Source organism: Photinus pyralis, unplaced genomic scaffold (assembly GCF_008802855.1).
Source record: "Photinus pyralis isolate 1611_PpyrPB1 unplaced genomic scaffold, Ppyr1.3 Ppyr1.4_LG1, whole genome shotgun sequence".
Taxonomy (NCBI): Eukaryota; Metazoa; Arthropoda; class Insecta; order Coleoptera; family Lampyridae; genus Photinus; species Photinus pyralis.
In genome coordinates, this window is record NW_022170249.1 from 5,764,411 (window position 1) to 5,905,810 (window position 141,400).

At 35.4% G+C, this 141,400-nt stretch overlaps 11 protein-coding genes across 16 annotated transcripts; 5 read left to right on the plus strand and 6 right to left on the minus strand.

Moving 5' to 3' along the window:
* Positions 1-2,188: 2,188 nt before the first annotated feature.
* On the minus strand, positions 2,189-9,874 carry LOC116159225 (peroxisomal multifunctional enzyme type 2-like). Its single transcript, XM_031472172.1, has 10 exons — positions 9,509-9,874; positions 9,310-9,462; positions 8,940-9,256; positions 3,904-4,234; positions 3,572-3,856; positions 3,327-3,521; positions 3,130-3,284; positions 2,964-3,081; positions 2,611-2,802; positions 2,189-2,557 (listed from the first exon to the last, which is right to left on the minus strand). Exons 1-10 carry the CDS (start codon positions 9,699-9,701, stop codon positions 2,343-2,345), a joined length of 2,154 nt encoding a protein of 717 aa, XP_031328032.1. The 5' UTR covers positions 9,702-9,874; the 3' UTR covers positions 2,189-2,342.
* Positions 9,875-10,604: 730 nt separating this feature from the next.
* On the plus strand, positions 10,605-12,056 carry LOC116159228 (DNA repair protein RAD51 homolog 1). The gene is made up of 4 exons (XM_031472176.1): positions 10,605-10,815; positions 10,861-11,208; positions 11,272-11,610; positions 11,659-12,056. The coding sequence occupies exons 1-4, from the start codon at positions 10,726-10,728 to the stop codon at positions 11,902-11,904; spliced, it is 1,023 nt and encodes a 340-aa protein (XP_031328036.1). The 5' UTR covers positions 10,605-10,725; the 3' UTR covers positions 11,905-12,056.
* Positions 12,057-12,972: 916 nt separating this feature from the next.
* LOC116159226 (disks large-associated protein 4) lies at positions 12,973-27,701 on the minus strand. 2 transcript variants are annotated; one of them, XM_031472174.1, is made up of 8 exons: positions 27,534-27,701; positions 26,726-26,782; positions 23,571-24,034; positions 18,406-18,874; positions 16,454-16,983; positions 13,956-14,167; positions 13,774-13,905; positions 12,973-13,728 (listed from the first exon to the last, which is right to left on the minus strand). In XM_031472174.1, the coding sequence occupies exons 2-8, from the start codon at positions 26,773-26,775 to the stop codon at positions 13,513-13,515; spliced, it is 2,073 nt and encodes a 690-aa protein (XP_031328034.1). In that variant the 5' UTR covers positions 26,776-26,782; positions 27,534-27,701; the 3' UTR covers positions 12,973-13,512. The 2 variants fall into 2 exon arrangements, with proteins under 2 accessions (XP_031328034.1, XP_031328033.1); XM_031472173.1 differs by lacking the exon at positions 27,534-27,701 and adding an exon at positions 27,224-27,303.
* Positions 27,702-28,032: 331 nt separating this feature from the next.
* LOC116159227 (suppressor protein of bem1/bed5 double mutants-like) lies at positions 28,033-30,024 on the plus strand. The gene is made up of 4 exons (XM_031472175.1): positions 28,033-28,146; positions 28,203-28,766; positions 28,812-28,931; positions 29,437-30,024. Exons 1-4 carry the CDS (start codon positions 28,082-28,084, stop codon positions 29,963-29,965), a joined length of 1,278 nt encoding a protein of 425 aa, XP_031328035.1. The 5' UTR covers positions 28,033-28,081; the 3' UTR covers positions 29,966-30,024.
* Positions 30,025-41,298: 11,274 nt separating this feature from the next.
* Positions 41,299-55,254, minus strand: LOC116173980 (activin receptor type-2A). 2 transcript variants are annotated; one of them, XM_031491746.1, is made up of 7 exons: positions 55,038-55,254; positions 49,867-50,169; positions 49,246-49,635; positions 48,739-49,200; positions 44,028-44,347; positions 42,610-43,693; positions 41,299-42,527 (listed from the first exon to the last, which is right to left on the minus strand). In XM_031491746.1, the coding sequence occupies exons 2-6, from the start codon at positions 50,126-50,128 to the stop codon at positions 42,647-42,649; spliced, it is 2,481 nt and encodes an 826-aa protein (XP_031347606.1). In that variant the 5' UTR covers positions 50,129-50,169; positions 55,038-55,254; the 3' UTR covers positions 41,299-42,527; positions 42,610-42,646. The 2 variants fall into 2 exon arrangements, with proteins under 2 accessions (XP_031347606.1, XP_031347597.1); XM_031491737.1 differs by having other exon boundaries at positions 42,404-43,693.
* Positions 55,255-55,272: 18 nt separating this feature from the next.
* Positions 55,273-57,870, plus strand: LOC116174017 (methionine aminopeptidase 1D, mitochondrial). The gene is made up of 5 exons (XM_031491796.1): positions 55,273-55,518; positions 55,563-55,779; positions 55,832-56,023; positions 57,299-57,560; positions 57,613-57,870. Exons 1-5 carry the CDS (start codon positions 55,478-55,480, stop codon positions 57,807-57,809), a joined length of 909 nt encoding a protein of 302 aa, XP_031347656.1. The 5' UTR covers positions 55,273-55,477; the 3' UTR covers positions 57,810-57,870.
* Positions 57,871-58,818: 948 nt separating this feature from the next.
* On the minus strand, positions 58,819-80,959 carry LOC116173968 (paired amphipathic helix protein Sin3b). 2 transcript variants are annotated; one of them, XM_031491725.1, is made up of 8 exons: positions 80,785-80,959; positions 74,381-75,396; positions 68,396-69,169; positions 65,519-66,100; positions 65,231-65,471; positions 64,978-65,180; positions 60,944-61,978; positions 58,819-60,414 (listed from the first exon to the last, which is right to left on the minus strand). In XM_031491725.1, the coding sequence occupies exons 2-8, from the start codon at positions 75,374-75,376 to the stop codon at positions 60,178-60,180; spliced, it is 4,068 nt and encodes a 1,355-aa protein (XP_031347585.1). In that variant the 5' UTR covers positions 75,377-75,396; positions 80,785-80,959; the 3' UTR covers positions 58,819-60,177. The 2 variants fall into 2 exon arrangements, with proteins under 2 accessions (XP_031347585.1, XP_031347576.1); XM_031491716.1 differs by having other exon boundaries at positions 68,396-69,181.
* Positions 80,960-81,213: 254 nt separating this feature from the next.
* LOC116174027 (protein seele) lies at positions 81,214-83,737 on the plus strand. Its single transcript, XM_031491806.1, has 3 exons — positions 81,214-83,042; positions 83,091-83,413; positions 83,462-83,737. The coding sequence occupies exons 1-3, from the start codon at positions 82,949-82,951 to the stop codon at positions 83,609-83,611; spliced, it is 567 nt and encodes a 188-aa protein (XP_031347666.1). The 5' UTR covers positions 81,214-82,948; the 3' UTR covers positions 83,612-83,737.
* A 150-nt stretch (positions 83,738-83,887) lies between these two features.
* LOC116174006 (STE20-related kinase adapter protein alpha) lies at positions 83,888-89,182 on the plus strand. Its single transcript, XM_031491786.1, has 7 exons — positions 83,888-84,576; positions 84,629-84,922; positions 84,974-85,124; positions 85,172-85,256; positions 85,308-85,669; positions 85,716-85,922; positions 89,007-89,182. Exons 2-7 carry the CDS (start codon positions 84,665-84,667, stop codon positions 89,078-89,080), a joined length of 1,137 nt encoding a protein of 378 aa, XP_031347646.1. The 5' UTR covers positions 83,888-84,576; positions 84,629-84,664; the 3' UTR covers positions 89,081-89,182.
* Positions 89,183-89,214: 32 nt separating this feature from the next.
* On the minus strand, positions 89,215-98,939 carry LOC116173990 (zinc transporter 2-like). Of its 3 annotated transcripts, none has more exons than XM_031491758.1 (7): positions 98,749-98,939; positions 91,548-91,773; positions 91,385-91,498; positions 91,153-91,337; positions 90,968-91,099; positions 89,528-89,928; positions 89,215-89,478 (listed from the first exon to the last, which is right to left on the minus strand). In XM_031491758.1, the coding sequence occupies exons 2-7, from the start codon at positions 91,752-91,754 to the stop codon at positions 89,336-89,338; spliced, it is 1,182 nt and encodes a 393-aa protein (XP_031347618.1). In that variant the 5' UTR covers positions 91,755-91,773; positions 98,749-98,939; the 3' UTR covers positions 89,215-89,335. The 3 variants fall into 3 exon arrangements, with proteins under 3 accessions (XP_031347618.1, XP_031347626.1, XP_031347634.1); XM_031491766.1 differs by lacking the exon at positions 98,749-98,939 and adding an exon at positions 96,370-96,387; XM_031491774.1 differs by lacking the exon at positions 98,749-98,939 and having other exon boundaries at positions 91,153-91,255; positions 91,307-91,337; positions 91,548-92,095.
* Positions 98,940-130,622: 31,683 nt separating this feature from the next.
* LOC116159105 (homeobox protein GBX-2-like) lies at positions 130,623-138,628 on the minus strand. The gene is made up of 2 exons (XM_031472011.1): positions 138,278-138,628; positions 130,623-131,376 (listed from the first exon to the last, which is right to left on the minus strand). The coding sequence occupies exons 1-2, from the start codon at positions 138,513-138,515 to the stop codon at positions 130,898-130,900; spliced, it is 717 nt and encodes a 238-aa protein (XP_031327871.1). The 5' UTR covers positions 138,516-138,628; the 3' UTR covers positions 130,623-130,897.
* Positions 138,629-141,400: the final 2,772 nt, after the last annotated feature.

Consider the following 141,400-nt stretch of genomic DNA (forward strand, 5'->3'; position numbering starts at 1 on the left):
GAAAAGCACGTTTACTCAGTTTTTCATTATGAGCAACTTTTCTTAAAAACCTATGTGCGTATCTCGCCCGCAAAGAGCACTTTACTGATGGTATGCAAAAAACGTTTTTTGAAAATTACAAAAGCACCCTTGATTTTTCGAAACTAAAATTATCACACAAATTAGTTGCCAACCAAGCAGGGTTGATCCGCAGAAGCTTAAAATTCAATTCGAGAAAATTCGGATTTGTCTTTTAAGGCCACCTGATATATACGGTGTCCATTTTTCGAGTGCCACTATGGGGATATCGCTTATCTTAAGAGATAGAAACTTGGTTAAATTAGGGCAAAGTTGCGAATTTTCGTGCTGAATAATAATCTAAAAAGAAATTTATAATATCTTCAATAGTTTGGAAAATATGGCAAAAAATCGAAAATTTCTGATTTTCATTTTTAAGTTTTTCATGGTAAACTAATTGTACTAGACATTTCTAATTAACACATAATTCAGACACTTTTTAATGGAGATTTCGAATATGGCATCCCGTTTTTAATAACTTTCAAGATAACGGAGAAACACGTGAAAACTTTAGTTTTTTTATGGGCGCCGTTTTGGATTTTGACATTTTGAGATTAGGTCTTTTTTTTCTCTTTACAACGATATATCACACATGGTTCAGTATCACATTTTTTCTAAAAATAAAATTTTCATTTTATGCGAAGAGTACTATGCAAAAACAAAACGTTCTTTTGTTGTGAACAAAACATTGACTTATTTCAAGCAACGTGTCATTTACGTCTGTGCTAGTTTTATTGCTAAAATATTATTTATTTTTCATTTGCCTATTATATGTGAATTATATCTGTCATATGTGATATATAAAAGCAGTCTATTATGCTTTACTTTAATGTTGGGCGACTTACAATCCCTCGGGCTCTGTCGCACTCGGCATAAATATCGTCTTAATGCCCTTGATGCATAAATAACTATTATTCTTATGTATTTTGTTCTAATTTGAATTATAATTTTCAGAATTTTCTGCAAAACGAAGGTTCAATTCTGTTCATATGAAAATCGAATTTTCTCAACACATCTAGTTCCCTGATGCCAACGCTGCAACCGGACATATGCATCAAACTGTCAAACTTTTGTTCACAATAAAAGAACGTTTTGTTTTTCCAAAGCACTCTTCCAAAAAAATTAAATATTGTATTTTAGGAAAAATGTGATACTGAACCACCATGTGTGATATATCGTCGTAAAGAGAAAAAAAGACGTAATCTTAAAATCTCAAAATTAAAAATGACGCTCATAAGAAAAATTAAAGTTGCCACGTGTTTCTCTGTCATCTTAAAAGTTATTTAAAACGAGATGTCACATTCGAAATCTCCATTGAAAAGTGTTCGAATAATGTGTTAATTAGAAATGTCTAATACGACTAGTTTATCATGAAAAAATTAAAAACGAAAATCAAAAAGTTTCGTTTTTTTGCGATATTTTCAGAACTATTGATGATATTTTAAATTTCTTTTCAGATGGTTATTCAGCAGGGAAATTCGCAACTTTGCCCCCATTTAACCAACTTTCTCTCTCTTAAGGTAAGTGAGATCCCCATCGTGGCACTTGAAAAATGGACACCGTGTATAATACAACGTGCAAGGTTGGGGACACAAAATCCCTAGAATTGCCGGGTTCATACAGGAAAAATATCCCGGTTCTATAAAAATTGCATGCAATTGATCAGTTGGCTTTGAAGTGCAACTTTGCAATTTTCATTGCTCCATGTTAAGTGGCCTTTACAAGTGTTGACCAAACAACCGGGGGGGGGGGGCACTGTATATACAATAACATTCAGTCTGACAGGTCAAACGGTTATTGAATTAATCTATTTATAACTAGCCCAAAGAAGAAGGTATAGAAACAAAATGAAATCAAAACTTAATTCCCGGAATAGTCAATCCAATACTAGTTAGAGACATACCACAGATATATTCTTTACGTATATCTGTGGACATACTAATGATCGCACATGATCATTCTTTGCTTTGGGATTATTATCACAAACTTTTTGTGTTGCTTGTTACTCCTTTACAGCAGCTACTTCCATCACTTTGCTTCCCCAATATAGTAGGTACATTAATTTGTATTGCCCATGTTTCCGCACCCAGCGTACACTTTCTATTTGCCTCTATTAAGTATGCATACAAACGAATAGTTATAAGTTGTATTTATGTTCCTTACAAAATGATAACAAATATATTTGAAAACTACACAACCCCACGTGAACGGAATGTAAAACACATTTACATTTAATTCTACTACACTATGATACAACAAAAATTCAAAGAATAAGTGGAATACATTTAAAGTTTAGGTGCAGCTTTAAGGAGAGGTCCCAATTTTTGAGCAAGCATAATATTTCCGGTCACTTTCAATTTGCCCTTCATAAATGCTTGTTGCGGGTTCAATTTACCAACGGCTAATTCCACGAAATCGTCATCCGATACGACCAGTGTTGTATTCGGTTTCACATCTTTTCCCGCTCCTTCGTATATCGATGCCGATTTTAGATCCATGGCTAAAACGTAATCATTTGTAACGGTGTAGTATTGCAAACAAACTTAAACTTACTCCATTCTTTAACAATTTCTCCATCCTTTGTGATTTTCACTAAGAAAATTCCATTTACGCTCTTTGCTTTATCGGGTTGCACTTTCACTTGGTCATTAATATATTCAAAGACTGCATCGCTCTTCAAAGTACTTGCTGCCAATTTATTTTGCATTATTCCTGTCTTGATAGCCTTTAGGTCAACGTAAGCACCTGGAAATTATGATTACCTTATCAATAAATTTATGGATGACAATAGAGAATTAAAGGGAAAAGTGAGGTTATAAATAACCGGAGTAAAGTTCACAATTAATGAAACGTGAGAGGTAAATTAAACCCACTTGAATTTGTTGATAGGAAATAAAGTATCTTACCTGTAATAGCAGCGGTGCCATTCTCAACAACGATCGTTTCAAAATGAATTCGATTTCCATTTCTCCACATGTCCACGCGCAATGTTTGGCCTGGGATCACCACTTTCGTGAACCGTGCCTAAAAGTGTGACAATAAGGACGTGGAAAAACTAATTTCCCTTCTTACTTTAACCGCCCTAAAGAGCTTCCGGTCGTAAGACGCGAATGCACCCATTACTAACCGAACCGAAATACCCAACGTACACAAACCGTGCAAAATTGGTTTCTCATACCCGGCGATTGCAGAAAAGTTAGGATCGATATGCATTGGATTAATATCGCCTACACATGAGTCAGATTAAAAGTTAACGTCTAGTGCCTTACCGGATAATCTGTAAAGTGCCGCTTGGTCGATTGTTGTCTTGTAGGATAGGGATAGGTCGGGTTTACGGTCTGGTTTCGGTACACAAGGTACGATTTTGTTTCCAGTTCTGGGCCCTCCGAAGTTACCAGCGCCAACAGCAAACGTAACACACTGATTTCGCATAATCAACGCCCCTTGCTCATTGTAACTGTTAACTAAACGTTAAGTTTTAAAACTCAGATTTCAATTGCTGCACTAATCTTACTTTCCGTAACAATTGCGGCACCAGACCCCTTATCCAATGTCTCTACGATTTTGGGATTGCTTAGTAATGTACCGGCCTCGGGAGTGCTATTGTAGATCTCTAGGTATTGTTCACCATGAAGCATATTTTCAAGAGAAATTGATTTTCCGGGTATTGTATTAAGTTGTGACGAAGACATCACCGCTTGCAAACTAGGTAAAATGTAAAAAGACGGAATTGAACCAAAGTTCTCGTGATTTTCGTACAACAACTTTAACTCCTCTGGATTCTGAACGGATGCCCCCACTAATTAACAAAACACATTATCTTTGTCAAGCAATTGAAAGAAGTACCTCCGAGCGCGTACAAAATTAGATCTTTAGAAGAAAACGTAAATATATCGCCTTCTCTGGATGAGGTGGGTGGTTCTTCCCCTTGCCTTAAATGCTCCAGTTTTTCCGCCAAATCTGCAAGAGATGCCGATAGTGAAACTCGGGGAACCGCATTTTTCATGTCTGTAATCTCTGGCCATTTCGCTTCCACATTTTCAATTGTGGCAGGATCGGTGATACGTTGTCGAATAAGGCCACCTTTAGAACGGCATATTTGTGACTTCCCGGCCCATCCGGCGGCCGATTCTATTATTGTACCATTCTCTTGACAACTATCGTGGCACAAATAAGCCTGCAAACATATTACCATAAATAACTATGATATACAAAACCAGTGTGTCAGTCCTTAAAATGTGTACAGCCTTTTTTTTAAATTATTTTAATACTTAATAATAATAATAATATTTTTATTCCATGGACCGTGGTATAGGTATAGGACATGTCAAATACACATAATTACTAACAGACAAATAATATCACAGTTAAGCATGTTCAAGGAACTCTTTGATATTGTAAAAACAGTGATTATTTAAGTATAGAAGTAATCTCTTATTAAAGTTATTTAGTGTATTGCAGCATTTAATTTGTTCGGGTAATTTGTTAAACATTTTTACTCCCAGTACTCCGAAGCTCTGGATAGGACACATAGGAAATTGTAACTGGGAATTAGTTTATAATTTACAGTTGTAACTGGGAATTATGCTAATTTACAGTTGTAACTGGGAATTATGCTAATTTACAGTTGTAACTAGGAATTAGTTTATAATTTACAGTTGTAACTAGGAATTAGTTTATAATTTACAGTTGTAATTGGGAATTACACTAATTTACAGTTGTAACTGGGAATTATGCTAATTTACAGTTGTAACTAGGAATTAGTTTATAATTTACAGTTGTAATTGGGAATTACACTAATTTACAGTTGTAACTGGGAATTAAACTAATTTACCGTTGTAACTGTCAAGGATAATTCCCAGTTACAACTGTAAATTAGTGTAATTCCCAATTACAACTGTAACTTACAAAATAATTTCCTATGTGTCCTATCCAGAGCTTCGTACAGTACAAAGGGTGAGCTTAAGCCAATGTTATATTTGGTGTGCGGAATTCTGTAAAAGTCGTTGTTGCGCAGATTATGATTATGAATGTCTTTGTTTTTATTTAATGTATGTGAGTATCTGAAAATTAGTTTGCATGTTTCTAAAATGTATAAGTTGGTTAAAGATAAAATGTTGAATTGTTTGAATGAATTTTTGGAACATTCGCAATCGTCCTAATAATACGTTTTTGTGCAACAAGAACTTCGTGAGAGTAAGTAGATGTGCCCCACAAACATATCCCGCATCGAAGGATAGTGCTCACCAGAGCACGGTAAATGTTTATTAATTGCGCAAGCCTTATAACATTTTTTAGATTTCTAAACAGATAATTTAAGGAGCTCAGCCTAGCAGCCAGCTTCTCACAGTGCTTTTTCCAATTTATATTGTGGTCAATATGTAGTCCCAAAAATTTGGTTTCGTCTACATGCTGCACCTCTCCACCCTGTATTTTTAAAGTCAATATATTTGTTGGTTTTTGGAAGTTATGAAATCTAACAAAATTAGTCTTCCTTCCATTCAATACCAGAGAATTGTTGCTGAACCAGTTGTGTAGTTTGTCAAGGTTCTCGTTGCATAATTTTTCGAGTTGCGTCTGATTCTTATCTGAAAGCAATAGGGAGGTATCGTCCGCGTATAGGAAGTGGGCTATACCGACACCAAGATGAGGAGAAATGTCGTTGATGTAGAAGAGAAATAATGTGGGACCCGGCACCGAACCCTGGGGAACACCAATGTCTGTTGATTTTTTCTCAGATTGAAATGTTTGTTTATATCCATTTGTGGTATTAGATATCGAGACTATTTCATAGGATTTGGTAATTACTTCTTTGTTTCAAGAGTTCTGAGGGTTCCCAAAATTTTTAATCGTTTCACCTGAACGTTTTACCTAAATCACTTTTTTTCATTTCAAAAACTCAAAATATAACTATCAATAATTTAAAATACAGAATATAATCCTCATTTTAAAATTACAAAATTTAAAAAAAAATTTTTCCATGAGAGGCAATCATTTATTACCCGAATGCCGGATGAGGTTCATTTTTTATATCCAGTTGTTATAGAATGGAATGGGACCTTGTAAATGAAATCAAACCATGAAACAAAAGTATTTGATACATCACAACAATTACAATCAGTGCCACAGCGAGTTCTTTTTGAACCACCTTGCACTCCAAAACATATTCATACCAGAAGTAAAAATAGGTATGTATTTACCAGTTTTTATAAATAAGGTTACATTTTTGATTTTATTTTAGTTACCATAGTCATCGGGTACCCCCAAAAAAACATACACATTAAAAATAATTTAAATTGTTAATTCACTTATACACTGGGTCCAAGATAAGGATGTGTATCATGGAGATCTCAGACACCGTAGAAGATATGACAGTGGTCAAATTAGGGCAAAGGTTTGCAATAAAAGGGTTAGTCACATGCAGTAAGGAAAACCTGAAAATTCCGACTACTTCCCAACATATGCCAGAAAAAACTAAATTTGCCCTGATGTTATTTGAACAGATACAAGACAGCACTGAGAGAGTTTCAATACAAGGTTTCATTTCGGAGAAATCATCAGCTTTATTTTTTGATATGGCTCGCAAAAAAGTACCTACTGTATTGAATAGCATTTTTTATTAAAATACAACGATGTACGGTACAAAAAACAAAAATTGAACACTTTGTTGGTTTCAACAGCATGGTGCGCCAGCGCACAACGCCATAATCGTGAGAATACATATCACACATGTTAAAGTGCCCAAATAATGCTCAAGCCATTTTGTTCTAGCTTCAAAGGAGTTACAGCAAATGGAAAGAACCGGCCATTTATCAGTTTTTCTCTCTAGTTAAAAAAACAAAAGACGGCAGCGTATTTCTGGCATCGGTAATAGAATAAGCATGAAAAAAGAGGTCACTTCGTTTATCTGCGCTAATATAATAAGAAAGTTAACCATTTAATCCCATCGAAATTGGACCACACTGTACATGCCTTGTTATGGCACTGGCTACAACCTAATTTTAACAAGTTAAAAAGTAATCGTAAACGATTTACATAAAGCGCATTTCCACTTGCATTCATTTCCCATTTGTAAGATGCAACTTCTGTTAAAATCGTAAAAATCCGACCACAAATATGAAAGATAGCGTTGCATATGGGCAATCCATTTTTGACGTGCTACTTCAATTTCAGTTTATGAGAAGAATTTCATTTAAATGCTTTTCTAAATAAGAAAATTGCATGCGCAAACCTAAATTTTGAAACTAATGTTAAATTTTCCTTTGTTCCAAGCGCCTAAGTATCAAATTTCACTTAAATGCTTCCATAGATAAAAAAGTTGGCACTGCGCATGCGCAAAATAAAATCTTGAAACTGGCGCTAGATTTTCCTTTATTCCATGTGCCTATGTATCAAATTTCATTTAAATTTTTCCATAAATAAAAAAGTTGGCACTGCGCGTGCGCAAAACCAAATTTTGACATTGGCGTCTGATTTTCCTTTATCCCAAGTGCCTATGTATCAAATTTCGTTTAAATTCTTCCATAAATAAAAAAAGTTGGCACTGCACATGCGCAAAACCAAATTTTGAAATTCGCGTTTGATTTTCTTTCATTCCAAATGCCTATGTATCAAATTTCATTCAAATACCTTTATAAGAAAAAAAGTTTGCAATTCGGTTTATAAATGGTCGAGATGCGAAAAGGGCACTGTGCATTTTGAATCTATTCTAATCAACTTTTGGCATTGCGTATTATATGACTAAAGCTATGCCCATATTGAATTTCATGCAATTCAGTTCATAACTAACGGAGATCTAAAAGCGATCGGACATTTCTAAACAAAATTATCGTTCACATGGACAGATAGATGGACAGACAGACAAAGGAACAGACGGACAGACCAACAGGCGGAGGACAGACAGCAATACAAAATTATAAACGATCTCTAGGATCGTTAATAAACGGCAAAAGTGTAAAATTATGGAACACGTAAAAAACGGTTTTTTGTTTTTTTTACAATAACTTTTTTTGTAAGCGGTACAGAAAAAATTCCTTCCTTGGTACAAGACTCGACACCATAACGAACCAAATAGCGAAAAAAGTAAAACAATCGCTCTTAAGATAAAGAACTAGTAGCGTCGCAAAACGAGCGGACGGACGGACGGACAAAGTGGCCACAATAGCGCATTTTTTGTGGAAATGCGCTAAAAAGGGAAGGGGTTAATACAAGGTGGCTTGGAGACCCCGTAAAACAAAAATTATAAAACAAAAATATTAGATGCGCCACAGAAGTTACAACTCTAGCAATAGATCATGGCCGCTTGAGGTTTTTATTAAAAAATTGTTATTTTAAAACACAGGAGGGGTTCACTGTTATACTACTAAAGGTACCCTCCAGGTAAAGTGCTAAAAACCTGCTGAAACTCAGTTGGGATACTTACTGAATGTCAACTGCACAAAAAGGAATTTAGTTGTTTTTGATATTAAGAAAAAAAACGTGTTCCTAAAATCACTCTTTTGATGTGTTTTTTTGGAAATTTAACAAAAAAGCATCTGGTTCAACATTGGTAACTTCAAAAGGTTAAGCCTGATTCATATCACGGTAAGATCACCGTCCGATGAATTATTTTAGCGGGTATTTCTTATGAACATGTTCTGACCGATAATGTCAATTGGCCTTATAGGAATACAGGCTATAATAATTGACCATACCGTGACGTGACCGATAATGTGAATCAGCCTTTAACAAGGCCTTTAGTCATCAATCATTACCTTGCCCAAAGCACTTTCTGAAAAGATCCTAATAATTTCCCAAAATTTCCAAGGATAATAATAATACTTTTAATTAGTGTAAGACAATTGCACAATAAACCATACTCCCTTGAAGAGACAAATACTTACAACAACAGGTGCAATCAATTCCGGTTTCAATTCCTGGTACAAGTCTTCAGGAAGAAGACCTTGTGTAAGTCTGCTACCGGCAGTGGGAACAATTACATTGCAGTACACATTCTTTGCTGCACCCTCAATTGCGAGTGTATTAGCTAAACCTACTACGCCCATTTTTGCAGCCGAATAATTGGCTTGACCAAAATTGCCATAAAGACCCGAACCCGAAGATGTCATAATAATTCTACCATACCCTTGCTTTTTCATAACCGGAAATGCGGCCTGTGTTGTCTTGAAACTTCCCTTCAAGTGCACACTTTGAATTATATCTAAAAATGTTATAAAACTACATCAGACGATTGTAATAATGAATTGTACTTACCCCAATCATCTTCAGTAAGGTTTGCAAAACTTTTATCTCGTAGAATACCAGCATTATTTACAAGGATATCCACCCGTCCGTAGTTATCAAGGGCAGTTTTAATAATTTTCGACCCCTCGGTTACAGAATCATAGTTGGCAACTGCGGTACCACCTGTAATACCTACGTAATTACTGCAAAAATGACCAACCTTACTAACCTGCTTGTTTAATTTCATTAACAACGACATCCGCCGCTTTCTGTCCACTTCCTCGTCCATGAGGATCGCCACCTAAGTCGTTTACAACAACCTTAGCACCTCTGGATGCGAACAACAAAGCATACGCTCGTCCTAAACCCGCACCAGCACCAGTAATAACCGCAACTTTACCATCGAATCTCAAATTGGACATTTTGTGTTCAAGCGAAACGTAGGTCAGAATTCAACTGTGGATATCAGTTCCGGAATAAAGTTGCCAGTCATACACACATAAAATTTAAAAGTGACCAAAGTTCAGATGTGGCAAGTCACTTATTTATCAAGAGAAAGTTATCAAAAAGTTATGACCTCTATTTGCTTTATTTATCAGTTAAAAAAATGTTATAACCTCACTTTTATATACTGAGTATTTCCAAAACGGATTTAAACTAGTATATTGTCACACCCTGTATAATTAGGTAATCTAAATAGGTATTTGCCCAAAGATTTTGGAACAAATCCTCCTGTACTTATCAAATCAGTATGGTAGAGTACGTAGATTACCCATTATATTATAATGAAAGACATGATCATACCGATTAGTTTTACTATGGGCCTTTACGATCATTCAACTAGGTTTGTAGATTTTCCTATGATTACTTTTGCAAGTTTCTGTAAACCCCCCGTAGACTGTAAACCACCTATAAGCTGATCCTGACCACTATAAATTGGTACAATGTTTTACAGTCTCGGTCCAGTAGTAGTACTTTGAATCATTTGAAGGAATAGGAACTGGGTGAACTAGGTCATACTGAATGGAATGGACCTATAGTTAGAATAGGCCCCTAATGGCTTGGTCAGCAGTAAACCGGTTTAGAATAAAATTTATTCGCAAATACCCATTTTTAGATTTTTAGAAATTCAAATATCTTGGCTAGGTACTCATAATGCAAATGTTAAATACACAATATATTTGTCATAATTATATTATATGCATTATAAATATTTAATATTCAAAATATTAAAGGCCCATAAGTTCAAATTGTATACCAACTTAAAATTCACCAACAAGAAATCCCCAACGTTCGTTTATTTTCGTACGTAACGGTCCTTTAATTGAAAAACAAAACAAATTCATTTCCTAACCTATAAGAACTAAAGCATTCTGTGTCAAAGTCAAAAAGAAATTATTGTGTGATTGCTTATCAGTCGCGTATGTTTAAAGGATATTTACGAAAATGAGCGTCTCTGTAGGCTCCACTGCAACAATCGAAAATGTCGCCGCAGACAGTGAAGAAGTCGGACCTCAACCACTTTCCAAATTAGAAGTAGGTAGTGATGTTTATTCGAAGTGACTCACCCCCATTTTATAGGGAAACGGCATTACCGCCGCCGATATAAAGAAGTTGAAGGAGTCCGGTTATTGCACCGTTGAGTCTGTGGCATACGCACCGAAGAAGTTTTTGTTAACGATTAAAGGTATTTCGGAGGCGAAAGCCGATAAAATACTCGACGAAGCGACGAAACTCGTACCCATGGGATTTTCGACCGCCTCCGATTTTCATGTCAAGCGATCCGAGGTGATATTCGTGACGACCGGTTCTAAGGAGCTCGACCGTCTGCTCGGGGGCGGCATTGAAACGGGGTCGATTACTGAAATTTTTGGGGAGTTTAGAACGGGAAAAACGCAATTATGTCACACTTTGGCTGTAACATGTCAAGTAAGTATTGTGTTGCTGTCGATTGGAAAATAATGTAATTATTGAGTTCGTGTTATATTACAGTTAGGGCTGGATAGCAATGGAGGAGAAGGGAAGTGCTTATACATAGATACTGAAGGCACCTTTAGACCTGAACGAATCCTCTCCATAGCAGACAGATACAAGTTGTCCGGTCAACGCGTTTTAGATAACATCGCCTATGCCCGTGCTTACAACACAGACCATCAAATGAAATTACTAGTGCAAGCATCGGCAATTATGGTCGACTCTAGATACTCATTACTCATAGTAGACAGTGCAACTTCATTATATCGTACAGATTATTCCGGAAGAGGGGAATTATCAGCTCGCCAGATCCATCTTGCCCGTTTTTTGAGGATGTTACTAAGGCTCGCTGATGAGGTGAAGTACAACCGCTAATCTGCTCTCTTACAGTACATTTTGTTTTAGTTTGGAGTTGCAGTGTTGATTACTAATCAAGTTGTCGCGCAAGTAGATGGGGCAGCTATGTTTAATGCGGATCCTAAAAAACCCATTGGCGGAAATATTATTGCTCACGCTTCTACCACTCGGCTATACTTACGTAAAGGGAGAGGGGAAACACGAGTTTGCAAAATTTATGATTCACCTTGTCTTCCTGAGTCTGAAGCTATGTTTGCTATAAATGCCGATGGTATTGGAGATGCCAAGGAATAATTATGTTTTTTCTTATTCATTTCAATTATTTGTGAATTTTAGGTTTTAAGTTGACAGAGATTAAGTATAATTATTCATTATAGATTTTGACTACAATGTTGTAATAATAATTTAGTGTTTGAATTTTGTTAAATAAATGATTAATTTTTCCATTTTTGGAATTAAATGTGACGCCTACCTACAAAACAAGTTACTGATTCAATAATAATATAATAGCTACTGGGCAAGTCTGGGTAAAAATTAATTCACAAGAATCTAATTGTAATTTATATGATCAGTATATCAATTCATGATCATGAAATCTTTATTCTAAAGTTTTTTTTTGGGAAATTGCCCATACAAACAAATTTGTTGATCTTGCCTACTGCAACTTCTATCGCAAATGAGAATTCACCAGAATAAAAAAACAGGGTGCTTCAGACAGAGATTGGGAATCTCCAAGTAGACATCTGGATTTACGTGTATTGTTTTTCCCCTTTCCCACTTCAAAGTAAACTCTGTTCAATGAATGCAGAATAATTTATTTTAATTTATTGTCATTAATAATATTTTGTCTGCGTTTAAATGACAAAATCTTCTGAAGGGCGCCTAACTTTATGCAACCAAAATAATTCTTAAAATACAAAGATCTTGATTTGGCTTCACACTTCTTAAACTGTTACTGGCACTATACCAATTGATAATATCAACTTTTTCTTCAGTTGAATCCATCGAACATAAACGAAAATAAAAATATGGAAGCCACAGCAATAATCAGCCAGATCTTTGTTTCAAGAAGTTATCTTGGTTGCATAAAATAAGGCGCCCGGAAAGAAAAACACAACACTAAATCTCCGTCTACCCATGTTAATGAATTTATAATCCACTTTAATGATGTCGTAAACGAGTGCATTTGTTGTGACAACACACTACCAGTTTTGTATTACTCAAAAATATGCGACAAACATTATTTACAGTGAGCAAAGCTGACAATCACTTGCACGTCACCAAAGACCATTCTAAATTAAAAGAAGTTTAAACGATTAATTTCACAATTTAATAAATAGAAGGTGTAGGTTAAAAATTCAATAAAATAGCCACTATATATTAAATATTATAAATGGTTACAAACAAATCAATCTCACCAATAATTTATAGCAGTCAACCTAAAAAAGTATGCTATTTAAATGAAGCATTGTGGTGGTTTAAAACTATTAAAACACTACAATTCCCCCATTTAAATTTAAAATTTAACAAAACTATAACATTATATATACAATAAATAGTAATTTTAGTGCAACAATTTTAAAATAGCATATTAGGTAAATAGAATTTACATTGTAGATAGAAATAAAAAACCAACATCGACAATTTGAACAATCACAGGGAATGTGAAAACATTAATGCATAAACACAAGGAATTATTGTTGGTCGTTACCTCAGAATTTTCGATTCAGTCTTTTTAGTTTTTTTTAAAAAAATGGAGGACCGCTCGAGAGTAAGTAAATAGTGCATAAAACATCGATACAAAAGTATCCAACACCGAAGTCTGTCATTTTTTTTGCCGAATATGAGTTTAGTAAATAAATAACGGGCTCTATAATCGCATATCTAAAATAATTATTTTTCTCAACTTGACTCAGGCACAAAAATTTCAATGTTTTCTTTCATATTTTGCTTTTGTTGGCGCATGGCTTTTCGCCGTTCTTCTAGTAATTGTTTTCGCTTAGCTTCCCTTTCTTTATTTGCTTCGATATTTGTTTTACTTGTAATACGAACAGCCTTACGCGTTTTATTAGTATTAGTTCCATTAGAGAGACTTTTTGTAGGTGTGGGCTTATCCAACTAAAAAACGGTCTATAACGGAGAGAATTTGGTGAATGTACTTACCTCTTTCCAATTATTTAATCGTATAACATCAATTTCACTAAACAGCTGATCTATTTGTTCGACCTGAAGTAAAACCATATCCCAAAAACCTTGCAGGTCTTCGTTTGTCGTTGGAAACGCCTCACCCGATTTCTAAAATAATGTTATAGATATCGGCCATGTATGATTCGGTGGTAACATACCTGTGTGAGATTATTCGTGCACAACCCCTTGAATTGCTGCATTTTTTGTGATGTTAAAAGACGAGCTTTCCCCGAAGCTGACCGCAACTTTCCCTTAATTTCCTCAGATAAATCTTCCGTTTCTTCCAGCTCCTTTTCGACTTTATCCGCCATTCGAAGAAGGCGAACGGTTTCCGCTTCCAGTATGCGCAAGAAGTAGTGGCCATCTTTGACTGATTTGAAAGAATTAATAAATGCCACAATTAAATGAGGAACGAAAAGGATACATTTTAGAATGAACGATAACAAATTTTGCAATAGCATTGTACACTTATCAATTTGAATGTCACATTTTTAAATCTGTCAAATTTGAAGTTACTCTAATTAAAAAAATTTGCTTATTACCTTACAAGGCTATCATATCATATCATGAAGTTTACTGTTTACTGAGATTTACTTAGGCAAATAATTTACAATGGTAAGATAATTATGAAAGCACGTACTATCTCGGTTCAGAGCAGTCCATGCCAACAGTGACTTCTATTTTACAAATTTCTAAATCGAGAAAACCTCAAAAAGTCCTAAAAAACAAGACACGCGTCAGCAATGTGGATGGTTTCACACAAGCAGCGATTTGGAACTCCATCTATGACATGATCCAACACAGTAAGTTAAAACATACATTGAATGTAGATAGCGTTTATGTCAACTGTGCAAAGACTATTATATATTGTTGCAAGGCTTGTTTCCTTTTGCAACTAAAAATTTGTTATTTCAGAAACAAACCTTCAAAATAGTATGCTGCTGGTGAGATGGCATTAGAAAATGGACATGTGGGACTATGGTTACCTCCCTACTATTGCAGTTTCAATCCCATTGAAGATATATGTGCGCTCGCTAGGCCGTTTTCAGGTAAAATGCCGATTGTAAAAATTCCTAGCTCTATTTATAGAGCAATTTTAACGAATTTTGTATGGTAGGTCCCTCTAATACAAGCGAACAAAATGCATACGCAGAAAATCGGACTGCGCATGCGCAAAACGCAACTTTTTTATTTAGGTACTGAGCAATTTGCCCCAGATTTGATTTATAGGTCCCTCTTATAAAACCAAAGTGCATGCGCAAAAATCAACATTTGAATCCAAATTAACGGTTTTGGCCGTAGGGGCCAAATCTCATTTTTCGAATTTTGTATACCTTTACAAAAAATTAATAATTTCACTAATATTCAAGGTATTGGAACGGTTGGCACAGCGATCGAAAGGGAAAGATGATCGTATGACACTTTCATTGCCTGAAAAAATTCAAAAGAGTGAAAGGGGACGCCAAAGTGAAAATTAAAAAACAAATAAAAATGAGCGCAAAATGGGCACTTGTCGCATATGAAAAATATGAAAAAGGCAAATTTCTTTTTAAAGCAAAATTTATTATTTCTTTTTTTTTGCTAAAATCGACGTTAAACTACAAAAAGTTTGGCGGAGATTTGAGGTCCCTAAGGGATTTTTTTGGGGACTCAAACATCGATATTTGTAAAAAATCGCATACATGAAATGCATGGAACAAAAACGACATTGCACACAGTATCCAAAACCGATTAAGTATGTCTTACACCGAAAAAATGAAACACAAACATAAAAAATACCCAATTTTCGTCGGAATTTGTGTGAAATCAACATACGCTAACGAAGTCTTAAAATGCGAAGCATTTTTACCAACCCCATATGCTGAGTTTTACTAAAAAAAGAGACTATCGATATATTGGTGCTTTTTTGAGCCGAATCAAAATTCTTTTCCTTTGTTTTTCGCATTTTATAAAATTCCAACGTTACTTAAAAACAACCCCAACTACATTCTCACAAAAATTATGAAAAAAACAAGAAATTCTATACGGTAAAACAATATATAACAGCGATTACTAACAAAACAGCGGTAGTTTGTCCCTAAGGGACTTTTTTGGGGACTCAAACATCGATATTTGTAAAAAATCGCATGTATGAAATGCATGGAACAAAAACGAAATTGGACACAGTATCCAAAACCGATTAAGTATGTATTACACCAAAAAAATGAAGCACAAAGACAAAAAATACCCAATTTTCGTCGGAATTTGTGTGAAATCAACATACACTAACGAACTCTTAAAATGCGAGGCATTTTTACCAACCCGTACGCTGAGTTTTACTAAAAAAAGAGACTATCGATACATTGGTGCTTTTTTGAGCCGAATCAAAATTCTTTTCCTTTGTTTTTCGCATTTTATAAAATTCCAACGTTACTTAAAAACAACCTCAACTACATTCTCACAAAAATTATGCAAAAAAAAGAAATTCTATACCGTAAAACAATATATAACGGCGTTTGCTAACAAAACAGCGGTAGTTTATTCATAGATTATAAGGAATTTAGCGTGAACCAATTTTTGAAATACAGATTTAGAGAAAATGTGAAATCAAAGCAAAAATAATTTTCTCTGTTGCCTCCAATTAGAAAAAAAGTAACTGAGCCAGTATACAACTTACTCGTGTCATCTGCACATTCCTCATGAGAGGTTCCATTCTCCTTTGACACATCCGTCTCTTTTCTATGTCCATTCAGTTTGTTTTCTTCGTTCAAAGTCGGCACCGTAATACTTTTATGTAACGGGACGTCATTACACTTTTTAGGACTAATTATAGGTAGTTGCGCCCGGAATTCCGGCCGTAAATGCCTTAATACTGGAAGCGTCGGACTACTCGTACTCTGCTTTATGCTACTTTCACTATGGTCGATTTCGAAAAATTTATCGCTCATCGATTGTGAATGTTTTTCGCTATTGTTTATGTTTGAAATGCTTTTATCGGATTCCGATTCTGAAGATCTACTTTTTTGGCGTTTAGTGATGAAGAAGCCTTGCGCCAGCGCTCCGGGGCCGTATAATCGTTCTACGCGTTGCTGGATGAAGGATTTTTGCTGAATGCCGTTACTCAATTCTTTGTAGGATGATTCGGATACTGTTTTACTAGATCCATTTGTCATGTATGTAGAATTCCTAGTTTCCAAGGACATGTACCTGAAATTGTTGTGATTTGTAAAAAGCAGAGTTTGTATACTTAAAACAAAATGCATTTTATGTTTAATTATGCTTAAAAATAGTTTAAAACCTAAATTTAATGCTTTCATTTTTTGACACCCTAAGTTTAAAGGATGTGAGGATCTTTATATGCCCCGTCCCATCTATGAACGCTTCTTATCAAACAATTTACTAATAAATCTACAATGATAATAGTTTATCATTCAATTTTTCCTAAAATTACAATTTTAATTTTCTGCGAAGAGTGCTTTGGAAAAACAAAACGTTCTTTTGTTGTGAACAAAAGGTTGACTTATTTCAAGTAGTGTAATTTACGTTTGTGCTAGATTTATTGCTAAAATATTATTTCTTCTTAAGTATTTTGTTCTAATTTGAATTATAATTTTCTTGCAAAACGAAGGTTCAATTATATTCAGATGAAAATCTCAACTCAACTAGTTCCCTGCCAACGCTCTAACCAGACAGATGGATCAAACTGTCATACTTTTGTTCACGATAAAAGAACGTTTTGTTTTTCCAAAGCACTCTTCCCGAAAAATTAAAAAGTGTCTGAATAATGTTTTTTTGCGATATTTTCAAAACTACTAAAGATATTTTTAATTTCTTTTCAGATTATTATTCAGCACGAAAATTCGCAACTTTGCCCCCATTTAACCAACTCTCTATCTCTTCAGGTAAGCGAGATCCCCATAGTGGCACTCGAAAAATGGACACCGTGTATACGTGTGTATTGGGAGAGTGTAACTTGATAATAAAAATCACAACTCCTGCCATAACTACTGAAATCCCTGGCACATGTGCTGCTCTAAGGATAGATTAAACAAAAATAAATAAAAAGAAAGCAATGGGAAAGAGTGAAATTTAAATTTTTCTAATGACTCAAAATCAAAATACATATAACGGTTGGCCCTTAAGCATTATGCGAATTTATTCTTTTTCCTAACAAAATTGGCGCATAAAACGATTTGGTCCATTTTGGGTAACGCCCTGATTAATTTTTGATAGTTGCACATAAGCCATAAACTTTCAAATAGCAAAAAGTCGAAGTTGATACGAGGTCTAGGGACTGAGTATAGGGCAGAACGACGGACAGACGGACGGAAAAGTGCTCCACTTTCGTGGACTGTAGAGCTGGCGGTCACAAACATATCCTACGATGTTTTTCGGTAAAAGGGAAATAAGACACATCTCAAATAGATATATTGGTTACATTAGTTTGGATTTAACTCACCAGGCGCTTAAATAAAAAAAGAGCAGACTATTTTAAACAACCATGTAGTGTTTAAATCTGTGCTATAACCGTGAGAAAAATTTACCTTCTTCTTATAAATCAAGTGTTTTGTTTATTTTATACAGGTATAATAAAAAAAAAACCAACAAAGAAGGATGTGATACTCGTACCTTGACTGTGTTTCGCTAGGATGTCCATTTTTGACGCAGCCATCGACAGTATCATTACAGAACATACTGCTGATGAAACTGTTGCTTTCCTGGCTCGTAAAAGTGCTAGAAATTTGTGATGATGTGTACACCTCGCGCCTGGTTTCAATTTGTTCTTCCATGTTTTTAGGCTTTGGTGATGTTAGAGGAGTATATTTATGATGCGGTAAAGGAACAACGTTAGGAGGTGATAGTAAATTATTGCGTATTTGATAAGTGGAGGTGAGTTTGCTTAAACTTGGATCATCGTGGCGTCTGTGAGGGGAAACGTCTCGCGATTTTGATAGACGCTCAGGATCGTAATTTGTGCTCGTGGAGTATCCACTGACGGTGCATGCGAGGCTAAGATATGACGGTAGATAAGGTTGAGGTTCGGGTGTACTGATGGTGAGACTGCGTAACGTGCCCACTGATGATTGTTCGGATCGATCTAGAATATTAAAATAAAATTAATCTAAATAAGTGGAACATATTTTAAGAGGATGTGGGCGAAACCTTGAAATTATAATAATTCAAACCTACTACGCTATCAAGCGAAAAACAATAACCAGTCACAATAGGCTAATTTGGAGCATTATCTGATGTTAATTTACACGCGTTTCATAATGCGCTACAAAATTAATGTATAAGAAGCAGCGAGATACATTAAGCAACTAATTACAGGCAGTTTGGCATTAAATTGATATTTTTTCATACAATTGTCAACCCGTACTTCAGGAAACAAGGCAAGAGAAAAACAACTATTAAGATAAGTAGGTTAAATACACATCTCCTTTTTATATTCCACTTAAAAACCTTTTATTTCTTTTATACTCAAAGATCTATCATTTGTCTCTCTAATTCAAAAGGTTGTGGTGTTCAATTTATCAAATTTGAAAAAAAAGTGGAATGGGGAAACAGTCAATTAATTTCCCTAAAAAGTCTGTCAAAATACTCAAATTTGCAACAAATTATTTTTGTGCTATTTATTGTCAAGGGACACACAAATTTCGTGGTTGACTCTGTATCAAGATTTGCTCTTACCCTGTGGGTGGATGTCACCCCTTGTCTGGGTGAAAAATGTTGTGTGAGAAATTTTTCAATTTAAAAAAAACCACATTTGCAGTCGGTTTTGTTTTATCGAAAAATCCATTCTTGGTAGACATATATAGGGTAGACCATATTGAATACTTTCTTATGGAGCTAGGGGCCTGAAGCTCAATTTTATAAATAGAAAATCACTGGCGCAAACAGAATTGAGCTAATCTCTAATCGGTTGGCCGCTAGGGGGCGTTTTTCAAATTTAGTCAATTTCCTTAATGGCCCGCAACTTAGAAAAGATAATTGATTTTGGCAAGAACTTTCCTTGAGCACTTTTTATGTAGAATCCATCCCGATACAATTTTATACAGGACGTTTGGTTTTTTTTCTATGACCGTAAACTACATTTTTTCATACGGACCAAAAAACAAAGAACGTGAAAACATGTGAATAAAATAAATAATATAATATACAGTGTGTCTCAGATCGCGTGGGATTGCATGGGTAACTTTGTTATTATTAAAGATAGAGCATTGGTTAAATGGGCAATGTTTTGCAGTTTTGGATGCTTATTTAAAATTTTCTTATGGAAATTCAAAATGTCGCATAGGTTCGACGTAAATTCAAAAAAACTAAAATTGGTCATTTCCTTGAATGTCTTATGTCATTGAAAGTATAAGAGATATAAAAAAAAGTTTTATATAGGTAAAAGTGACTGTCTTTAATACGCTTAATTTAGAATTGATGTAAAAAAAAATTCAAGATGGCCACTTTTGAGGAACATTTACCAACTTCCTAAAGTTAAATGGGCGCCATATTGGATTTTTAGATTACTTGATAGATTTTTTAATTCTCTTTTCAACGAGCCATCATAACATAAGATTGAAAATAAGATACCAATTATATTAACGGTTTTTGTATTTTAATCAAGTAGGCTGTGATGAATTAAAAAAAAAACAAAACAAAATCTATTCGAGGCAACAAAACAATGAAAATAATTACACCAGATGTTTAAAATACTGGCCATTATTAGTGAAACACACTTCAAGACAGTTTAGTTTAGGCAACGTGTTGCCATTGATGATTATTATTATTATTGTAGTGGTAGCTACTTCCACTTTACTTTTATTTTTTAATTAAGTACTTACTTTTATAATTTAATGTACTGTACATAATTCGTGAATTGTGACCTGAGCAGCCAGCTTTGTTGGTAGGTAGCATAAACCAACCCTTTCTTCGAAACATACGCTGTCGAGAAAAATCCTTTAAGGAAGGAATTGGAGAATTTGTAAATAATGGTGAGCAGTTACAGATCCAACGAAAATTACCGGTCCAATTACATGACTTCCCATTATGCCATAAAATACATTAATTAAAAAAAATATTACTTGATTTCGGCGTGAAATTCAACGTGTAGGTTTTCCTATGACGAGTATAGTGTTCATTATGTCGATGTTAACACTCCGCAGTTAGAAAAATAAGATTCATCTGTCCATATACTGCGCCCCTGATTTTTTAAACATCTAATGTAATTATTTTCATTGTTTTGTTGGCTCGAATAGGTTTTGCTTTGTTTTTTTTTAATTCATCACAGCCTACTTGATTAAAATATAAAAACCGTAGATATAACTGGTATCTTATTTTCAATCTTACGTATTGATGGCTCGTTGAAAAGAGAATTAAAAAATCTATCAAGTAATCTAAAAATCCGATATAGCGCCTATTTAAGTTTAGGAAGTTGGTAAATGTTCCTCAAAAGTAGCCATCTTGAATTTTTTTTTGACATCAATTCTAAATTAAGCGTATCAAAGACAGCCACTTTTATATAAAACTTTTTTTTATATCTCTTATACTTTCGATGATATAAGACTTTGCTGACTTCACCAGTACCATTCTTGATAATACAGGTCAGGTAGATGTCTTATATACGGACTTTAGTAAGGCTTTTGATACTATCGATCATATAATAATTATTGAAAAGCTTAAAGGTTACGGATTTTCAGAGCTGCTAATTAATCTTTTCTCTTTGTATTTGACAAATCGTAAACAATTGGTAGCGTTTAACGGCTTTAGGTCGTCTACATTTATAGCATCATCAGGGGTTCCTCAAGGATCCAATCTAGGTCCGCTTCTATTCCTTCTATTCATTAATAACATCTCAGATTGTTTTTCCACGAATTATCTTCTTTTTGCGGATGACCTGAAAATATATACACAAATCATGAATATTAATAAATGCGTCGAATTACAGCAGCAGTTAAATAACCTTTCCATTTGGTGCAAACGTAACTTATTGGACCTAAATATCTCCAAATGCAAGATAATGTCATATAGTCGAAAGCGTGATATTATTAACTACCAATATTGTATCGATGGAACTCCTTTATCTCGTGTCACTGTGACAAAAGATTTGGGAGTGACATTTGATTCAAGGTTGTTATTTACGGAACATATCCATTCTATTTGTACTTCAGCTTCAAAAACGCTAGGATTTGTAATAAGGAACTCCAAATCGTTTAGAAACAATCAAGTACTTTTCCGACTATACTACGCCCTAGTAAGGCCCAAACTAGAATACTGCGACCTAGTTTGGTACCCCCATTATAAAAATCAGATCAATTGCATTGAAAAAATACAACGAAGGTTTTTAAAATATATATCTTATAGATTAGATGGGTTTTACCCCCAAAGAGGTTTTCCAACTGCTAGTCTCCTTCAAAGATTTGACATATTGTCACTGAAATGTCGCAGAGAAATAAATAGTATAAAATTTTTGTTTGGCTTAATCCATAATTTAATTGATTGTCCGCACTTATTAACTGGCCTACACTTCACCGTTCCGGTGCGCATTAATAGAAATGCTAGTACATTTACAAACCCCACTCCTAAATCTAATTTGTTGTGCAAAAATCCTTTATTTATAATCTCTTATAATTTTAATTTAATTTCATAAAATTGTGATCTTCATTACAGTTCTTTACCGGAAATGTTACGCTCGGTTATTAACATTAACAGTAATTAATTTTAATAGTTTCATAGAACATTATTTTTCCTATAATCAATTATGATTAATTAAACTTTTAGTATTACCTATTAGTCGCACTTAGTACTTATTCAAGAGGGCCGATAGATAATTTTTTCTTTTTCTCTTTGTTTGTTTGACTGTTTTTTGTTATTGGTTTCGGTAGTTTAAGTACTATTATCAATATTACTAGACATATTTTTTATTTTTGATTTATTTTTAACTCTATTGTACTCTGGCAAGTTGTAAAATGTTGTTTTTGCTCTGAAATTCGAAAGGTTATGTCTTTCTGTTGAGCAAATAAAGGATTATTATTATTATTATTATTATTATTATTAAGACATTTAAGGAAATTACCAATTTTAGTTTTTTTGAATTTACGTCGAACCTATGCGACATTTTGAATTTCCAAAAGGAAATTTTAAATAAGCATCTAAAACTGCAAAACATTGCCCATTTAACCAATTCTCTATCTTTAATAATAACAAAGTTACCCATGCAATCCCACGCGATCTGGGACACACTGTATAAATAAATAATAGACACCCAAGAAATTGTCGTTTTAAATAATCCTACCATCTTTTGTTTGCCATGGAAACCTAGATGTCTGCAATAAAAATATTTTAATGTATAAAACGCACTATTGCAAATAATATTTAATATAAATACTCGTATAAATATAACAAGTGCTACATCAAAATTTGACGCTCTTTTCAAAAACTCCAAAATATATGTCAAAATATATGTATAGGGTTGTCGGTATGAAAAAATGTAGTTTAGGGTCTTATAAAAAAACCAAACACCCTACATAAAAAAGTGTTCTAAGATTTTGCGAAAATCAATTATCTGTAGTAGTCTGATACGCAACCACTGCGCCACCGGCTTCGGTACGTTATGGGGCATATCCTTTGTGTAACACTTTCGATACCTTGTATATTTTCCCCGCTAATTGACCGTTGCCAAACTTATCAGCGACCCTGCATTATTCTTACAAAATGTTGCTGAACTAGGCAAAGCACATGGAATAATCTCATGCAAACATAAATCCAGAAACAAAAAAAATTATATCAACACATTAAGCTACCTGATAAATCGATGGAGACATCAGCATCCAAAGAACATGTGCCGATGGAATCCACTGAACGATCCATCTTAGAATCGGGTACAAATTCGGAAGAATTAGTCAAGGTGTTTGTAGGAGTTATGTCATCGTCACTCGACACGCTACATCTCGCAGTATTCGACTCGGAGTTGGAATATTTTGGAGACTTTGTTATAACGTGCCTGTGCGATTTTACAGTTTCGATTTGAGAAGCTCCCGACGGACTGGTGTGTTTACGTAACGACGCGTTCGGGTTAGATCGTAGGGAGTGCTGTCTGCGCGACTGGCAGTTTTTCCTAGATTTGTGCTGCACGATGGGATTGTTTTGGGAGACGTAATGGGTGGTGGCAAGGGGAAGGGAGCAGGGACGACGCGCCGCCGTTGGAGTCGTCGGTATTCTCGTCACTCCCAATAGTAGCACAGTGGAGCGATCATCTGGAAGGTCACTAGAGCCATCCAACATTAAAACAGAATGTCAAATGGTCGTGTGAAAACAAAAAATCAACACCAAGCATGCCAGAAAAGCAAACAAGCGCGTGCAAAATGTAGCAGAAAACCTCAAACCTTGAGTACGAGCTATACACCCAGAAAAGGACCAACTTATTGGAATAAGTACGTTAAGGTGCTCCGAGATGCTGTGGACGGTGCAAAAAACTGTGTTAAATGTGTGCACTCACAATGCATGCATAGAGGGCTTGTGAAACTAAACGGGCACCTGTTTCACTTGTGAGGGGAAGACGTAAACACTAAGGGCATTTGATGAGTCAACCCAATGGTTTTTCTTGGGACATTTGAGCTCTTTTACATATGGCCATAGACGCAATAATTAGATTTAATTGAATGCATAATTAGGCGCCGTTTAACACTAATACAAAATAAGAGTATTGCAAAAAACATCAAATTTATGCATTGAAACAACAAACAATTTTTTATTAGCTACAAATGTATTAAACACGAATTTTGACGAGCTCGTCCTTGCTCTTCCACTTAACCCATAAAGAATTCACCTCCAATAGAAGAAAATACCTACCATAGGAAGCTATAACGAAAGAAGTATCCTAATTAATAACACGCCAACTAATATTCTTTAAATAAATCATGTCAGTCGCGTGTGGACATATTAATTACGGCATATTATCTCAAATGATAGAACTACGTCGGATATAATCTGTTACCGACGTAATTTGTGTTTAATTTATAAGTTATTTCCGGTATTCTTGCTTAGTGAAGGATGTAATGAAGCTGCACAAAGGTCTAAGAAATCACGTTACAGAAATAATTACGTATCTTCAAAATAGTTTATACACAGATCTCCGACATAAGCAAACTTTAGTTTTGCGACACTAAATAACAATTTTACTTAATTGACCCCAAAATCTATCAATGCGCAAGGAAATAATGAAATGTTTACGCTCCGACGGTATTTAAATTAATTTTTATTAGAGCGTACATTTTTTATTTATTTGTTGATATAGCTGTTAATGTTAAAAGACAGGTTTTAAGTAAGTGTTTCGTTTTGGTACGATGGGTATAGGATTTCAATTGGAGGAGTACCTCAAGGATCCATAATAGGGCTTCTATTTTTTATCCGGTAATAAATTTGTTCTAAAATGTTTTGTTATTCCTCGTGAAATAGTCACACTTGGAAATTTGGCCTTTAAGTATTTAGAACGAATTTGTTGTGTGGCTCCAGCTTAATGTCAAACTACATATTATTAATTTATTGTTGTTATTAGCAACAAATTAGTACATAATTAACACTAATTTTTGGGATAGAGTTAGGATGGTCATTATAGACAGTCTCTGCCCAGACGAAATTCGAATCAAAAAGTGTTTGGAGCGCCAATACCAAAATTTGAAACAGCAAAAACGTTGCAGAAGTTTATGACTGTGGACGTTTCCCGTTCTCCCGATTTGGTATCATGGAAAGTTCTTGTTGATTTTGGGCAACTTTCGTATTCATTTGGTCATATAATAAACACGTGCGTTGCTCTTCAAGACTATTTTATCAAATGGAAGTAGAATTTCCTTTCTCTGTTTTGCGTTTATAATGACAGTATTCCGATATCAAAAATAGTGCTGGAATGAGTTTCATTCCAACACTATTTTTGGTAACTATTTTCCACAACTGACAGATTTTTAAGAACATTTGGTATTCAGTGGTTGGCATGCTCGTCTAAATCATCCAGGCTGATCATATACGCGAATGTTAAATTCAAAGTTCTGCCTGGATGATTTAGACGTTAATACTTATCTCAACGGTTTAGTAAAATGTGGACTAATTTCACTTATTGTTATAACATTATGTTACAGTTATTAACGATACGGGTAATTGAAATTATTAGGTATTGAAAATTCAGTGTAGGTACTTAGAGAAATCCACATTTAATACAAATGAGGTTTTATAACCTAACAAAATTACTGCCTGGTAGCAAATTATGAACAGTCTCTTCTGCTAACTATCGAAGCTCCGGAGGAGTGGAAGGAAGAATTTCTTCGCACATATTCACTTATTGAAAAAACTAAAATATATGCACAAATTCGTATTTGACGCGCTTGTTAAATTGAATTTTTTCAAAATGTAGCGTAGCCAACTTAATTTAATTATTGAAAAATTGTTGGTGTTGCCAACTTAATTTCTTTATTGAAATATTTATTACAGAAAATGTCAGAATTGTTAATTTTTTTAATATAATTAAAATGCTCAACAGAGAAAATAGTATAAAGCATATGTTGCAGAAGGCCTTTCTAGCATATAGCGCCTTCTGCAACTTATGCTTTAATATACTATTTTGATTAAAGTAAACGCATTTATTACCAACATATGATTTGTCAACACGCACTTGATCACCTTTCGCAAGTGGTTAATTATTCATAGGCACTTTCGCAAAAAAGGGAACAGTTGAATTAAAAAAGTTGCCAAACTTCCACCTACTTCAATTCCTTGCGTCTGCATTTAGAGAGCAAGGACCACGTTTTGTTTCCCCACCAAAACTGTTTCGAATTCTTAAGAAGTGTGACCGTAATGGTTAGTAATTGTCGACGAGATTAAAGCTACAAAATTAAATAAACTCAAAACGAAATTGTTTAGTAGAATTAATTAACACAACGACAACGTCAATCTTCTTCAAACAAACCTTTTGATCCATTTTGTTATAAACCGATTAAGTCGCTTCTTTTTGCCCATTTTTTCGCTACAATAAAATTGAAATTAAATTCGGCACACAAAGCAAAATCTTACTCCAGCACATTTCGGGTTAAACTAACCAAATTAGAACATAGCTCAGACTAACTAAAGAAGAAAAGTTCCCCCGGTTATTTATAGACGCCCTAAGGTGATGAGGCAAAAATTTACTACAAGCAATGCAGTTTCTGGCTGCTGTTGCATTACGGCATCATCTGGTAGGTGATTAAGATGCGACTGATTAAAAATAATGGCATTAATAACACTTGAGGGCACGATTTATTGTATCCTTTGCGGTTACGCCACTGACCCGCGAAGATGACTACTTCCATTGAAATTTAATCAATTCACGTAAAAAAATAAAACAATTTTATGGATCATAAATTAAATTTAAACGATGAGATAACCCACAATGAACCGAGTTTTACGGGTGCAAATCAGATTACGGTACCGAGGTTTACAGCTATTTTTTTCCGTAGTTCTTACGAAGGTGGTATACAGGTTTCGCCAGTCCATTTACGATACACACACACAAATTTGGGCAATAAAGCGAGCGATCTACGATTTCCCCTTATCTTCGACATGCAGCAGGTTAAAGGTTAACAAGAAGTGTGACCCAGAGAAAGTTTGGGCAGGATAATAAAAGCAGGCGGTGTCTGTACAAAACAAGTGAAAATCACATTAATTCCGGTATTGATAAAACAAAATTATTACAGCAAAAGGGCACGTAGATTTTTCACTAATGCGCCATTGAAACTTACCAATTTAAAAAGTGTAGAAATGCGCCGAGTAAAAAACAGCACGCACGACAGTAAAATTTATAAAATTAAGAAAGGTGTGACAACACTAAAGGGAATGCTAAATGCTCTTCCCACACGTACAAAACACAGCCATGTTGTACTTGTAATTTAAAAGAATGGAAAGAATTGAATGAAGTGTCATTCGAGAGTCGATAAAGTAGAAAATTACACAATCGTAAGCGTGAATCACTCCATGTACAGGGTGGGCAATTTACCTTGATCTCTTATTTCTGTTATTCGGTTCTATCGTTAAGTATCGTTATCTAAAGTTAACAATTAAGACCCTTTTTTCGAAAAGGCAGCGCAATCGCGCATCCAGCTAATTTCTCACACCTCAGAGGTCACTCGATCCGTCACAGAATTATTTGTATGAAATAGGAAGAGCGGGAATAACAATTATGTATTGCTGTATGTTGTTGGTGAAAACAAATGTTAACCAAGAGGTGGCAGCACTACTACTCTAAAATTCAAATTTTCAAGTTTGGTGTGCCTAAAATAAAAATAATAAAATGGATAATTTACGTAGTCCAAACGATTCTTTTGAATTAGACGTATATAAAAACGCAATAAAACGGTTTGTTCTCACGTATGAATATAGTCTACGAAACTCCAGGACTGTCTCTGTTTCAGTTTCGAGCAGCTGTATACAGCTGTGCAATCCCACCACTTAAAGAGCAACGGCCCGTTAGTATCGAATCTCATTCAGCAATGTAATGAGTATATCGGGATATTGCTAAATTTGCAATTAAAGAGTACGTCACACGAAGCAATGACAGATTTCGATCAAGATATACATGGTTCGTTGCTTACGCTCGAGAACTACTTGTGTCGATTGGAAAATAGATTGCAGCCAACATCAAAACCTTCCTCGAGTATTGTTCATCTCAGCAATACTTCCAAAACAATTTCTGTAGAGGGTAGCAAATTTGTTAAAACAACCCCGAAAGTAAAAGGCCTTTGTGACATTGCCGGCCTAGTTGAAGTCAAACGTGCTTTAACTACTTTAGTTCTGTTACCTTTACACCAGCCCCAGTTGTACTCCGGAGGCAAGATTAGTAACTCCCTGCTGCTATTTGGACCTCCCGGTACAGGCAAAACTCTGATCGCACACGCAATTGCGGCCGAGGCATCCGCTAGCTTCTTTAGCATTAGTAGTAGCGATATTGTATCCTCATACGTGGGAGCCACGGAGAAGTAGGGATGATAGCTTAGTTTGTTCTTTCAATTTAAACTTTGTAGAGCTTTAAGCGGATTATTTGAACGGGTTAGGCAAGAGACCAACTGTACGATTTTATTTTTTGACGAGATCGATGGAATATGCCAAAAGCGACACAGTAACGAGAATGAATGGAGTCGTAGGTAGGTACAAAAAATGTATAAATCGAGGGGTGAAACATGTATCCTTTATGTGTATAAAATCCTCCTTAGGAAATCTCTGAAGAGCCCTTAAAATTTTATCTTATAAGATTGATCTTCTGACATCCTCTTAAATAATTCCTTTTACGTACTTGTGTAATTTAAATTTATTTACAATTAATAAATTTATAACTATTTATTACTTCGGCGGTGAAATTGGAACTATCTGAAACACAATTCGGTTTGTTTATATAGCAAACACGATCACGAAAGTTCTCGAACGTTCCCGAGTGTTCTGGAACAAAACACGTCACATTTCCCAGAAAGATTGCGTCAAATCCGCCTTCGTTTTTTATTGATGATTTCATTAGTAGGCACCCATGTATATACCAATAAACTATCTCCTTTTAGCTTACGATACCTACCTCTACAGTTTAAATTGGAATTATCTTTATCCCTTAATTAAATGTTTAGCATGGTAATAACACATTTTTGTTATTATTTTTAGACTCAAAACGGAGCTAATGACACAATTATCTAAATTTGAGGACAGCCCGAACAAGTTTCTGATTTGTGCCACGAACTGCCCCTGGGACTTGGACTCTGCAATTTTACGTCGTTTCCAAACACGTATCTACATACCGCTTCCGAACCGCCACGAACGTCTTGAACTACTCAAACTGCTTACAGAGGATATACCATTGGAAAATTTGGTCCTATGGGACATCGTCGTGGAAAATACGGAAGGATACTCGGGTTCCGATTTAACAGATCTCATACGCAACGCCAAAAACTGCCCGATCACAGAACTGTTGGATACAAATATTTGGCAGCGTACCGCTGACAATACGCTGGTTCCGGCGCGCCTCTTTGGGGGTATGGAGAACTTGGTACGTTGTAAGCTAAGCGAGGTGCCGTATGGTTGTGCTCAAGCCCGGCCCATGGAAATACATGATGTAATGGAAATGCTGAAAACGGTCAGACCAACCATACCATTAGAGCAGATTGCAAAGTACAACAAATTTGTTAACCAGTAATTGGTTTGTGTATAAGTGCTTAAAGATAACTGTTTTTCAGAAATAAATATTCAGTTTGATGTTCTTTTTATTTTGCATGAAGAGTAATTCCTCCAAGTAAACTTTCCCGTCCACGACTAACTGAACCCACATAACCCGAGTCAAATATTTGGACAAACTTATTTACTTTGCAAAAGATTCCCTACAAGGCAAGACAAATAGAAACACATCATCGCAGGGGCGGACTAGGTACTTAAGGGCCAGGTGGAATTGCATAGGTTACGGGCCATTAAAGTATTAGTGTAGTAATGAAGGTGACGGGGGGGGGTTAGTTCTGAGGTGCACCACAAAAACAGTAGTCCTTTCTCGAAAATCAATTACCATACTGTTTTTTTTTTAATTGCTGCTGACAGTTAAAAGTAACAAAATATACAATCCACACGAGGTGCGTTGCCTATCATTGTATTTCAGCACTTTCATGTTACGACAAAAAATGATAAATTCATTGTAAAACACTTCAATTAAAACAGAATTTTTTAACAACCTAACATCAACCCCAATTAGAGAAACGTGTTAATAATTTTGAGCCCCGAATAAAAAATGTCTCAGATCGACCCGGAAAAAAAATTTTCTTATAGAATGTGGCCTGTAGAATCCATAATTTCAAACAGTTCCAAGATTGGGCTACTAGTTCAAAAGTTACAGCCCTTTGAATTTTCTTTCGAAATTGGTTTCTAGTCTATAACTTTTGATTGAGAAGTCTGATCGAAAAAGTACGAATTGATTTGGATTCTACGCTCCCAACCAAAATTAATAAGAAAAAGTGTTTTCCCGAGAAATTTTGGTGTAGTTGAATTTTAGTAAAAAAGGAAGGTTATACACAGGGGCGGACTGGGTACTTACGGGCCATTAAAGTATTAGTGTAGTAATGAAGGTGGCGGGGGGGTTAGCTCTGAGGTGCACCACAAAAACATTTTAAAGTACTCCTTTCTCGAAAATCAATTACCATACAGTTTTTTTTTAAATTGCAGCTGATAATTAAAAGTAACAAAATATACAATCCACACGAGGTGCGTCGCCTATCATTGTATTTCAGCACTTTCATGCTACGACAAAAAATGATAAATTCATTGTAAAACACTTCAATTAAAACAGAATTTTTTAACAGCCTAACATCAACCCCAATTAGAGAAACGTGTTAATAATTTATTAATAGTGCAAGAAACTAATTACAGCACATACTTATAAATTTCTAACGGGCCATTATGATCTACAGGCCAGGTGGCAACCGCCACCCGCCCCCCCGGGTCAGTCCGCCCCTGCATCATCGAATATTTAATTTAATCGAGTTTAGACTAGTTCAATTGTTTCCTGTGAAGTTAAACCCTGACAGGTACCAAATTTCGTCACGATAGAATTTTTTGGGACCGATTTGAGTGTGTGACGTCTATGGCCGTAGAGCCAAAGAGGTCATATTTTCTATCAGTAGCTTCGTTGAGTAAAAAATCCTCACTTGACCGGTAGCTTAGAAAAGAATTAGGACGAGATTCGCAAATTTTTGAACTTTTGAGAGCCTATAAGTAGGTATAGCGGTACCCTAGCGTGGGAAAATTCTGGCGACCGTGGGAAAGTATTTAGGCAAATTTTTTTCATTATAACTTTTTTTGCAAGTGGCGCAGAAAAGGTAGAGCCATAGCTCTCTAAAGATCTAGTGGCCACACAGCCATAGGGTAAAAAAGTTTTTGTTTTAATTTATTAAACTGAAGGAAGCAACTTCCCCATGCCGCTCAACTCAACTGAATTACTCCCTATCGCAATTTACATACCATTGCAAAAGGAAATTCCCCCCTTAAATACCAGAAGTCTGCATTACAAAAAGACAGCCTTGTGTAATATTAAGAGTAATCGGGAGCTGCTCCAGTACTTTCTAAGGGATGCAGCGGTAGGAGACGAAGTATTCGAAACTGCCAGTAAAGGTGGAGCTTAAAAATGATGAAGTATAACGTGATATCCCTACCCTACACGCGTATAGTACCTACTCCGTTGTTCAGTCATTTCATTTCAATGTGACATTTGAATAAGGAATTATTTTACACATATACACTGTCCCGTTACCCGTAGATGTTCGATTACTATCAATTTAAGTCCGTAAGTGTCGCTAAGCAACACTTACCGGACTGTTATTTATACACCAAATTTGACAGCTTCAAACAATTAATTAAAAACCCCAACATAAATTTGACCATAATTATTTATTTGGAACATTAACATTTATTGTAAAAGAACAATTTGTGGTTCCCGCACCACTAACGCCTGGGTTATTACTAGATATCGAGTTAGAGTTTGATTCCCTCTGAGGCTCTGCTGTATATAGAGAACTATGCAATGAAATTTTCGCCATGAATTGATTTATTGGAAAGCGGGATCGAAAGATCACCTTTGAAACTCGATCAGGGTAAACGCATGTTTTGAGATCCATAAAATACCACCAAACCCTACCCACACCTAACCCTTAAAAAAACCCTCAAAGGGTTGAAAATGCCTAATGTTGTTTTTTGGGAATATGTATCTTGAAATCAAAGCTATTTAGGGAAAAATATGAAGATAGAAAAATTAAAGCATATATAATAGGTATATATTTTCCTATAAAACCTACCTATATATTTTCTCGTACCAGTGGCGGAGTTATGATATTAATTTTGGTTATTTTTAAAAAGACTTTAATTTTTTAATTTCTGATTGAAATAAAAAAAATTTTTAGTTCTTTAAGAGTCACTATGCCAAACAAAATTTATATACTTATGTTACGGCCAGGAAATTGAGAACCAAATAGTCACGGATATTTAAAAATTTCAACATAAATTAGGACCTCTAAAAATGTTATTTTTGCCATGCACGCCATTTCTGGATGCGGCGCCACATCTGGGCTTTTCAACGTAGGAAATATTATTTTGTTTATACTGTAGACCAAGAAGAAATATAACAAATGCCAGATTAAGGACCTTGACGTTCTCTACCAGCAATATCTAGTACAGCAAAATTTAAAATAAGGATTCTAATTTAGCATAGCTTTCACCGACTCTAAAGGCAGCTCAGTACCAATTACCATGCGTTTAGGACTTTTTAACAAGATTTTCTTTGAAAAGATTAATTATTATTAAAAAGCTCCTAGCGAGTCCAGAATTTTGGACTTTCTGTCCGTCCGCCCGTCTGTATGTGGACAAGATAACTCCCGAACGGTTTCGAATTTTCCAATTCTGTTTTCATTATTTTGTTTATCATCACCCAAGGAAAGATGTTTAGTGATCCAGTAGCTCGTTTGCTATATTTGTTACAAGTTTATTCTTATTTGACTATATCGCTTCAATTCATCTGTATAGTTTCATTATACTTTCTTTACAAAAGGCCTCAAAGCTGGAAAGTAATACTGACCAGGATGATTTTCATCTTTAGGTTCAAATCTGGCTGAATAATAACTTACCAGTCCAGGAGTGGACCAAGACATGGACCCCGAAGGGATTCTAAAGCAAATTTTTTGCAACTGTTCATCAGGCGTTTGCAAAAAATTCGTCTAAATTGTACCCTGCTTGTAGAATTGTAGACAGTTAAAGATTCTGACGAATTAATATACAGAGATATCTAATCAGGTACCTAATTAAAAACTTATGCTATGCTAGGTATTCATTTGCCTAAACGGGACTAATTTTAGTTTAACTACCTCAAAATAAGTTACCCTACGCCTACTGCACTACATAGATACCTACTGACTACTAAAATATATTATCGTTTTAATGTACATATTTAAAAATGGATGACATAAAAAAATTAGTACTTACGCCACCGTTATGATTTTTTATTTCATGAAAATAGGCACGAGATGAATGTTTTTACCTAAATATTTTTGAGAAATTTCTCGATTTCACAAAAAAATAAAAAATTAGATTTATTTTTTAAAATGTCAAAATTAACATTATAACTTCGACACTGGTACAGCACCATACCTATATACGTTTTCATTCGTCTATCTTCACATTCTTTTGGAAATAGCGTTGTTTTCAAGATAGTGACAAAAAACTAAAAAAAAGTCCAATTTTCATCACTTTCAAGGATTGTTTGGAGGCGACAGACACGGCGGTTCACTTATGGGGTTTGGTGGTATTTTAAGGACTCCAAAATCAACTTTATGGTGTAATGGCTTTATGGTGTAATCGGGGTTGGAAACTAATGGAGTTTCCACAATTTTTAACATAAAAAGAGGGATGTATGACAGATTCCCACATCAAATTTAAAAACAATTAATTTCTCTACAAAATGGTATTTACCTCGAACTAAAGTGCAACTATCAGTGTTCGAAGCATTGTGTTGTGAATTTTCAATCGTTTTAAACAATTTACAATATTAGCGGTCATTTTCGGAGATCCATTTTTTGGTATATTAATCAGCAGAATATCTACTCAGTTATTTTTTGATTGACAGAAATTTTATATGAAGGTTTTTATGGGGAAACGGAATAGATTGACTGGACTAGTATACAATATATTGTAAATCGCAGTAATTATATAAAGAATTAAGAAATAACGAAAATATACCAGCGCACGCCTATGACTGCTCATGTCCCCAGCATGTATTTCCGAAATCGGTACCATCCCCATACATTGGATGCTGCACACTTTTAATTTCTCACTTCAAATAGGTACCTTATGTTTGGTGGACAATATTTGTTATCCGCTACTTGTATGTAAAAATAATTATACTCTTTCGTAGGCCGGGTGGTTTATTACTCCTAATTCTGGAACGTACTACATTCAATGGTACTATAAATAAATTTGAATGTTGTACGAAATGTAGCAAAAAAATTGCAAACATTCTGACGGAAAGACCAACCTTAATTACATAACTATACCTTTGTGCAAATTATTTATTTATTTAACCAGAAACCATACAGAATAAAAATTCCAATTACATGGCACTGGGGCTCTGAACAAATATTAGGACTTAAGATCTAATTTTATTTATTATTGAATTTAGGGGATCGTGAAAAAAGTCGATATCATTAACTGAGGACAACTTATTTAAAGTGATCAAGATCTTAATAAGTGGGGAAGTTGTGTTGTTAGCTGCAAAAATAGTATTATTTTGCCTTAGCTTAACAAATGGTACCTTAAGCTTAATTTCTTGAAGTAATTCGGAAGAGTATAACAAATTGTGTAAAATTTTGAAGACAAAAATTGTGGAAGCAATGTACCGTCGGATTTCTAACCTCGTTATATCTAAGCCGAAAGTACTATTTAAGTAATTAAGCTGGGTACCGTAAGAGATAAAATGTGGATAATTTTGGGTTGACCTAAAAAACATTACTCGGATGAACTTTTTCTGTACTTTTTCGATCATGTCTGAGTATTTGAGAGTTTGAGGAGACCAGATACATGCAGCATACTCAAGCTTGGATCTAATAAACGCATTATATAAGGTTAGCATTGTCTGTATATTCGTGAAATTGAGTGTATTTCTGATAACGAAACCAAGAAGTTTGTAACACTCATTTGTTAGGTATTCAATGTGTAAGTTGAAGTTAAGGTTGGTATTAAAAAACACGCCCAGGTCCTTAACGGAGGTGACTCGTAGTAAGACCTTTCCATTCATCTTATAGTCAAAAAGTAAGGGATTTTTCGATCTAGTCAAAGTAAGGACTTTACACTTATTGATATTTAGTTTTAGTTTATTTTTGATACACCACTTAATTACTGAGTTAATGTCCTCTTGAATATTTAAACAGTCACTTGGGGATTGGACTTTATTAAAAAGTTTTAGGTCGTCCGCAAATAGTAGTGCTTTCGAGTTTTTTATCACTCGCGGTAAATCATTTATGTATAAGAGAAACAGAAAAGGACCAAGAAGTGTTCCCTGGGGAACGCCTGATGAGGGATAAAATTCGGCTGAATTCACACCATTGAATTTCCCTCTTGTTTTACGGAGAGATAAATATGATTTCAAGAATTTGACGGTCGGATTACTTACGCAATTTAAAACAAGTTTACGGAGCAAGACTTGATGGGATACTGTGTCAAATGCCTTCGCAAAATCTGTATAAACACAGTCTACCTGGGCTCTCTCATCCAAGGCTGCTGCTGAGAAATGCGTAAACTGCATTAAATTTGTAATCGTTGATCTGTTCCGCGTGAAACCGTGCTGTTGATCTGCAATTATACTGCTGAGATGGGAATAAAGTCTAGTATAGATCACTCTTTCGAAAATTTTCGCTATTGCTGGTATAATTGCAATTGGGCGATAATTCTCAACTAATTTTCGGCTTCCACTTTTGTGAATTGGTGTTATTCTGGTGCATTTCCAAGCTTCAGGGAATGTTCATGTTTGCAAAGCTAAATTAAATAGATGTAGTAAGGGGGTTACCAATAAAGATGCACATCCTTTCACGATGTAGGGTGGGATTCCATCTTCGCCCATAGCCGACCTCGGTTTCAATTTTTTAATCGCTTCCAGTATCTCGGATTCATGTAACTGAGTCAAGTGCAATTTGGATAGCACCAGGTCCGATTCCACGTCATCTTCCGGGTCATCGTTCCTCTCCATAGTGTAGACTGACTCGAAGAAGGATGCAAAGGCGTCCGCAATGCTTCTGGCGTCCGTTAACGAGGTGTCTTTGTACTCAAAAACTCCAGGTAGTTGACTATTCTTCCTCAACGACTTGATGTAGCTCCAGAATTTATTGGAATTCTTCCGCAGATCCATTTCAATTTGATTAATGTACCTCTTATGAGCAATGTGGATCATTCTTTTGAGTTCTTTTCTGGCTTCAATGAAGTCTTCCGATTGGCCCTGTAACCGAAACTTATTTTTCTGTTTGATTTTCTTAATAATGTCTATATTAAACCAGCTAGGATACTTATTGGCACTCCTAATTGTAACTTTGGGGACACATTCATCGAAAATGTTCATTACCGTTTGATTAAAGCTAGTTACTGCATCATCTACCGATTTGAAATTCTTCAGGATAAGAGACTCCTTCCAATTGACATCGCGAAAAAGGACGTACATTTTAAGAAAATCTGCTTTTTTGAAATTGAAGTTGGTTAATTTGGTAATTCGCTTAGCTGGTCTATGGACTTTGTAGACTATTTCTAGTGCTGGATGAAGTGGATTAATTTTATCCAGTGAGTCGACAGCAGATTTAATTTCCGCGTTTAAGTTAGTTAAAATTAGGTCAAGGGTCCTATTCTTATTAATTTTTATATTCTTATTAGGCACATTAATTCTGAAGAACAAAAGTACTGTTACTTTTAATAAAAATTGTTAATTTGAGGGTTCAAAATTGTGCTAACCAACGATTTAATTAATTTCGAATAATTTTAATGCTACTCTGTTTTGAGGTACAACAATTTTATCGTTGGACGGAATAGTCTCACATTTGTGTCCCATGTAATAATTGCCTAGGACGCAAATGAAGCGGAGCGACCGAAGGGTTTCCGACACATAATCACAGTTAAAAGATAAGAAAATTTCCTTGCATTTTTAGCACCTCCCATGAATGCATTTGTCTCACAAGTTTCTCTGTCTATATAAAAGTTCGGTAATTTGCCGTAATGTGACGCTAAGACACAGAGTTAAATATTGGCAAAACAGTGCTTCCGTTCTCCCCATAAAATTACAAAAACTGACTGTTTTTTTAATGATCTTTTTCAATATACTAATAAATAAAGAGTTAATTAGTCCATGGGCCAGTCGACATGACGGTATAATTTGGGGGTACCAATTTTCCTTTTTACAGTGGTTATACAGGTTTATTAGGATGCCAAAAAATCATGATTGCCATCTCAAAGCGGTAGCTAATAGAAATGGCGGCCAATCAAAGATGGCGGATGTAGAGTTTTATAAAGTAAACTATATCTCTGGAATTATTGATCCAATTTCATTAATCTTAATGAAAGCTCTTTATATGTGCTATAAATATTGTTATTGGTACTTTTTCGATAAAATCAACTGTTAATAAGTAATTTAAAAAAATGTTTTTTTTAATTGTTTCCCGAATGTTCTTTACTGCCTGTATTAATACACAATGAATGGTAAAATTATGCGCATATTATGCAGAATATTAGCGAAAAATATGCAAACAGTTTTGATATATATGCACACGTATACAAAATTATATAATATGTTGCATAATTTCTAATAAAAAAGGTATTACGATAAACACTAGCAATAAGATGTTTCTCTAAGTTTTCTGCACGAAATGATTGTCTCCTGTCGCTAAGAATTAATTTATAAGCACTAAGCAGAGAAACTATACTCTACTTCAACTAAAGTAATAGGTGCATTAGAAATGGACAAACTATTGGGAGCAATTTCCAAACCTTCCACAATATCACCCATCATCACCGTAGAGAAATAGAAAGATAAAATAGTTTGGCAATGATGAAATTAAACATCAATTAAATCAATAAATCTTCCTTTCGGCTTTTGCAGTATGTTTCATTATCGCGTCCGTTATAAAAATCCGAAAGAATGTATTAAAAATTGAAATTAAAATCGATTAAATCTAACAAAAATTTAAATACATCTTAAAATATGCAATTCTATCATGTAAATGCAAAGGATATCAAAATATGCAAGATACGCAAAAATAAATTCGGTTTAATAAATATTGCAAACCGAAGATACACAAAATCTCATAAGACAACCAAAAGTAAACGATTATTCACAGCTTTAGCTGATCAAACAATTGAATTAAAATAAAAATAATTACTAACTACAAAAATCATTGTAGTTACGTCTATAGATATATTGTAGCTGAAGAGCCATGATCAAATAACAAATGATGATGAAATTGGTATGTGCGGATTATGTTTCTAAACCTTCACTTCTCTACTTTAATTGAACTTGTATCTCAATTCGGACGACACTGGGTTCGTTGTAATTACAGATGTAAAATTGGCTCCTTAATGGTGAAAAAACTCCCTTTAACGAGTACTGGGAAAACCTTAAAGAAAGGCTTCAGATAAGCGACGCCTGTTCGATAAACACAGCACTTCCACTAACTTCCTCGTAAAACGTGACACACGTTTCCGCTTAACGGTAAACAAGAACTTTACAACTGCAATAAATACGATCAAATACGGCTTTTAGCTATAACATCAGTAAAGAGTTTGTTAATATTGATGGAAAGGTGTATACTGTGTCGATAATTTGACATAAGTAGATTATATAAAACAAAAAATACATTGGAAAATTGTACGTCAAAATCAAAGAGATGCTATTCCGGAAGCAGCAAAAAGATGAAAGAATACCCTAAGTTTGGCTTCCATATCACAACACGTAGAATTACCAAGCTGGCTCTTGACAACTACCATTACGTAATGCTAATAACTTAAAGTGTACAAGCGCATGCAAACTGCCAACTTGTGGATACGTCACTGAAGAAAAGGAAGAAGGAGCAGATTTTAGTGTATATGAAACTTTTGAAAGTAACGATGGGGTTAATTTAGTTTTCATTAAATGTTAAGAGTTAAAAAAAATTCCGCCATTTCTATTAGCTACCACCTTGAGATGGCAATTATGGTTTTTTTACATCCTAATATATGTGTCTAACCGTGGTAAAAAGCAAAATTGGTACCCCCAAATTATACCATTTCCTTAAATTTAGCCAGTTGGCCCATAGACTAAATGTATGCCTCTCTAATAGTAAAATTTTCTTTTTTTGCTTTTTTAAGAAGAAATTGATCTTTAAAAATCACTAAAATGTCGCAACTTTAACGCCGTATATTTTGTTTTTTTTTCGCTTGTTTTAAAAAAAATGCCCTTAGAGAAGCACGGCGGCATTCTTGCTGAATCGATATCAATCAACACATCAGTAAAATACCTTTGTCATACTTTAAATTTATAGGGACAACGTAGATATGTTTAGGCATTTAATATACAGAGTCCTGATGCCTCTTAATGAGGTGAGGAATGGACCCTCAATTACCCTATGCATTTATTCTTAAAAAGTTGCCTTTATTAATAGTAAATGTATACATAATTTTATTATCTAAAAAAATAATTGAAATGTAAAATGAAGACTCTTTAAAAGACAAAAAGCAAAACATGTTTCACTTGATGAAGGAATGTAAACACATTTATACACAGCCAAACAATTATATAAAATTACAAATCACCCAAATGTTAAGAGCACAAACGCAATTTGAATTTTCAAGCAAAATCACAGAAAAACAATTTAAATAATGATCTTAATTCTACATATACGATAGCGTAGTATTTCCAGCTGAGATTCGCCTTTTTGTACTTGAGAATCTCAGAAAACAACGCGAGAGATTTTAGTATGAGCACCAGTACAGTTCATTCCCATTAAAAGTAATTACTATACAGTAACATTTTCTAAACTTTAAGGCAATTATTATGTACTTCTAGGTTCTTGTATTATAAATTAAAAAAAACACCAACATTTGAATTCGGAATTACCCAAAAGTTTAGGCTTACAATTAAGGTATTTTATCTGCACATTAAAGTGTTTATAATACTTTTCTAGAGATCTACATTTATGGTACATTTTCCTTGGGATACCTACATGCAAAAATACACACCCACGTCAGTCCCAGTTTTCGATTATCAGTCAGTTTTTTTATGCGGCAAAAAGTTGGCTAGAAAGATACGGTTCGGACTTGCGGCAAGTCAGCTGTGTGAATCAATACCCTGTACCTGTTCAGATTTATGTTCATTACTTTTTGAGATTGCAAGAGTCCGCCATTATTTTACAAAATCAGTCGAAATGAGTATCAATGTGTTCGCGAAGAAAAAATCCCAATTTTTTTCGGCGACCAAAAAATATGAAAATCACCCCTTAGTTACCACACCAATCAAAAATAATCGTTACCACGGTACAATGCACTTTATTTATATACTTGTATTATGCTTTAGAAGTTTGACCAGTTAGTGCTTAGTTTTGAAAAAATTTGAGTTTAAACAATCACTGCTTTTGATATACAGTTGCGGCTCTCCATATTTATCTAAAGAAATTAGTTCATTTGTTCGAAATTCGCCTTTTTAATTAATCTTATTTGTTTACGAAATCAAAAGTACACTTGCAGCAAATAATTATGTAATTTGTGACACTCTGTTTACTTTCTGATATTCTTTTGTTTTTTTATTATAGCAGCCTACTCCGATGTATAAACACGTAATTAATTAATGAGTAGGTACTTTTGTGAAAAATATTGAATAACATAAAAACTGTGGGGTTTAAGCACATGGCACCCCTTATAAACATTGAAGAGAACACAAAAGACAATTGAATAGCGAAATAAAATAGTGGTAGTTCCATTTGAAAAAGAATAGTTATAGCACTTTGAACAAATGGCATTGAAACAAGTAAAAATATGCAGGATGTTCCATTTAAAAAGATCAGTTATTTATTGACATCGTAAAAATGGGACACCCTGTACATTCAAAAATAATTTCTGTAGATTTGCAACCACCAGTATTGTTTACCAGGTATCAGCTATGTACGAAAAACCAACGCGCTGTTGCAGGACCCTGTATATAGCTAAATACCATAACATTCAATCAAAAATTTTTTGTGGTTCTTTAAAAACTGGGAAATTTTGTAAATTGTAATTTTTGGCTCTTCCGTTTCAATAGGTTGCCGACCCCTGTGTTATACACATCAGATTCCACATACCTGGCACGTTTGACAGCGTCTGCAAACCTTCAGGACCATCTTTTTGAAATATAGGAATGGCTTACAAGATGGAATATAAAAATAAATGAAAGCAGGTCACAATATTCACATTAAAAAAAGAAAAATTTACAAAATCAGGACCGTATTAAAGAACTACTCGCCCACGGAACACAATCAAACAGAATCCTGCGCAAAGATGAGATCACTATTTAAATAACTCTTGTGAAAAACTGCAACCCCGAAAAAATCTACTTCAGACCCTAAACTGCAAGAAGCCTGGTTGCAATTAAGTTTCTGTAATTGTAAATATGTTCCTATTCAATTCCTCTAGACCATTAGAAATGGATTGAGGAAAAAAGGAAGTTACCAATATTGTAAAGAACTTGCAAGATGAGTGCAATATAACTGTGGAATTGTTGAATAAACTTTTATGGAAGCCCAGAGATGCTCACCGTGTAATCTGAGTTTTTCGAAATCCAAGGTACATCCAGTCCCAATTAACTCATACAATGAGACTTTACTGTACTGAGTTTTAGTCGACTGTTTTTAAATCTACCAGAGTTGATGCAAAGCCTGCTTTAACTTTCAGATTCGGATTTATATTTAGTAAACTTGCCCCAATTTAACCGAGATGTTCTGATACAAAGTCTAATTTGCAAATTAAAAAATCAACCAAATTGATCTTTTTGTCCAGGTTATATTTAAAAAAAATAGCATATCTACTATTGACAGGTGATTTTGCAAAATCATGTTGGACCTTCTCGAAATGAATGTGATGTAAGGTTTCTATTGTCATAAATTTCAATTATGAAGATCACTACCTACTCTCAACATGGCATTACTTCCACTTCTTCATTCCTCCTTGGGAGAAATCTCATGATATAAATATTTAGCCTGGAATTTCCAGTTTAAAAACAAATTAATAAAAAAAACAAATACAAAAAATAAATAAATAAAACATAGGTTAGGTACTAACCACTTTGCTCTACAATTTCGCGCATGTGCAAAACTGTTTAAAAACTACTGATGCTCTCTCTATCCTGAGAGTCTTGCTGAGGTATCGCCACGTGAGTTGGGGCGGGGTCCAGATCGGGCGCACTACCCCACTGCCCCATGCTCATGATTCGATCGTCGTATAAAGAGAAACGTGCCGAATTATTCGCGGCTTTCCCTCTCGTTCGTCTAACCGAAGGGGGAACATCACCCGGCGTTTTTACCCGCACAGACGGATCCTTTAACTTTGTCAGATCCGTCACAGACGAAAAAACTTCGTTAAACTGCTCTAGAGAACGTTGCCTAGAAAGGCTATCTTTGCATTTTAAAAGATGGGTAACGCCAGACGTGTTGCACACCCCATTCTCGTGCTGGTCTACTTGTACGACGGACAATGGTAATGTGCTAGGTCGTTTTGTCTCATTTTCATTAATGAGCGTTGTCGTCACACCATTCTGTCCGAAACTATTTACCAGTTTACCGGGTATAATTTGTACTTTGGTTTCTTTACGTGAAGCTAAATCGGCAGAATTGGCCTGATCTTTTTTACTATGGAACAATTTTTTAAAATCTAACCACTTAAATTTCGTTTTCGGAGGTACAATTACGTTTCCATTATACCGCTTCGGACTACCGTGTACGGCATTTTGAACATATGGAATAGGCACAGCGCGGTGATTCAGTTGAAAGTTTAGAAAATCGTTTGTAATTAAATTTTGGGAGTCGGAACTTGTACAATGTTTGGAGGACTTATCTATGAGCAGGCAGTCGCTCGACCCCGAAAGTAGATTTCGCTCCAGGCAAGGATTTCGGCCTTGATACGGTTGGAGGGGCGTTACGCATACTGCCAACTGGTTTGAATTTTTACAATTTTCTTCGCTAGGTGACAGTAGTGTTTCTATTGTACCTACTGAAGAATCTATTGTGTGATCGTGTAAGTGATTATTGTTGATTAGGGGGGTGGGACTTGCTGGAGGATGCATTGGATGTAGGACTCGACCTCGAAGTGTCGGTAACTCCAAGAGCCTTTCTTCGACACACAGTGATGTTAGACGAGCTTCGGCGTCCTGTACAAAACAATGTAGAGAATTATTAACAATTCAAGCTAAAGTCACTAAATATAGAAAGCACCGTGTGTTAGAGAGAGAACGCATGATTGTTGCCCAAAAATGGCGGAAGTTACCAGATTCTAGTAACTTTAATGTTAGGGATTGTTCCACCTGTTTGGAGATATCTATATATTTTTATAAAGCATGACAGTACTATGAAGTTAGGGTATAAAAAATGACAGCTATTCAGATTTTATTTGTCAATTTTTTTAAGTTGGCAGCAAATTTGCCCAAAAATGGCGGATGATTGCGGTACTTTCTATATCTAGTGACTTTAATTCAAGCAACTTACCTGATCCCAACAATCTTCGGCGGTTTCACATAGCAAACGCGCGGCTACGGTATCTCTCCACGATGGAGGCCAAAGGGGGCGCGCTTTTCGTCGACTGACAAGGGCCTGCATCTGCTCTAAACTGGGATTCTCCCCGACTTCCTTGTAGAAAGGCGGCGCGTAAGGCTGAGGTTCGCACGCTTGCATATCGATGCATCGTGTACCAAGTTCCCATAGTACTAGTCCCAACGAGTAAACGTCAATTTGTTTCAATGCGCTTTCACAGTCGCGAAGATTTACTGCACCTTCTAGTACCTCTGGAGCCATATATCTCAAAGTACCTAAAAAGATTCCTAATTATAAGAAGGCCACTTCCCTCTCATTATTATTATTCCTAGATGGAATGTTAAATTGTAATTTTTAATTCAATAAATTTAATGAATTTTTTTCTTTACTTATACAGAGTGTAAATGTTGTCTGGGACACTGAATATATCTTCAAATCCACAATGTTTGTAAAGAAGTGACCTCCCATGCACTTCCAATTAGTTAGTGACTCCCACAAGGTTCAGTATTGGGACCCATATTATTACTAATACATGTGGACGACCTACCGAAACGTTTCAAAGCTGTACACTGGACACTTTTTGCTGATCACACCATAATTATAAGAACGAAACCAAAATGAACTACTTAGAAACGTGATGCAAATGCAAGGAGCCACCAACGACTGGTTCACAGATAATAGACTATAGTTTGAACTACTCAAAAACCAAAAATGGAGTTTTTTCTCTAAAGTAAAGCGTTTTACCCCTATTAGAATTTTTGAAAAATTTTCTAAAACCGAAAAATCACAAACCGTGAGTATAAATGCAAAATTGAGGCACAGTAGATACAAAAAAATTGGTTCATTGTTGGGCTAATGGGTGGCTAAGTTAACGGACCGTTTGGATTTTCCTCCACAAATATAAGTAAGGTTTTCTGATTGAAAAAGTACGAATTGTTTTGGATTCTACGCACCAAAATTAATAAAAAAAAGTGTTTTCCCGAGAAATTTTGGTGCAGTCAATGTTTGGAAAAAAGGAAGGTTATACACTGCCTTTTTTTTTTGCCCCGAAAAAAAATTGTCTCAGATCGACCCGGAAAAAAAATTTTCTTATAGAACCTGGCCTGTAGAATCCATAATTTCAAACAGTTCCAAGATTGGGCTACTAGTTGAAAAGTTACAGCCCTTTGAATTTTCTTTCGAAATTGGTTTCTAGTCTATAACTTTTGATTGAGAAGTCTGATCGAAAAAGTACGAATTGTTTTGGATTCTACGCACCAAAATTAATAAGAACAAGTGTTTTCGCCCATCTCGTTCAATCCCCTTCACCTATTTCTCTCTCTCTTAAAGAATGTCTCCTACTCTCTCTGTTCGTTTCACATTCTCTGTTTGTTTTTTTTTCGTTTTCCTGTGTCTATCTTTGTCTATTTATAATGGCCTCTCTCTATCTACCTCTGTACTATCACCCTACAATTACAGTTTCCATCCGTCTCTGTTTCTTTTTTTTTCTTTCTCTATTTTATGCCTCTTTCTGTTTATCTATAACACAATAGGCATTATAATGAGTGTAAAGTGAGATAGAATACACACACAAACCTAAAAGTGCTGATGCCATTCATGCGTCTATGGAGTAGGCTAATATCAATCACGCATTTAATTAATACTGTCAACATTAGTAAAGTTGTCTCTCTCACACTCATATAATGCTTATTGGGTTTTAATTAAAAGTAAGACCCGCAATAATAAAAGTAGGACTTGTTAGCTTTTCAAAAAAAAAAACAATTCACCCCCCCCCCCCCCCCCCGACCACATTTTGTTATGGAAGTAAAACTCATCAGGTCCCACAAGCCAGCAGAGCCATTTTAGAAAAATGAAGGACGAAATACATCTGAATTATAGGCTGATTATAGGCCCTTTTTGGACACTTTAACAAATTTTCAGGCGGCATCCTTTAAACAAAAAAACTATGATTTTGCTGGCTAAAGAAGAAGCTAGCTGATCACATGTGCGATACGTTATGCGCATGCCCAAAATTTTTGCCTTGTAATTAATATCGATCCATTAACAGTGACTGTATAAAGACAGTGTGGTCATATGCTCTATATCCGCCATGTTTTTCCCATATTCTTCATTGAGCTGATCGGTTTAATTGAATTGGTAGATTTTGGCATTTTTCTATGGTTACAATATTATTGCCACAACTGTTTGTGACTTGATCACCTTGGATTCCAAGTTAATTTCCGCCAACCCGATTTATTTGGTTAAAATATGGCGGATATCTCATCTACCAATAAAAAAAACAACACCAAAGTATGACCAAACTGCCTCTATACAGTAGGTATACAGTCACTGTAGATCCATTATAAGTCACTAAATATAGACAGTACCGCAATCCATTGGGCCCGTGTGTTAGAGAGAGAACGCATGTTTTTTGCCCAAAAATTGCGGAAGTTACCAGATTCTAGTAACTTTAATGTTAGGGATTGTTCCACCTGTTTGGAGACCTCTGTCAAGTAGGTATTTGAAATTTGAATTCTCTTTTACTAATAAATCAAATATATAGCAAGTTGTTGTGTTTCAGGTTTTAACAAAAGTAATGTTAAAAGTGTCTTAGTTGTCTATGCATCTTCTCTTATATTATTGGAGAAGAAAAGTTGAAACGATATTCCTGAATTGGAAAGAAGTACAAAAAAAAATTAAAATTATTCGTCTCATTATATTATTAACGAACCTCGAGATCGTTTATAATTTTGTATTGCTGCCTGTCTGTGCGTCTGTCTGTCAGTGTGTAGAAATGTCTGATCGCTTTAAAAATTGATATAGACATGTTCTTCAGGATATAATAAAGTTCGCAATTGTTTTTCGGCTACGTAGACCAATGGGCCAAAAAGTTAGATCAAAAACTGCGCAAACCTCCAAAAAGGGTTTCTAACTCTTGTTACAAAGAACATATCACATATGGATGTCCGGTTTTTTGTGTTAGTAAATATTTCTTAAACTTCAGGCAACTATGCAGATGCAAACAAATACTGCGCATGCGCATAACTTTTGTATTTGCTCAATCCTAATTTTTTATTTGTTAATATATTTAAATGAAATTCTGTATCTAGGCACCTCGAATAAAAGTGAAACTAATGCCAAATCAAAAAAATTGTTTTGCGCATGCGCAGTCGGTTTTCTTTTATTTGTTAAGGTATTTAAATGAAATGTTGTATTCAGGCACCTCAAATAAAAGTAAAACTAATTCCATTTCAAAAAATTTGTGTTACAAGCTATGCTGTTCAGGTGGGACAGAATCAACCCCTTAGGGTGTATTGTAAAAATGATGTATGTGTGAAGATCTCGAGGATCGTTTGGTATTCAGTTGTATCGGATTTTTGAAATATAAGTTAGAATTTAAATAAATATATTAATTGGGCGAAAGCCCGTTGAGGGCCCAGAACAAGAGAGGGACAATAAATAGACAATAAATAAATAATTTTTATTTATCCACTACATCTCCGAGAGGGGCAAAATCAAACTGATCTGGATGATAGTTTTTTTTGTTTAAAGGATGCCGCCTGAATATTTGTTGCAGTGTCTAAAAAAAGCCTATAAATAGCCTATAATTTTGTGATCTGAATTTTTCGCCTTCAAAGCAAATCTCACAAGTGGTCAGCTGGCTTCGTCTTTAGCCAGCAGAGCCGTAGTTTTTTTCTTGCCGCCTGAAAATAAGTTAAAGTGTCCAAAAAGGGCCTATAATAATCCTATAATTCTGATGTATTTCGTCCTTCATTTTTCTAAAATGGCTCTGCTGGCTTGTGGGACCTAAACTCATCCTTTACTTATACCCTCGTTTTATATGAAAACAGAAATTTGACACGATCCAATTGGAGCATTCTGAAAGTGTCATCAATTTCTTAATAAGAAGATCAGAAATGCACAATATTAATATAAGAATAAATAGCTTTACACTTCCACAACATGCAACCGTAAAATATGAAGGGTCGTTTTGAGTATTTAGCACCATACCTCTTAAATTTAGTGTTAAGTAAAATTGAAATGCCACCGTCGACTTTCAAAAAATTCAGTAAAGAATTCGTTAGAAATCTCACTTGGAAGGAAATGTAGTTAAGTATTATTCTTATTATTATTAGGATTAATTTTTGTAGTTCAATTTTTGTTTTTGCATACTGTTTTCTTTGTCAATTAACCATGTTACATTTTTTGTATGATTTATATTTTAGATGTATACCTACCTACTTATTGTAGTCATTATATACCTCCGCAATTTAGGAACGAGAAAATGTAAACTTTTATTTTAAGGGGAAATGGAAGAACGGTTTTTGCCGAATTTCCTCCTTTTGTGTATATTTTCTGTACACAATAAACGTTATTATTATTAAAATCGCTTACTCCTGAAGAACCAAAGGCGAATTATACCTTCTCTTTGACGCCCGAGGTTAAAATATGCCGCAGTTAAGAAGAACCCCATGAGCCGCTGCTCTTGGCATCTTCTAACAACTTTACTAAAAGTTTGTCCAATTAATAAAGCAAATGTTGGGTAAATCCAAACAATTGGGAGCGCAAAAAATGTAGGCAGTAGTACATAGTTTGATCAAAGAGTTAATACTGATACAGTAGAAGTAGGTTAATAGCATATGGTTTCTGTGAATCAGGTTTGCTTCTCAACTAACACTCAATTTACCTGCTTCACTTAGAGAATGATTCTCCGTCCGTCGGGGTACCACCGCCAACCCCAGGTCGCATATACAACAGGAAAGATCCGCCCGCACCAGCACATTCCTTGTATTAATATCACGGTGTGCGATGCACGGTTTTCCCAAATCGGAATGCAGATGAGCCAATCCCTTGGCAATACCCAAACTCATCCGGCATAATACGGTTAAGTTGATGGTGTGATTTTTTAAATACTCTTGCAGGCATTCTTGTTCGAGGTTAAAAATGAGTATGTAATCCGATAGCCCGTTGGGACTTTGCGCACGTTCTCCTCCTCCGAAACATTTTAGTACGCTTGAACTTTCACCAGAAATTTTATAAAGCTCGTGTTCGTTTAAGAAGTAATTGCGATGATGGGGCGGAAATACTTTGACGGCAACTTGTTGATCGTCGACTAGTCCGCGCCATACGCTTCCGTATCGACCGTGACCTGAATATTAAAATTAAAAACGAATTTAAAAATCGCTTAACATACCAATCATGCTGCATAGTTTCAGTTTGTCGATGCTATACTCTTCGGGTGGAGGAAGAGGTACTTGACCGGTTTCTACGTTGTGCTTGTTTGGCTTCATTCGCCAGCAGAAGCACATCAGGGCTCCTACGCCTACCATTAATAATACAAAGGAAATCCCAAAGGCTGTCCACAACAAAGGGCTCATATTGACTTTAGGCGCACCTTCCGTTACAATTGTAGGAGGCGACGAAGTTTCTTCTTGTGGTATGTAGACGTCTGTAAAGTTTCTGTTGCACATGTCCCCTGCACAGCAACAGAACTTAGTCGTATTCATCGCTTTTGGAGGTTTTTTGTCAGAGATACATTGGCTTCGATCACAGTCTTGTGCTTTTCCAGAGGTCTCCCAGCAACCTGTTAACATAAATTACTTCAGGGACATTCGTATAAAAATGCAACTTGTTCCAAGTATAAAAATAGACAAAATTGTAAATAAGACACCGAGAACACATGTTGAAATACAATTCCAAGAAAAAAAAACCACTTGAAAATGAATAAGAACCACATTGCTTTAAGAGATTCTTAATGGCTTTTATCTAAGTGCCTCTTGAAATAAAATTAATTACCTCGAGTAAAATGTCATACCTTGTCCCATAATGCTGACGGTTCCATTGGCGTCTTCCTTCCAAAATGAGTAACAATGGTTTGTTTTACATCTTATGGTACGCTCGGTGGAATTCTCTTCAAAGTCGGGGTCCGCATTGTCCGTTACGTGCGCAATGGTGCCGGTTGCACTGGCGCACGTAATTATTTCTTCTAAACTGTTCGAGTCGACATCAAAAATTGCATTTACTGCGATTGTGTGTAGATAAAATATTGTAAATAACGTAGTCCTGAGAGAAAACATTTTGGTTCTTCGTTGTACGATCTATCGCATTTTTCTTAACACTAAAAATGCAAAATACACAAATCTTAATCTAATTATTGGGTCGTTTATTAATAATTAATCTTTCTAGTTGCTTATTATTGGCTTGTTGGCCACAAGCCTGTAGGGTAGGGAATACTTTCTATGATCTTTGGGACCAGTAATGATTTTAAATTTACCTTCAATTCCAAGTAGCCAATGTAGAACACACTATTACGTCATTTTCGATTGTTAAGGTGAAGTGATTGTTCTTTATTGCCGAAATTTTCATATTCATAATTACAGTTTTGTTTGGATTAATGAATAATTTATTATTTTGCCACCATCATTGTACAAATTCTTTGACCACGCAATTTAACTTTTGTAGTGCAGCCACAAAATATGGGCACTAACAGCAACCGCTATATTATGTCATCCGCATACTTAAATGCACTATGTGGTGAAGTGTAATTTTGCGTCGGGGCAAAAAGTAGCTGAAGACATGTACAAAAGGAGGACAGGGTAGGCCTCGGAGTAGGCGCATATATTTTGTTGTACAGGATCTGGAAGAAATTTGGCATTTGAAGACTACAAAATACGCAGAATTTCATATAATTTGGTGTGTACAAATTTTGTCAAAATCAGAATTTCATTTCACACCCCCAATTTAGGGTGCGCGTAGGAATTTTTAAACATTTTTTGCAAAATCGGAAAAAGCATACCCCTAAAGCTTTTTAACTAGCTCTTATGGTTGCTGAGAAAAACATTAAAAAAGAAATGCAAATTTCAAACAAAACACGTTGGACCCTTAGTTTATTTATCAATTTTTTAAATAAATAAATATTTGTAACACCCTGTATTTACTTGTCATGATCTAAACTAAATTATACAAGTTTAAAAACGACAACATTGCACCACAGTTGAATGCAGAACCCACAGAAAAGCCAATTTATCTTGATAATTACTTTGATTTGATAAATGAAGAAAAATCGTCATCAGATTCTGAGGATGATCTTGATCATGATATTACACAGGATGCGTTAAATAATTTGCGGGATAATTTCACATCATTGAATTTTACAAACAGTACATGTGAATCTAATAACCAATAAAAACAATCCAGAAATCGTCTTTGTATTGGTTGTTAAACACGAAGGCCAACAAACTTAACACAGACAGTTAAGAGAGAAGCAGAGGGGTGGGGGACATTCCTTAATTAAATCGGTGTACTTGCGTATTACATATTTAATAAATTCATTTCTTAAATAGAACACTATATATTTTAATCTAAAAAGATAGTATATGCAAAAATATAACATACTAGAGATGATTTAAAAAAATACGAATGATTCAATATAAAATTTAAGATTAAAAAAAGAATGAAAACAAGTATAAATTGTACACAACTCTTGTGCAGGTAAAGCGCATTTTTTTAACCGAAATAGACCTTTGATTAGAGTACCATGAAGGATAAAACTATGTAGTTCCACCCCCCCTCCCCCTCAACCCCGTAGTTTGATAAGAGGACAGAAAGAAGGGCAGTAGTTGGTAGAAAACGGTGGTTCTTTTCGTTGAGACCTAATTAGAATACAATGAGATAAAATTAATCCCCCCCCCCCCTCAGACCCAGTCGCTCACTGATCTCGAGAAAGAGTCGCACGGGAAAGTTATAGTTTGTACAAACCCATTTATTTCGACGAGACCTTTCATTAGAATACCATGAAGGGTAGAACATGTGTTAACCCCCCCCATTTCCTAAAGTTTACCTTAGCACCACTAAAGGCATGCGTATGCAAAATCTGAGACCAATTGGTTGTCGTACGTAAAAGTTATGCACGTTATACTTTCAAAAACAGCATCTCAGGAAATAAATCGTGGGGGGGGGGGGCCTTTTAGACAGCGGCGAAATTTGATGTCCGTCTGGCACACCTTCAAGGTATAGGCTACCTACTGCAAAAAATTCCAGGACTCTAGGACCATTCCCCTAGAAGTAGTTTGAAACGGCAGAAGTGGGTCCGGACGGACGGACAAAACGCAAAAAATAGCACATTTCTTTAATTCTTAAAAAATGCGCTAAAAATTTAGCATTTTTTAAATCTTTTTCAACCAATATTGAATTTTTTTGAATTTCTTTACTGTAAAATTTGGGGAACAGAATTTAATGGGGTATCTTTTTGAAATCAAATTAACAAGGTGTTCCACTAAAAAGATGAGGTTAGGTGCACCACCCGATTTGTACACCCTACAGATCGGGCCAACCGCGCGCAACGTAAAATTTTTTGTATCTCCCCTCCTTCACCCGCTACGGATTTTCAAACTTGCGACTGTAGGCTTCCGGAATACACTTTGCACTCTCTTCCTACATCCAGGGGGGTGGCGCAGGACAAAAAATTTAAGTGTGAAGCCATAACGGCTACATATTCCTGTACTGATCCTGTAGGTTTTATGGCAGCCTCCGGGGGGTGATAAAAATTTTTACCTTACAAGAAAACCTCAAAAGTTTTGTTCTTTAAGATAGGGAACATTTCAAAGATTTGAAAGCTAAGCCTTTGAAAGATCGTTGTAGCGCCTTAGAGATTATTTTGGATTTCTGAAGGCTCTCAAACATAAACATAATATATGACTTGTAACAAATGAACAACAAAATTTTAATTGTTGGTCTTGAAAGAGGTAATTGTTATGTTTCAGTGATAAGAGTATATAGGGTAAAATTTTGTCTGGAGCACTGAATATGAAAAAACAACATTTTCTTCGAAGAAGCTATTGCTACCATTGTACTTTAAATTTGTGGTCAGTGGCGTACTTCTGCATAGTCAAGGGGGGCATATTTTTTTAAATGGCAACCACTAGTTTTCACTACACTGTTGGATATAGAAGCATAAAAAACTTCTTGAAAAACGTATTATATTACATAATCAAATTTAAGAGAAAAACTCAAATTAAGAAAAATAGTTAATAAATAATTAATATCATAATTTTACAAGTTTGATAAAAAAAATAGTGCTTTCCATTAAAAACAAAAGTTCCTTAATTTAGATTTTTCTCTTAAATTTGAGTATTTTTTAAAAAACAATGTACTCTAAGAAAATGTGATGAAAAATAGTGGTTTCCATAAAAAAATAACCCCCTTTGACCATGTAGAAGTACGCCACTGCCTACAAATTTAAAGTATTTATAGCTTGGTAGAAAACTTCTATAATTTTGGATACCATAAAGAGCTTCATTTAAAAAAAACGTTGTTTTGATGATATATTGAGTGTTCCAGACATCATTTTTACTCACCTACTTAAAATTAATATTAGGCGTGACTAAAGATAGAGGAATGCCTCTATGGCGTGACCTAACATTTCCACAGCCATCTCTGAATCAAAATTTTGTTGCTCACACCTTACAATTATGACAATGACAATACAATAAAAACATACCATCATACCAATCATTTACAATATTTAATTTATTTACATTGAAACAAAACAAAATTGAACTTTGAATTCAATCACAATTGAACCCAAAAAATTTCTGTGATTACACATTCCCAAATTTTGTAATTCCTATTCCTAGAGCGCATGCTAGGTCCCATTTCCTTAGGTTTTTTGGAGTTCAACATACGATATACGTTTTCGCTCCATTCGTATTTTTAATACTAAATTTGTCTGTTGCGGCTTTTAAGAGTTCAAAACGATCAGCACTAAAAGATTCAGTGATCACTACTCCAGATCCTTTTAACAGCTAGCCATATGCGCTAGGGATATCTGAGCGATAGAAACTTAAAGATTAACAGTCGCGGTTGGTTGGTTTTATGTTGGCCAATACGATGGTAATGGTCAATGTTTGTTTGTTGCAACAATTTAATTAGAAACGCAATCAAAACAATACACTTGATCAGCTGTAGCACTGATTAGCAAGTTGTTCCACCACAAGAAAATATTTAAATATATTCAACGATAATCATTGTAAACTGTACGGCGTGTGTACACTAGTCAGCCATCGAATTACAAATTAACAATGGTGGAAAAACCTGCCTTTTTTGGACGATCTTGTTAGTGGAAACCGGCCAGATGGCAACCCTACTGGAGAATATCAAGGATTACCTAACTAAGACTCCATTTGGTCTCCACAGCATACTCCAATAACAAGTTAACCCTTTGAAGTACTTAGAAGCAAGGCAGTTGTGGAATACGACATGTAAAACAGTTGAGTGTGATATAATTCAGGAACCTTCATTTTTGGCCAATTATTGTCCTTCCAAATTAAGGTTTTTTCAAAATCTTACACTTTTTGTAATTGAGTGAAGAAAAAATAGAGGAAGAAAGGCAGTTATGTAGACTTTTTGACAGCCTCACTGTGATTAATATGTGAAATAATCTAACTACTTAATGAACAATTTGATAATCTCTAAAGAAGCACTTTAATTAATTGCGTTGTTTTCCCATAAAGAAATTCTTGAAGTAAACACTTTGAACTCATGATCAAGACATGATGACTAAAAAAAAGATTAAGTACAATCTCAAAAAAAAAGTAAATTAGATCAGAGGAATCAACAGGATAGAATTTGAAGAATTTATAAATAGCAAAGTGCAGTACTACACATCGTTAAAGTTTTATATCAAGTGCACTTAAGCCACTCCGTCTTAAGTGGTAAACATAAAGCGTTATAGTTAAATAAGTAGGTAGTTATGCGAATTTAAATTATAAATAATGCACAACGTGCAACTCGTAACCGCACGATTTAAATTTGTGTTTGGTTTGGCCGTTTGTAAACAAGGCTTTTTATCGATTTTATTATAATCGAATTTCGTTTAGGAATTATGTTAAAGGGATTTAATTTGCGTTTGATTGGGTCGTATATTTTAGGAGCGATTTAAATTAGCTTCGAACATGCAAATAATAATTAAAAATAGAATCTACAAACCTGTGTTGTCGGTAGATCAACACTAGGCCGTGTTACACAAGGTGAATCCACGAAATTATCATGGAAGGTGAAAGTGATATTCCGAACGATAAAACGGTCTTTATTATTAGCTCCCTTGCACCACTTTAACTCTGTTCTTTCAATTGCAAATGATTTCGGTACATTTTCTATAAAGCAGTAGAATTGTCGCCGCCTCTACTGGTCACGTGACCCAAATTGACAGTTACGATAAAACAGCCAGGCGGCGAAAATCGGCACCCTGGCGCCAGCCGTACGTACATTGCAATTAGTTTTTTTTCCTATTTCCCGTCTCACGAACTGAAATTACCATTAGCAATGACTTATTAAAAATAGTACCTACTTGACGAGAGATTATTTCCGGAACACAACCCGTTTATCTAAAGTGCAGTTCAGCGAGATTCAATATACAGGGTGTTCAAATGAGACAGTTCCGTTATCTACGTCGTTTCTGGCCCATAAAGTGAGTAATGCCACAAATGTACTAAGCTAAAATTGCATTTTAAGGACCGACTTTGGTACTTATAAGATTGTCACGCCCGGCAAAATTTCACCACCGAGATCAGTTCCATCACATATAGCAAAACCTACCTATTATGAGTCGGGAACGCCCCCCCTCCCGTTGCTTCGCCCAGAAATAAAGAAGGACAACGAAATTAAAAAAATGCGCAGCAGTTGCAAGCTGGCCGCAAACGTTTTAGATGAAATTGGAAGAATTATCCACGTAGGTAAGTGGGAAGGTCAAAGTGTTCAGTGGAAACTATTAACATTTATAGGTGGGACAGACTACAGACGAATTAGATGCAGTTATACACGAGCTAGTCATTGCAAATGGTGCATATCCCTCACCGTTAAATTATAAGCATTTTCCAAAGTCTGTGTGTACATCTGTTAATAATGTAGCTTGCCATGGCATACCAGATGATAGGCCTTTGCAGGATGGTGACATAGTTAATGTAGATATTACAGTGAGTTTTTGTTTAATTATACCATAATTTTTATGTGTATTAACACGATTGAGGAGGAGGTGCTTTTAGATTGTTTTTAACATCTCTGTTTCATTTGTTTATGTAGTTGTGTACAGCTGGGATAGTAAAGGCTCCAATACACTACCCGGAGCAACTCCCACCTCCATTATAACCATTTTCACACAATATACATTGTCACCTAATATATTGTCAAATTGAGCACGTAGGTAAAACGTTTTTCTTACATATAATTCTGGAATTACATAATTTTGTTATTCCCATTAGTTCATCTATGAGCTCATCCAAGCATCAGACGTAGATTATCGATTGGCACACTGGTATATCTTTTGGCAATGCCGGATTCACCCAAATGTATACCAAGCACATCTTTTGGGCTCTAAAAAAGGGGCTAAAGAGATTATTCCATAAAAACATTGGAACCAATAATAATAACAAAACATTATTCAACTTGTGAGATCATAGCTACCATAGTCGTACTTTAATTTTGTTTTTTTTTTAGATATGAATTTAATTATTTTGTTGTTGTTTAGTTATGTTAAGATTTTGAGTTTTTGTTGTGTTTCTTTTTTCTTATTACACTAAATAATTGCGCGTTAACTATTAAATATGTATTGTCCTGTAATTGGAATGTCTGTTCTGTTGGGCAATAAATCTCTATTATTATTAAGTTGTAAAATACGTGGAACCAAATTTGGTACACATATTCTTACACATAGAGCTGAAAAACTTTTTGGGCAGAACGCGCATGCGCAGGCGTACAGGGGTGGTATCTGTGCTAGCCACTTTCTTAAATATCAGCAGGATTGTTGTTCATTTTTTGTACACATGGATTAAATTAACATGTTTTGTCTTCCTAAAGTGTCACTTTTTTTCTCAAACAAATTAAGAAGCTATAAAGAGACGAAAAGACACACGGCATTTTTAAAGGTGGTGTTCATATTTTTCGTTTGGGATTTATAAATCAGTACTCTTTTTTTCCCCCTAAACAAATTTATTTATTTATTATCCCTCTCTTGTTATAATTAAGATTTTAGTATTTGCAGTAGAATAATAATTAAACTCAAATTTTAAGCTCCGCAATTGCGCATTTTCATATCGCCATGCATTAGAGATCTTTGTGAAAAATTTAATTGCGTAAGCATCGATTCTTTAACATGTTTTCTGTGGAATTCATGTCAGGCTACGTAGCTGAAAAATAAAACAGTAGTGAATAAGGATCATTTTCCATTATATTAACAGAATTGTATCTTTCAGGTGTTCCTAGACAATTACCACGGCGATTGCTCAAAAACATTTCTGATCGGTCAAGTCGATAAAAAAGGCTGCGATTTAGTAGAAGCAACACAAGTATGTTTGGAAGCCGCTATTGAAATTTGCAAACCGGGACAATCTTTTTCCGCGATCGGAGCCGCCATTCAAAAAAAAGCCAGGGAGCTGAAATTCTCAGTCGTGCCGGCATTTATTGGTCACGGTATTGGCAGCTACTTTCACGGTCCACCTGACATCTACCATTTTCGTAAGTTGTACCCAACATTCAATCTGGAACGAATTACACTCATTCTCTTTAGGAAATAATTACCCCGGTGTAATGGACGTAGGAATGACGTTTACAATAGAGCCAGTTTTATCTCAGGGTACAGGGGAGATTGGTGTGCTTGAGGATAATTGGACCGCAATAACCCTCGACAATTCAAGAACTGCCCAATTCGAACACACTGTTCTTATTACACCAAAAGGTTGTGAGATATTAACAATACCTGATTAAATATGTTTGTGTATATACCTATGTCCTAAACAGAGAATTATTGAGTAAAAGGTAATTTTGGCACCAGCCTTTTTTTCAACCTGACCCTGTTAGTGTTGAGCAGATTGCGTAGATCCAGTCCAGATTAAAGGTTTTAATATGTACAATGTGCAACTGAAAAAAGAAGCATAATGATTGTCGATTAGTAAATGCAGTTATTTAAAAGATATATACAGAGTGCTTCAAAATACCATAGCCATTGTGATCGATCTAATTTGGAAAAATTGACTTAACAGTATAATTCTCATTTTGATATTTCAAAATTGTTTAAAATTCTTAATGGATAAATTAAAACACAGTGAAAATCTGTAGTAATGTGGACCTAAAAAAATATTTTCTTTAATCAACCTCATATAAATTACAGAAAACAACGTAAGAGGTGTAAAACAGTAAAATTGAATCTAGAATCCAAAAATCTAGAAATATTCAGGGTGCAACTGGAAATTATGGGAAAATTCAATTGCAAGTATTCTGATGAAACCTCTGGTAAAGAAATCTTGCACGAATTCAATGGTAGGGCTGGTTATTTGATTTTTCCATCAACACTTCCCCAAAAAATCAGGTCTACGAAGGATTTTGAAGGGCTGTCCACTAAGAGGTTTGGTGAGCAGATGAGCTTCTTGTTCATCTGAAGGCACATACTCAATTCTAATTTGATCAGAATCCAATTCTGGAGTCAACAAGCTTGATCATGATTGTCCTGTTGTTTTTTAAGATTGCTCTCAGACAAAAAATGGCCAAACAAAACCAAACGTAATTTTTAGATTTGTAATTTGTCAAATGGCCTTTAATCGAACGATTAGCAACATATAGGAAAATATCTCGAACATAAAAAAAACAAATTGCTTATTGCCTTTTGGTTGGTACTATAAGCAATCAAAGATAAAGCAATACACACCGACAGAGGAATAGTGAAATTTCACAATGTCAAAATCTAGTGGTAAAGGTGAAAACAAGATAAACAACACTATTTGTTCAATAAGAATTTCTTTTCTTATAAATGGTACTATTTACAAATTTAAATTTCTATCATTAAAATGGTAAGTATAAATCTGTACACGATCCATTGTCCACATTTCATTTATACAGATGCTCTCACTTCATTTTTTACATATTAATAGTGGACAAAATGTGAAACCATAATAGTATGTATGTATATACAGATATCTACACACAAAATGTCATAATATATAAAATGGAATGTCACTTTTCTAGAATAATTTTACACGAAAAATGATTATGTACATTTCACATAAATGCTGACATATCTCGCAAATACAATATATTTTTTCAACGTCAAAAATATACTTTGTACTTTTGTATTTTTGCACAGATGCCTGAGTTAAAATATTGCGCTGTTTCACAAGTATAGAAATAAAAGACACAGGATAGGCAGTAGACCTTTTAGAACAGAAATGGGAACAACTACCGCAACCGTCAAATAAATTACAACAAATACATATATACTCGAGAGCTACACTAGCAAACAAAGTGATATGCCAACATTTCGATTAGAACAAAAATAGTTTTTTAAAACAAACAGTCGTCACGTTTCTTTTGTTGCTAACAAAACAACGTAAAGAAAAACAAAAAACACAAAAACTATACTATACTATAAAATAATAGAAAAAGAAAAACAAAGATCAACAAAGGTATTTTCGTGTTTACAAATACAATTTTGTGACATAAAATCAGCAGCAATTAACAATTTAACGACGGTCACACGTTTTTTTTTTTTGTATTGACCTGTAAACAAAAACAAATTTTGTTACATGTAGCTTATAAGTATAAGAATATTGAATCTATAATAAAAATAACACACAATGTCCCACAATCTGAATAGAACAAAATTCAATCATTTATTGTTAAACAGTGTGTGTAAATTGCAGATAAAACTGAGACTACGATATATTACATGTTAAACAATAATAGGAAAAACACCGTGCAGTTATCTCCAATACAGCCCTTTGTTTCTTCATTAAATTGTTAACTCGACAATTGTTTCTTCTTACAAACGTACTATGATTTTACATCAAAAATTGAAACGCTTCGTAGAACAAATTTGGTTTGCAACTTAAAAAATAAATTGTATCACTGTGTTATTTTATGCACTAAAAGTAAGTTAAAGCACCTGGCGATAGCCTCATTGTACAAAATAGAAACAACACAAACCTTCACAACTATTACTAAACAGCAACTTAAAGTCGTAAGTTTTATAAACAAATGATAAATTAATGAGATTACAACGGGTACCCAGAGATCGACCGAAGAATTTAAGTTTCAATAAATATTAACGCGAATAAAAAGTTCTTTTGCACTTTAGGAAGTTTTATGAGGACTCCTCGCAGAGCCTCTCGACGCGGTAGCGATTATATGGAGAATATGGAGAGCGTGTCAGATCATTATTACTTACAACTCGTGTTCGATTAGGCACAACACCTTCCGCGCGACCCATCAGCCAGTCGGTGCACTGTTTATATTGCGTGTCACTAACATTGGCCGATGTCCAGCGCTTCAGCCATGAGCGAAAACGGAGTCCAAGACGCTTTGTTACCGACGGATGTGACTGTAACATAAATAAACATCAGTTACGCTATGGGAACATGACAAAAAAAAACTGTTTGCATTACTTATTCAACTGAGGCAAACAAAATGGCTGGTAGGAGGAGTTTTACAAATTTCCCTTGATTCCCCACATTGGTGGTATTGAATTTTGATATAAATTTCTCAAAGTATAAGTGAAGTTGGATGGGAAAGGCAGGGAGAAGTGATTTGTGAAGATGTCAAATTTTACTTCAGTGGAACGAATAGAGATCTGGGAGAAGAAATAGTCCAATCTGTCCAAAAGGCCATATTTATTCAAGTTTATATGCTTACCATTGACCATGGACAAGAGGATCAAAGGACAAAACTGAATGGGAGTGGACTGTGTAGGGGAAGGAAGCATTCACAAAGTCTAGTTTGAATTGGGTACCAAAAACGAAAGAGAGGATAGACTGGTAGTTGATAGTTGTAAAAATCCCTATCTGACTTAAGTATATGGCAAACAGTATCTCAATTAATAAGGTTGGAAAAATCCATGTCGGAGATCTTACCTTCCTGGCTTTTTTAAAGGCACAATGTTTATACAAATAACTATCCTTATTCACAGTGAACATCATCTTAGAATCCCCCGAATTAAATTTACACTGCGTCTCATCAGAAACATCATAACCCGAATGTTTGCTTTGATTCCTTTCAGGTGGCGATCTCTCATTCAGTTTCTTCTCCAATTCTTCCAACGGACAAATCTCCTTAGAAATCAATTCGCTACTCCCACTACTCGAAGGTTCCTCGGGACCGTTCTGTTCCAACCTCTTGCTTGAATCTTGCTTCTCCTCGTCGTTAACCAGATCATTGCAGGAATCAAATCGCAATCGGATGCGGAGGTTTCGATTTAAATAGACTGGCGACCGAGGCATTTTGCTGTCTATGTTTGAACAGTTCACGTACCGGTCCTTATACGAACTCCACTTTTTCGCATCATCCGCCTTCTTGGGATCTTCGGGTTCTGTATCTAGCAATTCTATGGTCATTTTGCAATCTCGCTTGTAGATAAATATTTTGAAACAATTTTCATCCTGTACGGCGGTTTCCGCTTGCCGCTGGTACGACAATTCGCAATGACTCCTCCGATGAGCAGTTGCACACAGCCCACCCGCTCCTCCACGCTTCTGCTCCTTCTGAAATAGTTCCATACAAGCGATCGCCGTACGCTCAGTGACACAATGTTGCAGCTGCCGTACGGCGTACTGCACGACTTTGTCAAAAGTGAATGCGATATACGCATGAATACCAAACATTTCCCGTAGCGTATCTTCGTAAGCGTTGGAATCCATATTTCCGTCTAGTAAGTTTTTCACCATATCTAAGAAAGCCGGATAATAATCTTCTACTTCTATTTGTGGTTTTGGTTTTAGCCTTAGCGCGACGGCGGTACTTTCTTTTCGACTTATCCTCTCTTTTAATTCGTCACTCGCCAAAATAAGTGCACGGTCGTACATTTTCGCCAGACGCTCGCATAAAATGGCGTGAAGCCTTAAAAATATGTACCAATTGTTGTTGGACATAAACAATGCGTATGCTTCATCCTGAAAAAAAAAACAATATTTCCATTAAAATGTAACAAAGAAAAAATAAACAAGTGTAAGAGATAATCATACAAATTTGGTTTTATATATTCTAATATCTACTGGTGAAGTCAAAATAATTATCAAAGAATAGGAATGGGGGGGGGGGGGGGGGGGGATAATTTGTTAAGTGGCTGGGGAGCGTCGCCGTGGAGGTGCGCGCGCGTGTTTAAAAATTGGCCGCTTCCAGACGGTCAGACTTGGAGCCAAGGTGCCATGCTTATATTTTAAAATCAGAAAAAAATGCTCTATCAAAAAGTAAAAATGAGGGTGAACAGAAGACGAAACGTCAGACCTACGATTTAAAACTTGTAGATGGAAAAAGATGGCCATAATAATGTGTCATTTATTTTGAAATATCTTTTTAAATAACTTCAGTAAAAAATAAAAACGATTTTTCAAAATTTCGTTTTTTTCCGAATATCTCCCAAAGTAGTCGGAATTTTTCCAGTTCCAAAATGGTATTTTGTTAAGCATCAAAATACGCAGCTTTGTCAGTTACAGTTTCCGAGATCCCCATGGTGGCCCTCGAATTTGAATCAGCCAGTATATTATATTATATCATTTTGTTCAAAATTTTGAAATGACCCATTTTTATTGGTTGGTATCGGCTATCATGAATACAATTTAAAAAACAAAATCTCAGTGAATCCATGGCCTACTATTTAAAAACCGTAAGAAAGAAAGTTTTAATTTTTGGTTCAGCACTAAAATTTAAAAAATATACGTTGTGATACCACACTGTCATCAGGAAAAAGGATGCACAAAAATGTACGGTAAGATACAGGGTGTTGCATTTTAAAAATTCCAACTTTGGACTAAATCTCCAAAACTGGTCTAAAAAATTTTTACTACACCACTCTACGTAAAAATATCTAGAATGGGCAGTTCTAACCTTTTTTCTACCTTACATGAATAGTAAGATACAATAACACTCCAAAAACTCAAACTTTTCGTTTTCACCCTGTATTTCACAAAAAGTTGAACAGGGTCTCGAAAACGGCTCTACCATAAATACAGGAACAGCTGTATTTTTTTTATTTATTTGCCTTTATTTTTGAGTGGGCGAAGTTTCAGCCAAGGCTGCTCTTCTACCAACCCAACCCAACCCACTATACATTTACAAATAGCCATGCCCGACCCTTACCACCACGATCCACCTTTAGTTGAACTGCGCCACACGGGCATTTATGTGCCGCTAGCATTGTAAAACCTACAGCAGTAACGTAACAAAATCGTCCTTCATACGAAACCAAATAAAAAATTTCTACCTCAAACTATCCCTACGGAAATATGGAAATTAAAAATCATAAAGAAACCATCATTGAAGTTTTTTTTTTGTAAAAAATTACGATCGTAATCTCAGGGATATATAGCCTTTGTAGTCTTATAATTTATAGGCAGGCATGCAACTTAGGATGACAAAAAATTCTTTGTAGCGAGGAGTAGGAAATTCCCAAATCAGCAGATGCTGTTGTGAAGGCAGCACTTGGACAAAAATATCCTAGAGCGTTAATTTATACTTCTCCTGTTATGGGTTTAGTTCACACAAGTCTAACCACCTTCCCATGATTAAACATATTCTTTTTTAATCTAAGAAAATTTCCTTTCGTCATTTGACATTTGATTCAAATGACATTTCAAATGGAATGATTGCTTCCAAAGCCTACCACACCTAATGAAAATACAAAAATGTCAAATCTTTCAAAAAATACCAATACTACTACCAAAATATCAAACCCTACCGGATATAGGCGTACACAATGTTAATAACGGGTCTTAAAATTCAAATCTACATTCATTTCTGGCATCAAACATTTTAGCTGCTATTTGAAAAATCGCAGCAATCCTGGAAAACTTTTTCAAAACTTTCAATGCTCACTCCTTAGACTTTAAGGATTTGATTATAAAAAATATCACTCACTAATCTTGAATGGTTTAAAGGATACGAATTTTTGAATAGACGCATGCATCTCCAAATTTTTAGACAATTTTATTATTTGTTTTATTTATATGTATTAGTGACATATGTCATAAACTATAACAGATAGGCAAGCAAATCTTAAGTCCGTTGAATTAAAAGTAAAAGGGCGCATTTAGAAAAAAAATAGAAAATGTTTCTATTCTAAAAAACCAATATGGCGCCAACTTCCGTTATTTACGGGAGCGACGCCATCTTGAAATTAATTTATTTGAATTCGCAATGGTCGATTATGACTGTAAACTAAATTTCAAGTTTCTATGTCAACTGCAATGTATGAATGGGCTACCTGAATCTCCCTGTATATGCAAACAAGCTTTTTCAATAATGAATTTAAGTAAAAATTCCTTACGAATCGTCTACGTGCAGTACTCAAAATTTCGACATCAACATTGATCAACTGGTGAAGGAGTTAGAGCAGCTACACATGTCTCATTAATCAAAATTAATTAATTAAACAAAATATTTATGTTTTAATGGAGTTGTTGAGTTTATTTTCCTTATAATAGAATGTTTTGTTTTTATTTAAATAAAAAATAGATACTATTAAGTTATAAATGTAGTGAATTGCAAATGTTATTATCGCCTGCTACCTCATTGAAAATTCACCTTGTGGCCTTCACTGGTCTAGGGCGTGACTTGACTATTTACTATTGCTACATTGACTTAAACGCAGCAAGCACAATCCTTCACCTCAGTCCCAATTGATTTTACAATTGTTTGCTTTTCCTCTTTCTTTAATTAAAATTTAAGTGGAGTGGATGATCATAAGACACAAAAAGACAAGCTTACTTGACGTTACGTGACAAATAAAGGCAGTGTGTAAATGTTTGCAGCATTTTGATTGTGAATTTACCGAAAATTCACAATGAACGTCGATGCATAACACTCTTGCATCAATACTTATTCAAATCTACGATAGCACAGATTTGATTAGATCAGAGATGCCAGTCAGCTATTAATACAAACATGTACCTACCAGATCAGAGGTCTGAGCATGTAAAGGAACTTTGACATCTTCTTCTTTAACATCCGCATCGAGAAAGCATTTGTCTGAAGCTTCCCCATCGGAATGCGCTCGCGCGGGCGATTTTCCAGGACTTGCTCCATCCAACTTTGGTTTCACATCCGCCGAACTTGAATTGCTATTGGGACTCTCGTTCCCCACGTCTTCTTTCTCATCTAAACACTCTCTAATGAGAATGAGAAATAATTTAGTTGTTAACACTTACCGTCATCCTCCCGCTCATCATCGCTAAGTTGCTGCCGTGGATGAAAAAATAAGTCGGGGACAAACTGCCTTAAAATATGTTTAATCCTTCGCTTTTCCCCTTTTTGTATTCCCGTCTGTCTTTTGACATGATGTATAAGTAAATTAGCGGCGTCATCCAGAATAGTACGATCTCTGTAGGGAATTACCAGGTGTGGTCCGACTATTGGCTCACAGGTACCCTCTTCATTCTGCTCGTGCCTCTACAATAAAAAAATTACAAGTCCTATCGGCAAGTAGACATACAAACCTCGTCAAAAAGCGTTTCAATTTCGTTAAACAAACTTTTCGACCGTAACGCCTTCACATCGTTTTGCTTGAAGTTAATTCCTTGATGATCTAAGCTTTTTAAGTAATACTTTTCATTTTGTTCCTTCCATATTTTATTAAAGCCTTTCTGGGCCTCTCGCCACTCCTCTTCTTTCGCCTTCAACCTCCTCAAAACGACAGGGACCGCAATCGCGGGGTTCCGTTTCAACCCGTCGATAATATCTTGTGCCTTATCTCCATAAATACGTTTGAGCGCTCTCTGATGTAAAATCGGAGAGTTGCCACCTAAACAGTCGTCCAGACGAAATCTCGATATCTCGTCGGGACTTAAACGGCTCAATTTCTTCTGCACCCCCTCGAGCACCCTAATGGTGGAAGCGTTGGTCTCAATCACAACGTCTAACTCGAACCGTTCATCTTCGCATCTGTACATGTACTCTTCGTACTGCGTTTTCCGCGAGCTAACAAACGTACTATCCTCCGACCAGGTCGGAAAGGAAACCCACTGGTCATTTAATACTTCTTTACAAAGCTGGGTTCGACCCGAACACTTCTGAGGTTCCTGAGGAAATTTTTTCGATTAGTAAATTCCAACCACGAACTTATAAAATGGATGGACTGCTGATCAAACAGTTGCATAGAGCTAGAAATGGCCCTAGCAAGGGCGCGAACCATGATGTGCACGTTTTAGTTATTTTCTAGGGGAATTTTCCTAGTGCCTTGGAAAATGACATGTGTCACAGTATTTATTTAGAAAACGTGAGGTTAATGCTTGTTTATTAGTTGATTTGAATTTCGCGCCAAGTGAGTGTACATCATGGCTGCCCATGTAGATGTCATTTGTCAATTCAGCATTAGCAGTTCATCTTAATTTATAAATTCGTGATTCCAACCAAATCCGGCACTATTGACAACTTTCTTATTATTGGTCAGTGAAATTAAAATGGTTACACCAAAAAAATGCAATAAATTGTACAGAGAGAATTGTTTTCAGTTTTAGTAAGCTTTCCTGTACTATACTGCATTCATTATAAGAAGGTAGTAGATGGCGCTGTGTTTGAAGATAAACACACACCGGAAAAATATAAAACGGCACCAAATTATTGTAAAGTAGAAATATTCAGCACTGCGAACAGAAATAAACCTTTGACCAGGGGCGGACTGGGTACTTAAGAGCCAGGTGGAATTGCATAGGTTACGGGCCATTAAAGTATTAGTGTAGTAATGAAGTTGGGGGGGGGGGGGTTTAGCTCTGAGGTGCACCGCAAAAACAGTACTCCTTTCTCGAACATCAATTACCATAGTTTTTTTTTTAATTGCAGCTGATAATTAAAAGTAACAAAATATACAATCCACACAAAGTGCGTCGCCTATCATTGTATTTCAGCACTTTCATGCTACGACAAAAAATGATTAATTCATTGTAAAACACTTCAATTAAAAAAGAATTTTTTAACAACCTAACATCAACCCCAATTAGAGAAACGTGTTAATAATTTTCAGCCCCGAAAAAAAATTGTCTCAGATCGACCCGGAAAAAAAATTTTCTTATAGAATGTGGCCTGTAGAATCCATAATTTCAAACAGTTCCAAGATTGGGCTACTAGTTTAAAAGTTACAGCCCTTTGAATTTTCTTTCGAAATTGGTTTCTAGTCTATAACTTTTGATTGAGAAGTCTGATCGAAAAAGTACGATTCGTTTTGGATTCTACGCACCAAAATTAATAAGAAAAAGTGTTTTCCCGAGAAATTTTGGTGTAGTCGATTTTTGGTAAAAAAGGAAGGTAATACACTGCCTTTTTTTGAGCCCCGAAGAAAAAATTGTCTCAGATCGACCCGGAAAAAAATTTTCTTATAGAATGTGGCCTGTAGAACCCATAATTTCAAACAGTTCCAAGATTGGGCTACTAGTTCAAAAGTTACAGCCCTTTGAATTTTTTTTCGAAATTGGTTTCTGGTCTATAACTTTTGATTGAGAAGTCTGATCGAAAAAGTACGAATTGATTTGGATTCTACGCACCCAAATTAAAAAGAAAAAGTGTTTTCCCGAGAAATTTTGGTGTAGTCGATTTTTGGTAAAAAAGGAAGGTTATACACTGCCTTTTTTTGAGCCCCGAAGAAAAAATGGTCTCAGATCGACCCGGAAAAAATTTTCTTATAGAAAATTACCATAGTTTTTTTTTAAATTGCAGCTGATAATTAAAAGTAACAAAATATACAATCCACACGAGGTGCGTCGCCTATCATTGTATTTCAGCACTTTCATGCTACGACAAAAAATGATAAATTGATTGTAAAACACTTCAAATAAAACAGATTTTTTTATCAACCTAACATCAACCCCAATTAGAGAAACGTGTTAATAATTTATTAATAGTGCAAGAAACTAAATACAGCACATACTTATAAATTACCAACGGGCCATTATGATCTACAGGCCAGGTGACAACCGCCGGGTCAGTCCGCCCCTGCCTTTGACAATAACAGCTAATGACATTTCGGTAGTTTAATTGGCAACCTACCACCTTACAAAATTCACCAGTCGTTTTATGTTTCATTGTAATACTGACTCATGTTTTAACCAATCACAGTGAAGGTCAAAGCTTCCCTATGATTTCTACCGCTACCATCTTAAAATGAATACAGTATAATTAATTGAAAGAACGTGTTAAAACGATTTTTTGGCTTTAGCTTTCAAAACATGAAAAAATGATACAGGGTGCTCCCTTTAAACATTTTTATTTTATTGAATCTATAACCCAATGCTTGTTTTTGTTGATTTGAATATTATAACCCTAAGAAGAAATCATAAGTGTCGGCTTTAGTTGCAACACACTGTATATAGCAATGGTACTACCTGTGAAGGAGGAATGATACAGTAGCTGGCGCCCAGACGTTTCGCAGTAGCAAGATCGATATCTAACGCGTGATCTCCTTGCGGCCTCTCGACCCTAGTTACATTATATGGCACTGGTTCATTCTCGCTCTGTCCCAGAAAATCGCGTAGCCACCTTAACAGTTCGGGAAATTTTCCCAAAAACGGCGTGACAAGCAGAATCAATTCACTTTTCGAGACAATCTCTTGATTAAATAACGTCAAACATCTTAGAAAATTATTATAAACATCCGGCATGCGAAGGGCCTTCCTTACTTTATCAAAAAAGGCGAAATCGTTAAGCGTTCCGTGCTTGGACGCTTCCGTAAACGTAATATCCCGGCAAGATGAAGACATCTTGTGCTTCTTAGGTGGCGGCGCATCCCTATGAATAAGACTGGGATACGGGGGCGATCGTTTGATTTGACTCGAAATATGGCTGGGCTTGTGCGAAATGTGACGTTCTAATAAATGATCACGAAATGGCTGCTTCGTTGGCTGTTTCTTATTGATACTCGACACGTGATCGGATAGCGGCGGCGGCGATGTGTGATTTGTGGCGTCTGGCAAAAATTGACCAAATTCGGCTAAGAGGTCGCTTTGATTTTCGAACAATTTTGCAACTTGACTGTAGACCTCCTGCTCGGTGAGGTGTTTTCCCGGACCGCCACCGGCTGCCGTTTCCTTTAGTGTGCGTTGCTCTTTCTGATAGGTGTGTAAAATTTCCAGAAAACGTTTGTATTTTTCCGGCTGTCCCTGGAAACGATTCTGTAATAAAAAAAATTGAAAAATGTTAATTTGAATGAATGTTTGTATGAACGTTCAGTACAACTGAGAAACTTTCAATCTATTATAAAATAAATTGTTGTACAGATGAAACAAACGAAAATGATAGTATGACATTAAGCTATCAAGGATGAGATAAACAAAAATGAATATACCTTATTATCACTTATCAAACAAATAAACAGGATTCCCAACAATTTAGTAGTTCTTTATAAACCAAGAGCCATTTGTTTATAGGAGTGCGAGGTACGGATTACGAGGTAAATTAGTAGCTTAATTAATTATGTGCGTATACAGTTCTCGTCCAATGGAAAACCAAGTTCCCCATATTGTTATTGACGTTTAGAAAATGATAAAAGTTAAATTAAAGAACACACATTTTGTGATAGTGATATAAAAGCTTTTCACATTTGATTGCGTCTTTTGAATGATTTTATTTGTTATTGTCATACTTTATGAAACATGCCCCTGGTCTACTTTTGGACAATTACAAAACGAACTTAATTTAATTATTTTTCCCTAAAAAATTACAATTGATAACAATCATTAGCAAAAACGTGTTTGTGGCTTAACCTAAAAATTATAATGAACCAATGAATAAAGAATACCAAGAAGGAACATTACTCAGGTTGTATACAAGAGAGAGTGCGACGGAAGTCGGCCATTTGCAAAAGCCACTTATGACTCATTTTAGTTGTGATTTTTGCAGCGACCTAAAATAATGGTTAGTTGTTGTGCTTGTGATTGCCCCAAAACGGAACAAAATAAAAGTTTGGGAACTACATTTCATGTGTAAGTATTGATACCAATATTATTTTTATATAGTACATGTAAATTTACAATTTTTTTAGCGGAATGTAGTTTGAGGTTAGTTAAACAAAAGTCATAGGCGGAGTAGACACATGGGGTATCCTTCTACAACTGTAAGGTAGGTACGCCACTGGAACAGGAAACTCGAGAGGAAACTACTGTCCGCCATTTGCAAAAGCCATCGCGGTCGCACGTATATTGTTGATATTCTCCTTCCTGGTATTCTTTATGCATTAGTAATGAACGTAGAAATTTTGGTTATACTGTATCCTTCTGGAACATTCTCGAGATGCTATCAAGTCGATAAAAGATTAGTTACCGTCCTCGTCACCGTCAATAAGGAATATGAGAATAATTCTTTCTGCAAAATACGATATGCTTTCTAGATTTTTGTTATTATTTGCAATATGCACAAATTGAATTGTATCTAGTCTTAGTCTTAACGTCGATACCGAAATGATAAATAGTGAAATCCATGTTCGTGTTATATCAATCCATTTTAATTTAGTTTCTCGTTAACAGTTAACAATTTTATATACACAAATCACGTAAATAAATTTACATTACATAAATGAACACATAACTATAATTTCAAAGTCTGTTCCATTACAATTAACAATTATGGTCCAGCGTCAGTATTATATTTGTTCAAATCAATCAAAAGAAGAAAAATATTTATCAAGAAAAATCGGTTTCCTTAAAAAATAATTAAGTAAGAAAGAATGAGTGAGAATCATTAAAAAAACATACTTGATTTCTCAAGGCTCTAATAATATCACCAAGAACGATAACAACAATCATTTACTAACTTATAAAAATGTCACAACTTTTATCATTATCAGTGTAAATATGAAACACATGCAAAATCTTTAAGTAAAGTTTATAGACAATGGCAAGGATGATGGTAGGAAATATCACATTTATTTAGATCAACATATTTATATCTGATAAGAAATAACATTGAAAAGTGAACGTTTGCACTAATCGCGAATTCAAAAACTGCCTAGACCAAACATGCCATATATCAAATAATAAATATTTTAAAAAGGCATTTTGTTCTCATAATAATAGCAGACGTATTTTGTTATACATACAGAGTGTTATTTCGGAGCCTTAGTTAAACGTTTCTGGGAAAGTGAAATAAGTAGGTTTTTCAAAATTTGTACTTAGAAGTTACTCTGAAGGTTAAAGTTAAGTTGTTAAAAATGGGACTAATATTGTTAATTTCCTTGGATACTTAACGACATACCCCACTAGTTCGTTGAGAAACACGGAAATTGCTTTGGGTTTAAATATTTTTTGCCCGAAAGTTCGGGCTTACTAGTTTCCGAAATATAGTTGACGGTCATTCTTATTTGGCGACCCGGTACATGATACCTCGCGAACAGTTTCATATTTTTTTATGATTAATATTTGAGTATTTGGACTTTCTGTCCGTCCGTCTGTGTTTGTCGTTCGTTGTCTATATTAGTTTGAAACCGATTATTGCAATTTTTTATTAAAATGAACTGATGGAAAATTAAAATTAAGTCTGATTAGCAAACACTGAGTAAGTCTTCAAATGATGTATCATATAATACCCTAATAATCTCAACCCTATGCAGTACAGGTAAAAGCTGTCCATTAATTTTTCAAAGCAGAATAGTTGCATAGTCGAGGTTTTAGTTATTGACACAATCAACCTTTGCCATTAAAATTATGTGATAAACAGGATTTGTTTATCCTAATAACAATTGATGATTTTTAAATCGGTGCCATGTATGTACAGGGTGGCCAACTGAGAATGCAAAACCTGGAAAATATTTTTAAGTTTCTGAAATGGCCGCTAGGGGGCGTAACTGCAATCTGGAATAAAAAAAAGTGATGTTTTGTGAATTCCGCTATATTAACCTAACAAAAAAATTTCCGGTCTTTGAAGTTGACGATAATCTGAACAATTTTTGCTTGACAATTTTTCCTGTATCTCTAAAAATTAAGTGGTGGGGGGTATTCAAAGGTTTCCGTAAAGAACACCCTGTATCTTCGAAACGGCTGATCCGATTTAAACAAACTCGGGTTAGTTCAAAAGAGCTATTCTTCAGCTACAAATATTATACTATTTGAAGTTTTTTTAGTTCTACATATTACCGCTTGAGGGCTTTTTTCGACATTCCGACAGAAATGGTTAATTTTCTCAAAAAAATTAAATGCATTGGTTCGATTTTTTTTCATAAAAAGGTAGCTAAATGATGCCTAAACAAGTTCGCGAAAACAGCATCTCGATATCTTGAGATATATATATATGTTACCGGCAAATTGCGAAATCCAGTATTTTGCAAAATGCCTAGGCATTTCGCGAAATGACGAATGCAACAGTCAAAGTGAGAAACGGAGTTGCAGTTCGCACTTTGCCTGCCTCTCTTTAGGGATTTCGCGAAATGCCTAAAGATGCAGGCAAAGTGCGAAGGCTTCGCATTTCCCACAGATTGGGGATACAGCGTTGCCATTGGATGGTAAACGACGCGTACGATTGCGATGTTATTTAAGTACTCGCCAAATATTGCGCGCACGTTTAAACTGCATTCATCTATCAGTTTTCTGTTGAGTCAACCTTTGGATTTACTGTGGAGAATATATCATATGGGGGAAGGTACTGACGCGACGGTTTTACGTTTGGCACCGCTGTACGCGCAATCTGTGGAAAATATCCGAGCATTCTCACTTTGCCTGAACGTTTAGGCATTTTGCGAAATCCCTAAAGAGAGGCAGGAGAAGTGCGAACTCGAGTTCCATTTATCACTTTCCCTGCTGCATTGGTCATTTCCCAAAATGCCTAGGGATTTTGCGAAATGCCGGATTTCGCAATTTGCCGGTAACATATACATATTTTTATATCGTGATGGCCAGCATTTCGAGCATTTACGGCGGCATTAAAAGCTTCCTTTTTTAAATCGATCCACCTTAGGGCCACAAATTATATAATAAAAATAATTCCAGAAAAATTAGCTTAAAAAAAAATAAAATTTTGAGGGTATACAATTTTCTTTGGCCTAAATTTTAGGTTAGGAACAAGATATCGAGATGGGATTTTCACGAGCTTGTTTAGGCACCATTTAGCTACTTTTTCATGAAAAAAAAATCAAACCAACGCATTTAATTTTTTTGAGAAAATTAACCATTTCTGTCGGAATGTCGAAAAAAGCCCTCATGCGGCGATATGTAAAACTAACAAAACTTCAAATATTATAATATTCAAATATTATAATATTTGTAGCCGAAGAATAACTCTTTTCAATTAACCCGAGTTTGTTAAAATCGGCTCAGTCGTTTCGAAGATACAGGGTGTTCTTTACGGAAACCTTTGAATACCCCCCCACCACTTCATTTTTAGAGATACAGAAAAAATTGTCAAACAAAAAAGGTTCAAATTATAGTCAACTTCAAAGACCGGACATGTTTTTCTTAGGTTAATATGGCGGAATTCACAGGGAAATCACTTGTTTAGATTCCAGATTGCAGTTACGCCCCCTAGCGGCCATTGCAGAAACTTAAAAATATTTTCCAGGTTTTTCTCGTGGCCGTTTTAGTAATAAATTTGTTTACCGCAAGCCTCTACGATGGACAGGTTCCCAGATACAGCACCTCGCATTCTTATTTGGCCCACCCTGTACATCACGTAAGACGTTTTTTATAATATCAACAATCAACTGAGTACAGACGATCGGGTCACCCTGTGTATTGATCGAGTACTAGAGAGTGTATCATGAAAACCTTCATGGAACATTCAACAAATGGATTTCTACTGTCAATTGTAAAATTTCTGGTAGGAAATTATGTTTTGTATCTTGAACACATTTAAAATTACTGTAAATTGCAACAAAAAACTACAATTCGATTTGATAGGTGGAAGTGACAGAAGATTAAAATGGACATTTGAATCCTGACTAATACATACAGTGAGCTGCTAAAATATGGAACAAATTTGTGGTTCCTTTTATATCCTAAGAATGGAACAAATTCATTTAAAATTCAGGTGTTGGTTTTAAAAAAATGTTCAATATTTTAGTCACTCACTGTACGTATGTACGTACGTACATTGACAAAAGTAATGATCGGCTAATAGGTAAACTCTGCAGGATAAGCAACAAACATGCTTATCACATATGGCCCCATTGGTTTATTCAAAGATGAGATACTTTAATTTGTTGGTTCCCATTTTCAAGTGGTACAAAGATATTCAAATGTTGGTTGCATATGCAACAGGACCTATTCGGTGATCATTACTTTTGTCAATGACTGTACAGGATTCATTGGAAGGATATTTGAATGAACCTGTTTACCCTAAATGCTTAATAAACAAATAGCATATGATTTAAAATGATGAAAACTTACCTTAATCTTATTCACATAATTAATGGCATGATTAAACTCGACGGGTTGATTTTGGGGGGTCTCACCGTGCCCTTGAAGAGCCTGATTAACCGCCGCTTGAGCTGCAGAGAAAGTAAGAGCGTTATGCGCTGTATTATTGTGCATGGGAGTCGCTGCGCCGTATCCCGACAGATGATGAAGTACAGGTCCAGGAGGCGGCGCTTGGGGAGTTACGGACGCTACGTGCGTTGGCAAGGGTAGAGAGTGAGACGTAGTTAAACCCGTAGGCGGCACTTGAGTTACCATATTGCTATGAATGATTGTTCCCGACCCGCTTAGTATGGTTGCGGGCTTCTGCTGCTGTTGCGGATCGATGGCCATAGTTCCCGTCGGACTTGGCATGCTCACGGAAACTTGAAAGGCGTAGCCTTGTTCATTTCGTTGCACTTCGATTTTATACCCGGGCGGAAGAAACGTGTTAAAGCCGACGATTAAATCTGGGAATCCGCGAAATAGGTTCGATACCCTTTGAATGACGCCGGGCGTGTCGATCGACTGACTTTTAAATTCCTTCATAATGTCCAAGAAGTCATTATACACTTGAGGTTGAGAACCAAATTTAAACTTTACCAGATCCAAGTACGACAGTGCATCTTCTACTTTCAGACGTTGGAAGTTGCTGCTTCCTGGGGATTGCTGCGGTTGCGGCCCTTGTAATTGTGCGGACGGCGGCGACGCACCTTTAGTTCGTATCTGCGAATGGGAACTGACGGATAGGGGCTGCATGGCTTGGGGTTTGCCCGAATGAGGAGCGGCGGCAGCAGGCATCGCTCCGTAATTCACAGGCGGTGTCGGTGGATATAAACTAGACTGCATAACCTCTCCTAAAACCTTCACGGTACCAGAGCTTGTATATGCAATCGTGGGGGTGGTGTTTGGTATTCCCTGACGATAGATATTACTTATTGGTGGTCCACTTGCATCTTTTGCCGTTTCATCCACACGCAAACGTTTCATTTCAAATCACATCGAGGCGGCTAAAACAAAGATAACAAGAATTATTAATCTGCATAAATAAAAATGAAATCGCCGATAATTCTTTTTTTTTTGGGTTGATAAAAGACAATTTCCAAAAAATTGTACGGAAAGACATAGAAAACAATTTTTCTCTTTTCCGCCAGTTTAAATCGCAAATGTAACTAATAGATGGCGCCAAAGCGTGATCTACTACAGCTCTAGAAGGATCCATACCGTCGATTTCAGGCGTGAGGCGAAAAAATAGACGGGGTCAATTACGTATGCCCGCGAAGGTTCCTGATGTAGTAAAATGGGAGAGGTGAGGCGGCGCGAAACCGAGCTTATGTTCCATCTGGAAGCGTGACATTAATTGATTGGAGAACTGATAGACGGTACAGTTCTCAGAGTCTGCTAGTAGAATATAATTATTGGTGCATTTTGAAAATAACCGCTCTTTATTGGTTTTTAGTGAATATTTTTGAATTTTTTTTTTAAAGGGATCTCAAATCAATTGGCCTAATATCCACTGTTTGCCATAATACAATTTCGAGGCTAATACTGGGTATGGACAGTCCACTGAGAAACTCACGCCAGTTTTTCTAAGACTAAACTTACACTATGGTTTTTCAATTTTGCTTCACAAGCTTCAGTTATGTGTAAAACAGAGGAAAAGTGAATCGTCCCAAGGACTCTAGTCTCTATGCGTTTTTGAGTAAAAAAATAGGAGATGGCCACGAATTTGAACCACCCTGTACTAAGTATCCTATTTTGGTCGAGACTGCAGTGTATCTCAGTAGTTTTTAAAGATAGAAACTTGCGGTTTTCGCGACCATTTGCCCCTTTTAATAATACCACAAATAGAATTCTGAGATATAGCGTCAAAATGAAGTTTGTTTTTGAGACCCTGTATTATGTATACTTAACGTCAATTATGTTTTCTTCTTTGTTCCTATCACAACCTATACATTTTTTTTAATTTCAGCCATGAAAACTATTTTTTTTATTTTTAAATAGTAGCCCATCCATCGATTTTTTGTTTATTGTATCTAGGTTGCGAATTTTACAATATTTCCAGATATATTCGCATTGCAAAGAACGAATATTCGTCATTTTCGTGCATGTTTTATATTATTGCGTTTTTGAATCTTCATTCTTATTTTGGAATTTTATATTATTTATTATTTATTTATTATATATTATTTAAAGAATAGTTTTCTTGTTTTTGTCTGAATTTTCTTAGTTTTGGTTTGAAGGTGGAATATTTTTTCTGGCATACTGAGACTGAAAAGCTATTCTTTTTTATGCAGATATGTTAGGTAAACAATTGAAAACTCAGATGCGTTTTATTGTTTTTAAAAAACATAACTTTATTAAAATATATTGTAATTAGTACAGAATAGTATAGCGCATTTTGTATACGATAAATATTATTGAAAATTTCCAAATATTCTTGAAAGTTCCCAAATACTCGCAGCGATAAATAAATTATGTGAATTTTACAACATTAATTGTATCTATGGTAATTAAGGCAGCTGATACCAATCAATAAAAATGGCCGGGAATGGAAACATGTCCTTTCAACACAACAAAAATATGGTATATCTTAGATAAAAAATATAGGTTGTGGTATATCGATGTAATCTGGAAAAAGAATGCAAACAATTGACGTTAAAATATACAGGGCGTTGCATTTAAAAAATATCAACTTTGGGTCAAATCTCAGAAACGGTGGTTCAACATTTTATTTACTACGCCACTGATGCTAATAAAAATATCTAAAATATAGTTTTTACATTTTTTCTATCTTACGTGGGTAGTAAGATATGATATGATTCTAAAAAGTCAAATTTTTCGTTTTCACCCTGTATCTCAGAGTCTATCTTAAAAAACAGCCGAGATACGATCTTCTAAAATTTAGTTGAAATCCGCGGTTCTATAAATTATTGACATCACCATTTCACAATGGTACGCAGGTATGAAAGATATTATGCTTATAATATTGCCAAAGTATACCACGACCTCTCAAATGAATTTAAAAAAAAAATGAATAGCGCTACATTTAAAAACCATTTTCAAGGTATTTTGTTACTTAGGCAGTATAATCAGCAGTCATTGTCTTTCTTTCGTCCATTTTTTCTCAATTTCCTTCCTTTTCCTTGTATTTTAGTGTTCTTCTTATCGTCATCAATAGTTTCTGTCTTTGTTTATTTAATTTTTCATTCCACCTCCATGTAATGTATTATTACTAAGATATTAAGGGTTAAGTGGTAGAGCAGATGTATCACATGTTCATGTTGAACATCTGAACTTCGCCCTCTTAGGCTTCTGGCTACAATATAGTTTTTTTTTTACCGTTTGCTTTATGTTTATTTTAGAAGTCTAATAAATGGCACTTATTATTATTATTATTATTATTATTATACACTGTAGTCTCAATCAAAATAGCACACACTGTACAGTCTAAAGTAAACGAAGAGGCCTGGTGAAATTAAAACAAAGCCATTGGTCCTTTGAGCCGAATAAAATTTCATTTGGCTTTTTTTCGCCTTTACAATATTGCAACGATATTTTGAAAAACCCAATCGACATTTTCACAATGACTAAGCAACCCATAAAAATAATGTGCAATGCGAAAACGCCGGTGATAGAATCTAGTTCATAATGTCTTTATTTGTAATAGAAAACAAACAAATTTCGGGAAGAAATAAGAAGTATTACTCTCTCCCCAAACTTTGTAATCTAATAGATCCCTGTGGATCTTATATTTTCTCCTTAGGTGCCCATCCTATAATGCTTGACGCCTGAAGAAAGTCTGGAGAAAAAATTCTTCTGGTCAGAGTGGGAAATAGACATGGCAATAGTGAAAAGCTTCACCCCTGGAATCCGGGCAATTCTTTCCACTTCTTGGAACACAAAACCCTAGACAAAACCTTTGTCTTTAAAGCGTCGGATGTTCACGGGAGAATTATCTGAAATCAATCAATGCTCACTCTCTTTTCATCCAAAGCTCACCTTTTGGAAAATCCACAGCTTCATAGATTTCAATCGATCGTTTAGAAATGATTCCAAATATTCAAGCTCAGAACATTCGTCTGCCAGTTCATTCTAATCCACTGAGAGCTAATGGAATACTGGAGTTTTTGAAACCTTCATAAAACAATTAGATCTAAACTAATTGAGGTAAATGAAGAAGAGCGCGATCACTTTCGCTCCAAAGATTGTGCATAGCTATTCAAAATGGAATCAAGGGTCGATTATCGGTTCCATGCTTGTTTTGAAATGGATGTGCTTAATAAAATAACTAATCAATTTGGCTATTCCAAATTACCAACAAAATTTGGATCGATCTCCTATGCCCTCCACCAATGGAACCGTAGTAGCAAGACTACTTGACATTTCGGATAAGGATAACAGCCTTTTGCATTTGTATCTGTTTAGGTGCAGGTATTGACTAAGATCCAAGGCGCCCAACTTCCATTAACCATCAATCCACACTGGAATCTGAAGGCCTTCATACAGATGATGGAAAGAAGCCTAAAGGTGTCACCCTGGTCACTGAGATTACCTTCAGCTCGAAACTGCTTGGATGTTGTCACCACAAAGAGTAGCAAAAAAGCAGGAACTACAGCAGCAGCAAGCATAGCAGAGAAACAAACACAAGAAATAACAAGCTTTGGAGACTAGTCATATTTGCTTTTGAGGCAATGGTTCCAAAGCAAACTTCGGATGGAATTGGACCATCATATTTCAAAAGCTACTATGCTACCAGGAATCATTCCGTACTATTTCGTTTGATAATAATTTTATAAATCTCGGTTCACTTGTACAACAAGCTAAAAAACTATAAATAATTTTGTGACAAACCGGTCAAATTTGGCATGTTAACGTCAAGGCGACATTCCCAACTTCAACTCACGTGTAGTAGGTTAAATTATTTCTGCCGGAAAATTTGTTCACAAATTTAATTAAACTTCGTATCGGGCGTTTACTACGGGCGCACATACTTTTAATAGAATTTACCCAACAAAAACCCACAAAAGAGCGTTGGCTTGATTTTAAAACTGCCATTTTGAAATTCAGCTGATCGAAAAGCGACACGCCTACGTGATCGTATTTCAGGAGTAAATAAACCGGTAGCAATGGAAATTATCATGAGGTACGTCGATCATTACATCATACAGCATTGAAAATTGAATTAAAAACAACGCAATAAACAAAACCAGCTGAATATCAGCAAACGCGACATTGCCGCTTTTCGGATTTTGTTTAAACATAAATAAAAAATCGGATTGATAATAGCAGGGTAATTTTGATTGATCTTCAGTTCCGCTTAGATCTTGCATAATTAATGCGGGGGCTTTCACGAATGACCTTAAAGTCTTCTCGAATGTGAAAATTAAGGGCCGGTAAAAATGATGACATTGTGACGCAAAACAATAAAGTGGCCTACTACGGTTTTCTTTATCGGAGGGCCAATAGGGCGTTCAACCTGGTAACTTATTGAACGACATACCGGAGTAATTATGCAACTTTTCGTGTGATTCATCACGTGTCCGGTAAGTGATACGCGAAATCATTTGCAAACGCTTCCATTAAACACAAACAGTTTGTAAGAGAACACAAATACGAGACCATTTCGTTCATGAACTAGGACACCGAAATTGCACTTAAGCGTACCCGACCCCAAACGTGGCAACGCAGACTTGCCCTCCGGCCCATAACAATGTTGCTCAAACCCAATAACGCCGGCCGTGCCTGCTTTCACCACACGCGAGGTGTGGCAACGTCGCGCGCAGCTCCGCTCCCGCGATCATAGCGGAGAGCTCTTCATTGGACAAAACGATGATCGATAGAAGTGCGACGAAAAGGGGACAAGACGCGACCGCGCAAGCACCGATGCCAAATTTACCGCACTCTCTCGCTCGTTGCGATCTAAATTCGTGTGCCCTCGCACGATAAACAAGATACAAGTAATGGCATATTTCCTTATTACCCTCCGCGAACATTTTAAAAACATATGGCTTCTAGATCACTTTCCACCAAAAAACGACGAGAAAATCGGCAGCAAATTTAAATCGCGCATTTAATGGAATGTTTTATAACACGGTTGCCAGGTCAAGTATCCGCAACGTCGGCTAAAACAACAAAACCACCAACAACATTTGGCCTTAAAATTTCACATTTAAACAAAAATAAGTCCATTTTCGAATAAACGCGAGTATAATTATCTCACCTCCCACTTTAAATGAGTACAGCTAATTTTGGCTCCGGCTATCAACTGAACCGCGTTTCTCCTTTTCACATATTTTTTTAATTCGTTAGAAAACATCGTCTTAACAACAAAATCGTCGAATCGCGAGTTTCGTAATGAGACAAGCTAAAGACGCAAGCAAAAATATGTCACTTACCTTAACAAAGCCTCTAAATGAGAAAGTCCTCCAAAATTAAACTTTCCCAGCAATTCACCTTTATTAAATAACAGTTTTTCGCACTTTTCACAGTAACAATGTGTATTTAAACGGGAATTCGACAAAATAAAACTATGATTCATTCTGCAATAAACTTCCCTCACAACAACCGACTGGCGACTGGCTGGTTGAAAATCTTGCAAGCTTGTTTGGGCGAGTCTATTATAATGACGTGATCCGCCAGCATCAAAGACGTAAGACCGCTTCGAATTGCTTCCTTCATTATATTGAAAGAAATGATTTTTGTGCATGTCCGTTATACGAGAGAATGATTTATTAACACTCATTAACCTAATTATAGGATTTTGCCAAACTATTCGATTTAAATGTCAACCGGACACCCCCTCGCGTAGTACATTGTTCCAAAATAGAATTGTCGTATAATTTACGATAAACAAACCAGAGGCGCCACATGCGCACTTTTAAAAATAAAGTGGGAACAGCGTAAAGTGCTGTGTAAATTTTTTACCTTAACAAAGTGTTTTTTGTTAGCTCCTGCTTGAGGTGTATAAGCTTTACGTCACTCGAGTTACACGAAATGTGTAATTGCTTCATTTGCGTTTTTTGTAAATCATTCGCAAGTCGGTGTGGGTTGTGCGTTTTATGATTTTTGTGCAAGATTTTTTACCCGAACTTGACCTAATGCTACTCTACTATTTAAATTACGATCAATTATGAAAGTCATGAGCACGCCTTATTGTGTTGCTGCACTTCCACGGATGTTTATATCCTCTTGAAGTTTGCGAATTAATAATAAATATTCTCTTTTAATGCATGGCAACCATGACGCTTCCCACGGTTGAGATATGGAATGAAAAATATTGACGTATTTCTTTTTTAATTTTATGAAGGCGGTAATTGAAGTTTTGTGTTCTGTAACACAATACATGGATTAACACAGTGGCGTATCTTGCATTTCCGAGCTTATCCTTTAATGTCGTTATGCACAAAGCAACGCATTGTTTGTAATTAAGGTTCGTGAACGTGAAATTTGTACTGGAAATTATGACCTTTCATGTATATAATGTACCTATTCTATTCCTTAGCTTTGGTAAAAATCACGTTATCTACTAATTGCACCTGCATGCTTAATCACATCATCGAGATTTTGCTTGATGCGGATTCCTGATGGTGCTTCAAAACGTGTACTTCCGTAAAGAAAGTGGGGGGGGGGGTCATTTTTTACCCCAATTACCCCTTTACTAACGTGCGAGTGGTAAAAATTGAATGGCGCAAATACAAAGGTTAGGTTGTGCACGCGCAAATTTTTCCATTTGTATATACTTGCTTGAGGTTTACACAGAAAACCGGAATTCATACATATTCCTTGCAACAAGAATTATAAAAGATAAACCCTTCTTTGTGGAGGTTTTGATGGGCTGAAACTTTTTGGCTCGATAGTCTAGGTAGCCGAAAATGGCGACCTTTCTTATATCCTGAAGAATGTACCAATTTCCAAAGCTATCGGACGTTTCTAAACAAAGTTATGGTGCATACGGACAGAGAGATGGATAGACAGGCATACGGACAGACAGACAGAAGTCAATACAAAATATATAAACCATCTTGCTTATGGAATATCCGATGCTTTGCAAGCCTGGCCAGTGAGAATGGCGCCAGCTATACTGAATGCGTTTAATTGGACAAGAGCATAAACAATAGAATTTCAGGGGGGTGATAAAAACCTGTTAAACTATATTTGATTCACATTAGCCTTAGGTAGGCACTGATACCATTTTGAATCACTCACTCAAACTTGTCATCATAAGTTGTGTTTATCATTTTATCAAATTTGAAACGACCGTTAAATAAAACACATTAAAATTTGAAAAATGAAGTACTTTTTACGTATTTGGGCCGTCTGGTAAATATTCCTATCGAAAAAGTGACAATTTTGTATTATTAAATCAAAGTGGTTTGAATTTTTTTCCCCCCAAATTAGTTTAAATTTAGCGTACAAACCAAACGTTAGGATTGGTTAAGTACCTTGAAAATGAACCAATCACAGGTTAACAACGTGTCTGGCTAAAAACTAGATGGCATATAAATAAAATATCAAACTAGCATGAACTACTTTAACAGATAAATTAATAATATCATTATTATGAATAAAATAATTTTAAGTTTTCTCTTTTTAACACTAATTTTACATACAGAGAGCACTGTGCATATAGACGTGAAAGAGTTGCAATGTTTAAGTAAGTGTCTTACATGTTTAAATACACCAATAATTTATTCTTTTGCAGTATGTAAAGTAGCAATAGATGAATTACACACTTTAATTAAACAAATTGATCCCAATCGAAAGGTGGATGTTGGCGGCTACAGGATAGATTCTACAGGAAATTTTCAGCAGAAGACAGTTTCCGAAGCGAAATCCGAAGTTCACCTTTCCGAATTGGCGGATAAAGCGTGTGATAAAATTGACGATTACGTTCGTGCAACCTGGAAGGACAGCGGGAAGCTCACTCTGTTAAGGTTAACGACCAGCTCGGGTTCACTCAATTCCGATATTAGCTCGGTGGATATTATACAAGATGATGATTTAAATAAAAGCTTAAAGTACTACGTAAGTATTCACCTTATTTTGTACATTACAATAGACCGATGATTTTAGTGTGATGGAATTATAAATGATTACGAGGATAGTATTATTGATCATTTCAAAAATGAAGGCGATGTAGCTTATGAAGTGTGCAATCGAGAATCTAATTTATGTACAGAGTTTGATAAGGGTGATGAAAAACGTACTGTCGACGAGTTATGATTCATATATTGATTACCTGCTGTTCTACTTATACATTCCTCTTTGTGATTGAATTTTTTTTTTGTTGATTGTTATAAACGATCAGTCGGTTGTGATCCCAACTAAATCGTTGAACTAAGACTAAAATTTGTTTTTATTTCATTAGTTCAAAGCTATATAGATCTAAGTTAGGTATTTATTATATCCTGTAGGCCTTCTCAGTGGTTTGTGGGACTTGAGTGGTTCAGTGATCAAGGGGGCTTGTAATGCCAGGCTTATGACGGCTCCAAGTGAAAATCCAAACTAAAGACAACACCCTTGTGTTTGTGCCGTGTGAGATGAATGGATCATGGTACTTTGACCGGAACTTTGCTTAAGATGGGAGGCCATGGCTAACCCAGCATTGGTCAATCAGCTGTCGTCGGATCAGACCGCCTACTGGGTGAGCATTTGGAGGGCTAGCAGCAGTGGACAGTAGGCTGTTCTCGAATGATACCTCTTGGCCTGTTTTCTGCTACCCTTTAGAATTTATATTCTCCCAGTAGCCCTGGCGTCTGGATAGACGTCCCCTTGTTGGGCTTCGGGGTGGGTGGGGAGCTGGGAGGACGAAATTTCACGCATATCTGACATGTGTACGGACACCAACCAACTTAATAAACCAGAGGCAGCGCCCCCAGGATACCCCTCAAACCACGAAAGCTCATCTCTGGCGCTGAACAGAGAAGAGAAGAAAGAAGGTCAGGCTGGCTGTCCTTCCTAGGCTCCACAAGGCTGCACTCTGGATCCAGGGGCACCTGACAACCTGGTTGGCGGTCAAGGGGACTCCAAGAGCTTTATTGTTTGTTGTTCCCTGCGTGCATGATACGAATGTATGAGAAATGTCTTGTATGAAAGTTGATATCAAAGTTTGACATCTGGGTGTAATTATAACCTGCAAATTTGAAATTGAGGTTTTTCTGTTTTAATTTTGAAGTCTAAATAAATCAGTATGGTCCTTTAATTTGAATTTGAAAGGAGAACTCGTCCTTTTCTTTGTAGGTTAGTAATTATATCCAAACGCGAGGACGTTTTTTTATGCCCACTAGGGAAGACATTCCAAGTGTTGAAGTACCTAAAGAAATTCGATTATTTCGAACTAGTCTAATTGCAACGGTAACCATGATGGTTAGTTATGAAACCAACATTGACCACTACAGCACAATTTCTATACTATCGCAGTGTTGGGATGGTTTCGTAAATGTCTTACTGGCAAAGCATACACCCTCGGCTAAACTGGTTGCCATCAAAAGATATAATATGGACAAACTTAAGGAGGATTCATATTTAGTTGAAGTGAGTTGGTACGATGCGATTTTTAAAGTCTTATTCTGCGGTCTCTTGCAGCATGAAATTATTTTAACAAGACAGTTGCAGCATCCTAACATCATTAAGTACTTTTCTTCGTTTGTGAATGGTCCGGAAGTATGCGTGATTAGTCCCTTAATGGCTTTCGGTTCCTGTAAAGATCTCTTAGATACGCATCATTTCAGTCAAGGTAATGTGTTACTTTTTTTAGTAGCAACTGTAACAAGCTCCTTATAGGTTTACCTGAGAACGCCATCACTTTAATACTCAAAGATGTGTTGGAAGGTTTAGATTACATTCACAGAAAGGGTATTATACATAGGTAAACACGCTGGAACTTACCTAGCAATTCAGTGAAGAATTTAAATTTCAGAGCAATAAGAGCTAGTCATATATTGATATCTCGAAAGGGTAATGCATGTTTGTCGGGTCTAAGATATGCGTGCCCTATAATCGAGCAGGGCAAATGGCAGAAACAGATTCACACGTTTCCGATAAATGTTTCGAAAAATTTAAACTGGCTCAGCCCGGAAGTATTAGAACAAAATCTGCTAGGCTATAATGAAAAATCTGATATTTATAGTGTCGGTGTTGTTTTATGCGAGTTGGCGAACGGTAGTGAGCCATTTGCGGGCATGGCCACAACCTTAATGCTTGTGGAAAAGGTTAGGGGAGCCGCTCCCCAATTATTGGATTGTTCCACTATTTCCAGAAATGAGAATAATGAACTAAACGGTACGACTTTCTCGAGTTTTATCGATTTTATTGTAGAAAGTTGTAGGTTTTTCGCATAATCAGGCGAATAGAAGGTTTAGCGAGGGTCTACACCAGTTGACCGCCTTGTGCCTACAAAGGGAGCCGTTGTGTCGACCAACTGCAGCACAGTTATGTAACCATTCGTATTTAAAAGTCAGTCGGAGGGGCTTATATTTGCCGGATTTGTTGAAACCAGTTTTGCCATTGAGCGATAGAGTTGCTCATAATACAGGTAGGTACAGTAACAGATAGTTGGCTAGGTAAACTTATAATAAACAGCGAACGTACTCATATTTTCTTTTGTTTTTTTTTCAATGTACCATAATTTTCTTGCACTCTACGTAACTGTAAGACTTCACTTGTGCACTGGTCTTAATCAAAAGTTTTTTCATCTACCAAGGAGTGTTTCTATCTGTATTATTTCGTAGATGACTTGGTTAATTTTATTGATATCTGCTACATTGATTTTTTAAATATTTTTTAAGAATGCACGTGGAAATCAGGTCTATGTATTTCTCTATGTTCAAACATTTCTGACTTGAGGGCTTTTTGCATCAAAAAATGGTATTTTGTACGTAGTTTTTACCATTTGTGATCTAGGTGCTAGATGTCCATTTAGGTAGACAAAGATCGGCCCCGGTTATCGCTATCCCCAGAAATTTACCCTTGTTTTGTAGCAAATTTGTTGTGAAAAAAGATTTTCTGCTGCATGATTTTTAGTCTCGTTTTTGAAATGTTATACTCATTTTTTGTATTTATTTACTAACGCGATTACAGACTATCCCTGCTCATCTTGCATGAAATCGAGGAATATTTTAAACGGTTTATTTCTTTTTATTACTTAAGTGTGTGTTGTGTTGCCTATGGGTTGGAAACTTGAAATATATCCACAAGATAAAAAAATTTCTTCTATATACAGTATGTCCCAGGTAGAACGCACCATAAGGAAACGGGAATTTTGCAGAGGATCCATGAGGCCTTTGAAATTACCTTTCAACGTACTACTCCCATCTCTTTTTACCATCAGGCAAGCACAATAACATACGTTGAGCGCTAACTTTATATATATATTATCAAAGGCCTCGTGGATCCTTCACGAAAAAATCATTAATTCCGTTTCCCTATGGTGCCCTGGTTCCCTGGGGCACATAGTATAATTATTCCTTCAAAAAGCACACTTGACCTGACTTTTATCTGTTCATATTTGGAGGTTTTCAATTTGTGCAGAAACCCTGCATGCTGAATTTTGTACACAGAATAACTTTTCCTTGAAAAATGAAAAAAATGGTCGATTTTATAGGTGTAGCGAACCTTATCTCTGGACATCATACTGTATATATACAGAGTGTTCCTAAATATGACCATACAATTTAAATCTTTAATTTACAAACACAAGATATAATTTTAAATGTGAACTGTCAAAATCAATAAAAAAAACAAGAGATTATTAAAATAAAGCGAGAGCCTACTGGATCATTTTAGAGATTTCGACTTTCATTTAGTCAACTACAGAAAATACATATACAATATTCCTAATTTGAGCTAAATATCCTAAAATTGCAGGACATATATAGAAGAGTTTTAAAAAATCGTGAAATTATATCACCCTGTAGATCGGTAACGGACGGTTGCGGACCTATATTTACATGAAATAAAAACTTTATTTTAGATATTTTTACGTAGAATCCAGTGGCGTAGTCAAGAACATTTTGAACTACTGTTTCTGAGATTTGAACCAAAGTTGGTATTTTTTAAATACAACACCTTGTATATCTTAATGTAATTTTTCGCATTCTCTTTTCCTTGTGGTTATTTCTGAGGATCCAAGACCTTCAACACAAAACCGACTGTATTTTTGGATTATACGCACCCAATTTGCCATAGGATGTAATTTTCGTGCGATTCTGTCCGTTATCTTTATGTGGAGGTCGTTGATCCGAAAAAAAAGTTTTGGAATGTACTAAATCGGGTACGTAGAATCCAAAAATGAAGTATGTTTTGAGCTGTGGGTCCATTTTCGGTCTCTTTAAGGGCTGAAATATGGCAAAAAATTGGACATGATTCCAATAAAAAATTTGCAACTCCTTTATTTATCGTGGTATCAACTTTGTTGGATAGGAATGAAGAATTAAGGTTGTTGGTTTTTTTGTGAGGTTGCTTTTCTCCAGAACTGAAGTCCTAGTTGGCTGGAATTTTTACACTACATATCACACAAAAATGAGCATGACGTGGGCTGCTCGAAACTAAAGTTGCCACGTGTTTCTCCGTTATTTTGAAAGTTATTAAAAACGGGATGCCCTATTCGAAATCTCCATTAAAGTGTCTCAATAATGTGTTAATTAGAAATGTCTAGTACAATTAGTTGACCATGAAAAAGTTAAAAATGAAAATCAGAAATTTTCGATTTTTTGCCATATTTTCAAAACTATTGAAGATATTATAAATTTCTTTTTAGATTATTATTCAGCACGAAAATTCGCAACTTTGCTCTAATTTAACCAAGTTTCTATCTCTTAAGGTAAGCGAGATCCCCATAGTGGCACTCGAAAAATGGACACCGTGTAAATAGCTAAAGCTCTCTCTCTCTCGAGCATCTGACTATTCTACAATTTTTCTCGAACAAGCACGAAATATTTCCCACATCATCCGCCTCGATGTCTATCGAAATTTCTGGAATGTTCGCTACAATACTTAATGAGTTCATTTTCTTTCTTTATATTGCCCCGAAATGTACAGTTTTATATTTATGATTTTAATACATTTAAAACTGAAATTAACAGCAGTTAGTCCTAAAATTAAACACCTATGAGATTTATTGTTTTTTCTATTTTTCGTTAATCTAATTAATGGAATCGTTTGTGGGGGGGGGGGGGATGATTACCACATAAAAGGCATTCATGTATTATTAAGAAATGTACATTGAATTCTAAGGATTTAAGGCAACTTTACTGATTCTCCAGTTAATGGAAAAATTCAAAATTACTTTGTTATCCAACATGCGCTCTTATTATACACGCCTATACATTTTCCAAGGGCCACAAGCTCGAAGACTTTATTCCATTCTTCCACGGCTTACCTACCTATCCCGCTTTCAAGAAAAAGGTTCAGGTGTGGATACTGGAATAGGGGCGTGTACTATTTGGCAAGCTTGTAAACGGCAGTGCTTAGTTCAGTTTGTATGCATCATTGTAGCTTTTTTTTGTAAATCCATTACAAGTACATAGTTTCAAACCACTTCAGTAGTTATCTTTTGCATTTCAGATATATAGTAGAAAAATAAATATATTATTATTATTATATTTATTTCTTGTTCCAGATGATTTAGCAAACTTGGACACAATTCACAAGATGTCAAATTTGGATCTTTTCACCTGCGAATGGGATTTCTAACATATGGGTCCTTTGTAGTTATTGTTGATAGATAATAAATTAAAATGTTTTAACGCAACATATTTTAATGAAACTAATATACAGTATACATTTTTAATACAATACCTGATTAGAACAAATAATTTAAAATCACAGATGTGAATATCATTATTGACAGAGTATCACAAATAAATTTGTGCTGCAAGAGCTTCAATCCGTATAACGAAACTGTTACATATTATAAGATTAACAAACGCACAAACATAAATCTCGTAATTAAAGGTTCTGACAATCGCTACACAGTTGAATTAATTCTTGATTATACTTTTCTATTTGAATTGTACAGCTGACCGCATTTAATTCATTTCGTATAATGCACGTTGCTTGTTTAAGTACGAAGTCTCTATCACAGTCTTGATCTGTAAAATGCGAAGAATTGGATTTAGACTGGCGAAATGTCCAACTTACCAACGGCCAAGTGTACTGTAACCGCCTCTTTACCGGGAGCAAGAGACCATACGTGCACCTCATGCACATGCTTAACACTTGATATTTTGGTAAACTGCATTTTGAGGTCGCCAGCGTGTTTCGGACTCGCTTCCAATAAAATTTTGATTGCATCATGAGCTACTCTCAGTGTGGCGTATACTACTATTACGGAGAATAGTAAAGTGCAAATAGGATCGGCGACTTGCGCATTCGGAAATACTTTAATTATAACTGCCGCTATCAACACGCCTATGCTTTGAAGTAAGTCTCCTATGATATGTGCAGCGGCGGCGCGTACATTTATATTTTCGCCGTGATGGGCGTGTACTGCTCCGGTATGCGAGTGAGTATGGCACATACCATGTAGCACAGCTCCCATTCTGGAATACTTCGGTTATTTATCTATTCGAAGAGCAATACCATGGTGTCCAGAATAGAATAGTGAGCACAGAGAATACACATAATCAGATTTGCTCTGCATACCCGCACACAAGTGAGGTTGTCTCACTATTCCATTGTTTACACTATGACCACGATACACTTACACACGGTATGCTCATTATTTTTCTCAAACGCGTTTTCTACTGCGCATTACGTCACCTGCGAACATGTGGCGCCAAAATTCAAATGTTTACGCCAGGGCCGATCTAGTAGTACACATGTCACGCGTGACAGTTTTGCAACTTATAAGTTGTATCTTGTATCTACGAGGTTTACCGTTAATTTGTTGATAGCTAATTAATCATTAGTGAAATTTCCAAAATGCCAGGTTCTGTAGTGGCTCAATGGGGCAATTCTAATAGAAAAACAAAAGGAACGGAAATAAAATACTTTCGATTTCGGAAAATTGAAAACTTTTCTCAAAAATGGATTGTTGCAAGTCGTCGTAAGGACAAAATTAACTTGAAAAATGGTGTTACATTAATATTAAGTGGTGTATTTAAGTCTTTCCATTGCTGTTTAATTCTATAGCCTGTATTTGCTCTGAACATGTTGAAGCCAGCCGTTTTGAAGCACCGCTAAGGGAACGATTTCTTAATTAAACCTACTTTTAAAAACAGCGGACATTTGAAAACCTGATGCTTTACCTACTTTAAAACTACCACGTAAAATGAAAATCAAAATAAAAGGGAAACGGAAGAGAAATTCGATCTTTTAATAAAGCATTAATTACATAATATTTACTGAAAAAGCCGCACTTCATGTTTAGGGCCAATATTTTTGATTCAAGTTTATTTCATACGATCACCAAATCCCAGAAATACCCGCCGCGACGATCTCTACACAAAATCAGTGTGATTTGTCGATCTAAGAAGCGTAATTTTGCTCTATATTCTGTGGTTTTGTTCGCACGTGACGTCACGCTAGATGCGCAAGAGCATACCGTTGTAAGTGTATCGTGACTATGACAATACTTACAAAATATTGACTACTACACCAATTGACGCGACAATTAACATAGTATCGACATCAATCTCGTACTCTTTATGTAACAATCTACCTACAGCAACCACGCAGAAGATTCCTGCTAATAACCATACCGCCAGCACACTAAAAAAAGAACACTGTCCGAATATTGTAGAGACAATTTCATGGCAAATTACCTAAGAAAGGCACCTAGCACTTCGGCCCGATGATATCCAAATGTCATGACACGGGTCGGGGCCTTCTTACCGATCCATATCGATATCAACGATACAAAAAAACCTATAAGGTCCGAAAATAAATGTGCCGCATCTGTCATTACAGCTAAGCTACCTGCCAAATAGCCGCCGATTAATTCAGTTAACTACAAAAGACACGGTTATTAAGTCGGAGTGACCGCCATCACGTTACCATAAAGAAGAAGCACAACAGAGAGACAGATATTAGCTTTTTCCAAGCTTTTTGGTCATCGTAAACCTTGACCCTTTTGTGACAATGGAAATCGTGCAGCTCCGTACTGTGACCCTAAAATTCGACTGTAGACCAATGGATTTTCAATGCGACGCTTTATTACGTTCATCAACTGTGGCAAGTCGACATTCATATCATCGACCACTGTAACAGAAGCTCGATCGTTTAATACAGGTTTAACGAAGCCGCTTGTAGAGGTAAACTTTGCCCGACACTTGTTGCACGAGTCGTGATTCGTGTTTTCGTCGTCAAGCAGCAATTTATCATCATCATAATCACTTTCATGGCTGTGGTCACAGTAAATATCCATTTTCGACGAGTACAGTGTTCTGTATTGTAAAACGATTGAATAGTGTGTTTTTAGACCATTGTGAATAAAAGTTTGTTACATAACCTATACACATTATTTTATATTCTGAAAAAGTGGTCCGTTTCACGGTTGATCTCGTATTTATACTTGACGGAGTTAGAAAGTGTTGAAAATATCTAATTTAATTAGGAAGACTTTAATTCAATTTACATGGTGCTGTTTGTTTTTAGCTCAAAAATTGACACAAAAGTGGATTGTAAATAGAGCCCAGTTTAGAACAGCTGTTTTCTTGTTCAAGGAAAAAATATAACTCTCTCCAGGAAAGATTGCCGATCTCAGCACACCTTGTGTCATTCTACAATCTATGTTTTTCTTAAGCTGCGAGCGACTTCCGGAAAAAGATCGTGCCAATGTTGAACGAAAAGTCTTTTTGTTCAACATCGACACGATACTTTCCCGGAAATCGCTCACATCTTTAGAAAAACATAGATTGTAGACCGGGATCAAGTGTTCTGTGACCGGCAATCTTTCCTGGCGAGAGGTATAAGCTAAAGTTGGTGACTTGCAGATGTGTTGCATATTGACTCCCTCGGTACTGCGCAAACACAAGCGCGCTTAAATTTGAATTTGCTTTAACGCGGTCGAATTAATAATCACTGTGAATTGGCTCTGTGAAGTAGGCAAGCACACTTGAAGCACTAGACCTCGGGTATGGCCCATTTATTAGTGCTTCGTTAGTGCTTTCTAGTGCCTTATTAATTTTCTAGTCAACACCTGGCAGCAATGACTTAATCGAATTGTTTGTCCACTTCACACTAGCAAGCACTTTCGAAGCACTATCGTCGATATATGGTTCAATCGTTAGTGCTTCTAAATGCTCCAATTAATTTTGCAGCAACACTTGCCATTCACGATTTATCGATATTTTTGTGAACTGCTTGCCAACTTCACACCAGCAAACACACTGAAAGCACTATACTTGTGATATGTCTTATTGTTTAGTGCTTCGGTAGTGCTTCCAGGTGCTTCAATTATTTTGGTAGCAACAACTATCGGGTCAAAAATATGGCGACTTTTGCAACTTCACTGTGAAGTTAGCAAACACCATGTAAGCACTATACTTGTGAGATGTCTCATTCTTTAGTGCTTCGGTAGTGCTTCCTAGTGCTCTAATTATTTTGGTAGCAACACCCAGCGGGTGAAGAATATGACGACTTTTACAACTTCTCTGTGAAGTTAGCAAACACCCTGAAGACACTATATTTGTGAGGTGTCTTATTCTTTAGTGCTACATTAGTAATTCCTAGTGCTGTAGGTTTGAAGCTCTACTTTTATATTTAATGTCCACAAGGATACTTGTTACTATGGCAGTTATTCCACGAATATCTTATTCTGCGAGAGGTTGAATTGTAGAACCGGCCCTAAATAATATCGGGCGATCAAAAATGATTGGCTGTCGAGTCGCCTTAGGAAGTTCAAGTTAAATAGGATTTCCCATGTAAACAAAAATTCCAAAGGCGACTAGACAGCCAATCATTTTTGATCGCATTGTATATTACTGTGTATAAATTAATATTATGCTCAATATTAATATGACGGTTTAATTCGACTCCCAACACAATTTTCATCTTTTAAGAACTTTGCGTATGACAAAACACAATGAAAGCCTATTATGTAAACACATCTTAAGAAGCAAGTCGGCCAAGATAGAAAACTAGGAAGGTTAAGGTACATCGTTCTCTAGTAGTAGATTACCTATGCTAACCCCTCACATCCTAATTTATATTTTGTAAAGCTTCTTTAATGAATCGAACAAGTTCCTCATTTCTCGTTAGTCTCTTATTAGTTTAAAGTGAAAAACGCATAGAGAAACGATGTACCTTAACCTTCCTAAACCTCTCGCCAGGAAAGATTGCCGGTTACAGAAAAACGCAGATCCCGGTCTACAATCTGTATTTTTCTAAAGATGTGAGCGACTTCCGGAATAGGATCGTGCCAATGTTGAACGAAAAGTCTTTTCGTTGAACATTAGCACGATTCTATTCCGGAAGTCGCTAGCATCTTAAAAAAAACATAGATTGTAAATTGACACAAGGTGTGCTGTGACCGGCAATCTTTCCTGGCGAGAGGTATAGTTTTCGATCTTGGTCGACTCGCTTCTTAACATGTGTTTACATTATAGGATTTCATTGTGTTTTGAAATACGCAAAGTTCTTAAAAGACGAAAATTGAGTTGGGAGTCGAATTAAACCGTCATATTAATATTGAGCATAATATTAATTTATACACAGTAATATATTATTTAGGGCCGGTTCTACAATTACACCTCTCGCAGAATAAGATATTCTTGGAATAACTGCCATAGTAACAAGTATTCCATTGGTTGACGCATAGGTAACAACGCAACCGTCGACGTTTATTCTAGGTATATAGGTTATTCTCGATATATACCTGCATTGTAGAATCGGCCCTTAGTGACATTAAATATAAAAGTAGAGCTTCAAACCTACAGCACTAGGAATTACTAATGTAGCACTAAAGAATAAGACACCTCACAAATATAGTGTCTCAGGGTGTTTGCTAACTTCACAGAGAAGTTGTAAAAGTCGTCATATTCTTCACCCGCTTGATGTTGCTACCAAAATAATTAGAGCACTAGGAAGCACTACCAAAGCACTAAATAATGAGACATCTCACAAGTATAGTGCTTACATGGTGTTTGCTAACTTCACAGTGAAGTCGCAAAAGTCGCCATATTTTTTACCCCATAGTTGTTGCTACCAAAATAATTGAAGCACCAGGAAGCACTACCGAAGCACTAAACAATGAGACATAGTGCTTCGAAAGTGCTTGCTAGTGTAGTGGACAAACAATCCGGTTAAGTCAATGCCGCTAGGTGTTGACTAGAAAATTAATAAGGCACTAGAAAGCACTAACGAAGCACTAATGAATGGGCCATACCCGAGGTCTAGTGCTTCAACTGTGCTTGCCTACTTCACAGAGCCCTGTGAATTACAGTTACATTATAGCCCCAACAACCGTCATGATCCTTTACAGCATAATTTGGAATAAACAACAAGAATTGTAACGTTATTATTTATTATAATCAAAACCCTTCTACCATCAAGGTGTACGGAAAATATATTAACATATTCTACCAAATAAATCACTATAAACCAAGTTATAAACTATTGTGCTCCATTTTTTATAGATGTGATGATGATAGATGTATATGAGTGTTGGGAAACAAGGAGTAGCTTTTTGCAATAGTTTACTCACCCTGGTGCCACAGTGTTGATCAACCTCATAATCACATGTTATGTTAGTACCTTTCATTTCTTTCTAATTATCCAATATAAACAATATTTTTTTTTCGAAAACTACCCGAGACGTGAGATTGTAATTTCTAATCAAGTGAGATCTCGACTCAAGATTGCATTCACTAGATGGTAGTAGGCGAGTTAGCGAATTGAAATTTGTCGTATATGGCCTGTGTTATTTATTTTATTGGACTGCAAGTGGTAGAAGTCTAGAGCAGCTACAATAGGCCTTATGGTCAGCGTAAAGTAGAACTTGTGTACTTTCGTTTCGGTGTACATACCTAGAGTACTGAGGTAGCAGTATGTAGGTTTATTGCGAGAGTGATGGAAAAAATTAATAAAGATATTGCAAATGTTTCTTAAAGAGCCCTTTACCACATTTTGTAACCCTGTGTTGGAATCGGTCTCTGGGTAGCCTAGGACTCGCCCTTATACATGAACATCTGCAGACGTTCAATTGTCCTTTTAGAATTCAACCCTACGGCATCTGTTCCAAATTGTGGGACCTTTAGTAACTATTTTCATTTTTTCCTGAAGGCTCTGGATTTCCTGGCGGCTACACCATTGCAAATAACGCGTTATAATTTCCTTATTTTTTTTTAAAATCTGATGCCCAAATTTAATAACTAAATCATAAACAAATTATCTTTTTTTACTATGAATCATCATGCCCCTAAAATTTGTGGGGGTTACTTTTAAGATGGCAATTTCCGTCAACGGAATTTATAATTTGTTCTGTGCATTTCATTATAAGAATCACTGATTAGTTTTTCACAAAAGAAAAGTAGTTTTCTCCTAAATTGAAATCCGTGATAAATAAACAATGCCAAATTTTGTTTTAAAAGCGCTGTGATTTGACCATCTTTTTAAATCAGTCACGTGCGATGACGTCGTACCTACTACGTCATCGCGTAATGTCACGTGACCCAGTTTTTAGTTTATCGTTGAAGCCGCTTACGCGTCCTATGCAGCTTTTTTCCGTTTTCATTGAAAATAAGAACGATCATAACAAAATAAACGCGAGAAAATTAAAACTAAACACTTGGAAAATTGTGGCACGTCGTTATTTTCGGCCCGTCGTTACATAAATCGGTGTTTTCAAACGTTTCAATGTTTGTGGTTATGATGGCGTCCCCTTTGAATTTAAACTCGCGATTGCGTGTTAGGTACCTCGATGTTTCTTGCATTGTTTTTCAAATTATAAAGTGTCGTGATATTAAAAATCAACTCTTTAAAGTAATAAAGCGAATTCGGAAAGCACATTGCTCGTTTCGGTGCCGTGTATAATTTCTTACCTAAAACTGGTGCTGTCTTGTGCAATTACGTGGGTTTCTGTTTCTTGTTTTGGATCAAGACGTCTATGATACGATTTCAAGAATATAGGTATCGACTTGAGGTAAATTTTCAAACCTTTTAAAGTTCCATCATACTTCTTACCGTACGGCCTTAACCTCGAAATGCTACATAGGTACCATCTCTTAGTTTACGATATTCTACAATAAAAAAGCATGTTCAAAAGTTCAATATTTATAGTTTTCATTTTGGTGTAAATGATATAATAACGAAATATAGTCTGACTGATCAATGTACGTATTTTTCGGTGAATTAAGATGGATGGCGATATGCTTGTTGATGTGCAGACCATACGGAAGATAAAACGGTAATTACATTGTACACAATGTGGTCAAACACACTCATTTTACTACCTTCCTCGTAAATATAACAACATCCGCATCGTAGACTTTTGGAGTATAAGGTAGATTTTTATTACCGTCCAATGCCTAATAATCGGTAGCAGATGTAAAAATTCTTTACCTTCACAACCTGTTGGAACGATCAGGATCAATTCATCTTGTAATACTAGTTCAGACTCAACGCTGCATTATGTACCGTTACTTTAACAGTACTCCGCTCGAAATGAATTATAAGATCGTACATTTATCTTATTTCAGTAGGCGTTTCTTAAATGGAGGAAATTCACAAACATGGGAAACCTGCTCGGAATTGTGACTTTCAGGTTTTCTCCCATTCTTTCAAGTATTATTGACAGTGCAATCCAAAGTGCATTGCTGTCAAGTCACTTGTTTTGTTTACATGGGAAATCGTACTTAAATTGAACTTCCAAAGGCGACTCGACAGCACCTTATTTTTGATCGCCCAATATTTCTGTACTTGCAAATTCAAACCACTTTAGTTGTTGAATAATGTCAACGATAATATAAATTTTATTCGCATATTTACACTTAAAGTAAGTCCGTAAAAATTATAAATAGTAGACTTCTTTTGTTTCTAGTCTAGAGGCGCCATTAGCCTCCTCCCATTCTATGCTTTGATGTTGAAGTATTCTTGCTACTTAGGTGCATATCCCATATTGTCTTTATGCTTCCCCTTTTCTTCCTATTTTGAATTCTGGTGTTCCATATGTACGGTTTCGCAAGCTGACTGTTTTCCATTCCTCCAAGGCATCCAAATAAGCGTTTTAATTTTTGTCTATCAAAGGTTTCTATCAGAGCCTCCACTTCTTTTTTTATAATCTTACTAGGAATTCCACCAACTCCCCTTACCCGTCGCAAGTACTTCATTTCAGTAGTTTGTAGTCTGGTTTTTTGTGATTCGTTCGCATTCACTCCCTCTCTACCGTAGGTCAATAATTGGTCTGTAACGTTATTGCTGTAAGTAGATTTCAATAACTATTTCTAATTAACTTTTACAGTACTTACCGAAACAGTTTCTTCCTATCGCCTTTGGCATATTCTATGAATTCCTTGAGAAATTCGTAGCCATGTACTTGAAATGTAAATGTCTAACATAACGGAAAATGCTGTCCGCAACCTGGCTAATACCTACTACACCTACTTACAATAGGTAAGCAGGTAAACTAAATTTTCTTCAATTATAGCGTTTGCAGGTTATGTTTATTATTTACACCAATGAATAATCTTTATTCATTGATTTACACATTAAACTTGACAGTTTTACACAAATTCAAATTTAAGCGCGCTTGCGTTTGCGCAGTACCGAGGGAGTCAATATGCAACACATCTGCAAGTTGTGTGTATTTCAAAGAGCAATTTGAGACTGACGATTCGTACCGTTCTCGGTGCACTTTAAATTAGCAGCAATACATTTTCAATAGAGTTGTCATACATATTTGATATTTCCCTGGAAAAATTAAATAATTTCTTTTACTCATTTTGATATCTAGCTTTTAAAATTGCTTATGCCATCTATCGGCTATTGGAGATAGTTCATTGAAGCTTGACAAACTGCTGGTTTGTACCATGGGCAAACTGTTGTATTTGAAAGCTACGACGTGTAGATGGCGCAGACTGATCAATGAATGATTAAATTATGCAAACTTGGGTTTTGTATTTGTACTCCATCATCCGTCATCCGTGGGACAATCAACGTGTTTTGTCGTTCATCTTCATAGAGTCTCGGGGGGAGAAAAACGCGACGACGGATAAAAAATACAGTAAGTACACCAAAGTACACACTGAAATGTCAAAATGGTTACCTTTATACTGGGTGAATATTCCCAAACCGAACATAGGGAATTAACATGGGAAAAACGTTTTTTGCAGATCGTTGCTCCCCGTGTTAACTTAGAGGGTTTATAATGACAAATGTTTGATATTGAAATGGACTGTAATTCCAAAATTTTTTGCACTTACCCTTTAGATGTAACTTCTCCGCACAAAGGGATAAGGACAAGGGACAAGATTACGGAATGGCAAGGGTAAATGCAAGTTTGAATTTGTCAGGAAACTACTAGTTCGTTAATCGTCCTTTACTTATTTCACAGAGCGAATTTTAGTTGCTTTTTATTAATTGTATCAGTAACCGAAATCGACTAATTCTCGCGACGGACTTAAGCGAGTGTGTCCAGTTATCTATTCGACCCTGGCAGATTAAGAATTATATGGGAAAATCCGCAAAATAAATGTCATTATTAGATTATGCTTTTTAAAACCAAACAACACCAATCGACAGATTTTTTCCTCGTCTAAAGATATACGAATTAGTTCATTTTCAGGTGTATTTCTCACTATTTTATCAAAAATTCGGCAATAAATCCACTTACCAAGATCATGTTAAGCCATGACTAGTAAAACAAAAAGTAGATTCAAACGTCGAAATCAATATCAGTGTATGACAACTGGAATTTTTTTTTTGAAAATGAGGTTCACCGAGGCCAAAGTATTTATAATAAACAACGTTTACAGCGGAAATATTTACTCTAGTACGCGATATTTGTTTTCTCTGCATTTTAATGAGTGTCCCATTCCGCCTGTGTGAAAACCCATTTCAATTCTTTAGCAAATTTCCATGGCTTAACATGATTTTGCTAATTGCCGAATTTTTGATAAAATAATGAGAAATACACCTGAAAATCAACTAATTCGTATATCATTAGATGAGAAAAAAACCTTCTTTTGATTGGTGTCATTATAAACCCTCTAAGTTAACACGGGGAGCAACGATCTGCAAAAAACGTTTTTCCCGTGTTCGGTTTTAAAATATTCACCCGGTATGTACATTTTGGTTCTTGCACCATATTTTATAGTTATTTAAAGTTATTATTATTTTTCAAACTACTTCTTTGAGCCCTGTAGGTACGTGTACCTATGACTTTGTCGACTTGAATTTCAAAAAGGCTTTTAAAATCAGCAATATACTGACTTGATGCTACATAAGAATGATTTAAATTTTGATCGGCCTTCTACAGGGTGTTTAAAAACGAATGGTCAATGTAGAAAATGTGTTTTTGAATGTTTAATTATTATTTGATTTTAGTACGATTTTGGTGTGATGAGTTTTGTTTTTGTTAAACTTCAAATTAGAAAATTTTGTGATTTTGACAAGAAAGAAAATAAACGATTTCGAATATAATTCGTGACAGAACTCATTAATAAACGAATTTATTACAATTTTAGGTAAGAAACCACAGTCAATTTTAATAACTCTATTCTTTGCTTTTTGCACTTGCAAATGTCGAAAAAAATTCTACAGTCCCTATACCCATATGGTATGCTTTCCGTTTTATTTTAGATTTTCTAAAATTATGACCGTTATCCATAAATTTCTTAGGAGGCCTTGAAACAAATGCGTCAGCAGACCTGTCGGAGCAATCTTTTTATGGTTATAATTGTTATAATTCATTATTCATGGTAGTTTATATCACTAAATATGAGAAGAATCTTATTTACTTTAATTAAAATAAAAAAATTGGAAATTAAGCCCTTACCAAAACGTGACGACACACCATTGCGTGCCGATATTGACCTAATTGACGAGTTATACAAAGCGAAACTTGGTCTGCTGGAATAACTACAAAGAGATTTCGATTTTTTCGAAAAATTCAGCAGGGGCACTGTTAACATGAACGAGTGTAAGACGAATGAATTACAATTCCCCAATAGTGTACCTAATAACGATAAAAATCACATTATAATAATATATTATTTCATGTTTTTGCACAGTAGCGCTTACATTCGTAATTTGCTAATTAAATAGCATATGTACATATACAGGGCGTTCATTTGAAAACCCACGCGCTAATTGTTCACCCTGTATAGTCCAATGATATACAGTGATGGTTAGGTAGCGCATTCCGGGGTCTGTAGTACCAATCTATTTAATTGTATTTTATAAATACAATGGTAGTACCTCCCCCCATGTAGAAGGGAGGGGGAGGTCTTAAACCTCACCCGTGAAAATTGTGAAAAATATACCTAGCCATTAATAACGCTACTTTATACATTTCCCAAAAAAATTGTTCACACTTACATACCAAGTTTTTGTTTTAGATCTTATCAATGACACTTTGTTCATATTTTATCCATAAAACGTTAACAAAAGATGGTGTACTTAGCAACTCATCAATCTGAACACATTTTACACAAAAACCGAAAACCGCAATGTTCATCTAGCAGTACGATATTGTTTTATAACGATTTCTATTTATTTATTATTCTGTGTTTATGATGATGATAAGACTGATTACTGATAAGAGATGTTGATAAATCTATGCCAAGTTGTAAAATGAAAACAATTTTTGATAAGTAAACATATCTATTTTAATACATTCGCATACATGAGCACTACAATCTTGCTCCTCCCTTGGTCATGTAAACCGTAAATCGTAAATGGCGTAGCTGCTTAACAGCACCCGAAGGGGTGGTCAATCCGTACTGAAAGAGCTCAGATTATACCCCTGACGGCCATAAAAACTTTATGTACCTTAATTACTTACATTTGTGGCTAGTTTGTCAAGTTTGGAGCTTATTAAAGTAAAGAAAAGTGATAAGCAATAAATATTCCCCCCCCCCCCAATCGAGGGTTCTGAGGGCAGATGGCAGGAGGGCCAATTTTCATAGTCATTCTTCTCAGGTAAAAAAATATACTAGCGCGTTTAGTTAGTTTGTCCTTGACCGCAGCACGATTGTTTTAATTATAGACGTTCTATATTTCATGGTTATAACCTAATAGCCCTAATTAATATAACTGAATATGATCTAAATTCCAACCCCTAGTTTTTGAAACTAATTTTTACATCCTCTACAGGATATGGAACCCTTCTTAACATCTGAAAAATTTCGATTTTCTCTATAAAATTCGAAAAATTAAACCCACATTTAGAGCTACCGTTACAACTGACTGACTTTACAACTCTGTTCGAGTTTGTTAATGAAAGAGAATTGGAAATTAATACTGTTGAATTCAAAAATGCTGGTACCTAATAAATATCACGCGGATTAAAGACACTGAACCCAACCGCCAGAAAAATACAGATAAAGCACGAATCCTTGAAATTCAAGGTCCACTATCTGGACTTTGGCTCCAGTATATTCCTTCTGCCAACATTGGTACTACTAACTTTTGCGTCTTGAAGCGCTAAGAATTTTCGGGGTCTGTTGCCTTCTTGACAAATTACCCAAAAATACACATTTGTGGATTTATTTGCTATTTGTTAAAGTAAAATAAACATCTTTAAAAAGGGAACAGTTTAAAGTAAAATATAAACTTATTTGCTCAAATAAAATAAACAGAACAAATACTTAACGCAAAACAAAATTATTAAGTTAGAAAAGTTCCACTGTGTTGAACTTTTCCTAACAGTGTATTACGCGTTGTCTGTACAAATACTTTAACATTATCCTTTTATTTACTTCAAAGGTGTGTGTATTTTAACTAGTTATTTTGCATTTTAGGACTCAGGGTTAACCTTAATGCAAATGTCATTGCTCATTGTTGGTCCTGGTAGGATAGGTAACACATTTTTCTAAATATCGTTAAATTTCAAAGCGGACCAATGCACAACTGAAGAGTCAACCGATAATCTACGAGAAACAAATAATAGGAGGGGTTTTTATGTTACAAAAAAAACTAATGGACGGTGGATTTATGTGCAACAGAAAATACAATGCGAATAAGTTACTTTCTTAATACGTAGGTACGTAAGTACGATCGGGTTAAAGTGTTCGCTTTTAAATAAATAGTTACCATGAAAGCGTTCGGGTCCAAGGTGCAAAACATTCCATTGCGCTATATGTGGAGTGGCTAGTTACGTTTATCAATGAAAGCTATACACCTCTCGTGTATACTAGTACAGCGAAAAAAAAATTTAAAGACAATTAATTCGTGCTTTTGTTGGCTATCGAAACCCTAAGTTATAGGTATAGGTCTATAAACTGAATTCGGTCGTCCATGTTACAGTATAGGGAAGAATGCTTATGGACTTCTTTTTATTTGGGAGCGTTGAATAATCAATCTGTATTCCACAGAAAAAACTTGTATCCTAAGTTGCATAAATAAAGAGGGTTGAAAAGTACAGCACGATGATAAAACTGTGATGTTGGTTGCAGAATGTATTTCTTGTAATAAGAAACTCGATAAAGTTTTGATTTTTTTTAATCTCGGAAGGTTAACACACGTAAATATTCGTCGGGATATACATAAAAACGCCTCGTGTTCGAATTCATTAACTGAAAAAATGGCTGATCTTTAGACAATGGAAATAAACGTCCAACCGAAATTATGCAAATTCCTGTTTATTGAATCAGGCCTTAATTCAGTTCGAAATAATTCAAGCAATTTGATATAAACGCAAACAAATAATGGAATAAATGATTCATGACGGCCGCCCGGGGATGTGGACGATCATCGCTTACGCTTTATTGCCATTGACTTGAATAAATATTGGATCAAGTGTAACTAATGGCTGAAGTATTGAATTTGAAATCCAAGATGATGGGTTTCGACTCGATCGTTTTAATTTAACACGTACAGAAATACATTAAATTTCCAATTAGGACGCAAACTTCTTTCTTTTGTACATCTGTGGCGGCCGGAGTGTGTTGAGTAGGATCACTCAAGCCGTCACATTTACATAATTTGACACAGAAATTTACTCCCTGACTAATTTATGACACTCGGGGGTGAGTTTATATAACAACCCCACTAAATGTGCCATAATGTCTATGAGGCAGCAAATTAAAATTCAACAATCTATGCTAAAATGAAATTAACAGATACTGCACTAGGCACTTGGTTTTGAAGTACCGGAACTGATTGGACCGTTTAAGATTATTTATTATTCAGCTGCATGCAAATTTATTTTCTGTTACAGAAATTTTTTTCTCAGGGTTCATTATTAGAAAACAAATTCTAAACTAGCAAAAAGCTGCAGTCCGAGTTAATTTCGGAAATTTAATATTTTGGTTCTGTTATCGAAAATAAAACGAAAACACAAGTTGAGAAACCAACAAAGTGGTTCAAAGTCGCATTGTTGAGAAAAGAACTACGATCCAAAATGCTTAAATTCAGCGTGAATACTTTCAAATATCAATTACACCCTCCGAGTTAATTTCGGAAATTTAATATTTTGGTTCTGTTAGAGCCGTAGTTTTCGAAAATAAAACGCACAAACATTTCACAAGTTGAGAAACCAACAAAGTGGTTCAACCCTTTAGTCGCATTGTTGAGAAAAGAACTACGATCCAAAATGCTTAAATTCAGCGTGAATACTTTCAAATATCAATTGCTGAAGCAATTTTTGTAAAATTAAACATTTTTTTCGGTTTTCGGTTGTAAGTTCTAATCCATGTTAAATATTTTTAATTTTGTTTGTTTGGTAGATTATCATTAAATGAGTACAAAGAACCCCCCCCCCCCCTAACTGCCTTCTAAAAAAATGTGCGAAATTGTTGACAGAACAGCTTCTTAGCTCAAACAAAAAAATGGCGGTTTTGAAAGAGCGGAAAAATCCAAAATGGCGTTCATAAGAAAAAATATAGTTGTCACGTGTCTCTTCGTCATCTTGGAAATTATTATAGGCAGGATGCCATATTCGAATTTTTCGTAAAACAGTGTCCAATAATGTTTTGGTTAGACATGTCTAGTACGATTAGTTTACTATGAAAAAATTAAAAACTAAAAACAGAAATTTTCGTTTCTGTGCGATATCTTCAAAACTATTAACGAGTTTTAAGTTCATTTTCAGATTATTATTCAGCCTCGAAAAATGGATACCGTGTATAAATACTTTTTCATATCCCTGCTAGTTTCTGCGATTGTCTCAAGATAAATCGGATACCCTGTATATAAATTAATTAAGTGACATTCAAATATAAGATTACGAAACTGATAGTCGCAGAGTTTTCCGTAACTTACAAAGGAAATGACCACTACACTCCAATTTGTCTGACTTATGTAGGTGCAGTTAACGTTAAACCCCCAATAAATCGCCCCCTTATACTGATATATTTTCTAGGAAAAATTGGTTGCTTCAACGCTTTTTGGGCCGAAGTCTGCAGACAAACTTTGTTTTTTTGCACTTTTTGCCCAAATATTCTCTTTTTGACCGATATCTCAGGAAGGAAACGGTTTTTCGACAAGCCCACTCTATACATAATGCAAGTAGACAAAACTTACATCTAACCATTTAACCGCTAGAGTGCGCCAAACAAAAACATCCTGCCGCACCCAGTATACCTTTTGTTTCTAGTTGCCAAATGTCATATGATATTAATGAATCTTTTACTGGTAAAATGTAACTTATTTGTCGCTATGTAATGTGTAATTTGTTTTTTACCTATAATATTCAATGTAATTTAAAATATTAAGATATTTGTTGACAATTTCCACACATACTAGTTTGTCGATGGAATAAATACTATTATTATTATTATTACCTTAGGTACCTACTGCAACTGCATCAATAATGGATAATATAGAGCAGCGCTTCTCAAACTTTTTTAAACGCGGAGCGCCCTATAAAGCGGAATCTAGGATGACGGAGCCACGAGGACCCCTGCAAAGGTGCTCTACGCTCGCGAGATTCTGATGGGGTGAGTTGTATAAGACCGTGGAGGGGGGTATTGAGGTGCTGAGTACCCTCCATGAAAGAGAGGGTGCGGGGGTTCTCTCCCGGAGAAGAAAATTTATGTTCGAATACCCACTTTTAGCACTCCCAATTCTTATCCCAGCCCCAGAAATGTGGACCTTTTTGGAAATAACGTTAAAATGAGTATTCTTTCGTTATACCCGAATTCAGAGACGTTATTTCCAAATCATTACATTTATTAAGACCGTGGTGGGCACAGTGCCATGCATTTGTGATGATTAAGTATAATAAATTAATTATACATTTAACAAAAGAAATAGTTTCCTAACATCCTAATAAAATTCTACAATAAACTTTCATCCCTACGCTAATCTGTCCATTTAGAATGGAAATAATGGAACAAACAAACGTAAGAACATATTTCACAATTTTTCCTAAATAATGACCGCCGGGGGCGTGGACTGGTCAGAGGTTCTGAGTACATGTGTTTTTGTCACATAATAGATAGTATATCATATAAAGGCGGCGTACGGCCATTTGTCATAAGCAGTCTGCCAACTTGGAGCTTTCTATTATTGCTTTTTCTTAATTTTACTGTTATCTTGTTCGGACATCATGTTATTTATTACTATCTACAAGTTCTAACAAGAAAAGTGCCATATATAACAAAAATTCGTTCAACTATAATAACGAAAATTAGAGTTACAAATATCACTAGTTTCCGTACCGTATTATTCATTGGGAAGATAACGTCCGCGTATGGGGAACTGCCCCTTTCTATGTTAATCGCCCCAACTTTTTCTTCGATTAACGAAATGAGTAACCATTTCATGAATAATTCTTAGACGAAAGTTAAGTTTAGATATCTACTAATATAAATTGGGTATAATCTGCACTAAAGTGCACGAATTACCGTGAATCCGTAATCGAGGATTGTTTACACGTGCAAATTTTCTAGAAAATTACGTAGGTAAATTTAAAACGTGAAGGAAATTCGTTTTCAGAGAATATTTGGTGTACTACAAAAGTTAACACCCCCTACTGTACATTGTAACGGGTGGTCGCTTTAGAATGTCAAAAGTATTTTTTCGAATTTGTATTTTCTTCAACATAGAAAAATTTATACATATACCGCTTCATAGCGAACGTGAACAAACGTATTAACAGCGATAGAAATGCGTGAATTTTCGGTAAAGGTGTGCATTTTCGAGAAGTATAATGTGTTTTTCATTCACCTTGTTAAGATATGTTAATTGAAACCAGATTGGCGAGAAGTGCGAGTTACCTGTATGCTTAGTTTTGCGTTGGGCCTAATTCCTAAAAAGACCGTTCATTTGCGAGTGGTACAATTTACGCAAAGGGACATTTTCAAATCGCAGAAGCGCTCTTCAAATAGAAAAGAGATTAAATGAACTGACATTAAAACTCATCGTGATACACAACGAAGTTTTTTTTCGGATCGCTAACAGTAACGGCTGGTGAAACTTGAGTGATGTATTAGGATAACGTGTGCGATAAATAAAAATTAGCGGGGAAGTTAATGGGTGCATTTGCCCACAACAAAACCTAGTTAACAAATTGGAATGGAACGTTGGCATTTTATTTCTGTGTATACTTACGATCTTCTTTGATCAACTTTAAGCCGGTTTGCTTGGGTTCGCGATTCATACGAACTTTTCTTCCACAAAACCTTGCATTAGTCGCGAAGATAACGTTATCAGGGTGGTGCAGAAAGTAAACTGTGCTATCGAAACGATTTTTTTCTATATTTCTAAAGGGAGCGAGTTTTTGGAAGTAGAGATAAGATCAATTTGTTACCAGAAGGGAATATTACCCATGTCAATAGGTAAGTTATTTTCAATTTTTTGATTTGTATAATGTAATGATCGGTTACTTGTAGAAATTTACATAAGGAATTTTGATATTCCTAAAGAAATCGACCTGTGAAACTTACCTCCATCAAACAGATTTTCTTTTGTATTTATTGATAAGAATCCAATTCAAACAAAGAATTTTGGATATTTTGTTTCATTGACAGAAAAATTTGCATTTAATTTCACTGCTGCCACTCCTTTGGTTGGATTAAAATTTTGTTTAGCTTTGTATATCTTGAACAGGAGTATGTACCAGTAATTCATTAGGACAGTTTAAATTTGGCGCTTAAGGTTTTTAGTATTTTTTTTATTTAAAACATTGGCAAACATGGTTTTAACTTAACAGTAGTCGTTTTTTACGTGTTTTTAGCGCATTTCCACAAAAATTTAAAAAAAACGCGCTATTGTGGCCACTTTGTCCGTCCGTCCGTCCGCTCGTTTTGCGACGCTACTAGTTCTTTATCTTACGAGCTATTGTTCTACTTTTTTCGCTATTTGGTTCGTTATGGTGTCGAGTCTTGTACCAAGGAAGGAATTTTTTCTGTAACGCTTACAAAAAAAGTTATTGTAAAAAAAACAAAAAACCGTTTTTTACATGTTCCATAATTTTACACTTTTGCCGTTTATTAACGATCCTAGAGATCGTTTATCGTCGCCTGCCGGTTGGTCTCTCCGTCTGTTCCTTTGTCTGTCTGTCCATCTATCTGTCCGTGTGAACGATAACTTTGTTTAGAAATGTTCGATCGCTTTTACATCTTCGTTAGTTATGAACTGAATTGCATGAAATTCAATATGGGCATAGCTTTAGCCATATAATACGCAATGCCAAAAGTTGAATCGAATTCACAGTGCCCTTTTCGCATCTCGACCATTTATAAACCGAATTGCAAACTTTTTTACTTATAAAAGTATTTGAATGAAATTTGATAGATAGGCACTTGGAATAAAGGAAAATCAAACGCCAATTTCAAAATTTGGTTTTGCGCATGCGCAGTGCCAACTTTTTTTATTTATGGAAGAATTTAAATGAAATGTGATACATAGGCACTTGGAATAAAGGAAAATCTAGCGCCAGTTTCAAAATTTTGTTTTGCGCATGCGCAGTGCCAACTTTTTTATCTATGGAACTATTTAAGTGAAATTTGATACTTAGGCGCTTGGAACAAAGGAAAATCTAACATTAGTTTCAAAATTTAGGTTTGCGCATGCGCAGTTTCAAATTTCTTATTTAGAAAAGCATTAAAATGAAATTCTTCTCATAAACTGAAATTGAAGTAGCACGTCAAAAATGGATTGCCCATGTGCAACGCTATCTTTCATATTTGTGGGCGGATTTTTACGATTTTAACAGAAGTTGCATCTTACAAATGGGAAATGAATGCAAGTGGAAATGCGCTTTATGTAAATCGTTTACGATTACTTTTTAACTTGTTTTAATTTCATGTCTTTGTACTGCGAGCCATGCGTTTGAAAGCAAACGGTTCTGTTCAAAGGTCTTTGTACGTGCAACATTTTGCAAAGGTACGTACATTAAAAGAAAGGGTCATGTAACATTACGTTTTAGGCTTAAAGGCTTTGAAGGGAATGACTTTCATTTTAAAGGCCCACACGTTTAGAAGATGCTCATATTCGAGTCGGTTTAATGAGGGTGTAAAAATTGAAAAACTGAAAAATACTTGCATTCAGAGGTACTTTTTCTCATTGAAGGCTGCATTTTCTGTTGTAAGTTTTCTAATTTACTTCACTAATTAAGAAAATTCATAGTTTAATCTAAAGCACCCTTCTTCTAAATTTCATTACACCCTATGGTAACTTATGGATAATTCCCCTCTTTTCCCTTTAAAAATCATACACGTAACAATTACGCAAAGAAATAATAGAGCGCAAAATTCAAAACGGGTTTTTGAACCAAAAGCCAAGTTTAACATTGCTCTTATAGGAGTATAATGTGATACAGTTTTTAGTGCACTTTTTCGCTCTTGATGTTTGTCTGACTGTCTGTTTGTCTGTCTGTATGAGTCACAATTAACAAGAAATTAAAAATTATTTTTATTAATATTTTATTATATTTTATTATATTTTGTAATCTCGTTAAGATATGAAATGTCCATAAGGGCTATTAAAATCGCAAAAACAAATTTGAAAGTGCACTCTTCGCCTCTTGCTCACAAGCGGCTTAACGAATTTTTAGCGCATTTCCACAAAAAAAAATGCGCTATTGTGACCACTTTGTCCGTCCGTCCGTCCGGCTGTCAGTCCGTCCGTCCGTCCGCTCGTTTTGCGACGCTACTAGTTCTTTATCTTAAGAGCTATTGTTCTACTTTTTTCGCTATTTGGTTCGTTATGGTGTCAAGTCTTGTACCAAGGAAGGAATTTTTTCTGTACCGCTTACAAAAAAAGTTATTGTAAAAAAAAACAAAAAACCGTTTTTTACATGTTCCATAATTTTACACTTTTGCCGTTTATTAACGATCCTAGAGATCATTTATAATTTTGCATTGCTATCTGTCGTCTGCCTGTTGGTCTGTCCGTCTGTTCCTTTGTCTGTCTGTCCATCTATCTGTCCGTGTGAACGATAACTTTGTTTAGAAATGTTCGATCGCTTTTACATCTCCGTTAGTTTTGAACTGAATTGCATTAAATTCAATATGGGCATAGCTTTAGCCATATAATACGCAATGCCAAAAGTTGAATCGAATCGATTCAAAATTCACAGTGCTCTTTTCGCATCTCGACCATTTATAAACCGAATTGCAAACTTTTTTATTTATAAAAGTATTTACTTAAATGAAATTTGATACATAGGCACTTGGAATAAAGGAAAATCAAACGCCAATTTCAAAATTTGGTTTTGCGCATGCGGAGTGCCAACATTTTTATTTATGGAAGAATTTAAATGAAATGTGATACATAGGCACTTGAAATAAAGGCAAATCTAGCGCCAGTTTCAAAATTTTATTTTGCGTATGCGCAGTTCCAACTTTCTTATTTAGAAAAGCATTGAAATGAAATTCTTCTCATAAACTGAAATTGAAGTAGCACGTCAAAAATGGCCGGATTGCTCATGTGCAACGCTATCTTTCATATTTGTGGCCGGATTTTTACAATTTTAACAGAAGTTGCATCTTACAAATGGGAAATGAATGCAAGTGGAAATGCGCTTTATGTTTTAACTTGTTCTTTTTGCATTGGTCACAGTTGCATATCTTCGGGCTGTGCGTTATTGAGGCCGTCTACAGTAATTGTTGATTATCTAACACACCTCCAATAAGAATGGGAATTGTTTCAATAATCTCTTTAATATTCATTATCGCATTATAAGACGGATGTATCAGCGCAAAGTAATCGTTTGTCAACAAGTGTAATGAGATGCGAGCACGCGGCGCACCCAGGGCGGAGCCCTTAAGTAATTATCCTCGCAGCGTGGGTGCACCACCCTCGGCCGCAATCAAGCCACAGAATCCTGTACGGCCCTTCTTGCTCCAGATTAATCGCATTACACGACGGATTAGATTGTTTTTTTTTGTAACACCATTAACACTCTCGAGTCTAAACAAATACGATCATACAATTTCGCCTTGGGCAAATTACATCTACATAAAAATTTACGCTTTATGGCATGCAATTTCAACCACAATGATCTGTTAAGTACCACATCGGAGGAGATACGAATTGCATTGGGTTGGTTTCATCTGACTTCGAGTAATCCAATTTGAAGAACATAACATGTTCTCACTACCGTCTACGAGTCTACAAAATTTCAATATCGGTACGAATACAAATCGATAAAACGTGGACGAAATAAAAGACAAAGTCCCACAGTGCGTATGCAAATAATATTAGCAATAATTCACTTAACGTATGGGTGTGTGAAAGTTATTTTGAAACCATTAAAAGTCTATACAAATAATATGGGAAGATTTCCAAAATTACATTTAATTTCAGAGAGTGTATATGACGATGGCGGCTTCGCTATTATCAAAAGAAGAATTCGTTTCCTTTCAATTACACGGAAGATATGTGACCAGTTATTCCCATGTAGGTAGCTAAAGCTCCCCGTGAATACTGATGAGACCGAAATTCGTCTTAATATAACCGCTTCCGCTGCGGCGGCGGCGGCAGCTTCGTTACCGATTTTTTTGTTTTTTTTTTGTCGATTCGTTAACAACTTTGTCTATTGCGCTTTACGTAAAACCGATACGTGAGTTGTACTTGTTTGGTATTGTTCGTGTGTCAATGGAACAATTGAACGTCGGTTCTTGGCGGTTTTTCTTAGAAGATTGTCAAATCCTCCGAAACAATGGACGTGCGGCGTTAGCGAAATTTCAATGTCCACGCCTACGTTATTTGAAAATCATCTTTACGGTTATATTAGCTATTGTCATTTTATTTACGACATTATTATGATTTGTACAATGGCATTTTAAATTGATGGAACGTGCCGCTGCTGTATATATACTTTAGATCTTTGTATCCCAAGTGATTAAAAAGAATTTAGTTCTAAAATTTCATCTTTGACCTTTGGGACAGAAGAAAGTCTTCTAGTACGGGATTATTATAGTGTCATCGTGTGCTATTACGTCTAGGTCTGCTAATCCACACTGCTGTTCGGGACACCGATCTTATTGACGGTTCCCAAGAATCATCTTCAGAGATGTTTTTTGAGCAGCTAGGGCGCGACTCCTTACAGTCCAGGAATTCCCCTTTGAAGTACATGAGTTTCCAATGATAAATGAAGAGGAAAATTAGAAACAATTTCGGTGCAACTCTGCTCGAAGAGAGAGCAAAGAAGCTTTGTCGTAAATGTCCTTTGATTTTGTAGGAAGTAAATTTTCGACGACCGCTAAAGCTATAACTTCCTCCACGTCAGGTGGCGTGTAATATGAATCCATAATCGCTAAAGGAATTACAGAAAAAACTTAGGTCGTAACGTAATTTTCTAAAAATTGAAAAGATACTTACAAAGTAACACAATTAAAACGTCAAAACTAATTGCTAACTATAGCAATTGTTATACAGGGTGCCCATTATATATGGAATATAGTTCATATCTCGGTAAATATCGAATGTATACAAAATTCTTCTATACGACAGTTTTTTATTTCCTTAATAAGGAATTGATTATTTTTTCAAAAAAAATTATTATAATTAGATAGGTACATCAATAACATTAATCTAGATATCCTACATAAAAATAAAACAAATGAACGTGTACGTTTCTTGAAGACAACACGAAACTAGCAATAATTGCGATAGAAATTTCTCCCAGAATACGCGGGCATTAATTTCAAGTTTTCCGTGATAGGCTAAGTTCACTGCTTTGCAGTAAATAATAAACAATTTTTGAACATTTATTGCGATGAAAACCATTTTATTGCCAATTTCATGTTGTCTTCAAGGTTTTTAATAAGAAACGTACACGTTCATTTGTTTTATTTTGATGTAGGATGTCTGGATTAATGTTATATTGATGTAATTATATTATAAATTTTTTAGAAAATTCTTCTTGTATTAGGGTACTAAGATGTTACATCATCGAAAAGAGAAAAAAATCTCCATCAAATGAGCCTAATGAAAAAGTGCACTGCCATTAAAAAAAATTCAATTGTTTTTCGTTACTCATTTGTTTTCTAAAATAAAAACAACTGAATTTTGCCTTATTATGGCGAATAAAATGTTTTATATAGAAATTTTTTATACCTACAGTCGTTATTTACCGAGATATATACTATATTCCATATATTATGGGCACCCTGTATATAGCCACCACGGCCGACGCGTTCACGGCTACCTATATTTCTTCCGATTTAAAAACCATTATTTTGGCGTTATTCTCACGTTTGAAGAAAAAATAGCATATTATGCGGAGCTAATGTAACTTCTTTTGGCTCGTAAGTGTTTTGCTGACTCGCCATAAAAAGTATCACTTTAGCTCCTTGGTCGCAAACGTACTAGCTGGTGTTATGGTGCTATTTACAGGATTCTGGGAATTTTTAAGACATAGGTACTTGGCATTAGTCCTAAACTTTTTTAAAATCGTATAAGTAGTCGATGGTGATTCGTCGTAATCAACAACAATAACCTAGCAGTTGCCACCCTTGCTGTTGCACACTTGGATAGTAGGCATTGGGGGTGGGTAGTGTAGGTAAAAACTAGAATACATAGCCGACAAATAAACAGTTCCTTTACTTCCTCAAAGGTTTTCGGCGCAATTTTGCAAATTTAATTGTAAAAAGGTAGCTTTTAATCTCTCTGACCGGTTGGCTGGCTGGCTGGCAGCAAATGCGGACCCGTAGAAGAACGCTTGTAGAAAGACGCGGAGTGTACATAGACCTACCGAGGCAATGTAATTATCAAATTTAGAAACGCTGCTACATGATGTGGAGTCGGCGACATTTGGGCGCCATCCCCGAGTGTAGTGTACTACCATGGTGATTTTTCACTTTATTTTCTGAGGTTTTGGTCCGATTGTTTTGAAATTGGTGTAGTCGGAATGATCTTGAAACACGCACAGCTTCTGCCTGAATTTTGTTTTTTTCCTAGAGGCGAAATTAACCCCCTTTTGCAAGGCGATTAAAAAAAAAAGAAAGTCAAGAGGCGAGAAGAGTAGACTATATAACCTGACACTAGAAATGAAGAACGGTATAATATACGTCGGAGGTCAATGGAAACTCAGTAGTTTGGATGATGGGAGAAAGAATCCAATTATACTTTACTTTAGCCAAGGAATTCCACAAATGATTATTGAATCCGTCCACGGAAGGTTGTTGTATGGCGGTCAAAAGAAGAGGATTGTCCGAAGATTTGAGTATATGAAGGAATACGTTGGGAATTTATTCCGCCAGCTTCGCCTTCGATAGGCGGTGCTTGGGAGAGTTTAATTCGTTCGGTTAAAAAAGCTTTAACTAAAATTCTAAAGAAAATGTTTCCCAGACTTGTCTTGGCACCTCGGTGGAACTCGAAACGGAAAAAGTGTTGACAAGAACCATTTCTTATTGGGCAGAATAAGAACACGAAACATCATTAGCGAAGAAGATTTAATATCCGGAAGAGAAAAGGAGAGATCTCAGCCGGACAGCCAACCAGCCAGACAGACGGACAGCCAGTCATAACGAATATAATAGCGAAGATTATTATTTATTTATTATCCCCGCATAATGCTTTTTTTCAGTTGCCTCTGCAGAAGGTCTTAAGGTCACAAGTAATGGTACCAGTATATTTATTGGTTTATATATATCACTTCCAAGAAACACTCTCACTTTCGTAATTATGAACCGATTTTGACCAAACTTTAAAGGTTGTGTAACTCATAAATATCTCGGTCAAGTACGTGAATCAGCCAATTCCAAAATGGCGGAAATAAATCTACCTGCACCTGATCGGCCGAGGCGAAAGGGATTTTTTTCAAAAATGCGCTAAAAATGTATTCAGAATGCTAGATCCTTTTCGAAAATCTTTCACCAGCCTACGTAGAGATAAAAAGCCTAAACCTAGGTAGGTACGCGATACAGGTTTAAAAGATTGACACGCCTACTTAATTATGATCATATAACAAATAAGCTATGACTAAAATTTTCATTCAATCTTACAAAGGAATCAATTACTGTAATCTTTTTATCTTTGTGTAGTTTTCACTAATAGATAGGCGATGACTTGCAAACGCATTGAAAATCACAACTGTGTAACCCGAAAGCAATTAAGGACACGTAATCGTCTTCCTTGATTTACTGTAGCTTAAGGTTATATTTCCAATCACAGTAAATATGTTCCGTTATAATTTATTGAAATGAATTTCCAATTCGCCATTGTTCCCTTTCTAGGTCGTTTTTTGTTACGGGTACTTATGTCAATTTCAATTATCGTTCTCTTTGATTGGCAACGCGCCTTTTATTCAAGTACCTATGCCGTAGTTGTATTCGTTTAGTGCTATATAAGGGTTGTGCCGTTTATAAATTTGAAATCTAAACATCAGAATTGGCCAAAATGACAAAAGGCGAAGAACACTCAATTCGGGCCACGAGAGAAACTGATATAATTTACATTATGAGAAAGCCTAATGTCAAATTAGTAATAGTACATATAAATCTACAATAGTTTCTAAAGTTTTACCCTCGGTTTTACCCCAATCATTTTACAAGAAAGGCGTTATTCCGAAAAATATCCGATATGAACGTACACTACCCCTTTTAGACTCGAGAGCAAAATCTTTTATGATCTCTAACCCTTAGCACTATTCCCAGATTCCCTAAAATCTTAAACATTAAATTGAAAAATTTAAATTTCGGGTGGCTGTTCAGACGGTACAAACTTTTAACTTTTCATAACAAGAGAACCTTAACGGAAAGCCTCACATCAGTGCACTGATTGCTTGTTTTTCCAACTTTACAGACTGTCCATAAAGCGGACAAAATGCTCTCTTGTTTCGTTGGATGATGTCAGTGATAATTTCTGAAAATACAGGGTGTTTTTTTGGGAGCTTTAGTTAAACGTTTCTGGGAAAGTAAAATACGTAGGTTTTTGAAAATTTGTACTTAGGAGTTACTCTGAAGGCCGAATCTATGTAAAATATTTTCAAAATGTCCGCACTTCCGGAAACACCGGAAGTAGATAGTAATTCCGTTATTTTAAATGGCAACCCCTATTTTTTATTGCATTTTTGGATTCTACGTGAAATTTCAGTTCTTTTGATACCCATATGTCGATATCTGCCATTTATGGTTTTTAAGTTATTTTGACTTTAAGAAAAAAAATGGCGGATGCAGATGGTACCTTGATAATTGATTACTTGAAAAAGGTTATAGTCATGGCAACCCATTTTTATCAGTGCATAGAGAATGAATAGGGCTTTCTTTTAGTGTACTTAAAAAAAAGTTAAGTTGCGTACAACCGCACCTATGGAGATCCAAATTTAAGAAACTTCAAAGTCTATAAACTCAGTTTTTTTAAATGGAATGACCATGTTCTTAATATTGCATGAGATAGAGAATCGAAATTGGCATATTTTGATATTACATGTTCCTATACCTATCTTTAACAGTTTCTGATTTATTCCCATTTCATTGAATTGATCTCGGAATTGATGCCATTTTTTTCGCATTTTCTTTTTAGTAGTTGGCCATGATTTTATAACAATCGAATTTTAAACAAATCAAGGAATGGATACTTTAATACCATTGATTCTAGTTCTAGTCTAAATAATTCATTAATAAATAGCTCATTTATTAGGGATATAGGACGGAAAATTTTTGAAAAATCTAAACAGTCGTTCAACTGAATTTCTTAAACAACGTATAAGTCTGGAAATTAAGAGAGGTAATGCGATATCTGTTCTAGCAACAATTCCATACCAAAAATGTTTCAACGAAGTTTTTTATATTTTGCATTGAATTTATTTTGTTAATCTTGCATTTGCAATTCAATTCATTTTCTTAAATATTCTCTTGTAGAGCTTTGTATCACTTGTACAAAATTCCAAAATTCATACAATTTCGTTCCAGTTTTCGAATGAATGTACGGAAAGCACGCGCCGCGATTCTGCCCATTTCACCATAAATAACAAATAAATTCCAAAAAAGGTGAAACCACTCCGAGTCATTTTTCGATTTTTGAAAAACTTATATTAACCTATAACAGTAGATGACGGATTAGTGTCACTAGATTTGTTTAAAATTCAATTGTTATACAATCATGGCCGACTACTAAAAAGAAAATCCGAAAAAAATAGTGTCAATTCAATAAAATGGGAATAAGTCAGAAACTGTTAAAGATAGCTATAGGAACATGTATTGTCAAAATATGCCCATTTCGATTCTCTATCCATGGAATAGTAAGAACATGGCCATTCCATTTTAAAAAACTGAGTTTTTAGTCTTTGAAGTTTCATAAATTTGGATATCCATAGGAGCGGTCGTACGCAACTTAACTTTCTTTTAAGTACACTAAAAGAAAGCCCCATTCATTCTCTATGCAATGATAAAAATGGGTTGCCATGACTATAACCGTTTTCAAGTAATCAATTATCAAGGTACCATCTGCATCCGCCATTTTTTTTCATAAAGTCAAAATAACTTAAAAACCATAAATGGCAGATATGGACATGTGGGTATCAAAAGAACTGAAATTTTACGTAGAATCCAAAAATGCAATAAAAAATAGGGGTTGCCATTTAATATAACGAAGTTACTATCTACTTCCGGTGTTTCTGGAAGGGTGGCCATTTTGAAAATATTTTACATCGATTCGGTCTTCAGAGTAACTCCTAAGTACAAATTTTCAAAAACCTACCTATTTTACTTTCCCAGAAACTTTTAACTAAAGCTCCCAAAAAAACACCCTGTATATCGACAGGTTTCTGTTCTGATGTGAGGAGGCGGGAAATTAATTTTTGGGACACTTCCTTTACCCCCAAATTTACGTGTGAAATATTCAAAACTGTTGCCTTGGATGTGTGCACGTCCCTTGAAATAAATGAAACTTTAATTTTTCGATCTCAACACCGTTTTTTCAATTCTTTTTATCGCCCTCTGTTACAAAAAAACGTGAAATTATGATAACATTTTGAAATATTTGACTAACTAAGATAGATAGATAGATAGATAGACTGGACAAATTATATTTTTCGTAGTTATATAGTAGCGACTGCTATAAATTATGATTTATTATCATTCGACAATATTGAATTATAATTACTCCATAAAATTATTCACGTTCAACAGGAATTTAAATGTAGTAAAGTAAGCAAACTTACATATACTCATAAAGCTTTTATGCCATTTCAATGACACTATGATTTCGGATTTTCCACTTCCTTTTACAAGAAGCCCATGTGTTGAATGAAGACAGTGCCAAATTATGTTGCAGGTATAGTGCCCATTTTATACCTGTACCAGGAAATAACCAATAAAATTTAATAATCTCGTATGCCTCTCAGGCCCGATGATATTTATGTAATATTAATTAGCTTCACCAAAGCGCACAATGTACAAGAATTAAACAAGCCATGAATTATTAATGTAATAATTTATTGTATATTGATTACCTATACCTTCGAAAGGTATAGGTATATGCGGCTAATCGCAGCCGAAGAACGGTTTCGTCACTAAAAATTTACTTTATTACGAAGAAATCCTTTTCAAAACCTAAACATGTATATGACACGGCATTACTTGTAAGCAGTAAAAGTGCCGGCGATCAACGATACGTTTCTAAACTCATTGATTATTCATAGACTTTGTTATACGATTAACTGATAAGTTTAATAGAATTTACAGCTAGTACATAATATATTTAAGCGAGTATTTCACAATAATGTAAGAAGCCCCTGGCCCTTTAAAATTTCAATTTAAGAGAATATTGTTTTCTTTATAACCAGAAAACGGGGGGAAAAAGCAAAAATCATCAACATTACACATAGTCCGTTTTTCTACTTAAATTGGAGGGTCGTAAAAAGTGGAACAGAAGCTGATATAGCCGACTGTCGCACTGCTGCAATTTGCGGCCGACACGCCCTCTACACCACCGACGACCATCAGGAAATGGACGCAGGACCGACGCCAGGATTACGATTCTATTAATAGCTAAAAACAAAGCGGGATTAAGTTTCCGATTGCTTTATTCGATACGCGTACGACTAGAGATATTCAATTAATATTGGAAAAGGGGAATTTTTGACACATCAAAAGGACGGTGTTATTTAATGTTTACTTCGATTCTTGAATTCATATTGCCTAATTAGCATAATGAATGAAAAACGTTTTCGGCCATTTGAATGAATTGTGCTAGTTGAAGGAAGCGGTACGGTTCTGTATCTGCAGGCCCTGACTAAGCGATTTGCGATTATGTGGCATCGCCGAGGGACTAACCATTATCATAAAATCGCACTCTTTTGCGACACTGCACCGTTGCGAACGTTTAGCTCTTACCGAATAAGTCAATTTTTAAATAACAAAACAGTTCCCATTTTCCAGCTTCTAGTAGATAGCAAATTACATACGCATCCCGTGCATAGTGCGGTTTATGCCTTCATTTTATACTTTATTTCTCCACGTCGAGCTGGTTTGACTGGAATATAGGAAGAAATAGATATTAGGAGTGAGATCGACAATGTGACTCAAGAATCTTGTAGCCCGAGGCGGAGATGGGCTTGATAATAATAATTTCCCTATGTCCACTTTTAAATGACAAAATCTTCTGAAGGGTGCCTCATTTTATGCAACCAAAATAACTTCTTAAAACAAATAAAAATCTGGCTGTCATATTAATGAATTTGAAGGTTGATTCTTTGGCTTCCGTATTTTTATTTTCGTTTATGTGGGATGTATTCAACTGAAGAAAGGTTTATCTTTATATTATCAATTGGTATAGTGCCGGTGACAGAAGGAGCGTAAGAGATTTACTTTCTGTTAAGGGTTAAGCCAAAGCAACAATTTTCAAACTAGTTAATATGACAGCATAGAAGTGCATGCAAAAATTAGGCGCCCTTTAGAAGAAATTTTGTCTTTTAAAAGTAGACACAGGGAAAAACAATACACATAAATCCCTATGTCTACTTCTTAATAAATATCACTGTATACGTAACTTCATGCATACACATATGAAGATTTTATTCCAAAATAGCAAGAAAAATCACATTTCAAGTAATCCACATATTACTTACAGTGTGGCAACAATTAGCATTACCATAAGGATGTCAATAGTTAGCTGTGCTTTTTAAAAACTACGATAATGAAGAAAATTGATGAGTGAGAAAGATTATTATCAAACCCAGTGGCGGATTTACCACCAGCCTGAGTAGGCTGGGGCCTAGGGCGGCAGATTTTAGGGGGTGGCAAATTTGGCCGAAAAATGTGTATCTTACTGAAATATAAAAAAATTTTATTGTACAGGGTGAGTTGTAGCGCTCTAGCGAGAGAGACTTAGAGAGTACCATGGTTGTGAGTAAATTCGCACATTGTAATTTAGGAATTCGTTACGATAGAATCGTATTACATTTTTAGGGGAATTTTTCGAAAAAAACCCCTATGTAATGGTTTGGTCGTCCGTCTGTTTATCGTCTAACTCGAGGTCTAACTCGAGAACGAAAAGAGACAGCGATGTCAAACCTTCGCCAATCGATTTCTACGGGTTTTAGTTTTCCAATTTTCCGTCTTTATTATGCAAAAAATTGAAAACTAATACGGTTGATTGGGGTAAAAAAAATTTTCTACAAAAAACCTTAATACATTTTTGCTCTAAAATAATTTGGGGGGCCAATAATCGCATGTTATGAATTTTACATTGAAATCCCTATGATGCGTTACGCAAGTCACCACCCTGTATAGAGCACCTCTGAACGGTGTAGCGAAAAGAAATTCTGATCTTGATAATTAATAATATAATTATTATATTATGAACGCCATCAGAGGTTTTAACTTCGCTGCTACGATACTGCCTCAGGAATATCAAAAATATTTGTAAGGGTTGTTAAGTAGAGTCCTACAGACGGAACGCTATTTCTCAACATTAAAATGTGTACTTCCCGGAAAACACTGCGAAAAGCAGGTGGTCATTACTAAAACTAACAGGGAAATTGCTAAATGGACCATAATTCCTAAACGTTGAAGTTCATCGAACAAAAGATGTAATTCGTCGTTTTTCGGGGGTTAATTGCTAATCCCATAGCACGAAGTGTGAGATTGTGCAATTAAGGAGCAAAAAAACGCGAAAGGAGCATCGTATATAATAACAAACAATTAAGGGTAGGTAGCAGCTGTTATGGTATAACAAAAATATACCACCTGGTTGTAACAGGGGTGACAAATCTAAGCTCCACGCCCACTTGATTCTTCACGCCGTGACTTTTCAAGTCGTGTCGGATTTAGTGCGATGTGTGCAAATAATAACGACCGTTTAGGTTAATTCCCCTTGAACTAAGAACTAACACAGTTAAAGATACCCTCAGTGGTAATCGCCGATATTCCAGGTTGTCCCGCTATAATCCTCTTTCGGTTTAGAGCTCAAAGCCGCGTTTTGACAGGGACTTTGTTTGTTACACAAAATGTCAACTTGTTCGCCCGAGCATTATTAAACTTGCCTCGCGTTTTTTTCGCCAGGATCGTCAAACTTTAGGCGATTAGGATTCCGAATGTAATTTAGAGGGTAATGAATAATTTCTCATTTTATGAGTAAGTACGGGAACACAAAGAAGTAGTAGAATAACAGCATAAGCTCGATTCGTGCACAATAAGGGTGATATACGAGCGGGACCTCCCACTGAACAATTTGCCAACATTATAGACGGACTAATGGTGTCATTGTGGTCCCCGTTTAGAAAAAGTCGCTTAGACGTTCAAAAACGTTGTGAGCGGAAAGGACGTCGTGATAGTGAAAGGGACACTAAACCTTCAGTTATATTACAGGCTATTACGCGGCGAAATATCCGCCGGTTACAATGAAATGATTTTGATAGAGTTCATTTACTTGCCCCGTAACGAAGGTACATTAAGTATGGGAGTGAAGGTGTAATGGCAATTTGTTTTGGGAAAATTATTCTAAACGATTGTTCTGAGAAAATTCTTGGTTTAGCTTCTAGTTTAGAAATTCTAGACTTCCTTTGTTTATTTACTTCGTACTATTTTATTATTTGTTTAATACGAATTGGAACTTCAGCATTCTCCAATCTGACGGATTTAGGTAAGTTAACAACCAAACATTACAAAATAACATTACAACCATCTGGGGTGTTGAGGTCTTTCTTACACATACGCATTACATCTTCATTCGCTATGGTATTTAATTCTAATAGTCCCTTCCATCAAATAAATTGAAGATTTCGACCTCCATTAAATCTAAAGATTCCAAGTTTTCTCTAAAGGATCCATAATTTCTTGATACTTTTACGTCAAAAACATCATCTAAGTCACAGTTCAAGTAACTTCTCTGAATCTGAAGTCCAAGTTCTTTCATGGTCGCCAAAGAAGTCCTTGAGAGTGCCAAGAAAAAACATTCAAAATGGTATAAAATGTATTTTAACATAAATTTAATTATGTGGGTTTATTTATTACGACTAATTAACAATAAATTTATAACAATCTTTAAAAATTAATTTATAACAGCTAAAATGTTATTTATCACTTACAATTTACAATATAACACAAGCCATTGACGTTGGAACTGCCTGAAACGTAACTCAACCTGCTTATGTAGCAAACGACAATTGTTTTAGAACGCCTCGGAGTGTTGTAGAATAAATATGTCATTTTTCCCGGAAGGATTGCGTCATATCCGGCTTCGTTCTTTACCCCCGATGACTTATTTTTCATGGCGCCTCATTCTCTATCGAGATTTCTGGAATGTTTGCAACACGGACGACGGTTGTAGCGAATACAGTCCTAAGTAAATCTTGTCTATAGCGCGAACTTGCACTCGACCCCCTCGTACATTCTTGAAGAAAAACAATACACCATCTTATGGATCGGTTGCCGGTTTCTTTGGGGTTAAAGCAATATACCAATATTTCCATCCCGGTTCCCTGGAATACCACATATTGCGCAGGATGCGCGATACTCTTATAGCCATAATTTGAATAATAAACTGAAATTGATTAAATAAACTAAAATTTACACAAACACACTCTGTTCAAATTTCATATTAAAAACTTATACAGTGATATTTATTAAGGAGTAGACATAGGGATTCTATGGAATGTTTTCGCAATGTCTACTTTTTACCTTTAATTGACAAAATCTCTTATGAAGAGCATAAAATTAGACGCCCTTCAGAAGGATTTTGTCAATTAAAAGTAGACATTGGGGAAACAGTCCATAGAATCCCTATGCCCACTTTTTAATAAATTGCACTGTACAGGGTGGCCAACTAAGAATGCGAGGTACTGTATCTGAGAATCTATCCATCGTAGAGGCTTGCGGTAAAAAAATGTATTACTAAAACGGCCAAGAGCAAAACCTGGAAAAGATTTTAAAGTTTCTGAAATGGCCGCTAGGGGGCGTAACTGCAATTTAGAATCTGAAAAAGTGATGTTTCTGTGAATTCCGCTATATTAACCTAACAAAAAAATGTCCGGTCTTTGAAGTTGACGATAATCTGAACAATTTTTGTTTGACAATTTTTTCTGTATCTCTAAAAATGAAGTGGTGGGGGGTATTCAAAGGTTTGCGTAAAGAACACCCTGTATCTTCGAAACGGCTGAGCCGATTTAAACACAGTCGGGTTAGTTCAAAAGAGCCACTCTTCAGCTACAAATATTATACTATTTGAAGATTTGTTAGTTTCACATATCGCCGCTTGAGGGCTTTTTTCGACATTCCGACAGAAATGGTTAATTTTCTCAAAAAAATTAAATGCATTGGTCCGATTTTTTTTTCATGAAAAAGTGGCTAAATGAAGCCGAAACAAGTTCGCGAAAACAGCATCTCGATATCTTGATCTACTTTTTTATAAAAAAAAATCAAACCAACGCATTTAATTTTTTTGAGAAAATTAACCATTTCTATCGGAATGTGTAAAAAAGCCCTCAAGCGGCGATATGTGAAACTAACAAAAATTCAAATATCATAATATTTATAGCCGAAGAATAACTCTTTTCAATTAACCCGAGTTTGTTAAAATCGGCTCAATCGTTTCGAAGATACAGGGTGTAACTTTACGGAAACCTTTGAATACCCCCCACCACTTCATTTTTAGAGATACAGGAAAAATTGTCAAATAAAAAAGGTTCAGATTATCGTCAACTTCAAAGGTTAGGTTAATATAGCGGAATTCACAGAAAAATCACTTTTTTAGATTCCAGATTGCAGTTACGCCCCCTAGCGGCCATTGCAGAAACTTAAAAATATTTTCCAGGTTTTTCTCGTGGCCGTTTTAGTAATAAACTTTTTTACCGCAAGCCTCTACGATGGACAGGTTCCCAGATACAGTACCTCGGATTCTTATTTGGCCACCCTGTACATGGGTTTTGCAAATTCCACTTGTGAAAAATGCACTTCAGTCACTAGCCTGAGTACATGTTTTGAGAGTTTCATTAAGAGTGTAAATTTTTGACTATTTTCGTTACCCAACCAAGCATTCATTTGTAAGATGTAATTCTTTTTCTAAACCCATTTTTCGTGGGTGTTAAACGCAGCTTTTTGCACATTACGTGCAGATCTCACCCTCTGGACGGTTTTTAAATGAATGCCAATTATTTTTAGTCCAGTAAAAGAAAGTTGGAAATCGTTCTAGAACCTTGAAAACGTGTAATCTTAGTTTGTACCTCTCCAGAGGTTGAGCATAACTTTGGGTACCCCAAAAACTTCGACTTGCGCTTATAACTCCTAAACAAGGCATTTTAGCGAAAACCCCTCCAAGGGACAAATTAAAGAGGATTAAATTCTGTGTCGATTGACCCCTTCGACTTTAAAACTGGACCCATTTCTCAGGTAGTAATCGACGGCTGATGGATGAGAATTCTTCCCATATTAAACAAAAAAGGAATCACTTCAAACTTTCTGTCGTCTGTGGCATCCAAAGTACTGGTTCTTTCAAAACAATCTTGCAATCAAAAAATAGTTTTTGCAATCAAAAAATAGTTTTTTCAAAACTTAACTTTTCCGCATCCCAGCATTTGTTCAGACCCAGTATTTTCCTTTTATTGTATTTACTTCTCATGCATCGCTCCGCGATGTTCCTAATTGATGTCGTAAGTTTTGACATGGATGTTCAATGCTTTTATATGAAGTGCATACGGTTAAAATTTCACAGAAATTGGTCTACAAATAAGAAATTTACTTTTGCACATGCGCAAAACCAGCGTTTGACATGTTTAATATAATCGATCGATTTGCTTCTATTAACAGCTGATTTTGTAATAATTTCAGTGGAATCGGTCCATAAATAACACGTACAAATTGTGCACAACTCTTGTGCAGATAAAGCGCCATTTTTTTAAACTGAAATAGGTTAGTATATGGTTCGGTTATAAGGTAATAGCATGCTATGGATGTTTACTTTCTTGGTAGACGATTAATGGGGAGGAGGCTCACACATAAACATTTAAAGGCCGCCTAGCATACATTCAAAATCCTCCGACACTTCATTTTGTAGATATTCGCACTGAAAACTTTGACATCACCAATAGATATGGACTATAGTTGGTAGAAATTAATTCCTTTCGTTGAGACCTTTCATTAGAGTACCATGAAGGATAGAAACAGCCCCCCCTCCCCCCCACGCACCACCACCACTCTTTCGATAAGGGGTCAGACAGAAACGCGGCGGTAATTGGTAGAAAACGGTTCTTTTCGTTGAGAAATTAATAAATTAATAGCTTTCATGGTGTTTTTTGGTAGGTCCAAAGTTGCAAAACTTCATATTAAAAATCTCACTTTTTTTAAATGGAACACCCCGTATATTTTTCTGTCATTTTTTAGCTCCTCCAAAAACCTACAACTTTTGATAATAATGTTCTATACCTATCTCTGATATTTTTCAAAATATGACATTTAAGTGATATTTTCTAATCTTAAATAAGTTATATGTAATTTACATAATAGTGAGGTGGCCATGTAAAAAAAGGCAATTTTTATCTATCTCGTCCAAAACGAAAATCATATCGATTAATTTATTTTTCAAACAATTTATTTTAAGTCCAAAAACTGGAGAATAAGTAAAAACATTTGACTACAAAGCAAATTTAATTTAACTCCTAATGTTATCCAGTCAGTGATTAGTTTCATTTTTTTTCATATTCATCTGGTTGTTATGTAAATTAGAACTTAATTCAGATTAAAATATAAAAACTAGGAAAACCAAGATATTTGTTTATGTTTTCTCCAGTGTTTAGACTTAAATGAATTATTCGAAAAATGAATTAATAAATATTATTTTAGCTTTGGACGAGGCAAATAAAAATTGCCTTTTTTTGCATGGCCACCTCGTTATTATGTAAATTACATATAACTTATTTATGATTAGAATATAAAAACCAAGATATTTTGAAAAATATCAGAGATAGGTATAGGACATTATTATCAAAAGTTGAAGGTTTTTAGTGGAGCTAAAAGATGACAGAAAAATATACAGGGTGTTCCATTTAAAAAAAAGTGAGATTTTTAATATGAAGCTTTGCAACTTTGGACCTACCAAAAAAACACCCTGTAAGCTATTTCTTTAATGTTTCACAGTAGATGTATTTATTTGACTTTTATTTAACCCAGGATAAAACCTGGAATCAAAATTGAAGTAATAATTTTGACAATATACCGACGCTTGCAAATGCCAAATTTTTCTTAAAAATCGAATTATCCTTAAAACTACTAGCTTATCGGGTATTAACCATATAATAAAAAAGACGTACAATTACACGTAGAATTCAAAAATGCATTCAAATACAGGGGTTTTATTAAAAAAATTTACCATTTTGGCGCCCTACTTTGTGAGCGCACCCTGTATAATTCCAAATATTTTTAAAATGTCGAGAATATTCAACCATATCATAATACAAAAGCACTCTATCGAAAAATCTTATCTTCAAGGCATTGAGTTACTCCGTCGATTACTACCTAATTGGCCCAGTTTTAAAGTTAAGGATTTTAATTTGTTTCTTGGTAAGACTAAATGCTAGCATGCGTTGTTTATAGGAGTTATTAGCCAAAAACTGAAGAAAATCTGAAAATTTCCAAGTCTTTGGAGACCCAAAAGATATGCTCAACCACTGGAGGAGTACCCCTTGGATTATAAAATAGGTATACGATTCAAAGATGAAATTTCATATTTAAAGAAACGAGAATTAGAAACTATTTTTTCGTGGGCATAATAAAATAATTGTGGTACTACTTTTGTACATTAAAGGCAGATTTCACCCCTCGGACAGTTGCTAAACGAATCCATCTTAAGACCTTCTGCAGAGGCCCCTCTAAATAGCATTATGCGGGTCACTCTGTAATTGGGCGCATGCCTGTTGAGGGCCCAAAACAAGAGAGGGATAATAAAATAAAAAAAATAAAATAAAATTAAATAAAATAAAAACGAATGCAAATTATTTTGTTAGTACTGAAGATGAATCTTAACTTGCGTATTCCTTGCGTAAGTTTTTTTTTAAACAAATGCTTTTTGTTTGTAGTAGAAACGAAAAAAAAAACTATGAAATGTTAATTTTGAGTACAGAGTTTTGAAATGAGAAAATAGGTGTTGATTATTTCACATAACTCAACTAATTGCGTTAAATTTTAACATTGCGACTTTTTTTAATAGGAAGTTTTCGCAACTACGAGAAGACATGTTAGTTTTCGAAAAACGTTGTAAAACATTGATTTCATTGTGCTCGTATTTAGTTATTTTCAAAGACAATTGCTGTTGTGTAAATAAGATCGAAAAAGGTGAACAGGTGAGCAACTGCTGCGCGATAACGAAGCGATAACGCCAATTCCGAACGGTTATTAAGAAACCTGTCATTGGCCAAACTTGTTATCTACTAAACACACCACCTAACATGATTGAGCATTTTGTGGTAGTGGTACTTGGTAACTAACGCGAGAATGTGTCTTTTCGTGCTCAAACTATTGAAACACAGTGGAAAAGGGCCGTTTTCGTTTACGAAAAACCGAGTCGATACCTATTTGCAGAACAGTGGTATTAGTGATCATACGCGCGTTATTGCAAATTCGTGGAAAAATGCAAGTGTACTTCGGTTGCTGGAGGCTGGACAGTGGACCGTGCATCAACGATATCAAAGGTATTTGGAATTGGAATATTTTTCTAATTTAGCGGGTCAATAATTTATATGAATATTATTAGGATGAAATTTAGTAGAAATTTTAGAAAAAATTCTTAGCTTCTGGATGCGAATTTGAATTCCAGAATTAAAAGTAAAAGCGTTGAACTCGTTGTGAATTGACTTTTTTAGCTTGAAGCTAAAGCTGGAGCTAAAAGTATCTATCTATCTATCTATATCGAAAACAAAAAAGAATATCAAGAAGTGTATAGGTATAAATCGAGCGAGCAAACTTTGATTCTCCTGCTCCCTATAAATCATCCTTACAGTTTTCAAATGGTAATTCTTGATGTGTGATGCCTTATTGGAAAGTTATTTAAAAATGCCTTTCAATGGTAACTTATTTTGCGGTGTTATTCCAGAACTAAAAGTGTCAGTACGGGTTCCTTATAGTTTTCTCTCCGCATGTTTCTTACGTGTCCTTATTTTTATAACGTCAATAGCTATAGTTTTGCTTATTGACGGTGTAACAAAGAAAGCTGAAAGTTGCTATCGTTGCTGCACATTCAGAATTAATTGAGTCATAAGCAAATGGGGTTTGTTTTGCTGGTTCAAAATCGGTTTTTATTATTCCACGATTACAATTCAATTTAATTTACAATCTCTTTCCACAAATCAGGGTGTAGCACCTATACCTAAGACCACTCTGATAATAATTCCTTTATCATAAAAGATACCAAAAAAAGTCTTCGTGCAAAATTGTATACAATTACCGCTGCCCTATTTCTAAAATATTTTTGATCATCAGAGGTGTACTGTATTCCAGTGGCGTATCAAACTTGCGTTTTTTTTTAATGGAACTTTATTACTAATTTGGAATGTGCTTGAAAAGTACATGTTATACCCCTAACTTTAACGGTTTCGCTGTTCGTCAAGATGTTTTTTGAGAGAAACTAAATCGCACAGGCGGCATTTTGAACTGTTTTGAACTGAGTCCACAGTCACATAAATTTTTAGCGTAACACAACGAAGTTGAGGTAAAGCTTATGTGCTCGTGTTTCCTTCCGTCCGTCCGTTCCATCGAGATCTCGGCCCCTGGGCCACCTAGAGACTTCGGGTTTTCGCTAATTGATAGCTGTTATGGTCTATATTTGTCCATTTCGATCAGTTTCATTTAACTCCATATTTTGCGCAGCGCAGACTGCGCAATGCCAACATTCTTATTTATGGAGATATTTCTTTGAAATTTTAACAACAGATGCTTCTAGTAAAGGCAAACATTTCGCACATAGTGAAAATTATGTGGACATGCGCAGTGACTGCACAGACTGCTCATAGCCAACTTTCTTATGTGTGGTAAGTTCTTTGAAACTTTATTTTACTTATTTAACCCCTCTCTTTCTCTGGACGTGGACGTACTTCAATATGCAGATTCGACATTTTGTGTGCTTTCGATGACGATGCATCGTTTCAATACTTTGTGTTACGCGGCAATACCCACGAGTGGGTTTTGGAACATTTTTTAGGTATACTTCATAAAAAAAATTGAATGTTTGATAGATCGTCGCCAAATGTCATATTTTTTTAAATTTCAAATGGCACCCCGCTAACAAATTATACCTCTGGGTAGCCAAAGCTACAAATTTTCCACTGATATAAAGAAAACCACTCATTCCATAAGAAAATTTTAGAGAAAAACCAAGGCCAAACGCCAATTTGTAAAAGAAAACGTTATTTTCCGAACCCAAGTGTGCCATGATGAAACAAAAGATGTTCAATTGTCACAATTAACATCAGTAAAGTGTCGGCAGTGTATGATGTTTTTTAATCAACGTTGCCAAAATGTCCCAAACTCAAGCAGGAATTTTTGATATAGTGTTTATTCTTAGAAACCGTTCCCGAAAGTTTGCTGGCGTAATTTGTTTTCCAGACACTGTACTGTTAATTGCGAGAATTGAACATCTTTTGTTTCATCATGGCATACTTGGGTTCGGAAAAAAACGTTTTTTTTTTTACAAATTGGCGTTTCGACTTGGTTTTTCTCTGAAATTTTCTTATGGAATGTCTGGTTTTGTGAAAAACAAAAGTATAATTTGTTTAGGGGGTTGCCATTTGAAATTTTAAAACAATATGACAGTTGGCGAAGGTCAATCAAAATAGTTTTTTGTGCAACCAGTTGGGAAAAGCATTATTTTTCGTAACGAACGAACCGAGTTAGCCGCCCCTCTCCGCAACCTCCCCAATCCACAAAATCCGCCACATTGTTTGGCATATGTCGCGACCCCGCTCAATGGCAACAAAGTGGTGGAGATGCACCCCTGTTAGTTGCTACCAGGGACACATCCCCACGACAGTTGACTAAATTCTGGGAGAGGCGGCTACGCCAGGCATATGCCAAAGTATCAAAATCCTCAGTAAGCAGTTGCACAAAAATCCACTAGATCTCATACCGAGATTGATCACTCCCCCTTAGTCAAAAATGGTGTAATGTGCCCAATTTTCAATGTTGAAACTGCTACCAAGCTTTGGCAACTTGTACCCCACTTACTTCAGGCACTTTTGAAGAAAAAATCAGCTTGTGTACTTACGATTTCAGACACTTGAAGGTATTTACAGTAAGGAATAATAATGTGAACATTCGAGGATTTATTGCTATTTATTGAAATACGACGTTTAACAGCTACGTACTGTTCGTTAATCCTGTCTCTTATAGGTAATAGGTAATAAAATTGCACAACATTCAAAAATAAAATATGTTACACGTGAACTATGTTCGTATAGTCTACAACCACGTCATTTATACGGAAGTAACTCTTATCACTTCATACAGCCACTTTGAGGTTCTTATACTTTATTGCTTCGTTTGCTGACATCTCCGTCGAAATCAGTCAAAATTGTGAACACACAGACCCGCGTCAATGCGGCGCATGCGATTGGTACGAGGCAACATCCAAACCCGCACGAAGAACGGCCTGACTGGCGAACACCCGTCCGGCCAAATCACCAAGAGCCCTTTCCAACTGCTGATGTTGGCTCCTAACCGCGAATCTATTTACATGCACCGGTATCGGAACCACTAATTTACTCTTGTTCGGTTGACCCGTTTTCGACTGATGCGGACCGGCTGCGAGGCCGGCCTTCACCCTTTTCCATTTCGCCCGTCGATTTTGAAACCATATTTTCACCTGCACCTCGCTCAAACGTAACGCCGAGGCGATTTGGCTACGCTCTGTTAAGGATAGGTACTTTTTCGCGTGGAATTCTCTTTCGAGCTCTAGAAGTTGTTCGCTCGTAAACGCTGTCCGTCGGCGGCGGGTTTTCGTTGAGCCGGCACCTCCTTCGCTCGTCGCGTCCGTGGGGTGGCTGTCATCAAGTTCTTCCTCGATGTCGGAATCTGAAAGGAAGGTTACGTGTTAGTCGCCGCAATCAAAATCGTATTTATCTTTGAGTTAGGAGTAGAAGCCGTTCCTCATCGTTTTGTTGTCGTTTTTTTACGGCATTTCTAGAAAACAAAATACGCTATTATATTCGTTATGACTGGCTGGCTGGCTGTCCGACTGAGATCTCAGCAATTACAATAGCTAGAGACTTCAAATTTTCGCTTAAAGGTTTCTGATATAGTATAGATGTGCAGGATCTAGTCTATTTTGAGTTAGATTACTCGTGAGATCGATAAAATGACAAATTTATTTACATATCTGCTTGTGTTCGTGGTTGATATGCAGATATAATAGACAGATTTATTAAGTTAAGCAGAAATATACCGGGTGATGTCTAACGCGACGCAGCATAGGTAATTTCTTTATAGTCAATTACTAGCTCCCCAAAAATACTGCATCTGTTCATACTATTACTTATCATAAGACTGTTCCTCGGCCATATTTCGAGAACCGTTCGTCATATGACTTAGGGATAAAAAAAATTATTGGGTAAATCGGTCAGGAAGAATCGCTGGAAAATATTTTCAAATTCTAAAAATGACCAACAGAGGGCGTAACTGCCATCTTAAATTTTAAAATTGCATTTTCTTTAAATTTCGCATAATAAACTAAACAATTTTTTTTCATATTTTTAAAGAGAACCAGTTTATCTATCATTTTCGTAAACCAAAAACTCACTTATTTCAAAAACAAAGATGGTGTGGGGCGTTCAATTGTTTTTGCAATACCCTGCTTTAACTTCTTAACCGTTTGACCGATTGTAAAAAATTTGGTATGGTTGAAAAGAGCAATCCTTGGGCAACAAGAATCAACAAATATAGTTAATTTAGTGGAATCCTTCTCCGCCAGGGGGCTAGTTTTGACACTATGATCCAAAATCCTAAAAAATCAAATGGAATGATACGACTTTTTCTTTATGAAAAAGTAGCCAAATAACACCCAAAGACGCCAGTGAAAACCGTTTTTCAAAATCTCGTTCCTAACTTCAAATATTGGGAAAATGAGATTAATTAATTAATCAATAAATCTGCGTAAATTGTATCTTATTTGACGTATTTCCGGTATTTGTCGATGGCGCGAAAGAAAAGCACCCTACACTTTTAGGTAGGCCTTGGAAAATTAAACAAATGAAACACGATGCATTTTGAAATAATAACAGCCGTAATTTGGAAATTATTCTGCTGTGTTTACATTCAGAAAGTGCAGTTTTTTTAATTTGTAACCTTTTCTAAAATGCCGATTTCTAAACAAGAAGTATTTCATATGCTGGCGATATATTTTGAGTATTTTCAAAAGGCGACCATCGCTGCCCACATCTTCTATTTGCGTTATCCGAATCGACCACGAACCATCGTCGCCAACATATTAAATTCTTCTTGGTTAGAAATCAGCATTTTAGAAAAGATTACAAATTCAAAAAACTGCACTTTCTGAATGTAAACACAGCAAAATAATTTACAAATTACGGCTGTTATTATTTCAAAATGCATCGTGTTTCATTTGTTTAATTTTCCAAGGCCTACATAAAAGTGTAGGGTCCTTTTCCAAACAATCTTTCGCGCCATCGACAAATACCGGAAATACGTCAAATAAGATACAATTTAAGCAGACATTATAAATCCATCTTCCTAAACATATTACTTGTTTACCCCTGACAGCCTTCAGGACTTCTGTTAAAGCATACCTGATGGATAATAGTTTCTATTCAGTCACTGAATTTTCCAGTCACGTTAAAATTAATTTAATTTCCTAATATATTTGTTTACGTTTGTCTTAGAATGTGTTGTTGTGCGTGTTATTTTATTACCTAATTATTATCTGGACGAGTGTAAGTGCAATTTATGCATGTTGACACAATAAAGTATTATTATTATTATTAAAGAAAAAGTCATAGGTATCATTTCATTTGATTTTTTTAGAATTTTGGATCATGGGATCTAAATTAACTATATTTTTCTTCTTGTTGCCTAAGGAATGCTCTTTTCAACGATACCAAATTTGTTACAATCGGTCAAACGGTTAAGAAGTTAAAGCAGGTTATTGCAAAAACAATTGAACGCCCTCTTTGTTTTTGAAATAACTGAGTTTTTGTTTTTACGAAAATTATAGATAAACTGGTTCTCTTTAAAAATGTGAAAAAAGAATGTTTAGCCCTCTGGTGGTTATTTTTAGAACTTGAAGATATTTTCCAGCGATTCTTCATAACCGATTTACCCAATAATTTTTTTACCCCTAAGTCATACCACGAACGGTTCCCGAAATATGGCCGAGGAACAGTCTTGTTGGGTCACCCGATACACAATTTTATCAAATCATCCAAATTATATACAGGGTGTTTTTTGGGAGCTTTAGTTAAAAGTTTCTGGGAAAGTAAAGTAGGTAGGTTTTTGAAAATTTGTACTTAGGAGTGACTCTGAAGGCCGAATCGATGTAAAATATTTTCAAAATGGCCGCACTTCCGGAAACACCGGAAGTAGATAGTAACTTCGTTATTTTAAATGGCAACCCCTATTTTTTTGGATTCTACGTGAAATTTCACTTCTTTTGATACCCATATGTCGATATCTACCATTTATGGTTTTTAAGTTATTTTGACTTTAAGAAAAAAAATGGCGGATGCAGATGGTACCTTGATAATTGATTACTTGAAAACGGTTGTAGTCATGGCAACCTATTTTTATCAGTGCATAGAGAATGAATAGGGCTTTCTTTTAGTGCACTTAAAAAAAGTTAAGTTGCGTACGACCGCCCCTATGGATATCCAAATTTATGAAACTTCAAAGACTAAAAACTCAGTTTTTTTAAATGGAATGACCATGTTCTTACTATTCCATGAGATAGAGAATCGAAATGGGCATATTTTGACAATACATGTTCCTATAGCTATCTTTAACAGTTTCTGACTTATTCCCATTTTATTGATTTGACACTATTTTTTTCGGATTTTCTTTTTAGTAGTCGGCCATGATTCTATAACAATTGAATTTTAAACAAATCTAGTGACACTAATCCACCACCCACTGTTATAGGTTAACATAAGTTTTTCAAAAATCGAGAAATGACTCGCATTGGTTTCACCTATTTTGGAATTTAATTGTTATTTATGGTGAAATGGGCAGAATCGCGGCGCGTGCTTTCCGTACATTCATTCGAAAACTGGAACGAAATTGTATGCATTTTGGAAATTTTGTACCCCTAATGCACTACAAACCGTTGAAGCACAAGTGATACAAAGCTCTACAAGAGAATATTTAAGAAAATGAATTGAATGGCAAATGCAAGATTTTCAAAATAAATTCAATGCAAAATATAAAAAACTTCGTTGAAACATTTTTGGTATAGAATTGTTGCTAGAACAGATATCGTATTACCTCTCTTAATTTCCAGACTTATACGTTGTTTAAGAAATTCAGTTGAACGACTCTGTTTAGATTTTTCAAAAATTTTCCGTCCTGTATCCTTAATAAATGAGTTATTTATTAATGAATTATTTAAAAGAAACTAGAATCAATGGTATTAAAGAATCCATTCCTTGATTTGTTTAAAATTCGATTGTTATAAAATCATGGCCAACTACTAAAAAGAAAATGCGAAAAAAATGGCATCAATTCCGAGATCAATTCAATGAAATGGGAATAAATCAGAAACTGTTAAAGATAGCTATAGGAACATGTAATATCAAAATATGCCAATTTCGATTCTCTATCTCATGCAATATTAAGAACATGGTCATTCCATTTAAAAAAACTGAGTTTATAGACTTTGAAGTTTCTTAAATTTGGATCTCCATAGGTGCGGTTGTACGCAACTTAACTTTTTTTTAAGTACAGTAAAAGAAAGCCCTATTAATTCTCTATGCACTGATAAAAATGGGTTGCCATGACTACAACCGTTTTCAAGTAATCAATTATCAAGGTACCATCTGCATCTGCCATTTTTTTCTTAAAGTCAAAATAACTTAAAAACCATAAATGGCAGATATCGACATATGGGTATCAAAAGAACTGAAATTTCACGTAGAATCCAAATCCAAATCCAAAAATAGGGGTTGCCATTTAAAATAACGGAATTACTATCTACTTCCGGTGTTTCCGGAAGTGTGGACATTTTGAAAATATTTTACATAGATTCGGCCTTCAGAGTAACTCCTAAGTACAAATTTTCAAAAACCTACCTATTTTACTTTCCCAGAAACTTTTAACTAAAGCTCCCAAAAAAACACCCTGTACACCATCTTTCGTATTTTTCGAAGTGAATGAACCAAACACCCTTTGAAAACGGCTTTTTAGCTTCCTAGCATGTGCTAGGTAGCTATTGCGATAGCCGTTTTTTGAACATTTCAAAATTTCATCAAATGTCGACGTTTTAGACCATTTTAAGCAACTTTTAAAGAATAAAATTTTTTTCCGTCGTCTGTATGTACGTACGTACGTTTGTTGGCAATTTTCTGAGAAAACGGCTCGACGGATTTTGTTGAAATTTTGTATATATGTTTTAGGCATACCGAACAGAAAAATAACGGGCCGGATTTTTGAAAAAAAAATTTTGGAGCGCCGTAACGGCATCGAACTTTTTTTTTCAAATAGCAACCTAAAATTTTTATTCTATTATTTGGAAGACCTTATTTTCCTGTGTACAACCTACAAAAAATTGGGCCGGGTTATATTATCAAAAAACGGAGAAAAAAATTGTCAAAGTCAAAAAATTGTGTTGCATATGTGCAAAACGCAACGATCTTGTTTCTGAAGCAATTTAAACGAAATTTCTATGGTAAGTCCCTTTAATAAAAGCAAACAAAATTCATGCGCAAAAATCGTGTTGCGCATGCGCAGAAATGCAATTTTTTTATTTATGGAACAATTAAAACGAAATTTGGATGGTAGGTCCTCCTAATAAAAGAAAACGAAATGCATGCGCAAAAAAATCGAGTTGCGCATGTGCAACATCCAACTTTCTTATTTATGGAGCAATTTTAACGAAAATTGGATGGTAGGTCCCTCTAATAAAAGCAAACAAAATGCATGCGCAAAAATCGTGTTGCGCATGCGCAGAAATGCAACTTTCTTATTTATGGAACAATTTTAACGAAATTTAGATGGTAGGTCCTTTTAATAAAAGCTAACAAAATGCATGCGCAAAAAATAGTGTTGCGCATGTGCAACATCCAACTTTCTTATTTAAGGAGCAATTTTAACGAAATTTGGATGGTAGGTCCCTCTAATAAAAGCAGTGCGCACATATGTTGGCAATTTTTGGTTTCAGCTAGGAAGCTATTCTGTCAAGAATTTGACACCTGGTTTTTGTAAAAATTGATAAAATACAATTTGGAATTTGTGAAGGGACAAAAAAATTGAGAAGGGTATCTTATCAACGGGATGAAAGTAATGAAATGCATCACAAGCTCCTTGCGAAAATTAACATCCAATTTTTATCTCTAAAAGGGCACGAGATATCAACAATTTTGGCAAAGTGCTGTATACATCTCTCACCTTTTCTCTCTTCTTACATGTTCTTTCAGAGTATGGTAATCTCTACATGAACAAAAAATTGGAAAATTCATTTCAATTTTCCAAATTTATTTCTACCCCTTTCGTTTTCGTTGATTTTCAGTGCCCTTTACGAGAAGAAACATGAAATAGAATTTTACTATTTTATTAGAGTTGTTTGATAAAACTTCAATTTGGTTTCATTTGGTTGGCTTAGTAAAATCAACTCAGTAGTAGCATTGTTTAAATATTAATCAATGGTAGTAGCAAGTCTTGTTTAAATTGTGAAAAGATAAAAAGTTACAACATTTTTGACTTATTACAACTTATTAAATTAGGTATGTAGTTAAAACATACTAGAACCTTACCTACTGCAATGAAATCAATTATTGTATATGTGAATCACGTCTTTGTATTGCTCTTTTCAATATTTTTTCGCACTTTAACAATTTAGAATGTGTAAATGTGCAGAGGAAATTTCCCATTCCCACTTTAGCGGATCAGTACCTACCGATAATCTGCAGATTAATCCGTCAATGTGCACATTAACGAATTTCTAACATTAGCGGTAACATATCCATGAATTTAGGGTTGCCAAGGAGTCTAAAGAATCATTAATCCAATAAGAATATTTGATCCCTCCTTTGCGTTGGAGAGGTGCTATGAAAGGTTTTCATTGAAAACTCCGCGAAATTTCTTTCTTTTTTTTCATTTTATTTCATCACAAATTACTCGATCGAAAACCAAGAAACTTGAAAGCTAATATTGTTTGATTAGAAAATAAGATAATCGAGACGTCGAGAAATTATGGGGCCTGCATTGATCCACTTCCAAAACTATAACATTAAACAAATTGTTTCTCAAACATGTGCACTCTTATTAAATATAAAGACCCGAAATTTACTCGCGTCCGAACGATATACATATTCACCCTCAATTTGCGAGGGGTTGTTTGTCTCCGTATGGGGTATGCAGTACACAAAGATATAATAACAATATATCGTTCGTGGGTAGGTTTTGAATTATAATTTATAGCGTGTTATGCGTACTGTAATTTTCCCATTTCCGCTACTCGTTTATGAGCGTTAAGTGTAGGTATACTCGATCGCTTTAATTTGCATGGAAACGTATAAACAAATTACCGCGAACACTTATTTAAGTAAATGATCCGTGTCAGTTATGAACGATTAACATTTTAGTTGGTATTTCGGGTTTGAAGCTGCGTTGAACACGATCCAAAACTAATATTTAAATGTGGACACCAAAGTATGCGTAAAAACGCAGGTAAAAGATGCAATGTTCCGAAACATTGATAAACAAATAATTAACCCACAGTAATAATTTGGTTAAGAGTTGCGTAAATACTCACTGTCTTTCTGTCCGTGACTCAGATCCAACTCGAGGCTTCCTTCTGAATCCGTATCTCTTGTAATTTGAACATGGGGATGGATGTAAGTTTGCGTTGTAGCCCAGGGTAGTGGGGGTGGTCTTCGTGGTACCGTATCACTAATTAAAGCTTCTATTGAAAAGGGTTTTGGTACCGGTTTTATTAACGAATCGGTACTAGAAACCTGCCTTAACATTGTTCTATTTGCGGACATATCCATGGCACACTTTGTCAATTTAATGTTGTACTAGCACATTATGATATTGTGCGATCCTTTTGCATTTTAGGGCGACGACAAAAATATCTTACGTGCATGTTCATTTTGTGCATTTTCTTCGGTCTGAAACAATAAGAGAATAATATATTAATATAAACATGTATATTTTTGGTTGTCTTTCACTATCATTCTATATACAGGGTGGTGACTTGCGTAACGCATCATAGGGAAAGGGATTTCAATGTAAAATTCATAACATGCGATTATTGGCTCCCCAAATTATTTTAGAGCGAAAATGTATTAAGGTTTTAAGTAGAAAAAAATTTTTTACGCCAATCAACCGTATTAGTTTTCAATTTTTTTCATATAAAGACGGAAAATTGGAAAAATAAAACCCGCTTCTTCAATAATCTGGGATGCCATGGAATTTTCTAAAACAAAATGATATCCAGTTATCCATTAGCAGCAATTCGAAATGGATTTTATGATCAACTTGATTACCGTCTTGCAGTTAATGGTAACTTATTCGCACATTTATTGTAAATTGTTATATTAGGAAACCGTTTTTAGTAATTTGGTCTTTCTTTATGTTGAATTCGCTATTCTAAATATAATACGTTTTGATAGAATTTGATTTGTTTTATAGCAGACATTCCATGGCATGACGGATATTGGCGTAGTTTTTGTATTATAAAATTCCATGGCATCACAGATTATTGGAAAAAATGGGGGTTTTATAATTTTGCGTCTTCATTATGCTAAAAATTGAAAACTAATACGGTCGATTGACGTAAAAAATTTTTTTCTACAAAAAACCTTAATACATTTTCGCTCTAAAATAATTTGGGGAGCCAATAATCGCATGTTATGAATTTTACATTGAAATCCCTATGATGCGTTACGCAAGTCACCACCCTGTATATATAAATCTATAACATTTCTGATACCCACTTCGTTTGCGATTTGTGAGATCATCCGTTTGGGGGATATCATCAGAAGGCGAATAAAAAGGTTTTTATTCAATGGTTGAACCCTTCATTTTTAAATAAAAACAAATTTTATTGTTAACTTTTCCCTAAAAAATTAGTTCTAAATTCACTTTTATGAGAAATACCTATTTATAGCCATGTAACCATGAGTACTTATCCCAAAAAATATTTAATTTACTGCCTGTAAATTTTCAAATGTATAGCAAAAAACAATTAAAAACAATAATTAAGAAATACCTACTACTAGATAATGCCTAATTGTTTAAACCTATTAAATAAAAAAAAACAACAGTGTTCAACGAGGTCCCAAGTCGTGAGATCTCGGTTCTTAAACCCTCGGACGGCAGGACTTTAAATCTACAACCTACAAATATTTTCAACGAAATTGCAATTGCTGCACAGGGTTGATGAATTAAACATGTTGTTAACTTTGTAAGGTTTGATTTATTAAAATTGACCATTAGTTTTAAAACACCCTGTAGAAGGGTGATCAAAATTTCAATCATTCTCATGTAGCATTATAAGTCAGTAGGTATTGCTGATTTTAAAAGACTTTTAAATTCAAGTCAACAATTTTGCAAAATCTTGAGTAACTTAAAACCTTCGATGCTGGGTATAGGGAAATGTGGCATCAAACGACGTATATTTTCATGTAGACTTGCAATAATGCAATAAAATATAAGGTGTTTCTTTTTAAAATAAGAAAGTTGCTATCCACATCTTGTAAAACCGGTAGTTAAACGATCATAATATTTTCTTTCGATAGATCATAAAAAACTGTGTTGGTATCAAATTTTCAGATTTAAATTATCTATTAATAGGAGTCTGAATACTTTTAGGTACCGATTTGCGTGAAACAGCCTGTACATTATTGCATATTTCGATTCCTTGGTCAATTTTAGTTGGACTTTATGTATTACATAATATACCTATACCTATACAAAGACACCTCGTTAACGGACGCCAGAAGCATTGCGGACGCCTTTGCATCCTTCTTCGAGTCAGCCTACACTATGGAGAGGAACGATGACCCGGAAGATGACGTGGAATCGGACCTGGTGCTATCCAAATTGCACTTGACTCAGTTACATGAATCCGAGATACTGGAAGCAATTGAAAAATTGAAACCGAGGTCGGCTATAGGCGAAGATGGAATCCCACCCTACATCGTGAAAGGATGTGCATCTTTACTGGTAACCCCCTTACAACATCTATTTAATTTAGCTTTGCAAACATGTACATTCCCTGAAGCTTGGAAATGCACCAGAATAACACCAATTCACAAAAGTGGAAGCCGAAAATTAGTTGAGAATTATCGCTCAATTGCAATTATACCAGCAATAGCGAAAATTTTCGAAAGAGTGATCTATACTAGACTTTATTCCCATCTCAGCAGTATAATTGCAGATCAACAGCACGGTTTCACGCGGAACAGATCAACGATTACAAATTTAATGCAGTTTACGCAATTCTCAGCAGGAGCCTTGGATGAGAGAGCCCAGGTGGACTGTGTTTATACAGATTTTGCGAAGGCATTTGATACAGTATCCCATCAAGTCTTGCTCCGTAAACTTGTTTTAAATTGCGTAAGTAATCCGACCGTCAAATTCTTGAAATCATATTTATCTCTCCGTAAAACAAGAGGGAAATTCAATGGTGTGAATTCAGCCGAATTTTATCCCTCATCAGGCGTTCCCCAGGGAACACTTCTTGGTCCTTTTCTGTTTCTCTTATACATAAATGATTTACCGCGAGTGATAAAAAAACTCGAAAGCACTACTATTTGCGGACGACCTAAAACTTTTTAATAAAGTCCAATCCCCAAGTGACTGTTTAAATATTCAAGAGGACATTAACTCAGTAATTAAGTGGTGTATCAAAAATAAACTAAAACTAAAT

Coding starts and splice junctions, on each gene's coding strand:
- LOC116159226 (XM_031472173.1), bottom strand. CDS start 27,288: ATGGACTGGCGAAACCTGTATACCACCTTCGTAAGAACTACGGAAAAA. Junction 24,035..26,725: donor ATAACAAAATGGATCAAAAG/GTTTGTTTGAAG, acceptor GGATGGCTCTAG/TGACCTTCCAGATGATCGCT. Junction 14,168..16,453: donor GGAATGTGCAGATGACACGA/GTAAGTTGTATA, acceptor CTTTCAAATCAG/TCAAAGATGGCCACTACTTC.
- LOC116174017 (XM_031491796.1), top strand. CDS start 55,478: ATGAGACAGTTCCGTTATCTACGTCGTTTCTGGCCCATAAA. Junction 55,519..55,562: donor CGTCGTTTCTGGCCCATAAA/GTGAGTAATGCC, acceptor TTGCATTTTAAG/GACCGACTTTGGTACTTATA. Junction 56,024..57,298: donor TAGTTAATGTAGATATTACA/GTGAGTTTTTGT, acceptor TGTATCTTTCAG/GTGTTCCTAGACAATTACCA.
- LOC116159225 (XM_031472172.1), bottom strand. CDS start 9,701: ATGTCCAATTTGAGATTCGATGGTAAAGTTGCGGTTATTACTGGTGCT. Junction 4,235..8,939: donor AATTGATTGCACCTGTTGTT/GTAAGTATTTGT, acceptor ATATGTTTGCAG/GCTTATTTGTGCCACGATAG. Junction 3,522..3,571: donor TGCCGCAATTGTTACGGAAA/GTAAGATTAGTG, acceptor CTTAACGTTTAG/TTAACAGTTACAATGAGCAA.
- LOC116159105 (XM_031472011.1), bottom strand. CDS start 138,515: ATGGATATGTCCGCAAATAGAACAATGTTAAGGCAGGTTTCTAGTACC. Junction 131,377..138,277: donor GAGTCACGGACAGAAAGACA/GTGAGTATTTAC, acceptor CCTTCCTTTCAG/ATTCCGACATCGAGGAAGAA.
- LOC116173968 (XM_031491716.1), bottom strand. CDS start 75,376: ATGAAACGTTTGCGTGTGGATGAAACGGCAAAAGATGCAAGTGGACCA. Junction 65,472..65,518: donor TTGAAACGCTTTTTGACGAG/GTTTGTATGTCT, acceptor TTTTTATTGTAG/AGGCACGAGCAGAATGAAGA. Junction 60,415..60,943: donor CCTTTAAAAAAGCCAGGAAG/GTAAGATCTCCG, acceptor TTTATGTTACAG/TCACATCCGTCGGTAACAAA.
- LOC116159228 (XM_031472176.1), top strand. CDS start 10,726: ATGAGCGTCTCTGTAGGCTCCACTGCAACAATCGAAAATGTCGCCGCA. Junction 10,816..10,860: donor AACCACTTTCCAAATTAGAA/GTAGGTAGTGAT, acceptor CCCATTTTATAG/GGAAACGGCATTACCGCCGC. Junction 11,209..11,271: donor CTTTGGCTGTAACATGTCAA/GTAAGTATTGTG, acceptor GTTATATTACAG/TTAGGGCTGGATAGCAATGG.
- LOC116173990 (XM_031491758.1), bottom strand. CDS start 91,754: ATGGATATTTACTGTGACCACAGCCATGAAAGTGATTATGATGATGAT. Junction 91,100..91,152: donor GTGCTAGGTGCCTTTCTTAG/GTAATTTGCCAT, acceptor TTCTTTTTTTAG/TGTGCTGGCGGTATGGTTAT. Junction 89,479..89,527: donor TACAGTACACTTGGCCGTTG/GTAAGTTGGACA, acceptor CGCATTTTACAG/ATCAAGACTGTGATAGAGAC.
- LOC116173980 (XM_031491746.1), bottom strand. CDS start 50,128: ATGTTTTCTCTCAGGACTACGTTATTTACAATATTTTATCTACACACA. Junction 49,201..49,245: donor GAAACTATGCAGCATGATTG/GTATGTTAAGCG, acceptor TTTAATATTCAG/GTCACGGTCGATACGGAAGC. Junction 44,348..48,738: donor TCATTCTCTAAGTGAAGCAG/GTAAATTGAGTG, acceptor GAATCTTTTTAG/GTACTTTGAGATATATGGCT.
- LOC116174006 (XM_031491786.1), top strand. CDS start 84,665: ATGCCCACTAGGGAAGACATTCCAAGTGTTGAAGTACCTAAAGAAATT. Junction 84,923..84,973: donor AGGATTCATATTTAGTTGAA/GTGAGTTGGTAC, acceptor GGTCTCTTGCAG/CATGAAATTATTTTAACAAG. Junction 85,670..85,715: donor TGAGAATAATGAACTAAACG/GTACGACTTTCT, acceptor AGAAAGTTGTAG/GTTTTTCGCATAATCAGGCG.
- LOC116159227 (XM_031472175.1), top strand. CDS start 28,082: ATGGATAATTTACGTAGTCCAAACGATTCTTTTGAATTAGACGTATAT. Junction 28,147..28,202: donor TATAAAAACGCAATAAAACG/GTTTGTTCTCAC, acceptor TCTCTGTTTCAG/TTTCGAGCAGCTGTATACAG. Junction 28,767..28,811: donor TACGTGGGAGCCACGGAGAA/GTAGGGATGATA, acceptor TAAACTTTGTAG/AGCTTTAAGCGGATTATTTG.
- LOC116174027 (XM_031491806.1), top strand. CDS start 82,949: ATGAATAAAATAATTTTAAGTTTTCTCTTTTTAACACTAATTTTACAT. Junction 83,043..83,090: donor GAAAGAGTTGCAATGTTTAA/GTAAGTGTCTTA, acceptor ATTCTTTTGCAG/TATGTAAAGTAGCAATAGAT. Junction 83,414..83,461: donor ATAAAAGCTTAAAGTACTAC/GTAAGTATTCAC, acceptor CGATGATTTTAG/TGTGATGGAATTATAAATGA.